Source organism: Mus musculus, chromosome 3 (genome assembly GCF_000001635.26).
Source record: "Mus musculus strain C57BL/6J chromosome 3, GRCm38.p6 C57BL/6J".
NCBI classification, from domain to species: domain Eukaryota; kingdom Metazoa; phylum Chordata; class Mammalia; order Rodentia; family Muridae; genus Mus; species Mus musculus.
Window position 1 is genome coordinate 54,684,377 of NC_000069.6, and position 142,430 is coordinate 54,826,806.

General features: G+C 44.1%; 5 protein-coding genes and 1 pseudogene across 42 annotated transcripts; 3 read left to right on the top strand and 3 right to left on the bottom strand.

Moving 5' to 3' along the window:
- The first annotated feature begins 8,383 nt into the window (after positions 1-8,383).
- Supt20 (SPT20 SAGA complex component) lies at positions 8,384-44,387 on the top strand. Of its 35 annotated transcripts, none has more exons than XR_001783729.1 (27): positions 8,384-8,483; positions 8,727-8,832; positions 10,747-10,831; positions 12,108-12,143; positions 12,575-12,633; positions 14,217-14,283; positions 17,111-17,240; positions 18,695-18,798; positions 22,484-22,600; positions 22,712-22,765; positions 23,881-24,020; positions 24,655-24,811; positions 24,897-24,953; positions 26,025-26,096; positions 27,716-27,873; positions 28,800-28,826; positions 29,357-29,389; positions 30,312-30,420; positions 30,781-30,880; positions 31,158-31,313; positions 32,262-33,269; positions 33,858-34,015; positions 36,030-36,085; positions 38,145-38,264; positions 41,594-41,699; positions 43,193-43,320; positions 43,968-44,387. XR_001783729.1 is itself a non-coding variant. In XM_006501801.1 (27 exons), the coding sequence occupies exons 3-27, from the start codon at positions 10,829-10,831 to the stop codon at positions 44,103-44,105; spliced, it is 2,595 nt and encodes an 864-aa protein (XP_006501864.1). In that variant the 5' UTR covers positions 8,385-8,483; positions 8,727-8,832; positions 10,747-10,828; the 3' UTR covers positions 44,106-44,387. The 35 variants fall into 35 exon arrangements, 24 of the variants coding, with proteins under 24 accessions (XP_006501864.1, XP_006501875.1, XP_006501877.1 ...); XR_375560.3 differs by having other exon boundaries at positions 17,114-17,240; positions 30,778-30,880; XR_001783730.1 differs by having other exon boundaries at positions 17,114-17,240; positions 30,778-30,880; positions 38,178-38,264; positions 43,968-44,062.
- On the bottom strand, positions 44,303-50,988 carry Exosc8 (exosome component 8). 2 transcript variants are annotated; one of them, NM_027148.3, is made up of 11 exons: positions 50,632-50,988; positions 49,920-49,956; positions 49,727-49,790; positions 49,282-49,355; positions 48,324-48,369; positions 47,736-47,841; positions 47,605-47,650; positions 46,699-46,795; positions 45,389-45,509; positions 44,818-44,924; positions 44,303-44,517 (listed from the first exon to the last, which is right to left on the bottom strand). In NM_027148.3, exons 1-11 carry the CDS (start codon positions 50,646-50,648, stop codon positions 44,402-44,404), a joined length of 831 nt encoding a protein of 276 aa, NP_081424.3. In that variant the 5' UTR covers positions 50,649-50,988; the 3' UTR covers positions 44,303-44,401. The 2 variants fall into 2 exon arrangements, with proteins under 2 accessions (NP_081424.3, NP_001157042.1); NM_001163570.1 differs by having other exon boundaries at positions 47,736-47,853.
- A 174-nt stretch (positions 50,989-51,162) lies between these two features.
- Positions 51,163-65,419, top strand: Alg5 (asparagine-linked glycosylation 5 (dolichyl-phosphate beta-glucosyltransferase)). Its single transcript, NM_025442.3, has 10 exons — positions 51,163-51,273; positions 54,406-54,577; positions 54,886-54,932; positions 57,003-57,071; positions 57,771-57,863; positions 60,222-60,335; positions 60,731-60,790; positions 62,090-62,241; positions 64,232-64,317; positions 64,853-65,419. Exons 1-10 carry the CDS (start codon positions 51,208-51,210, stop codon positions 64,966-64,968), a joined length of 975 nt encoding a protein of 324 aa, NP_079718.1. The 5' UTR covers positions 51,163-51,207; the 3' UTR covers positions 64,969-65,419.
- A 5,659-nt stretch (positions 65,420-71,078) lies between these two features.
- On the top strand, positions 71,079-117,286 carry Smad9 (SMAD family member 9). 3 transcript variants are annotated; one of them, XM_006501728.3, is made up of 7 exons: positions 71,079-71,318; positions 94,879-95,071; positions 97,779-98,396; positions 101,688-101,945; positions 104,810-105,031; positions 109,856-110,112; positions 112,982-117,286. In XM_006501728.3, exons 3-7 carry the CDS (start codon positions 97,985-97,987, stop codon positions 113,123-113,125), a joined length of 1,293 nt encoding a protein of 430 aa, XP_006501791.1. In that variant the 5' UTR covers positions 71,079-71,318; positions 94,879-95,071; positions 97,779-97,984; the 3' UTR covers positions 113,126-117,286. The 3 variants fall into 3 exon arrangements, with proteins under 3 accessions (XP_006501791.1, XP_006501792.1, NP_062356.3); XM_006501729.3 differs by lacking the exon at positions 94,879-95,071 and having other exon boundaries at positions 97,779-97,897; positions 98,029-98,396; NM_019483.5 differs by lacking the exon at positions 94,879-95,071 and having other exon boundaries at positions 71,206-71,318; positions 112,982-116,893.
- Positions 117,287-118,738: 1,452 nt separating this feature from the next.
- Rfxap (regulatory factor X-associated protein) lies at positions 118,739-123,415 on the bottom strand. Its single transcript, NM_133231.2, is given in 3 exon segments — positions 118,739-120,199; positions 120,984-121,091; positions 122,823-123,415. Coding segments are annotated over 3 exon segments (696 nt in total). The 5' UTR covers positions 123,300-123,415; the 3' UTR covers positions 118,739-120,088.
- On the bottom strand, positions 125,615-127,027 carry Gm10254 (predicted gene 10254; annotated as a pseudogene).

Here is a 142,430-nt window from a genome sequence, read left to right on the forward strand (position 1 = left end):
AAGATTTAACTGGGCTACAAACAAAATCCAAGGACAGCGTAGGAAACCTAACAAGGCTCTGACTCAAAACAAAAAATTTAAGAAAAGAAATTGGGGAGTGTGGCTCAATAGCAGAAGGCATATGTAGTATAAGGCATATCTAGTATATGCAGGGCTCTACATGGGCTCAGCCTCCAGAGGTATATTTAACACTGGAGGTGGGGATAGTGCTACGTCTTCATATAATGTCTTCATAATATATATATAAAGGGCTGCCTCAGATTACCAGGTCTGCCTAACTGCTGACCCTCCACTGCTTCTACATCCATGTTCTGGGATTACAGGAATGTTCCACCAGCACATAAAGATCATTTTTCTTGTTCTCTCATGAAAGTGTGTTGGAATTAGCAGTCTTAAACTTATAGGATGACAGCATATCCCTTATCTCAAGCTATAATTTATCCCATCTAGATTTTGTCACTTCCAGCAAGGCTGGCTTTTGTCCTTTGCTGGGTGTGCTTGGCCTGTTATGGGACTTGCTACTTCTTTGCTCACTGCCTTGGCTCCATTCACAGAGTCAAACTGTGTTCTCAGCCGCTCTGTACTGCGTGCTTCCTTATAATATGCTGACATGGGTTTTGTTCCACTGTCCTTGGTACTCCAGGACCTTTGTGCCATCATGTGAATGCCGGGGACCCCTTTGTGAGTCTCCCCAACATAACTCCCAGTTTGGTACTGTTAAAAGGCGAGACTTAGCTGCTTTGGTAGTACCCTGCCTGTAGTCCCAGAACTCAGAGGGATCAGGGGTTCCAGGACAGCTTGGCTGACACAGTGAGGCCACATCTCAAAATAAATGAATTAAATAAGGAAAGAAATCATATTGTTGTAGTATAATTTCTGTGAGAGATTTTATAATAAAAGAAGAAAACTATGTGGCTCAAAAATTTTTATAAAAATGCTTTCTAGGATTTGTCTTTTGAATTTATTAAATAACGCACTAAATGCTTCCATCTGACAGTGACTTCATTTCTGTGAACAAATGAAGTGACTTAAATACAGGCTCAACAGGAGCTGGAGAGATGGCTCAGTGGATAAGAGCACTGACTGCTCTTCCGAAGGTCCTGAGTTCAAATCCCAGCACCCACATGGGGGCTCACAGCCACTCATAATGAGATCTGACGCTTTCTTCTGGTGTGTCTGAAGACAGCTACAGCATACTTATGTATAATAAATCTTTTTTAAAAATACAGGCCAACAGAGAATACTCATCTAAATCTGTGAATCCCGGGTAAAAATGTTAAGTGAAATAAACGTAGGCGGAAGGAACAAAAGCCACCAATGCGAAGGTCAGACGGAATGCAGTTAATGTCTAAATTCTCTTTAAATACTTAAAAAACAAAACAGAAAGTCAGCAGTTATCAATGAGTCAATCAACTTCCAGATTCATTCTACCCTTACGAGCTTAGCATCCTTCAAGCTCACTGAACAGGTGATTTGTGTTGGACGGGGACCGTAGACAACATTTGCCAGATCCTTGCCCTAAAATAGCCCTAAACATATGCACCCTATTATGTTTGACTCAGCCACATGCTAAGAACTAGGATTCAGTCTTCTTGAGACAACTATATCAACACAGAAACTCCATAAAATACTAACTGGATTACAGAGAAGGTTAAGTCTTGATAGCAATCTATAAGTCAACTACTCGGTGTGTAAATGACTCATCATGCAAATAGTTTGACCTCACAATCTATGCAAATGAGATTATCTTTTCATGCTACCAATTAAAACCTAGCCTGGAGCTATTTGCAGTCTTGCTTGTTTACTATATAGACACTGTGGGATATTCATGGGAAACACTGCTGTAGGTAATACAGTGACCAAGCAAACAAAATCCAAACCCACCAGGCCTGCTGAAGAAAAAGGATGAAGATAGCGACAGTGTTTTATATTGCTGGAAACTGACACCTTTGCCCTACTTTATTGGCTACATTTCTATTGCTGTGATAAAATATTCTGAGAAAAGAACCTTAACAAAGGTGAGGTTTGCTTTGGCCTGGTCTGAAATGCAGTTCATCACAGCAGGGATGTGGCTGGAGCTTGAAGCAGCCGCTCTCTTGCAGTCTGTTGGAAGTCAGACTGCTTGTGCTTCGATGGGTTTCTCCTTTGTATTCAGTCCAGGCTCCAACCCATGGGCCAATCCCCTTCACATTTAGAGTGGATCTCCCCTCCGCAGTTAACCTAATTCAGATGATCTCTCAAAGGTGGCTCCCAGGTGATGCCAGATCCTGATAAGCTGACAATCACTTATCGTTAACCATCACTCCCACTCCATCTCTATGGGGTCCCAAGGTTTACCTCTAGATAAAGGATCCTCCTTGGGTCAGTGTCAGATTTCTCTAAACCAGGCAGAGAAGAAAGGTCTGGCTTGGGCTTTGCCTTCAGATGTTAACTAGCTAGTCAATGAGGCACAGAGCCTGCATGCTTGTAAAGTATACCAAAACTCTGTAAATGTATATCAGAGGAAAAGAATGTCTCTCAGGACTTTAATCTACTTGAACACTTTGTGAAGGAAAGGAACCTTTAACTGGGCCTGTAAACATGCATGAAATTATACAGAGGACAGGGGAGTGATTGCAACCTAGGAAGAATGTGTGGACTCAAGACACACGGAAGTGCTGCTAGCAGTTTCCTGACATGAGGTAGTGGACCGAAGAACCAGGGGTTGACTGGATAGCAATTGTCAATTTGTTAAGGCCAGAGGCTATCTTATGCAGGCAGGCCCGTGTCACGGCTTCAGAGTTTTAGAAGAGCCTTTTCATAGTCAGTTCTATCATTCAGTAGTCTTATTCACCCCCAAGGCGTCCTTTGCTCACACAGCTCACCTGTATACTTTGTAACTTTCGGTTCATTTCCCATGTTCATATTAACTCTTTGTGTGGAGGTAAAATTAAAGAGGAACTATATGTTGTTTAAATCTCAATACAGTTGTTTAATCTGAAACTACACACACACACACACACACACACACACACACACACACAATCTGACTCAGCCTCTGTTGTTGGCAGTCCATCTTTGTTTGGCTTCCTTGGGTTGCTATGCAAATATAGAGAACATTACTGCTTTGGGAAACAGGATTAACTAAAATCTAGGTGCTTAAACTATTCCCTAGCCCAATACAAACATGCCAGTGTGTTTATTCAACAGTCACTCCAAGGGCTCTTGATGGGCTATTTTGCTTCCCACTGTAGTTTACTCGTAGTAATTCCCCTTTAATACCCTATTAAATGAGAGCGAAGGTTTCCTTTTGTGTGTGAATGTTCTCTCTTACCACTGGCAAAATACAACTCTCTCTCTCTCTCTCTCTCTCTCTCTCTCTCTCACACACACACACACACACACACACACACACATTCTGAGTTTTACTTTGCAACAGGGTCTCACCATGTAGACCTGGCTGGTCTGGAACTCACTATGTCGAGCAGACTGTCCTGAAACTCAGAAGCCCTCTGCTTCTATGTGCTGAGTGCCGAAGCCCACCACTCATCCTCAGCTCTGCAATACGATTTCTCGTGCTGTCTACATGGTTATCAAACAGAAGTTATAGAAACAGAATTAACAGGTGCCTGGTGGGATGCTCAGCCCTGTCTAAGCACCCAGCGTGGCGGTGTGCGCTTGTCACAGCAGCTCTAAGAGACTGAGGAGAGAAGCCCCTGGGTTTGAGACTATCCTACATTTCATGGTAAGACTGTCTCAAAAAGCAAAACAGACACAACTTCTAATGTTCTGTAAACTTTATATTTATATATAATACCTCATTCTAGAACTATGAGCTTTCTCTGAAAAGTGACTGAAAGAGAAAATATTAAATTTTATTTTGGAAGATGGAGAAACTAGCAAAAGACATTGGAAATCACTGATAATTCATTAACTATCCCAGTAGCTGTTTTTTTTTATGTTTAAACAAAGTATTTACCTAACAAATTGTGATGTTAGATCATTTGTCAGTGATTAATTATACCAAAGGAGGTAGTGCTGTTTAATTCCAGTACTTAGGAGGCTGAAACTGCAGACTCATTAAGTCTGGGCTAGCCTGAACTACAAAGAGACCCTGTCACAAAAATTACTTTTAAAAAGGGCATGGATATAGCTCAGTGATAGATCTGCTTATATGAAGTAGGTCCTGGGTTCAATCAATTTTTCAGTACTGGAAATCAAACAACAAAATATCATATAAGATTTTTTTTCTTTGAGCTTTGAGATAGGATCTCTCATGTTGTACAGACTGGCCTAAAACTTGCTGCATAGCCAAGACTACCTTGAACTCCTGATCCTCCTACCTCCAACTCCTAAGTGCTGGGATTATAAGTGTATGCCACTAGGCCCTGACCAAACCCCACAATTTATAAAAGTGCTTCTGGAGCCAACTAAGACAGGACACACATCTGCAGCCCCAGATATTCTGGAGGTTGGGGAAAGATGATCAGAAGTTCAAGGCCAGTGTGGTACAGGCCTACAGTCAAAATAACTGGGAGGCTGAAACAGGAAGAGCAGAACTTCACAGCCCACCCACCCATCCATCCATGTATCCATGCATCCATGCATCCATCCATCCATCCATGCATCCATCCATCCATGCATCCATCCATGCATCCATCCATCCATGCATCCATCCATCCATCCATCCATCCATCCATTTTCTATCTATCTATCTATCTATCTACCTACCTACCTACCTACCTACCTATCTATCATCAATCTATCTATCTATCGAGGTTTATTCTATAAATTCTGTTACTCTAGAGAAGGACCCTGACAAATACAGGGAACTATCAGAAAACAATATTGTGTCAACCCTTCCTTCACAAGCCAAAAGTTAAATCTGTTATCACAACCAGTGCAATACTTATTTTTAAGTGAAGTCCTGACCTCTAGTGGCTACATAGAATAACCAGTCTACTAAATAATTTTAATGTCACGATGAGAAAATGACACTGCAACTTTCCTAATGAGAAACAATCAGTAAAATAAAATAAATGTGAAACTAATTGAACTTTTATTTTTAAAAAATCAACTTTGAGGCCAGGTGTAATGGCAAATTCCTGAAATGACAGCAGCTTGGGAGTTGGAGGCAGGAGGATCAAGAGTTCAAAGGCATCTACAGCTCTGTAGCAAGCCTGGGAGATCCTTCTGGAAAGTAACAGTAAAAACATCATTGACAAAATAAGGGTTAGTAAGTAGAAGGTCAGTGTGTGAAAATAGGGGCACAGACGGACCAAACCACACAGGGCCTTAAGTAACAGGTTCCCAGACCTTATTAGAAACCCAGACCTTAGGCCGGTCAGTGGTGGCGCACACCTTTAATCCTAGCACTTGGGAGGCAGAGGCAAGAGGATTTCTAAGTTCAAGGCCAGCCTGGTCTACAGAGTGAGTTCCAGGACAGCCAGGGCTATACAGAGAAACCCTGTCTCGAAAAACAAACAAACAAACAAGAAATCCTGATCTTAGCATAACTGACTCCATTATGTAATGCTCACATGGCTAAAAACCTGAACAAAGACCTAATCAACCACAGTCCATAGTTCTGGAAAAGTTTCTAAATGTACTTACCTTGCTTTTTGGCTTCTGCTTCTAGCTAACTGTTCATGTTAACAAGTGTGTCAACCCAGAATATGGTTTTTGTGCTTAAAAATCTGCCCTGAGAAAGGTTGGGGCTACACTGGGATCCCAAACACCCAGGATAGTGGCTTGTCCTGCTCATAAAGACTTTCTGTTGGCTTAAACCTGTGTCTTGAGTCTTCTCTGGTGGATATGCCATAACAATATCAAAGATGAGTTTATCTTGTGAACACCAGGGGCTGAGCAAAAATATTTAATATTCAAATATTTAACTAAATTTCTAGTACCCAGGTAATCTTGTATCCTCCCTGTTAATTACCACCTTTGTGGTCAGCTCACCCGGTATCCACACAAGGCCTGAACCAGCTTCATCAAGGTTCTGGACAGGGTCCCAAGGGAGACCAGGGATGAAAGAGAATGAAGAGATAACAAAAAAAGGAAAGAGTCAAAAGCTGGGCTCAGGAGGGATGCAAGGGCTGATGACCCAGGCCGTTACGCTTATTAACTGCAGACCTCTTTAAGTGGGGAGACAAAACAAGTCAAATAGAGAGCATCAGGCAGTAGAATTACAGGGAGTTCAGACTACCTCAAGCTCAACCTTAGCAAGGCACATTCTAGGAGGGCAAACCAAGTGCTTTACATCTCAGTGTCTAGAACATCTGACCACATACTTACGGACTGGAAGCCACGTGCCAGTTTCTGGACTATCTCAGGCCCTGGTGACAGTCCATAGGCCTTGGCTGGCAGGACCCTGCCTACGAGAGGGGGAAAGCTGCCAACACCCATCACCAAGGCCTCCAGGCAGTCTTCAATCCAGTCTAAGCCCTTATACATGCTGGTAGTACTGTGACTCCTCTCTCCTAGCCTTCACTTCACACTGAGAAGAATGCCTTGAATTCAGTGATAAGGACCGGCTACAGAGAGGCAAGACTTAGGGAGCAGGGGAGAAAATGAAACTCAAGAAAATAGCATGTAGCCAGGTTAGAGCTAGGAAGCCAAGCCTTCAACCACAAAACTGAGACACACAAATGTGGGGGCACTCAGGACATCAAGATCCCTGACAGTGACTGGCATCACTAGCACTCTGAGGGCCAGAGAGGGTGGGCCTCTGCTGGAACAGCTTTCTGTCTGATACTGTCTGATATTGATGTTTTAAAACTCAGTGTAGGGTTAGTTGTGGTAGTCTGCACTAATCTCAGCTCTCAGGAGCCAGAGGTAGATCAATTTCTGCCGTTTTAAAAACCAACCTGGTCTTTATAACAAGTTTCAGGTCAGCCAGAGCAATAATAATAACAATAACAACAACAGCAGCAGCCAGGACCTGTGCTGGAGCCTTGCTCTATCCTTATTGCAATGCTAGCCCAGTCCAGGTGGTGCAAAGGTACACTGTGAACCATGAGCAAAATAGCCTAAGGGCCAGAAAAACAAAAACAAAAACCAACCAAAAACATGATCATCAAATCCTTACAGAATGAAATCTGCATGTTTGCTGTGGTTTAATCTACCATTGTGAAAGTCAGCCGACATCTCCATTGCCAGCTACTCTGTCTAGGAGGTTATCTGTTGTACTCTCACGACTTCTGTTTCAGATCTAGGCTGTTTTGATTTCTGACACAAGACCAATGCTCACCTAGAGTCAGTGACAAAGTCCAGTGGAGACAGAATTGTCTTCATGAATGGCTTTTTTGTTGGTTTGTTTGAGGCAGTGTCTTGCTCTGTAAGTCCAGCCTGTAAGTCACTGTGTAACATACAAACCTTAGATTTGTGTCTCTCCTGAATGCTGGGATTACAGGCATGAACCACCATGACAGCCAAGGGCTGGCTTTGAATAAAACTCTTCTACGAATTCTGCTGAGACAAACATTTGACTCCAGTAGTGCTAAGACTCAAATACTTGTACAGGAGTGTTTCCAGCAGTTCTAACACAACAGTATGAAGGCAGAAAATGGCCCATCAATTTAAAAAAATCCTCAAAGCCGGGCAGTGGTGGCACATGCCTTTAATCCCAGTTTGGGAGGAAGAGGCAGAGGCAGGCGGATTTCTGAGTTCAAGGCCAGCCTGGTCTACAGAGTGAGTTCCAGGACAGCCAGGGTTACACAGAGAAACCCTGTCTCGGGAAAAAAAAAAAAAAATCCTCAACCATTCAACGTGCTTTGAAGTGCGGAATTACCACCAAATATGATCGATCGTGCCTCTCCTAGATTTTTAGAACTCAACACTGAGGTGGTTAAAACAAAACTGAATCGGTGTTGGGGGACAGATTGCCTGATAAAGACACTTGCGGCCAACCCTGACTTTCTGAGCCTGAACCCCAGGATCGAGAAGAGGAAAACGGAATCCCACAAGTTGTCTGTCCTGTGACCTCCAAATGTGCCGCATGCATATATGCACGAAATAGGTGTAAAAGGGACTTAAGGACTTCGCCGGCTCCTGACATACCACAAGCAAGCTTTAAGCTCTGCACTCACTAACTTTGATAAAGATGTTTCACAAAGTTTGGAAGTTCAACCGCTTCCAGCCCTACGAAAGTTAACGCTCATGCTCTCCCGCGCCACGCAAACCGGCCGGACAACTTGCTCCAGCCTTCTGCGCACACCTAAAGCTACTCTAAAGCCCTAGAAAGCCAGGGTTCCTCGGCTGCGCTAGTAGCGCCTTCCAAAATGTCCAGCCACCGCCCCGCTTCCAACCCCGCCCACAGCCCCGCCCAGTCCGCCAATCAGAAGAGCGGCCGCCGGAACTCGCTGTTGGAGCTGTAAGTGAGCGTTGTGTCGGGCCTTGTACGACCTCAAGGCCCGCCCCTTCCACTAGCAACGCACCAATCGGAAGCGCGGCCGCAGGAAGTGGCGGTTGGAGGTGTGGGTGGGCGTTACAGCAGGCCTTAGGTGAGTTCTGCGGCCGGAGGTGGTGGGTGACTTAGGTGGGCTGGCCGGCGGGCTAGCGGGTGTCGGTCTAGTGTCGTGGAGCGGCCGGGATCTGAAGTGACGGGAGGAGGTCGATCCGCGTTTCGGAGATTCCGGGGTTGGGCGGGCACCTCGGCGGCCATTCTGCGTGAACGCCCCTCCGCACTCCGCGGCGCCGCTCGCCTGCACTTTTGCTAATAGCTTGTTCTTTGGGCTCTGCTACAGGTATTTCTGGAAAATCGCTGCAAGGTTGGCAGAATGCTTCTTCAGGGCGGAGTGCGGTGTGACTGTTGAGTAGAGGTTGCTTCTCTGTGGAGTTGGCGTTCTGAGGGTAAAGCCTGGGTTAAAAAAAAAAAATCTGCAGTTGGGACCCAAGTTCACCAGGGAAATTAGTTTAGCTGATGTCTACTCTGGGAGCCATCTTTTATCGCCATCAGAGTACCTAGTTAGGACGCCAAGTGCAAAAGCGATGTGCATAGACTGGAGACAGATTATGATTGATATAAACTTAACATCAAAATTAAGAAAAAAAATAGGTGAGTGCTCTCATCAAGTCAGTTCGTAAGGCTTTGCTTAAGGAAAAAAAATGGGTGCAGGTTTGAGTAGGCTGAAGGTTGGAATAATAGAACCTCAGGTTATAAATTGAGAAGGGACAGAATGTGATAAGACTGTGATAATAGGTGAGTCGTTTGCATTGAATTCTTTGTAAACTTGAGATGTCAATAAGTTTATAATGGGTTCGTTTATAATAGTTTCCACATGGGTTCTTGGTTCTTATATGTACAAGCAGAGTATAAGAGATAACACAAAGTTTGTTCTTTTACGCAATAAAGTAGTATAGTATCCCTTCTAATTTAGTAAAAAGTAACTGTAATTTGAGTTACCACATTGGATTTGTGAGTCTTGTTATTTAGGTTTAGTGGTCAAAAAAAATCACCTAAATTTTGCTTATACTTCCTCTAGTAACTCAAAGACAGGAATAATATTCTTAAAAAGATACGTTTTTTTTTGGGGGGGGGGTCTGGGGGACTTTTGGGATAGCATTTGAAATGTAAATGAAGAAAATACCTAATTAAAAAAATAAATTTAAAAAAGTTTAAAAAAAAGATGTTTTTGGCTTGGCTTTTAAAAACTAGTACTGGACTGGAGAGATGGCTCAGTGATTAAGAGCACTGACTACTCTTCCAGACATCCTGAGTTCAAATCCCAGCAACCACATGGTGGCTCACAACCACCCATAATGAGATCTGATGCCCTCTTCTGGTGTGTCTGAAGACAGCTACAGTATACTTATATATAATAAATAAATAAATAAATAAAATCTTTTAAAAAAACCTACAGCTACAGTGTACTTATAATAAATAAATAATAAGTAAATAAATAAAATCTTTTTAAAAAACCTAATACTATCAGATAATATTTCTTTAGCCTGTACTGGCTTAAGGAGGTCCTTCCCTCCGAAAAAGTTTTGTATAGGAAATCTGGTTTTCTGTCACTAGAATTTGTACTTTAACAGAGTTGTGTAGTTTCTGTGGCAGTAAGTGCAAATTGATAGGTGAAAAATTGTAAAACAACTTAGTGTCTTCAGAGCAGAGGGTATCATCTTTGGTAGGCAGGAAGGGTTAGAACAGTGGGCTTCCACGGTGGTGTTTCCTTATTTCTGGGTCCCCCACTCTACTCTAGACTTTGACCAGAATCCAGATACTGGGACATGGGCATCCATCCTAAAGCTGGGTAGGTCACTTGGTTTGTAAGGCAGGATGAGACCCCCTGCATTATGGGAAAGATTTTTCAAAGATGTTTCTCCTTTTTTTAAGTAAAAGTATTAGAGAAGTCTGGAAATGTAGCCTGGGGCACTTGGGGGAATAGGAGTTTTCTGGTTTTGCCATCAGTGTGATTAAAAACTGAATTTGAAAGTGACCCCACATAGCTGTCAAAGCCAGTGGTCAGGTTGTAGAATCTGCAGGGAAGGCAGTTTAAAAGTGTTGTTGTAAAAGCCAGTGTTTTCTCAGTGTTGTATTACTTTGGCCTGTGTGAGGTAGTGGTTTGAATTCTCTGACTTTTTTGCCCTACTCCATGAGAGCTGTTTTTCATCTGTTTGTAGGTGGGTTTAATACATTCTCTGGTAGAAGTTTGTTTTAAAGATATGTTAGGAACGTATGTGCCTTGAGTACTTTTCCTGATAATGACAGTCTTTCTTTTTTGCAGTCTTATGCTAACAGTTCCTATTTGTTTTTTCCTGCAGTATAGAAGAAGACATGGTTTCCACCCCACTTCCACAGCACGTCTAAGTTTTATCTTTTTTGGGGTCCTTATCTGTTGCCACAATGGTAAGCTGTGAATATAGCGTGTTAAAATGTGTATCCTATACTATTCTCTTCCTTTAGCTCCATAAAAATATTGTGAATAGAAAGACTCAGATAACTTAGTAGTCATGCCTAACTTTTTTCTAGAAAATGTCTAACTCATATCTTGTCAATTCAGTGGTAGGACATTTAAGTTAGACAAATCCTTCATGTATTAAAAGTCAACTCTGCTTTGCCATTTTTCTGAGTCTTTGATAAGGAGGTTGATATAAATGAAGCTTATTTTGGGGGAGGCCCTCATAATTTAAGTTTCTTCTTCCATCTTTTTTGTCTATGTTTGTTCTGTGCATGTGGCCTATATGTTTGGTAAAGAAGTGATCGCAATGTCGATGTTCCTCCTTTATCCCTGTCCCCCTTTTATTTTGAGACAGTCCATTAGGCCTAGAACTTGCTGAGTAGGCCAGGCTGGCCCCTGAGGTATACGTCCCCCTTATTGGGATCCCTGCTTGTGCCCCACTGTCTTGCTTTCTTGTACAGATTCTGGAGTTTGAACTCAGTTATTCATGATTGTGTGGCAGTCACGTGGACTGAACTATTTCCCCAAACTCCTTCACCTGGGTGCTTTAAAATTAATAAATGTAGGCAGGTTTAGTTTGACACAGATGTAATTCCAGTACTTGGGACACTCAGGTCAAAGGATCCCCAAGAGTTGAAGGCCAGCTTAGGCTAGAAAGAGAGCTCCAGCCAGCATAGGCTACAGAGTTTCTAAACCCTGCCTCTTCTTCCCCCATCCCCCATCCCATCCTCACTTTTGTGCAGATATACCTGCAGTGGAGCCCAGAGGACAAGCTGTTACTACAGTTGAGAGGCAGGTGGGGTGGGGTGGGGTGGGGTTAGAGACAGGCTGTAGAGGACGTGTGTCGTCATCTTCCTGCTCTGTAGGACTTGCCTATTTACTTCTACTTGGTTAGAAATAATGGGAGTTGTCCCTGTGGGATTCTTGCCTTTCATGTATACGTATTAAATGGTATACCTAAGTGCTTGAAGGGAGTAGTGAACACTCAATACGAGCATGTCTAGCTTCCAGGTCCTGACTGCAGTGCCATTTTAGCATTTGTTATGATCAAGTGCCCAGCCATTAAAAAAAAAAAAAACCTTAGTAACGCATTGGAGGATAGAGGAGAGGAAAAACACATTGCTCTTTTTTCAGAAAATGAAACAAACACTTAATAACGAGTGTCAAGTGTTATTTTTTCTGAAAATAATTAATATTGCCAAATCTGCTATTTGCTTTTTCCAGCAACAAGCTGTAGAACAAGCTTTGGATTGCGCAGAGGTGAGCCCTACTGATTAAATGTTGAAATACTGGGGTTTGTAACTGACAGAAAGTCCTTAATAGGACATTTTGATAACCCTCAAGAGAACAGTATTTTAAACCAGACCACAGAATTTGTAAAGTTGTTTTTCTATCTTGATGAGTTTCTCTAAAATACCTTAAAATATGGGTCACTGCACTCAAATGTGTAATTTTAAAATAAATTTAAAACTTTTAGAATATATTTGTCCTGTGGAATTGCATTTTATGGTACTAAAACACTGGGCTGGGTCTTGGGCTCTATGGCCTGTGTACAAGCGTGAGCTCAGGCTTGTCAGAGCCTAGGAGACTGAGTGGGCTGCTCTCACTGTCCTGCTGCGGGCTTGCAGCTCGCTTGCACTCACTCGTAGGAAAGCGGAAGGCAAGCCCTTTGACCAACTTCTCTGTTTCAGTACATCGTGGAAAGTGCTCAGCAGAGACCTCCTAAAAGGAAATACCTGTCTAGTGGAAGGTATGACTGCTTAATCGGTAACGCCCAAGTCAGTGAAATAGGATAACTACCACTTACTGTAGACATTGAAATGTTGTCAGTTCTTTGTATGGGCAGGTTGAGCATCCTTGATACTCCACAATATGCAGCTTAGGAATCTTGATGGAGTGTCACAAATGGGCATTTTCTTTTCTTTTTAAAAAATTTTTTAATTTTTCATTTATTTCTTACACTCCATATTCCATTCCCCACCCCCTCCATCCACCCTCCGACTGGACTGCTCTACATCCCACACCTCCTCCCCACCCCATGCCTTCTCCACATGGATGCCCCCACCCCCTACCCTACCTGACCTCTAAACTTCCTGGGGCCTCCAGTCCCTTGAGGGTTAGGTGCATCATCTGAATGAACACAGACCTGGAAGTCCTCTACTGTGTATGTGTTGGGGGCCTCATATCAGCTGGTGTGTGCTGCCTGTTTGGTGGTCCAGTGTTTGAAAGATCTCGGGGGTCCAGATTAATTGAGACTGTTGGTTCTCCTTCAAGATCGCCCTTCTCCTCATCTTGTTTCAGCCTTCCCTAATTCAACAACGGGGGTCAGCTGCTTCTGTCCATTGGTTGGGTGCAAATATCTGTATCTGACTCTTTCAGCTGCTTGTTGGGTGTTTCAGAGGATAGATCCCTTTTTGTGAGCACTCCATAGCCTTAGTAATAGTGTCAGGCCTTGAGCTGGATCCCACTTTGGGCTTGTTGCTGGACCTTCTTTTCCTCAGGCTCCTCTCCATTTCCATCCCTGTAATTCTTTCAGACAGGAACAATTATGGGTCAGAGATGTAACTGTGGGATGGCAACCCCATCCCTCTCTTGATGTCCTGTCTTCCTGCTGGAGGTGGGCTTTATAAGTTTCCTCTCCTTACTATTGGGCATTTCATCTAAGGTCCCTCCCTTTGAGTCCTGAGAGACGAGAGACTCTCACTTCACAGGTCTCTCGTGAATTCTGGGGGCAGGGAGGGTCCCAACCTTCTATTTCCTGAGGTTGCCTGTTTCCTTTTTTTTTTCTTCTGGCCCTCAGGGCTTCAGTCCTTTCCCCTCACCCAATACCAGATCAGATTCCCCTCTCCCCTCAACCCCTTCCCCTACCCTGTCCACTTTCCCTTCCTCCCTACTTGTGACAAATGGACATTTTCATGTCTAACTTATGTGACAGATTACAGTTAGAATGCTACACAGTAAAAAGTGGTATATAAGATTGTCTTACATGTCTTTATGAAGATGTATGTGACCCTACACTATAGTCTCATATTTCAGAAACTAAAGTCCAAAACAGTACAAATCTAAAGCATTTTAAATCATCCAGGGATCCTCAGACTGCATTATGGGTTCTTAGTTGAGCCGGTTAGTGTAACCATGTTGAATTGGCATTGTACAGAAATTAAAAGACATGTTGATGTAGAAACATTGAAGCCAATATCTTGTAATATATACAGGGTAATGTACTATATTAATTAAAGTCTTATCTTTCAAGTTTTGGTTACAGAATTAAAATATTTAAAATAACGAAAAGCAAACAATCTTCACATTGAATATTTATTGCTTTTTTTCTAGAAAGTCTATATTTCAAAAACTTTATGACTTATATGTTGAAGAATGTGAAAAAGAACCCGAGGTTAAGGTAAATATAAATTCTTTAAAGTATTGGGCTTTGGAGTTGTGGTAGAATGGAGAAGGTCTTTAGAACATTATGTTTGAAGCAGCTAGTGATTTGTATGTTCATAGTTGAACATCTTTTTCAGTCAGACTGCAGTCAGCTGTAAAGCTGAGTGGTTACATTCCCTAGCTAATCTGAGTTAGTAGGTGAAGAGCACTGTACACGCAGTCATAGGCGATCATAGACAAAGCCACAGTGTCGTCTGTTGGCTGCCTTTGAGACCTGGCTTTTCAGACGTGCGGATGGATCTCAGTAACCCTTTTCTTGAGATTTATCCACACACATGGGAAGAGTTCAGATGTACCAGTGAAAATGAATTGTATCAGAGAATAAGCTTATAGCTAACTCATTTTTATTCAGCATAAAGGTATCTATAGTTATAATCAACAGCAATTGACCTTTTTTGTTGTTGTTAAGCAAAGTTGCAATTTATTCAAGAAAGGATTTCTCGTGTGTGGTTTGTGTGAGATGTGGGTTTTACTGTTCTGGCATAGAACTCATGGAGCGCCCCCAGAGGCTTGGGATTGTGTGTACACACAGCTTTAAGGAAAAAAATGTATATGGACTTAAACATGGGCATTAGGCAGTTCATAATTTACCCGAAATTTAACTTCTCTGGCTAAAAGTGTTTGAGGGGCTTTGTGAGCTTCTACTGTCTGATTTTTAAAATGTCTTAGGGGGAAAAAAACCCTTAAATTTATAAGTAATTATTATGGCATATTTTTCCATGTTTTATTCAAGTATTACCTAGCAGATTGCATATTTAAAGCATATGGGTTTTTTAATGTTTGTAAAGTCATAATAATTTGCATAATTTCTATATCCATCATTTTAGAAACTAGAACTAAGAGAGAGAGAAGGGGAGAGGGAGCAGGAGAGAGAGATCCTAAAGAATCTAAAGGGAGTCTGCAAGCCCTGCATGATGTATAGTTGTCTGCCTGCTTTTAAGCTACAGAGGCAGAGCTGAGCAATTAGTGGGCCCTGGAGCCAAAGATGCTATCTGCCCATTTAAGAAAAACATTTCCAGCCAATAGGTTTTTGTTGTTGTTGTTGTTGCTGCTGCTAATTGTTTTATGGTTTTATTTTGTTTTGAGATAAAGTACCCACCCCCTTCATTTTCAGATTGCATAGTGTTTCCATTTTGTTTTGTTTTTGTTTTGTTTTGTTTTTTGGTTATCTGAGACAGGGTTTCTCTGTGTAGCCCTGGCTGTCCTGGGACTCACTCTGTAGACCAGTCTGGCCTTAAACTCAGAAATCTGCCTGCCTCACGAGTGCTAGGACTAAAGGCGTGCGCCACCACGCCCGGCTGTTCTGTTTTGATATTGATAAAAATGTGTGATTCTTGGGGCCAGTGAGATAGTACAGCAGATAAAGGGATTTGCTATGAAGCCTAAGAGGATTCCCAGGATCTGCATGGTGGAAGGAGAGAACTGACTTCCACAAATTGTTCTCTGACATCCACAGGAAGCCTGTGGTGTGGGATACCCCACCTGACACACAGTAATGAGTTTAAAGTTAGACATTTAATATAAGGTAATCAAAACAGATTTGTGGTTTTAAATATTGAAAAGAAATTATCTCATGTTTTTCCTAAAATAGATGAAATGAGTTTAATCTCTAAGTTGGTTTCATGCAAAACCACATATTATAAAATTGTGGATTTTGATATGTGTGCACGTTTCTAGATATGTGTTTAAAAAATTCAGGTGTTTAAGTTATATCATACTTGAATAAAATATATGGGACATATGATATAATATTTTAAAATATTATAAATAATTGAATTTATAGAAAACTGTCTAAACAATTTTTTTCACCAGTTAGCTCTTTTCAGGCTCAGCATTTCAGGTGACTTGACTTGCTGAACAACTTCACATCTAAGGAGATTATGAGTTGCTAAGAAATTTGGCCTTATCACTGTGCAGTGAAAGCAGTCCCCCATTCTTCATGCATAGGTTGCGTTTCTCTTTCTTTCTCCTTTCTTCCTTTTGTTTCTGTCTTCCCTTTGAGACCCCAGTGGGCCTTCAAGTATTATGATGATACTTTGCCTCAGCCTGCTGTATGCTGTGCTTATAGACATCAGCTGCCATGCTTTTTGTTGTTGTTTGTTTAAAACACTGCTTTTCAGCCTTCCTAGTGCTGTGGCCCTTTAATACGGTTAATATAGTTTCTTTTTTTTTCTTCTTTATTTTTTTGGTTTTTTTTTGTTTGTTTGTTTGTTTTTGAGACAGGGTTTCTCTGTATAGCTCTGGCTGTCCTGGAACTCACTTTGTAGACCAGGCTGGCCTCGAACTCAGAAATCCACCTGCCTCTGCCTCCCAAGTGCCGGGATTGAAGGTGTGCGCCACCACCGCCCGGTTTCTTATGTTGTGTACCCCAACTATAAAATGACTTGTGTTGCTACTTCATAACTGTAATTGCCTCATAACTGAATCATAATGTAAATATCTGATTTCTGATGGTCTGAGGAGACCCCTGTGAAGGTTATTAGACCCCCAAAGGGGTTGTGACCCACAGACTGAGAACCACTGGTTTAAAAGCTAGTATTGCTATGTAATAAGATCCATGCTGGCCTGGAACTCAATCTTTTTGCCTTGGCATCTTCCGAGTGCTGAGATTGCAGGTATATATCCATGCATAGTAAGTTTATGGTGTGAGTTATTTTGCCTAAAGCATGCTAGTGACATTACTGTCCTGTGAATTGTGACAGTTTCCAGGTATTCGGGATTGTAGTATGGAAAGGTCACCAACAGGTATATACTGTTTTCATAAACTTCACTTCTTTTTAAAGCAGAAATTAAGAAGAAATGTGAACTTGTTAGAGAAGCTTGTTATGCAGGAGACTTTGTCGTGTTTAGTAGTCAATCTGTACCCAGGAAATGAAGGCTATTCTCTGATGCTCAGGGGGAAAAATGGATCAGGTAAGACCGTATAAAGTATGCCTGCCACAAAACACCTCTGCTTTTGAAAGTTAGCTCTTAAAAAATTAAAAGTTGACCTTTAATCAGAGTTTATCCTGATTAAAAGACAAATTCTTATTTATTCCATACTCTTTCTCTTCATGACCTTTGCCAGAATGTTTGACATTGTTGTAGAGTGTAGATGATTCTTCCAGAGCCTGCATTTGAAAATTATTGTAATTGATTGTATCTTTAAAACTTTAGGTTAATTAATTTTGTTTTATGTGAATGGATGTTTTGCCTGCATATATATCTGTGCACCACATGTGTGCCTGGTACCTTTCAGGGTCCAGAAGAAGAGATTGCATACACTGAAACAAACTTATAGATGATTTTGAGCCACCTTGTGGGTGCTGGGAATTGAACAGGGGTCCTCTAGAGCAGCCTGAGCTCTTAATGCCTGAGCCGTCTCCTCACTCCCTATCTCCTTTTATATTTTACTTTATTTAGTTGGAGGTGGGGGGAGGACTGGGCCACTTGTGTAGTAGGTCCCAGTGAGAGCACTCAGGTGTTCAGGCTTAGTTCCAAGTGCTTTGGCCTTAGCCACCTAGCCATCCCGCCAGCCTGATTATGTCTTCGAGTTAATAGAACAGGTGATTCTTAACAGTTATATTTCTTTTAATGCTCTCTATACTTTAAGATATTTTAGCTGCATTTTATATACTGAGTATAAAAACTTGTAAAGCATTCATTGCCTTTTAAGTAATTTTTATTGAGACAGCAAAAAAATAGTAAACACTGAAGATATTTCTAAAAAGATTTTCTAATACTGGGGATGTGAAGAGCATTAAAACATGAATATTCTTAGATTTCACTGAAAGAGGCACCTCAGAATTGAATCATGTGAGCACTACAAGGAGCTTAGCTAGTGAAGAATATAGCTTAGTTGTTAGACTACTCGCCTAGCATGCACAGAGCTGGGAGTGTAGTCCATGGCACCGTATGAACCCGATGTGGCATCCCTGATCTAGAATCCAAACTCTTAGCATGCAGAGGTAGAAAGAGGATAAGACACGCCTATTTTCCTGTTCTTATTTAAAATGTTATCTACGCAACACGTTCTTTCAGCACTACAATATGGCACTCAAAGGCTTATGAGACTAAGCCTTTGAGCTGTGTTTTTAAGATTTATTTTTATTTTAATTTATGTGTATGTGTATATATGTGTTTGTATGGGTATGTACACATGAATGCAGGTGCCCCCCCCCCCCCGCCCTCCCCCCCCCAGTTCCAGTCACTTATGAGCTGTCCTGTGGATACCAGGTATAGAACCCAGGTCTTCTGCAAGAATGGCAAGTGCTCTTAATCACTGAGCCCTCTCTTTAGCCTAGTGTATTCTATTTTTAACAGTAATTTAAGTTACAGTCCTAACCTCTCTGTGAGCTGGTTCTTATAAACTTTGTTTTTAAATTGAGATTCTGAGACCATCCGATTGCCTTATGAAGAAGGAGAATTGCTTGAATACTTAGATGCAGAAGAATTACCTCCTATTTTGGTGGATCTCCTTGAAAAATCACAGGTAAGAAAACAAAACAAGACAAAATACTGTTTTACAAATAACATATGTATAATAGCATTGCTACCATAGCTACTTAGAAGGCTGAAACAGGAGCATCTTAAGGAAGTTTGAAGCCAGCCTGGGCAATGTAGCAAAACTCCATTTCTAAAATTTTGTGTGTACATATATACGTGTGTGTGTGTGTGTGTGTGTGTGTATACATACACATATGCGTGTGTAGATACATATGTGCATATATACATACACATGTTTATATATATGTGTATATATATGTATACATACATATATATGCAAAATGAAATGTCTTTTTTAATCCCTTTTGTGGCACTGGTTAGTGAACTAAGGCCTCATATATGTTAGACTATCAATTTACAACAAATATACCTGATTGCCAGAAAAAATGTTTTGTATGGTATACAGCATGTGTGTTGTGTGCTGTTTTAGTTGTTTTAGTTTAGTTTAGTTTACAAATAACATATGTATAGTAGCATTGCTACCATAGCTACTTAGAAGGCTGAAACAGGAGCATCTTAAGGAAGTTTGAAGCCAGCCTGGGCAATGTAGCAAAACTCCATTTCTAAAATTTTGTGTGTACATATATACGTATGTGTGTGTGTGTGTGTTTGTTTAGTTGTTACGTATCATTTGTGTGTGGTTTTGTTTTATGAGACATGAATTTGTTTGTAGCCCGGATGGCTCAGAACTGGTGATATTCTTGCTTCATCCCCTTGAATGCTACCGTTATAGACTGAGCCGCCACACACACTAGCATTCTCAGTAGTGTTTAAGGCATAGTGCCGAGGACTGCTCTCAGTGGGTCCCTCAACCTGCAGGGAATCAGGGTTTCCATAATCAGGTGGACAAGGAGTCGGCGGGATGACAAACAGACACGAACACAGAGAGAATGCTGTATCTGAATGTAATTTCTCAAAGTGAGCATCAGACTTTTTTTTTTTGGTTGGTTTTTTCGAGACGGGGTTTCTCTGTGTAGTCCTGGGTGTCCTGGAACTCACTTTGTAGACCAGGCTGGCCTCGAACTCAGAAATCTGCCTGCCTCTGCCTCCCAAGTGCTGGGACTAAAGGCGTGCGCCACCACGCCCAGCTGAACCTCAGACTTATATTAAGGTCATCCAAGGTACATTGAAGTTACCCTTTGCAAAACGACTTTTACGCAAACCAGAGGAATGCATACATAAAAGCTAACAGGAACCAATGGGGATAAAAATCAATGTTAACAACTTGGATCAAAAGCTGCCCCACCTAAGGTCAGTTTATTCTTAGAAGCCATGGGCAAGGGTTTTGTGCCCTTCCCATAGTTCCAATTCTAGTCTATTATATAATCCACCTTCCCCTTAGGCCATTGTAAATTCCTGTGTATGGGAGTGACTTGGCTGTTGTTCTGAGTATACTTTGTAGACTAGCCCTGAGATTTCTAGCTCTATACCAGTAAATTGTAATGCCTGATTCCTCTACTGTCTCACTGTCAACACTGGAGGCTTTTCATCTGAATGAGTGACATTCTTACAAGAATCAAAGCCCAAGATTGGCTCAACCATTTCCTAGGATATTGGAACCCTGGTGAAAGCTAATCTAACTTAGCTATATGTCAAAATCAATCCTTAGAGGCCCTTATAATAAAACAATATAGAAGGGAAGCACACAGATCCGTTCACTGACTAACGCAAGGACAGGTTTGGAGCATTCATTTTACAGGATGCCAAGGCTCCAGGAGACTGAGTTTCCCTGAAACTTTTTGCCTCAGAACTGCCTCCTAGCTTTTGGGCCTGTCACGCAGTTACTTACCACTGGAGTGGGTGTGGCAGCATAGCATGAGATGCCGCAGCAGTGCCGTTTAAAATGTTTATTGTACCTTACTTATTTGCTGCACTGCCATAGGCAGCTTAGTACTTCTACAATTGCTGTAATAAATTACCCTGGAAATGTCCCAAGGTTAAAATTCAATTCTGGAAGAATCTGTTTTCGCTGTTTATGAAGTGTGCTTACACATCAGAAACAAGGTACTTTAAAAAGTAACCTGGAGGTGACCACTTGCCCTGCTCTCCTTGCTGTCTTGGCCTGACTCCCATCCCTTCCTGGTACCAGTGGACCAATATTCTTGCATCTCTCTTCACACTTTCTTTGCTGTTATCATGGGTGAATTCCATTCCTAAGGCCTGCCCCTCATTTCATTTCTAAATGTTACCCTTCTCCGTGGCTTACAACCATAATTTCCCACCAGATACAGATCACAAACATGCTGTGTTCTCAACTTGAAAACCTCTCCTGACCTCATTGTTTTTCTCAGCTGCTGATTTAGAGGTCTCCTTATCACTTCCAAGCTTGTCTGTGATCTCCTTTTTATCATCTTTCTTTGCTCACCTATCCAGCACTCCTTAGCTGACTCTACCGGTGTGGCATCATTAGTCACTTTCTGTTTGAATTTCAGTCAGTTAGTATACAGGTGGAATGTTGCATGCCTTTCATCCCAGCATTGGGGAGAGTCGGAAGTTAAAGGCATCTTCAGCTTCATGTTCATTTAATAAGTAAAGTAAATAGAAAAATGATTACAGGGAAAACAGTTTACACATGTGTGGTTGGTTGTTTGGGGAATATTGAATGGATGAAGATACTGCCAATAGCTGGATGTTTAACTGAGTTGATTAAAAGAGGGTTGTTCTCATTAATCTCGGCTAGAGAAATAGCTAGTGGTTGGCCTTAGGTAGCAGGTTATGTGCTGTACAGAGCTTTAAGGGCAGGAGTGATTAGAATAACTAGGCGGGTGTAGGTAGGTATTGGTATAGTACGCTCCCAATGGCTAACAACAGAATGGTAAAAGGTGCAGTGTTGGCTTAATGTAACATTGTAAATAGTCATTGTCAAGATTGTGATTAGTAGATCCCGAGCATAAATAGAAGTGCTTTAAAGAAAGCGTGCACACAAGGAAGTAGCTCCTAGATTAACTGTTAGGATTGGGTCTGGTTGATTAAAGGTAATGACTACTATGGTGGTATTGATTTGGATTTGAGCACAAATAGCTGTAATGGTGTAAAATACCTGAAATATACATTTGCGAGGGATGGATAGGAGGTGAGTTGCAGCAAAGAGTGCTAAGGTTTCTTAAGCCTGCAACACAGCATAGTTGGAGTTAAGTCTGTGGCTAGCTCCTTTTGTTAGTACACTCTAAAAGTCTAGAAATTTTAGGAAAGCAAATAGTGAAGGTTTATCTAAAGGCTGAAATTCTGGCACAGTTGATTGACAGTGTGTAACAGTGACAAACTACTACATAACAATGGCGCAGCTAGCAGAGTGCAGTGATGAGCCTGGGAGCTCAGTCTCAGGAGCTACAGTAACCTCCCCTCTAACGTACGGACGCCAGAGTCATCCTGATGTCAGTGGATGCAATTGCTCTTTCATCCTGATGTCAGTGGATGCAATTGCTCTTTATAATGATGAACCTAGAAATAAATAAATAAATAAATAAATAAATAAATAAATAAATAAATAAATAAATAAATAAATAAAGGTATATCCAGTAAAGAGACCCACTGAATGTATAGAGCTTAAAGAATGGGAACCATTCACTACATGGTTGCTTATTTTGGTGAACTCGTTTATTATTTGAAAGCTTGTATATTATCTGAAAAATGACATTTACCTGAACATTGTTTTTTTTTTTACTTAACAGGTTAATATTTTTCATTGTGGATGTGTGATAGCAGAAATACGTGACTATAGGCAGTCCAGTAATATGAAGTCTCCTGGTTACCAAAGTAGGCACATTCTCTTACGTCCAACAATGCAGGTATGGAAAGTTTAATTAGAAAGTACTGGCTTTTGTTTTAGTTGGATTTTTATTAAATGTCTGTATATTTGTAAGAACATACCTGTTTTTTAAATGTTTTGTTTTTTCTAGACTTTAGTCTGTGATGTCCATTCTATAACAAGTGACAACCATAAGTGGACCCAGGTTAGTTCTCTCTCTAACCCCAAGTAGGCCACACTCAATGTGAAGCATCAGTGAGACGCTCCCTTGCTGACGTTAGAGTGGTGTGTTAGGTTGGATGCTTGGACAAAACCAAGGTTCCCTTACGAGCTTTAGGGTCTTGTACTTCCTGTATATTTAGAAATCCCTCAAGGAACTGCTTATAGTCCAGTCCCAGTTGTTTCCAGCCTTGCTGATAAACTGGAGTTAAGTTAACCAATGAAGCCTAATGTAAAAATTGTTTTTTTTATCCTCTTGAACAAAAGCTTCATTGTTACTATTGAAAACAAATAGATTGTGATTTTCCTTCATATAGGATTCTATAATTCTACAGGAAGCCTGGCTTTTATCCCTTCCTTCCTTCATCCCTTTCTTCCTTTCTTTTCTTTTTCTTTTTGAGGTAAGATCTCTAGCCTAGGCTGGCTTGGGATTTGAGATCCTGCTACCTGAGCCTCCTGAGGTCTGAGTGTCTCTCTCTCTCTCTCTCTCTCTCTCTTTCTCTCTCTCTCTCTCTCTCACTCACACACGCACACGCACACGGTCTAACAGGACTTCTTAGCGCTGACATCAGCTAATTGATACTTTAGTTCTAGCTCTTGTTTACCTGTTGCTTTGGAGAGAAAATGTCAGTAATGTGAGGTTATCCTCTGTGAAATGTGCTTGTGAATTAAGATTCAGTTTATCTGTAACTCGTGAGTGATGAGGTTTAATCTGGGCTGTTATTTTTCTATCTATAAGGTTGGAAGTTGTTCTTGTTAGAGACAAACTTGCATTCACACTAGAGAGCAGAAAGCATCATTTTCTTAAGCCGAGGACTAGTAAAAGAGAGAGTATAACTATTCTCAGATATTCTACCATTTCTGGATCCACTATTTTAAACAGCCAAATAAATACCCACTCCGTGGATGTGACTGTTTTATAAATCATGCAGATAATTCGGTTTCCATTAGAAGTTTCTTTATCTTGTTAATGTTCAAACTTGAGTTACTGCTACATTCACTTTAGTCTTCAGCAACTTCCTGAGAATATTTCTGGGTAAATGATGTATGTTTACATTATCAAAAATGCATCTGAGGCTGACATACAACTGTGTATTTCAGGAAGACAAACTTTTGCTTGAGAGCCAGCTGATTCTAGCTACAGCAGAGCCACTGTGTCTTGACCCATCGGTGGCAGTAGCGTGCACTGCCAATAGGCTGCTCTATAACCGGCAGAAGATGAACACTCGCCCAATGAAACGGTAACCACCAGCACTTGGGTAACACAGGCTCTTAAGTTTGACATCGTTGCTAGCCAGAGTGCCCTTTCCCTTGGCATGTGAGGGCTGGAATTCTAAGTTCAAAAATGGGATTTTTCATGGCCTTGTATTGTGGATTTATGTTATAGACCTTTTTAAAAAATATTTTCTGCATTATTATAAAGTAATATTTTCCTCAGTCTTTTAAAGAAGGAACTTTTATAAGTTTATGGTCTGTTCACCAAAATGGTTGTGAGGCTGTAAGAAGACTAGATAGAAACAGAAGGGTAGTTGCTTCACTGCTTCTCAACACTAATTGGAATCAGTTAACAAGGAAACAATGTGTAACTTAACGAGTTTTGAGAAAATACAATCACAATTTTTAGAGATTAGCTTATAATGACTGCCTCTCTAGTTCTGGATTCAAACTAGTGTGGCTCCATGGTCATGAGTATTTTGTCTTGTTCTTTTTCTTTCACCTGTGCTTAAAGCTTGCTGGTGTGAAAGTTGTATTTATAGATGGAGTGTGTGAGTGTGTGTGTGGTAAGTGGGTATCTGTGATGGAGTCTGTGATCTGTGCCTGCTCCTTTTCCCCGTGTGGTAGAGTTGCTGCTTCATTGCTTCCTGTCTGTTGTAGGTGTTGGAAGAGGTACTCCAGGTCCTCCCTGAACCGCCAGCAGGACCTCTCTCACGGCCCTCCTCCCCCTCAGCTGAGACTACTTGATTTCTTACAAAAGCGGAAGGAAAGGAAAGCAGGCCAGCATTATGACCTCAAAATTTCCAAAGCAGGAAATGTAAGTAGTCGCTAAGGTGCTCGCTGTACGAATGACTGGCTGTGCTTTAGGGTTTCCGAGTGACTGTACTGTTTTTACTTTTCAGTGTGTAGACATGTGGAAACGGAGCCCCTGTAACTTGGCTGTGCCTTCTGAAGTAGATGTAAGTTCATGAAAAAGCTGTACACTGACACAGGGTCAAAGGCCAGCATTAGGAAGCCAGTGCTGTGAGGAAGTGAAGGGAAGAAAAGAGCAGCTTGTTTGAAACAGTAAAAGTTGTCATTTCAAGAGTCTGTCGTATCAGTCATGTAAGTCTGTGGTATTGAGTGGACCGCCAATCCAGCCTCAGTTAGTTACATAAGAGCATACATTTGAATAGAGTTCTGTGTTAGGAGCAGAAAGAATGTTAAGGCTTCCAAATGTGGAAAGAGTATGGCATATTTTATATAGTGACAGGAAATGACCTTGTGCCATTCTGTAGTGGTCCTTCATAATTAACTCAAAATGCTTCCGTGTTCAAACTGGTAAAATTTAAAGATGAGTAATCTTAGAAATTTGGAATTACCAATAGTATTGTTTACTAATATTCATAAGACACATGAGTGCTAAGTGATCATAAAGGCATTATAAAGGACTATTTTAGATTTCATTTTTTGTTTCTCTTAGTATGTATTTTTTAGATATATATTTGGTGTGTGTGTCCGTGTGCAGACTATAACACATATGGAAAACCAGAGAGCAACCATTGAGGGATGAGTCTTTGCTTCTACCACGGTATTCCTGGGCTGCAGACTCGGAACTTCAAGTTTCAGTGGCAAGAGCCTTTACCTGCTAAGCAATCTTGCCAGTTTACTTAATTCTTTATGATAGTTGTTTCAAAAATTATTTACTATTTCAAGAATGCTTTTTGTAACAATTCTAGCAGTTCTTGCTGTTTTAACAGTTAAAGCACAAAGCCAGAGACATCTATAGACTATGTATACAAACCAAGAAAGAAAGCCATATTATCTTGTTGCATATGTGGCCTCCAGGCATCCAGTGCTCTTAACCTCTTAACCATCTGTAGTCCCACATGCGACACTTAATTAAACATATCAGGAGGTTTAAAACTTGACAAGTGCTTGGTGATACTGCTAGTTGAGACCCTTGTGCCCACATTGATTCTGTGAACTGTGCAGGTTCTTGTCTTTGTTCCGATACTGACTATATTTGATTCAACATCTTCATTGTTTAGGTGGAAAAATATGCTAAAGTGGAGGAATCCATCAAATCTGACGACTCACAGCCAACAATGTGGCCAGCTCATGTAAGTAATCAGTTCCAATCTCTTTGACTAATGATCCAGTTGCCCGTGTATTTTTTTTGTTTGGAGACAGTGTCTCTTTTGGCCCAAACTGGCTTCAAACTTGTAGTGTAGTCAAGGTTGACCTCAGACATACTGATCCTCTGGCTTTCACTGCCCAGGTGCCAGACGTGCCTCTTCCGTATTGTAAAGTATGTTGTTTATAAGCTGGGCTCTGAAGTTATTAAACAGAAAACAACTTTTAATGTATAAGTTTTTTTTTAAGTGTATTTGGAGTACTTGTGGGCTTCAGGAAAATATAATTAACCCTGAGTGTGTTTTTCACTTTACAGAGAAGTTTTAATATAACACTACCTTTTTATGTGGGGCATTGGAGCCCATGCCTGTAATCTCAGCTCTTGGAGGCAGGGGCAGGAAGCTCTCAACTTGATGGCCAGTCTGAGCCACATAGGGAGCTATTCAAAAACCAAATTAGGAGTCCAGCCCAATGGTACATAACTGTAAGTCCAGAATAGGGAAACTGCTGCTGGGAAAAAGATGTCTCTGAGACAGCCTGGGCTACAGAGTGAGACTCTTTCAGAAAACTAGTGCAATGTTCTGTTCTGCCTACTTGTTGGTGGTCCTCACCTGTCTTGTTTCAAATTAGTGTGTTCTTGTAAAGATGTTCTTGTTTGAGCGGTGGTCTCCTGTGTGACCGAGGCTTGCCTGGAACTTTGCTTCTTTACAGCTGCTCTCTCACTTGTCGCCATTCTGCCGCCTGCCTCTGCCTCCTGAGTACTGGGATTATAGGCATGTGCCACAGTGCCTGGCTTAAAGACAGCTCTGAAGGGAAATGTTCTGATGCTCTCATCGTAATAGTCTCTTAAAGGGAGAAGTTGGAATAACATTTTGAATGGACTCTAAGCACAAGATAATAAGATTTATAGACATCTTTAGGATGTTTTGTATGAATGGCATATGACAAAAATATTTCCACTTTGAAACTTTATACTCAGATTGTTAACTATTGCAGTTGTGTGTACAATGAGTGAATCTCTGTGAGTGTCTTCCTGGCTTGGAGAGATGCCACATTGGAGCACTTAGCATAAAGGAAGGTAAAGAAAGGGCTCTGTGAACTCAGTTCCCTCTGAGGGCTTGGGTTGTTACATTCCTTTACATTTATTTATTTGTTTATTATTTGTAAGACAGGCTCTTATGATATAGTTCTAGCTGTCCTGGAACTTATTGTATAGACCAGGCTGGTCTTGAAAGAGATGAGCCTGCCTCTGTCTCCCAAGTGCTGGAGTTAAAGACACATGCCACCACACCTGACAAGTCCATGTACCTGTAATGTGGGAATGGCCACACCAGCCATGGGTTTTGTTGACAGTTGGATGAGAAACTACTTGTTAAGTGCTGTGACAATGTCCAGTCATTTTTTTTATACTTTTCATTGTGTGTAGAAATGTATAACACTTTCCTAATAAATGATTCAATAACATGCACAATCATACATGGCCTTAAACATTCCTTTAGTGCCATGTATATAGCAGACAGAAGTTAGTCTTTATTTTATTATTTGTTGTTGTTGATAACTTTTGCTACTTGAGAAGAAATGACTTGGGATTCTCTGTTCTTTTCAGGATGTAAAAGACGATTATGTATTTGAATGTGAAGGTGGTAATCAGTATCAGAAAACAAAGCTGACCATCTTGCAGTCTCTTGGGGATCCACTTTACTATGGTAAAATACAGCCGTGGAAAGCAGATGAAGAAAATGACAGCCAAATGTCTCCATCCCAGTGAGTCCTGATGAGTATATGTAATAGACAGGGCCATCCAGAACCTATAGAGAGCTACCAAGGAGCTGCTTGCTAGCTGATGAGTACATTTCCCTCTGAGGGTTGGTACCTGATACAGAACAGTGTGTTTTGACAGTGGATGTAAGGTTGAGTGCAGTTGTTACTTAGAATTAGTTTTTAAAGAGCAGATAATTATATTCAGGATAGTCTTGGGATTTCGTTGTTGGTATATTTTATATTACTGGCAATTTATGTAGTTGATTTTCTAAGTGGTACATCATTAGTGAAGGGTACTAATTATCATTTTTGGTTTGGGAGTAACTGGGGAGTGTAGGCAGGGTCTGTGACTCCCTAGTTTGCCTGGAACATGTTATGGAGACAAGGCTGGTCTCAACTCCCTGAGATCAGCCTGCCTTTGTCGCTGCCTTCTGAGTGCTGGGATAATTTTGATTCTATGGTTTCTTCGTTTTTTTGTTTTTTGTTTTTTAACAAATCACAAAATGAAAAAAAAAAAAAAGTAGAGTTCAGTTGTATGTCAAATTATTGTTAAAACCCTTACCAAAATTTGTGAAGAACGATGGGTGTTAGAGTTACTTCATACCCAGGTAACAGTCGCCACGAAGAGCTAGCAGCAGTTCGTGGATTGACAGCTATCAGCTGGTTTGATTATGCATATCTCTGAAGTTCGTCCCTCATTCACCATGTGGCTATGCCAGCATGGCTACAGTGTAAGGCACAGTAGCTGCGCCTTTGTAAAGGTGCGGTTCCCATGGCCATGGACTGCTTCGGGGAGACGGCTGATGCCCCTGCCGTTATTCTGCAGGATCTGCACTCTTCTACGTTCTTCCATGTTCAGAACCTGAGAGCTATGAAGCTTAGGTTTGGCTTTCCTTAACTGAGTGCTTCTCTTTCATTTTGTATTTCAGCTCCTCTGCTGATGACCATTCAAACTGGTAATTAAAAAATAAGATTCACTTGTTTTAATATGTTAAGTTATAATGTCAAAATTTTAAAAACTGGAAAAGATTTTTTTTTTTAGTATTTCTTAGAAACGATTTTTGTTTCAGTTGGCAATAAGCTTTCATCTTGTGTAAAATAAGTTTAAGAATGACTTCCAGAATTGAGTTAAGTGAATGAAAAGCCACAGACCACTCAGTAGTTGAGTAATTTTACTAGAGGGACAATGTTTGTAAACTTGTATAGTGGTTCTTGGTAATTTTATTCTAGATTGTGTAAATTACAAATAAACATTAAAATAAATTTCTCCTAAGGTGAGCCAGCCAAATTGATTATTTTATGATGAATGTACAACTTGAGCATTATCTCTCATGTTTAATTAAATTTTTAATGTAATGATACCTTGGTAGAGTTTTAAATGAATTTGTAATATATTGATGTGACTAAGTGTGAAAGGCTTTAAAGATTAACTCAAGCTGTTTTAAGACACTCTTGCCTGAGACTTGTCTTTCTTGGTCCGTTTTAGGTTTGTCATTGGGTCAAAGACTGACGCAGAGAGGTAAAGTGCGTTTGCTTCTTTAGTGTTGGTTAGAGTGGGTGTGAAGCTGCATTTTTGCAGGGGAGAATATCCTATATTTGGGTCATGGATGTTGATTTTGCTACATATTTAACTGGATGTTCCATCATCATTACTACCTTGGGTAAATCACTTAAAATCTCTGAGGTACATTTTCTTGATATTTTAATGAGCATTAATAAAGACTATATAAAATAATTTGTTTTAGGTAAGAATACTTAGGTATATGAGACATGATTTTAAGGGGGAAGTTTATAATCCAAGTCTAAGGGAAAAGAAATGAGACATTTTGTTGTCTGTTTATTGGTTTAATTATATTGTAGTCAAGGATGACCTTATAATTTCTCTATTAGAAATAAGATCTTAAAAGTATACCTGTAGGTGCATTCATTCATCATAGTTAGCAGAAAAGATTTAAACATTACCTCGTCATTGGAAAGATCAGAGTATGGTTCTTTTCATGACATTCATTTAGTGTGTGTGCTTGTGTTGTTCCTCAGAGTTGGGTGGCATGTGGGCGTTGGTTACTCCCTCCACCGCAGCGCTTCAGGGGCGTGTACCTAGGTCGACAGGCTTGGAGGCCATCTCCACAGCACAGAACACACTTTTTAAGGCAGGGTTTCTTCATGTAGCTCAGTCTAGTCTTGGTGTCTTGACCAGGCTCTCTGCCTTTCTGCTGTGGAACAGCTGGCCTGTGCTATGTGGCTGATGAGAATTCACCTTGAGGCTCTAGGTTTAGGTCTTGGAACTTGTGGTTGGCAGTTAGGGGCACTTGCCACGATGTGATTTTTTTCTGTTAAATCTGGTGGGACTTCTTTTCCTATAATAGCATTACTTATTTCCTATATGATTTGTGTTTAAGACAAATTTGACCAATCCTTACCTATTTTTCCTAACGTTTTAGGGTAGTTAATCAATACCAGGAGTTGGTCCAGAATGAAGCCAAATGCCCAGTGAAGATGTCACACAGCAGTAGTGGTTCAGCCGCTCTCAGTCCAGGGGAGGAGGCAGAAGTATGTTGACACGGTTCCTACCTTGTACCCATTGTTTGTCGAGGAGTCTCAGAGACGGGAAGAACACAGGAGTTGTAATCTGGCTTTCACTTTTAGCTTTTTATTATTCCACTTCATGTTTAATTAAAGCTTCCAACGTCCTCAATGATAGATAGGTACAGTTTGTTATTCCTGTTAAAGGCTGGTTGAGAAGGCTGGCAGGGCTCCTTCACTTTCTGCCCTTGCCCGGGACTCACCTCACTGCAGACGGACGCTGCAGTCCCGGAGTGTCTGATTCTGAGTACAGTTAGGAATCTCAGGTAGGAACTCTAATGATATTAATTTATCTTAACAGTTGTGTTTAACGTCACTTCTCAGCAGGCGGAGACCTCGTCCATTCAGTCTTCAGTTTTGGGAAAGGGAGTAAAACACCGACCCCCACCCATCAAACTTCCCTCAGGCTCAGGAAATAGTTCCTCAGGTACTAGCAGAATCCTCACCTCTGATCTAATAGTGCTTTCTTAAAACGGTACTCAGTTTTACTGTCATAAGTCACAGAATTGTGACTTGTGAATAGGGAAAAGACTTTTATCGTTTTCTGTGTATTCATGACTGTGTGACTATGTGAATACCTTTGCTCCAGAGGTAGCAGATGTGGGTGGGTTGTGAGATCCGAGCTCCGGTCTGTAGGATTGCTCGAGTGCTCTTGTATTGACTGGAGCAGCTCTCCAGCCCTAGAATAACTTGTATTCTTCCAGGTAACTATTTCACAGCACAGCAGGCCAGCAGCTTCCTTAAATCTCCAACTCCTCCTCCATCGTGTAAGCCAAGCCTTTCTCGGAAGTCTTCTGTGGACCTCAGTCAAGTTAGCATGCTTTCTCCTGCCGCCCTGTCCCCTGCCAGCTCATCCCAGAGTGAGTCATGATTTAAACTCTTGCTCACATTTTCCTACATTTTTGCATTGGTGTTTCTTGAGGCAGCTGTTATTCAATCTGTGAATAGTGAAATTTGAATGTACTGTGTACCCAAAATGTGTAAGTCGCATGAAACTCCAAGTAGACTTCTTGTTGGCTGTATGTATTCCGTGTTTACTGTAACTGCTTTCTGTATCTGTGTATGCACGTTGTGTATACCGTTCTTTTAGGCTTGTTGCCTAAATATCTTAAAAACTTACCTGGCAATAATATTGCAAAATATGATTTACAGTGCACCCTAGGATCTTTTTTCTTACTATATAAACTGTGACTAATACTAAAAAGAAAATGTGAGATTATCAAAGGTACTATCTCTATCTTTGTATGTGTAAGACACCAGCTGGTTCCAAGGTTACATGCCATAAATGGAAAAGTAGTATTTGAGAGCATGCCTACACTGCTGTAAGCAATCATTAAATGTGATAATCTGAACATAGGAAAATAGAATTCTCACTTCTGGATTTCCTTTTTTAACAACAAGTGGAGACTTAGGAATAATAGATTAAATTTGGGATAATATCTTCAAATGAATATCTGAATAAGTTAGGTACTAATTTGGGGGGATTCCAGTTTTTTAGCTTTTTTCTTTTTCTTTTTCTTTTTTTTCCTTTTTTTTGCTTGGTGGCTAGTGTGGGCTGTCAGTGTACTGCACAGTGCTAAGATGGTCCTAGATATTAACACCTGCATCCCGATAGCTCAAAAGGTGTAATTTTTCTGCCTTCTTGTTTTGCACAAAGAAAAATAAATAAATTTTCTGAAAGTCTTGTTGACACTTGTCATGTTGTGGGTGTGGATTGTGGTGATCTGCTGCAGCACACAGTTGTTGTGTTAAGTCAGGGTGGAGTGACAGCTACTGGACATTCACCTCTCTCTCCTCTCTTTCTGCAGGACATGAAAGCTAAAAAGGAAACACCTCAAGAGCTTTGCTTTACTTTTTTGGTTTCATTTTTAAAAATTTTTTTAAGTTGATAAAACTGTGCATACTTCATTCACGACAGATTTTCTATACATTCAACATTTAAACAGAAGTACACAGTTACTGTTAAAGATGCAGTATTATCTATAAAGTACCTGCTTTATTCTTTGTAAATTTCTTTGTCAGGGTAAACTTGATATGTTGGGAATTAAACATGTATATCTGAGTGCCATAACTGATAGCTTGTGTACTTACTAAGTATGTTGACAGTTTATCTTCGACAGTTAAACTAAAATAAGCAGTATTTTTTTAAGAAGTCTTAAATTAGTGAACTCACAAGTAACAAAAAATTAACTTAAAGTCATTCTCAGCTTTGTAGGCAAAAGACAGCATGTAGGAGACTAACTTTTTATTGGGTGTTGTGGTAGAGTGTAAGTGTATTTCCACTGTTAACTGTGATCTGAGTGGGGTTTCTAGGTGATATACTGCATCCTTAATTGTAATTGAGTGTAGCAACACTCTTGGATCGTGTAGAGAGTTAACACTTGCAGTTAACTGCTTTTAAACAAATTGGAACAAATTTGTCAGTGCTAAGTAAGATTCCATTAACCGTATTTTAAAAGGACCAGCCATTTATAACAAACTAGCAATTTTTATTTTTCTCAACGAGCAGGATCTGGAACTCCTAAGCCATCTCCTCCTACACCAACCCCTTCATCGGTCCCACACCCTCCTGACGCTCAGAACTCAGCTCCTAGTACCCCTTCAGCCACCCCATCTCCCCAAGAATCAGGCTTCACCCCTCAGCCCACTTTGTTAACTCAGTTTGCTCAGCAGCAAAGGGCTCTGAGCCAGGCAATGCCTGTGACAACCATTCCTCTTTCTACCATGGTAACGTCCATAACAACAGGAAGCTCGCTCTCCCCGGTCATGGCAGACTCTGCTGGGCTAACCTCCGTCAGTGTACTGAGCTCTGCTGGGTAAGTTGACAGTGTTAAAGACAGTTTTATTTCTGAGATGAAGATACATTGCTTACTATACTGAAAGGTAGTTTTTTTATATGGTCAGGAGCTGTTTCATATGAATGATAGAGTATTAGTAACAAATTTATTACCTGTACAAAGATGTACTTCCCAGTTGGCTAGATTTTGTCATTTGCCTGTTAATGTCTTTAATCACTTGGGCAGGACTTTGCTTCTCTGTATTCCGAAGTGTCTAAGGATGTGCTCAATACTTAAGGCAGCTTTTCACACTTCAGCAGTAAGAGAAAACTTGGCCTAGAAAATGAAAAGTTAAAAAAAGGATTGTATTTATTTTGGGGTGTGTGCCACAGTGTATGTAGAAGTCAGTGGGTGACTTGCATATTTTGGGTTTTTTTTCCTTCTACCATTTGCATGTTCAGGCTTAGTGCAAGTGCCTGCTGAGCCATCTCACCTGCCCTAGGAGTTAATTTTTAATTCGGAAGTGATGGAAGTTGCTTTATAGCCTTTTGTTGTTGTTTTTATTGAAGAATTGTGAGGCTGGTATTTGTTTTCACTGTGTGTAACGCTCTGTCCCTTCCCCTGCAGTGGAGCCCAGGCTCTGAAGAGTGGCTCAAACTCCATGCTGGGCTGTGACACTGGGGCCATACCTCCTGCAGGAAAAAGCCTGTGCAGCGGCCTTCTGCCATCAGGAGGTCTCGTAGCAAACACACTGCCCAGTGCCGTGCAGGCGGCTCCTCAAGCAGGTTAGAATAAAATAAAGTCCATGGGAAAGGCTTTGCTAAAAGCATTAAGTGTTGCTTCACAAAGTTTTATTTCTTAGATACTTGAAAAGCCTTTTGTAGTTCTGGTATCAGATAACCACCTAGCAAACAGCTTCTAGGAAGAAACCTGTTAAATCTATAAGTCTATGCACATTATGTCTTCTGATATGAAATAAATAATGAAATTATTTTTAGCTACCTTGTCTATGTAGTAATACTCCAGAGAAAACAATACAAATATATATTCTACTGGAAACAATATAGCATGGCAGCCAAAAAAGCCTAGATTCTTAGTTTTGTAATCTTTGGAAGTTGCTTTTTTTCCATCATTTCCCCCAGAAATAAGGTAGTGATAATACTAATAAGAGGAGCATTCTGTGTTGCTATTCTTTGTAGTAGTAGCAGGTCTTGGGTAGTTATTACCATGTGGCTAAAATCAGAGGGGAACAGGAGTGCCCGCTCTGATGCCTACAATAATGACTGTTGTAATGCCCAGGACCAATTCCTGTTCTTACCCTTCTCAGTTATGGAAAATATTTTCTAATTCTAGTTGTGCCTATTTTAATGAGAAGGAGTCATGAAATTTAAATTCACACCATGAATTTTAGATGCTTAGATTTACATGAAAGGAACCTCCTAGTACTGGGTGTTCTGGGCTCCCTTGCTGTTCTTAGAGAAGTTCTTAATCTACCCCAGTCTCAGGCTCATCTGTATGACGTCACATGGTCCTTTGGAGAAAGGGGAAGTCTGCCAGTGCCTTTGTTCAGATGGACAGCCACGTACAGAGGTCATGCTCCTGTGTAAGCTCTGCCACAGTGAGACACTAAGTGGATGCTTGACCTGAAACAGCTGCACAGCAGTGAAATCTCAAGCCATTTCTCCCCAGGGACTCGTTCCTAAGTTCCTAAATGGGACACACCTGAGGCATTCTCAGTGTCTTTCTTTTTTTTTTGTTGTTTTGTTTTGTTGTTGTTGTTGTTTTTGTTTTTCAAGACAGGGTTTCTCTGTGTAGCCCTGGCTGTCCTGGAACTCACTTTGTAGACCAGGCTGGCCTCAAACTCAGAAATCCGCCTGCCTCTGCCTCCCAAGTGCTGGGATTAAAGGCATGCGCCACCATTGCCCAGCTCTGGCTCAGATTCTTGTACAAGCCTTTGATGGCATCACATTCAAATTTTTCTACATCTCTTCTGTAAATAATACCTAAGAGAAGACTACATATGTAACATGTTTTTGTTTATGAGATTTCCCACTTCTTCCTCCCAAATCTTGTGATTACAGGTACAAGCCACTTTACTAGATAAGTTTTAATCTGTATCCAGACTGATGTATACAAAAATTTCACATATTTTTTTTGAAGAGGCCAGGTGGGGACTTTTGAGACAGGGTCTGTCTTTGTAGTTTTGGCTGTTTTAGAACTCATATCAGGCTGGCCTGATATATATATATATATATATATATACACACACACACATACATATACACACACATACACACACATATACATATACACACACATACATATATATATATATATATATATATATATATATATATATATATATACACACACATATATACACACACATACACACACACATATATATACCCACACCCAAAAGGGTATGTTCTTTTAACATTTTGGTGATTGGTATTTTGTATGCAAAGTTTAGCATTTTTTGTATGTAGTGGAGGAATGTAAGCCGCTGACAGTTAATGTGCTTGCACGGTGCTGGTAGTTTTGTTACCATCGTGGTGTATACGTAATCCTAGGTGACTTCTTTCAATAGTAAGAGAAGTGAAAGTCTTTAATGCCTCACATCTTAGATACAATGTCAATGTTGACAATAAAATGGTTCTTTTGTGCAAGGGTTTTAAAACTAATTATGTGTAAATTAGTCATTTGGAGAAAGGACAGTATGTATTTTCACATGTCGAAGTATAAATTTTCATCTGTAATATTTTCAGTTCCATTATAACCATTAGTTTTATTTAACAGGTATCCCATTTGGTTTACAAAATACTTCAAGTCTCAGACCTTTAAATCTACTCCAGGTAAACATGAAACAATACTTTTGATTGAAATTTTTATATTTTGATTTTTAAAAAACAATGTATATTTATACATGTCAGCTTTTGAAGTTTATCTGGAATCTTCTAAGTAGTGCTACCTTTATGTAGTTATGTGCAAAATAATAATAATAATAATAATAATAATAAAGGGTGTTCTATTGGTGAAGCTTTCATTGTCTTTTACTCCCTGCCTGGGCAAGAGCTAGCTACCCCAAAGGGAGTTTCTGAAAAGGCACCTGCCTACAAAAGTGGCAGCAGGAACACTTGCAGACATCTGTCCTGGTTTTTGTGCTTGAGGGCTTCAAAATGTGTGAATGCGTTATTTTCTCCATCAATGATTATGCTTTCTTAATACAGTGACAGCTGCTTCTCATTCTGTAAATGTTTGTTGGGTCTAATATATATCTGATGATGAGGCCTTGCCTTTTTTACATTACTCTGTCACCCTACCCATAGAGCAACAGAAAACGAGCCTGTTTCCCATGGGTAAGGCCTGAAGGCCTAGCAGAGAGAGGAGAGAACTAAATAGAACGGGCTGGGTCCTATGCTAGCTCTTTACTTGCTGGGCCCTCCACCTGTTCCTTGTTACTTATCCAGTTACCCTGGCTTGTTCCACATCCCCTTCTTTATATGTAATCCTTTTTAGTTAGCAAGTATATAAAATAATGGGTTTCACGATGACATTTTTACACGTGTTCTTTTCCATACTTACACTCACCCCTCTTCCTAACCTGCTGCTTCCATGATGGTCCTCTTGCTTCCTCCACATAGTGCCCCCTCTGCTTTGAGCGTGTGCTCAGCTCTCTAAAATGTGAACTCTATGTACTATTAGATGTTTGCTGGTTCTTCTGCACTTTTCTGCTGTTACTCTCAACTTGTTTTACCCTCTTCTTCAAGGCCCTTTAAGCTAGTAACTTGGAAAATGGATAGTTGTCTACAGAGAACTTAAAAGGTAGACCCAAAGCTAAATAAAGATCTAATGATAATGCCAAGCTGTGGGTTATTAGGAAATAGCAATACCTGGCAGATGAGCTAATTTCATATCCAGTCATAACTGAGTGAGAAGTCTGCTATGAACTAAAACTATTTCTGTACCTGGTATAAATACCCTGTGAGTACCTGCAGACCAATTGCATAGCCATCACTGCTAATGTGCACACAGCTAGAGATGGCACTGCTCTAATTAGAATCAATTTCCTTCATGCTGTGTTAACCTGCACCTTAAGCCTTCTGTGACAGAGATAACAAGAAATGTGGACAAAGCCATCTTGTCTGCTAGTAAAGAAGTCCCGAGCATGGACAATGGCAGATTTAGTGGGTTCTGTTTTCTTAACCAGAGGATTGCTGTTCTTAAATTTAACTTGAATTCAAAATAAGAGCAACTTAGTCTCCATGTAAAGGCTCTTTGTTTTCATCCCTAGAACTTCTTGTTATATTAAATGGTAATTGTAGGGCTATTGGCAAGACTTGAACAAATTTAAGGGCTGGGTTGTCTTACATACATTTCTGAATTGTACCCTTTTAACTTTTGAGACAGGGACAGCTTGTGAAGTTCAGGTTACCTTTGAACTCTGCCTTCTCTTGCCTCAGCCTACCAAGTGCTAGGAATACTAGCACTACACTGTGTCCTTATGCCCTGTTAGTTTGTTCAGTTCATAGCACATGCAGTGATCATTTGTGCTGATCCATGAGAAGTGATAAATGTTTAATAATAAGCTGTAAATCTAGATACTATTAACTTGAATCAGGAAGATTTGTATTTGAAAATATACACCAAAAAGCAGTAGGACTTAAAAATAACTTCTGGGTGTCGCCTGCTGCAGGGCAGGCAGCTTGCTTGGTTTTGCTTCTGTGTGGAAGCCAGACAGAGGCTGATGCTGATCCGTCATCACGCCTGCCTTCTCTTGCTGTCTTCGTCTTTCTTCAGAACCTAAGATTGCCCGACTTCTAGTAAATTATCCATGAATGTTTTTAAGGAAATGTAAATACTTCACATGAAAACAATGGAAAGGCAGCTAATTCTTGTTTAAATCCTGAATAGCTTCCTGGTGGTTCACTCATTTTTAACACCCAGCAGCAACAGCAGCAGACGCAGCTCCCTCACTTTATACAACAACCTCAGCAGCCTGCAGCTTCCGGTTCCCAACAGCCAGAGGAGCAGGTATGGGATTCTTTTAGTACTCGTGTGCGCACGTGCGAGCGTGTGTGTGTGTGTGTGTGTGTGTGTGTGTGTGTGTGTTCACTATAGAACTTAGAACTTTTCATATTTCTGCTGTTTTAATTTGTTGGAAGAAATAGTTTCAGAGTTGTTTCTCTTTTATTAACATCAGTAGCTGCCAGTTATTCTAATTATAGCTGTTTTGAATGTAGGTGTCCATCTTACAGAGTGTCACACAGCCAGACGGTGAATGGCAGTCAGTCGCGTGACTCCACCTCACAGTGTCTTTTCTGACCAGCCTATTATCTTCTGCTTGTAGAAATGGATTGCTGTTGTAATAGATCTGTCTGCGTTGTTGGGAAGTATTAGGCAGTGGGAACAGGCAGCAGCAGATACTGCACATTGCCAGTCAGGATGTAATTAAATAGGAACAGCAGTAAATTGAAGTCTGGAGAGAAAGGGAGAAGTGTGCCTGGACTTTGAATATGCTGTAGAATCATTTGGGAAACTAAGCATACTTATTCCTGGGTCCCACCTTGAGTATCTCAGCTGATGCTGAGAACTACCCAGCCACCCTCTTGCCTAGCACTCCTGCAAGTCTTCAGTGGATGAAACTCACCCTCTAGTAGGTTTCTCAGATGAGACATGTTGAAAACTTTTCCTGTATACTTAGCACACTAAGGGGTTTGCTTTGCCGATAAGAGGTCTAGTTGTCTTTCTTACACTTTTTAAAAACAAATGTTGCTTGTTTCCTTTCTGTCCATGTGTGGGGGATGGTGATGGTCAGAGGACTAGTGGGAAGAAGTTATTACCTTCTTCCACTCTTGGGTTCTGGGGTCAATCTTGGGGACAAGTGCCTTCACTGGGTGGAGGTTTTTGTTGTTACTGTTGTTTTTGAGGCAAGCTCTTACTCTGTATTGCAACATAACTTGGAACTCAGCAGTCATTCTACTCCAGCACCTAGGTGTGAACCTGCCAGCTGTTTGCCTATTTAAGTTTGCATTTTAGTAGTATTGAGTACATTCACATCATTGCACAAAGAATATTTTATTGTGCAAAATTGGAACTTTTCATTTGTTTTGTTTTGTTTTGTTTGAGACAGGGTTTCCTCTGTATAATAGCCCTGACTGTGCTAGAACTCCCTCTGTAGACTAGGCTGGCTTCAAACTCACAGAGATCAACCTGTCTCTACACCCCACCCCACCCCCACCCCACCAGTTCTGGTAAGGCATGCGCCACCACCCAGCTAAATTGAAACTTTATAAAGAGCTGATAACTTCCTCAGCGCAAACCCTGGCAGCCATCATAGTGTGTGCTGTGCTTCTGATCTTAATCATCCTGAGTGCACCATGCAGGGAGGCCGGTTCTTAGTCCGCATGTCCTTTTGTCTCTCTTATTGTGACACCAGACAGATGATTCATTTGGATATGTGAACAGAACTTGTTGGGACTCAGAGATTGCCTTCCTTTCTGGAGACGCCGCACTGTTTGTTCTTCACCACTGTTTGTTCTTCACTATCCTGCTGCATTGTATTGCATCCTCGACATCAGGCATTGTGGCCCAGGGCACAGACTGTCCAGACAGACCGCCACTGCCGGCTAACTAACTTGCTGACTTCTGCTGTTGGGCTTTTCTTACTTGTTTTGCTCAGTTTCTTGTGGTAGGGACCAGACTCAGGGCCTCCTGCAGGTTGGCATGTGGCTCTACCACTGCACTTCCTGTTTCAGTCAGTTTTGTTTTGAGTAGCTGCTGTCCAAGTGAGTATAAGGTGAGAATCTCCCTGGCTGACGGAGTAGGACAGCTTCTCTGCATTTCTTTGAAAAATCAGTATATCCAAATCCTTGGCCTATCTTCTTTTTTTTAACTAAGGTTGTTTATTTTTGTGTTGTTCAATTGAAGACATGTATACATACTCGATATGAGAAATTCCTAGTAATTCCTCCTGTTTTGGGTTACTCTCTGGCTCTGGTCTGTCCTGTGCAGTTTTGTACATTCTGCTCATACCTGTTTGGAGAAATGGTTGCCAAGTCAAACTAACAAACCCTATTCTCCTTTTGTTTGTTTGATTTTTTTTTTTTTTGGTTTTTGTTTTTATGTTTTGTTTTGTTTTGTTTTTAAGACAGGGTTTCTCTGTATAACCCTGGCTGTCCTGGAATTCACTTTGTAGACCAGGCTGGCCTCGAACTCAGAAATCCGCCTGCCTCCCAAGTGCTGGAACTAAAGGTGTGCGCCACCACTCCCGGCCCTTTCTCCTTTAATTTCCTCTTAAGAGTTCTGCAGTTTTGTCTTTCCTTTAATTTATTAAGATGCTTTTTCTTTCTTTCTTTCTTTCTTTCTTTCTTTCTTTCTTTCTTTCTTTCTTTCTTTCTTTCTCTCTTTCTCTCTTTCTTTCTTTCTTTCTTTCTTTCTTTCTTTCTTTCTTTCTTTCTTTGACTTTATATGATCTTGAGAGGGCTGACAAGAGTCTATCTTGTTAAAATATTTTTATGTATTTGGGTGTTTTGCTTGCATGTATATCTGTGCACCATGTACTTGAATGGTACATGTGGAGGCCAAAGAGGATGTTGGGTCCACTGGAACTGGAGTTAGAAATGGCTGAGTCAAGCCGGGCACATGCCTTTAATCCCAGCACTTGGGAGGCAGAGGCAGGCGGATTTCTGAGTCCGAGGCCAGCCTGGTCTACAAAGTGAGTTCCAGGACAGACAGGGCTACACAGAGAAACCCTGTCTCGAAAAACCAAAAAAAAAAAAAAAGGCTGAGTTTCCATGTGGACTCTAGAAGAACAGCCAGTGCTCTTAACTGCTGAACTGTCTCTCCAGCCTGGATTATTTTAACTCTTATAATCCTATTTATTTAGTTGTTTTGCCAAAGGCCCTGAAGTTAAGTTTATCTTTAAGTTGTCTTACAAACCGTGTGTGTGTGTGTTTTGCAACAGAACCTTACTATGTAGCTATGTAGCCCAGGGTAGCTTTGTAGTTCTGCATTAGATCCAAGCACTGGGATTGCCAGAGCCACAGGCCCAATAATATCTAGATTACTGAGTTGAGTAATTCTAATTCAGCATTTTATTTATTTTATTTTATTTATTCTTTTTGCATTTTGAGTTTATTTTACAATAGCACTGTTCTGGATGTGATACAAGGTTTGTGATTTTAGGGTTTGTTTTTTGCTTATTGTTCATTCTGAAGACTGGGTTTCATAGTTAGTACTTTCTTAGTTCTTGCTACTTCTACACTACTGTTAATTCTTTCTCATACATAAGCTGTCTTTTCACTGGCTCAGAAAAAGTTGCCCTTTTTGTACAAGCTATTTGCTTTTTTCCCCCTTCTCAGGGTTCTGAACAAGGGTTAACTGCGCAGGAACAGGCCTTAACTGCTCAGCAAGCTGCCGTTATTAACCTTACTGGAGTAGGAGGCTTTCCCCAGTCACAGGCAGCCGGTAGGTATCCCCCTGCTTCCTATTGAGATCTCATTGTGTAAATTATTTACCTTTCCTCCTTGCAAGCAGTAATCCGAAAAACACTGAAGTAATAGTTGGCCAAGAGTTTTTTCCTTTAAAAATTTGGCAGTTGATTAAAAAGATTGGTCTTAACAATAATATTTTTTTTACAATGGTTAGCTGGCAAACTTTTACATATTTTTCTGAGTTTCTAGAAAGCTGTCAAAGCAGTTTTCATTGTTTGTACTGTAAATGGTTAATTGTTTTCTTGATTACCTAAGACCACATTTTCCTAGATTGCTTTTTTTTTTTTTTTAAGACAGGGGTTTCTCTGTGTAGTCCTGGCTGTCCTGGAACTTACTCTGTAGACCAGGCTGGCCTTGAACTCAGAAATCCACCTGCCTCTGCCTCCCAAGTGCTGGGATTAAAGGCATGCACCACCACCGCCTGGCCTAGATTGCATTTTTTTTTTCTGTTTGTAGTTACAAGACTTAAATCTTCATAATTAGCAAAACTTCTGAGCTACTTGTTATAAAAATGAAACTAACTTGACTGCTCCCACTTTCAGTAGGAAATAATAAACCAAAAGCAATTGAATTGAATCGAATAAGCCATGTGATAGAATTTTATAAAAAAATTAACAAAGCTATAATGGGATTTGAGAATCAGTCAGTGATTGTTCGAGTGCTGACTGTGCCTTTAGATTTCTATAACTTGGCTTCCAAATTTACATGTCCCTTAGTAGGAGTTATCAATATCTTTGTTTTGAAAATAATTTTTACTAGAGTTGTATAGTTTAGAAGTAGTGAACTTCCAAATGCAGATTTGTAAGTAAGATCCCTGTGTCACCCAGGTCACAGTTACACCAGCCGTGTATGGTTTGTGAAGAGAATTGTAGACAGATGTTGACAGTGTGTACGGTTTCAGAAAAACTGAGTCACGTAGGCCAGGTCTTCAGCCTTTCGCCTGCACTGAGGATGTGGACTGATTGGGTGGCCCTGTCAGCTGCTTATTCCAGTTCACCTCTGCTGGCTGACTGGAAGTTGTATTTTAAAAAGACTTACCACTTTATGCCATGTCAGGGTGGCTTCTTGACCAAGCCCAGTGTCAAGTTGCGTGGCGACCAAAGGATGCTGTGGAGGGAGGCAGGGTGTAGCTAAGGTGCTGGGGTATTCAGCACTGCAGAGTGCTGGGTACAGCTGGGTACAGCTGAGGGAAGAGAATCAGGACATCATGATCAACCTCGTCTACATAGTGAGTTTGAGGCCAGCCTGGGATGAGACTATAGTACCTTAGCTTGTGAATGCCCTTCCCTCTGTATGGCTAGAATGTCCAGGAATCAGTGATATACCCTTAATTAGTAGGAGATTAGGTTTATTCTGAAAGCTTTGAGATTTGATACTCGAATTGTACTGCTTCTAGTTTTTGTGTTGTCCTTTTCTAGCTTTGGTTAACTGTTTTGCCTGGCCTGCTTTCCCCTTCTCCCTCTGTAGTGTTGTCTCAGCTTGGCTCTGCTGAGAACAGACCTGAGCAAAGCCTTCCTCAGCAGAGACTCCAGCTCTCCTCTGCCTTTCAGCAGCAGCAGCAGCAGCAGCAACAACAACAACAACAGCAACTACAAGTAATCTAGCACCTTCACTCTGGTTACCTAAGACACTGCGCTCCACAAGTACCGTACACTGCCTGTCTGTAGGGCTGCCTTCCTGTCTGATAGGCTGAAGCAGTTGCTCAGTAACTTTATTTAGAGTCTGACATGTTAAAAGCCAGTCAGCTTGGAGCAGTGAGTGTATAACAATTACCTTTTAAATCCTTTTTAAGGTCTTGGTGGCACATTCCACACATCCTTTTAATGTGCATTGTACTTTGAGAGTTTTAAGTGCCAATTATGAACTTTATAACTCTGTACTGTGAAAGTATTCCTGTTAGTAAATGTCATACGTGTTTAGACCATTGTTCCTACCATTTTAGGAAAGTATGTCAGCATACTGTGATCAGACAACTTGGTTGGTTTTATTTTGCTATGAATTACTGTATGACATTACTGTATGAAGTTGCTGCATTACTGCAGTACGGATTGCCAGGGCTAAGGAACAGATAATGTACTGCTTTCAGGCCCTCAGCAGGCTCCTGCACTGTCCTGGTTTGGGGCAGTCCCCTTGATTACTCTGCCTTCTCCTTCTCTGGCTGTTTTCATCACTCCTGGGGAAGCACCTTGCTACACCTGTGCGTTTGGCATAACATGATCTCTTTTTCCCCTCCCTTTTGCAGCAGTTGCGATTCTTGCAGCACCAAATGGCTATGGCAGCAGCAGCCGCACAAACAGCCCAGCTACATCGTCACCGGCACACAGGCAGCCAGTCAAAGAGTAAAATGAAGAGAGGCATGCCAACTACTCCAAAATTCTGAGCAATTTTTTTTTTCTTTTTTACAAACACGACCATTGAATGAATTGTATTTCTACTGTTTTCCCGAGATGTCAGTATTTTGCATTGCTGTGTGTGCACACTTTACACAGAAGCACAGCCCTGTGATTCTTACATGGAAACATGGTGAAATGTTTTCCTGTACATACCAATCGCAGAAACAACGTAAGGACTAGAAATATCTTTCAAAGAATGGAATTAGGTATTTATTTAGTATAAAAAGCCTGTGCAGTGTAACAAATACAATTTTTACAGCTGTTTTGCAGTCGTGGTGTCTGTTCATTTGTGTCTCATGCTCTGAATTACTTCATCCAGTAGCTTGCTCACTTCTTTGTGTCTCGTTACCGCTCGACTCATGCAGTCCTGAAGTTTAGCTCCAGTCAGCCCACTCCCACCTGAAAAATCAGCCAGTGTTTGGTGTTTTCATCATTTTGTGAAAACTGAAAATCATGACAAATGGTTTTTGTTTGTTTTTAAGTCAAACAGATCATCTAAATTGTTGTAGTCTCAAGATGTGCAGGTTAGTTTTATTAGGAAGACCTACAGAGGACAGATAGGTCCTTATTTTAAGAATGATGCGCAACACTTACAATAACAATAAACTTTTATTAGCTAAACAGTCAAACACCCCACACTGCACTGGCCAGCGCACCTCCTCCCCACCAGTGTCTTAGAGCTGCAGTGGGAGCACATACCTGGCTTGTGAAGACAGCACAGCTTGCCGTCCTCGTCCGTGACTACGGTTAGGGTTCCTGTGGACAGGTGCTCCTCCTCGCCGGTAGGATCGACTATCAGTAGAGTGCTACATTCAAAAGGGTGGGGTGGGGGAGTGGGCATCAATTCTAGGGGCAGACTAATTCCAAACAGTTCTAAAAGACATGCCTGCTTCAGCCTGGGTCTGGAAGAGCTCATTCAGGACTGGAGGAAGCCAGAGCAGCAGCACCCCACAGTGGAGCCCTTGTAAACACCTCACTCTTCAGCTTGGGAATAGAACATCATCCTCAGCAAGGACTGAAGGCAGCTTCAGAAAATTACACTGTAGCGAGGCTTAGAGCATAGGCAGCAGTGGAGCGCGTGCCTAGTGTGAACAGGCCCCATACATCCCCTTACCACCAGGAAAAGCGTAAGGAAACCTAGGGGGAAGTAACTGGTTCTATATATCAGAATGCCTCTGCAAGTGGAAGGTCTGACCAAGGGCCACAGCTCAAATCATCACAAAACAAGGCCTTAACTTGGAACCTAGAATGTTACATTTGGTTTACTTACTCATCAAACACAGCAAAGGAAGTAGCAACTGGGTTTGTTCTAACATTCAAATAACTTTTCTTCTTTAAATTGACTTCGGCTAAAGCAGTCTCTTCGTTTATAGTAACTTCAGGCAACTGTACTGGAGAAGGGCAAGGAAGCATGAAGTGGGTCTGCTATACAGCTTGCTTTCCATGCTTGCCTAACTTTACCTCCGTCCCTTTACCTATCCAACACACTTACTGACAGCTTTGACAGGATCTCACTAGGAGGCCATCTGGTTAGAAACTCACTGTGGGCTAACAGTTGTGTGCTACTCACCTACTATTAATAGAGTGTTGTGTAAGCATGTCATAACAATGGATGTAAATATCGACAGGGAAAACTGCTTTTCAGAACATCTTATGATCCAGCCAAGCTGACTTTTTCCTTTGTTTTGCATATTTTCCATGAGACAGGGTTTCTGTGTGTCCTCCTGGGCTGCCTCAAACTCAGAAATCCTCCTGCCTCTGCCTCCTGAGTGCTGGGATTAAAGGTGTGCAGTCTTAAAGTACCTCCTATTCATTCATTCATTTTGGTCATCCACACTTTTAAAGTGCTGCTCTTTGGCACTATTTTGTTTACAGAGGAAGCAAGCAGGCTGGATTGAGTTTTAATTAGGACTACATGAATTCTCTATTAACTACATCTTCCTCTCTGAATTAGCTGGATGTTTTATCGAGAGGGCCCTGTTTTGTAGTCTGGCCTAAAAATTGCCATCCTCCTCTCCTCCTGTGTAGTGATTACAAGCTCGCACAGCCATGCCTGGCTTAGTGTTACCAATTCAGCAATGTAGAATGACCTGGAATATACACAAGTGCAGTTCTAAGACATTAACAAGTACCTGGGCCCTTACTCAGAATCAACACTATCAGAAGTGGTATTTCTGGTCGGTCTGCATGAGCCACCTGAATTACAAGTGAGAATCCCCTATCCAAGTCAGTGGATTCTGGGAAAGACTGCTGCCCCAATGACTACTGGCAGAGAGATCACAGCAATTCTAAAAGGCTATAGAACTAAAATATAAAACTTGGAAGGACACTCTTAGAAAGCCTTGTAGAGTTGACTATAATTTAGGAGCATAACCTGGGCAGCGTAGTTCATACTTAAAATATTATCAGCATTTGGGAGGCAGACGGAACAAGAGTTCAAGGCCACCCTGGGCTGTAGTATATGCTTTCTCAAACCAAAAATCATGTGAATGAATGATACCTTAATCTCCAGAAAATGGTTTGACCAGCTATACTCTTGACTGTATTAGCAGGAAAATTATCTTTATTAAGGTTGCTTACCATTCTTTAAAGCTGCTAACAAAGCAAATGTGCAGGCATCCAAAATGTTCCCATCGTAGTCTAGACAAATGAGGTCACAGTATAGAACCCAAGCAAGCTAAAATAATTGACAGAAGAAATTAGACCTGGTAATAGCACAGTGCTTTTTCCTCAGTCCTAAGAATTACAGAACCACTGGTTAGACAAAACAAGATAGACTTGAAAGCCTAAGATCTCCCTTTTTCCCTTAAACTTTTTATAAAGTAGAAGTCAAAGTAGGTTAGGAAAGCTGGGCTTTGACTAGCAAACCGACAAGAGACAACCCTGTCTACTCCCCTAAATAGAGCTATAGGTACAAAGAGGAAGCTTTATGCCTGCTGCTACGTTAGCCAGTGAAAGGGCTACTGTGATATGTGCTCTCTACCGTGGAATGAAGATTTTATAGTAATAGCACTATAAATTCACAAGGGAAACCAATGTATGGACATACTATGAGGTATCCATAAATATCAGCTTAAGTAAAACCTGATCTATTATAAGGAATAAAAGCTTTTTTTTCCTTAGTTAGAAGGTGTGTATGTGTGTAACCTTAGCTTAAAAGTTAGCTTCCTAGACAGCTAATTTGTTACTTGTTGACATGACATGATGGCATACACCTGTCTGTAATCCCAGCACTTGGTAAGATACAGAAGGAGGAGGGAAAGTCCGGCCCGGGTACATAGTGTGACTCTAACTCATTAAACTAAATAAAACCCAGCTGGAAAGGATTTATGAAGCAATTGTTTATTTAGACAAATACAGGGTCAAATGAACTTGCAGGATTCCTTCTAAACTCTAAAATGTCAGGGTTTAAGGTTGAGTAATCTCCACTACCCCGTTAGGCCACATGGCCACTTCAGAGCTCATAAAAGCGCAGGCTGCTCTTACCTTGCCTGGAGAAATGCATAAATCCTCTTTCTTAATCACCTGTGAGCTTGATGTAACGATAAAGAACACAGTAAATGGGAAGGCAAACCACGCGATAATGAATGGTGGTAAAACTATCCTAACAGCCTTACTTGTCAACGACATCTGCAATGAACTGGCTGGTTACTTGAGCCTCTTCCCCAGGAGGTCCTGTCCGGAACCTCGAAGAACACAGCGGTGGTAGATCCACATTAGGGACTGAAAGAAACACTGCAGCTGTGAACTAAATTTTAGCTCTGACAGCTTGGTTACTAGTAAAGGGACTGCTCCCCAGCATGGGACACTGTGACTGGCCATGGGTAGACTCTTTGCTCACATCCAACTATTCAAGTTTTAAATGCTGTTTCCCACCTATGGAAAAGATAATCCAAGACCAAAAATATTGCCCAGTACTTTAAATAGAACATAGACAGGATTTTAATCTGCAATACTGGCTTTTTGAATAAGGGCAACTGAATATGTAAATAAAAACCTGTCCATACAGGGTTGGCAAACTGAAGTTCTTGGGATTTCCCCTCTCCGTTATCTTCTGATAAGCAGAAAGCTTTGTGGGGTTGGAGCTGGGGAGTCGTTATTCTATTTTTGAACATTGGGAATTGCTATCCACCTCAATTACCTCACTGCCAGAGGTATCTCTCAACTTACTTATAATTCATTAAAATTATGAGCATTTAACTCACCGACATATCCTCTATCGGGGGCATCTACTGGTGGTGCTGCAAATTCCTACAAAAGCAAACAATGTATTCCAGTGAGAAAAGCCACGCAACACGATGACATTCTAGTCATCCACAGAGGCCGTGCCAGAGACCATTTCAGCCAATTAACCCATGTTAAGGATGCTGGCACTGCCTTCCTAGTGACTCCCAGGGAGGTTAAAGGGCAGTGTAATCAAACTGTGCTGCTCATCCATGAGGACCAGTGGGATTATGCCCACCCTATGACTTGTTCAGCAGCCAAATCTGAATTTAATCCCCAAGCGACACTGACATGACCAGGCTGGGGAGCCAGTAGTGGCTAGAAGCGAGGTATATAGCAATAAGAGCCCAGTGCAGCTATAGATCCACACAAGAGACTGCAAGAGCTGGGGAAAGTTACTTATCTCTCAAGTTCCTCTGCTGACACAGGGACAGATAAACAGTACCTGCCTACTCCTGAGGGCCCAAGTGAGACAGTGCCACTAAGTCCCAGGTATAATCCTGGCAAGCAGTATGTGGTCTGACAGTTATTACTTCAGCTTGACCACAGACCTAAACGAGGAAAGCTGCTCAGTGAAACGTGAGAAAGCACAGGTTCTGTCAGTAGACTCTGCCTACCTTCTACTTACAGAGATTGGTAACAGTAGAGCATCTAAAAAGCTCAGCAGACAGTTACTATTCCTACGACGAACAAAAGCTATCGATGGCTAAAGGTGTCACTGTAACAGTCGATTTCAAAACCGATATTGCTGAAACCCTAACGTGTGACGTGCTGAGGACTCACCTTGTAAAGCGTTAATGATGCTCACATGTAAAAAACAAAAAAACAAAAACCAACCTTGGGGAATATCATTCCAAATACCAGCCCCTGATCAAGTACAACCTCATAAGCATGCAGTTAACTTGGAATTCAGACATTACAGGCATACAGGAAACCTACTGCTTTAACGCCACAAATGACCGTGGTATTCCCCAGCTTCACGAGAGCAGAGCCATCCGCTGTACTGATTGAACCTGGAAAGGTAAACTTGGTATTCATAAAAAATTTTAAAAAGAAAAAAAAAAAGAAAATAACCACAAAGTTTCCTACAAAGTAGTTTAAATCTTTTTGTTTGCCTCTGAAACTCCCCCCACCCCCACCCACCCACCCCCTGAAACTTTTGACCGGTTCAGGTCAGTGACTTGAAAATGATATTACTACTTAACGTTTTTTCATCTTTTTCTTCGGTCTCCCAATTTGAACTAAAGTTTAGATCAACTACAAGGTTGGTGTGATGATAAAAATCTCTTAACATCACCCGATTGCGTTAGACATAGTAGAGCTGGCTGAAAAACTACGTGACACCAAGGATGTCCCACCCAACTAAAAGGAAGTTTATCTTCACCTATGTTGACAGTTGTGGCTCTGAATTCACCAAGTTCTCTTCCATCAGGACGGCAGTTTTCCTTCTAAATGTTTATAAGGAAACGGGTCATAGATGTATTTCGGGTACGCAGCATTAAGCCTCATTCATTTAAATGAACCGAAGCTTGGTGTTTTTACCCACAGCTCTAACGTACAAAACCACCTTCACTCACCAGAAATCTCCTGTAATACTCCAGCGGCTCCACAGTTCTGAAACAATGTTTAAAACGTGTCTCAGTCAGTGCGTCCTAAAGCAGAAACCCAGAACTTGAGAGTGTGGTGTCTGAGGCGTGATCTCGACAGGCTCAGGCGTTTGAAACTGTGTGGCCCGTATTTATAAAAGCCACACAGCAGCAACCGGTTTCCAGCGGTGACCTTAACTGTGCCATAGTCAGGAGGAACAGAGGCCCTTGGCACACCCAGAAGAGGGTCAACCTGGGTGTCAGTCACATCACTCGTGCTCTGAAGCAGGGACCTTAGCGTGACTTCGCGCCGTTATAAACCACACTCGCCAGCATCCACAACTTTACCACGGAAGAGTGTATTGTACATACGTTTGGCCTCCTCGCCGACCCGCGGCCACAAGTGACTGCAGGTAGGTACGGTGCACGCACCGCAGACGCGAGTTTGCAGGCTGCACGCGTGGGCGGCTCCGGGTTTAACCAGAGCGCGCCCAACGCTTTCCCAGTCCCTTCCGAGGGCGGCCCTGCGTGGAGAGCGGCGTGGCCCTCGGCTAAGAGGTCCGGGCCGTCCTGGATGCAGTGTCCCTCAGCGCCTCGAGTGGGCAGAGCCCTCCCGCGGCCCCGCGAGTCCTCGGGGGGGCCCCCACCCGCCGCCGCGCGCCACACCCGCACCCGGGCCCTCTTTGCGCGCGCCGCCACTCACTTGAACCCAGCCGCCATTTTTCCGGCCCGCTCTGCGCCTGCGCAGCCCTCCGCGCCTGCGCCCTCCGGTCGCCAGGCGTGCCTCCAGCCCAGGGCACTCGGAGGGATCCTGGGTTAGGGAAGTGCAGCTACCGTGTTCCTGCGCCCGAGGCATTAACGCCAGCTCCGGCCACCCCGAGCGTCCCGCTAGTCGCCAATCTCGCGGGGTCCCACGGGCCCGCGCGCTTGTGCACGAACACACTCCCACACACACGCAGGCGCACGAGATGAAAAGGGGGTGACCCTAAAACCCTCCACGGCGCCGGGCATCCTTAGATGGCTGCTCTGCACGGCGCGAGGGGTGAAGCCAGTGCACAGGTCCAGGGCTTTGACTTGCCGCACTCGGTGACCGGCCTGCAGTCCTCGGCGGAGCCGCGCGGGGGCGCTGCGGGGAGGCCTCGGCTTTCCTGCCGTGGCGGGGCACGGCCAGGCGGGGGCGCTGCGGGCGGCGGGCGAGGGCTAGGCCGGCCTCTCCTGCGGGGCCGGCTGGGGCGGGGCGCGGCGCCGCACCGCGCTTCCGCAAGTGTGGAGCTGCGGGATGGCTACGCTGCTACTGCAGCTGCTGGGGCTCGGCGTGGCGCTGGCGGCTGCCGCGCTCATTCTGGTGAGACCGTGGTGGAGTCCGGTGCTCCGGGTGTCCCTTCCGCGCTTCCCTCGCGTGCTTGGCTCCCTTGGCCTCAGATTCCCTGAAATCCTTTGAACCTTTGTTCCCCTTTGGAACCCTATTTGAGTGCCCAGAGCCTCCGCCCAGCTTTTCGGGGCTCCTGCTTCTGAACCCCCGCCTGTCACCCCTCCACGCCACTCCCCAGTCTTCTTCCTGGGGCTCCCATATGCACTGCAGCTGGAAAGAGCGGCCGATCCATAAGGCTAGGGACGATGGGTCAGCAAAAGATAGGCCCAGACGGCGTTCTATTCATTTTGGCCAGGGGTCTTTTTGTTTTGTTTTGGGTTTTTTTGCTTGAGAATCAGGCACCTTAGCGTTTTCTTTGCCATTCCTGTAGAAACGTGGCAGACCCCTTCTGATTATGTAGAAGAGGACATATTTGCCAACTAAACTCTGCCACATAGTTTGAAAAGGAGCCTGTAACTCATTCAGAAAGCAGATTCTGAAAAGCTTGCCTGTATTGAGACAGGTGGCCAGAAAGGCCTCTGCCACCTAGCCAATGTACATGTGCACATGCACAGTCTTGGAGTGGTGTAGCCAGATGACTGTCGCTGTGTGTCCGGTGAAGCCAGGCGCCCTCTCTCACTAAAATGCCTTCTTTAAAGGCTTGGAACAAATCTGAACTTTGTTGGCCACGTTCCGGGTTGTGGCCACTTTACTTTGAATCCTTTATACAGACTTAGCTGACTGTGTGTGCACGATGAGGCTGTGTGGACTGTACTAGATCCCACTGGCTTGAACGAGTAGAGGTACCCTTTATTTTACTGCAAGCATGTTGCACTTGGTGTGCAGTGCGTTGCATCTTGAAGCCTACTTTCCATCTGCCTGTTGGCATTCTTTCTCTCCGCCCACTTTTTTTTTTTTTTTTTTTTTTTTTTTTTGAGACAGGGTTTCTCTGTATAACTCTGGCTATCCTGGAACTCACTTTGTAGACCAGGCTGGCCTCGAACTCAGAAATCCGCCTGCCTCCCGAGTGCTGGGATTAAAGGCGTGCGCCACCATGCTCGGCCTCCGCCCACTTTTGAAAATAAATTTAAAACAATTCCAAATAACATTTCATCTCTAAATCATCTGCATTTATTTCTATAAGGACTTCCTTCTAAAACTTTACTGTAATAAGTTAATTCCAACCGTCTTTAAAACCTGTTATTTCTGTGTTTCCAAATACCCTGTCAATTTAAATACTCGGAGTTTGCCAGTATGGAGTTTGCCAGTGTGGATTTTTTTTTTGGTTTTGGTTTTGGTTTTTTTTCGAGATAGGGTTTCTCTGTGTAGCCCTGGCTGTCCTGGAACTCACTCTGTAGACCAAGCTGGCCTCGAACTCAGAAATTTGCCTGCCTCTGCCTTCCAAGTGCTGGGATTAAAGGTGCACACCACCACACCTGGCGCCAGTATGGATTTCACAGACGCCTTCCTAAGCATCTTTAACTTGCCCTCCACATTTCTTGTAGGATCTTGAGATTTAATTAAGTTCACGTGTGTCTTTTTGATGGGCTTTGGAGTGTTTTGTTTTGTTTTTTTTTAAATGAAAAGTCCTCAGGTACCCAATCACCAGAAACACTTTCACATATGAAAGCACACATTTTTTAAAAATGATGAGATGTTTCCCCTGACATCTTAAGAGGGTGGCCAGTTTTACTTTTGCGTTATTACAGACGTAAATTTTTCTGTCTTCATTCAGTGTAGTGATTATTCTTTCGATGCTGAAGTTTCTTTTTCACAGGTCTGAGAAATGCCTTCAAGTGACTCACCTACTTGTCCTCAAGTGACCCCCTGTACCTGTTCCCTTTCATGCAGCCCTCGTGGGTACAGATGGAATTTGCTTTCTCTATGATATGCTGTGTTAATAATACACCTTCCCACCCCAGACCTGGATTAATAGTTTTCTTAGGAGAATCGATTGCTCTTTGGAAAACTGAATTCAGAAGTCACAATCTGGACAGTAGAGCACGCCGCCATACTGTGTTTTTATTTTTATTATTTTTAAGTGTGTATGTGTGTATGCGTAAGTTTAGAAGCCAGAGAGACTTTGGGTTCCCTGGAGCTGTACTTTCAAGCAGTCAGTTGAGAGCCGCTACATTGGGTGCAGGGAACTGAACTGGGTCCTCTGCGAGAGCAGCCGGTGCTCTCAACCACTGAGCCCTCGTCTTAATTTCCATTGTGGCTGCTCCCCCGTACACACATGGTGGGGTACTAGAGAGAGTCATCAAAGCAGGATGAGTACAATTGCATACATGGGGAGCTTTGGTTTTAAAGTTCACCACTGAAAACAGTGATATAAATTAAGGGTCATTTCCCAAGCACATGGAAAAGGCACCCAGGTGTTTGTTTCTTAGTATTTATTTTTATTTTCTGTACATGAGTGCTTTGTGGGAATGTGTGTAGGTATGTGCAATGTGTGCATGCCTCAAGTCCCCAGAGGCCAGAACAGGGTGCCAGATCCCTTGGAACTGGGATTATCGATGGTTGTGAGCAGCCGTGTGGGTGCTGGGAACCAAACCTGAGTTCCTTGCAAGAAGAGCCAGAGCTCTTAACTACTGAACCATCTCTCCAGCCCCAGTAGCCGTCAAGTCTTATTTGTTACTCTAGAAGATGCTGTATTCTCAATTCTAACTAAGGATAGGTATCAGAATACATTCTTAAGCATTATGGTCCCTGCTGTGGGCTCCAAGGAACCTTTCCTTCAGAGGCTGAGTCTGTTTGGTCCTTCCCTGTTAGCTAACATACGGATCTGTCCTCTCACATATGTACTCCAGGCAGGAGGTAGTACCGTGTTATCCATTTGTAAGAGTAGACTGACTCTTAGATTTGGCATAGCAGAGGCCCAAGGAAGAAGAGGTGAAAACAAGGCCTCCTGGAGCCTTTAGTGCGTTACCAATGGGGACAAGGACAATCGTCATTTTATAAGAGGATTTTTACAAGTCTGGCTGCCATGAAACCGCAGAATCACCTCCAGGACTGTTAGAACCAAACCCGAGACTACATATCCCCCTCCCCAAATTTTGCAAATAACAATGTTCTAGAACAACAAATATTAGAACAGTGTAAGCTGTTTTTCATGTCTGCCTTTAGGTTTCCATTGTGGCGTTTATAACTGCTACAAAAATGCCACCATGTTACCAACATGAGGAAGAGAAATTCTTCCTCAATGCCAAAGGCCAGAAGGAAGCTCTCCCCAGCATCTGGGACTCGCCTACGAAACAGCTATCTGTTGTTGTGCCTTCCTACAATGAAGAGAAACGGTGTAAGTTCTATTTGAGTTTGTTTGCTAATGGGCCATTTGGGAAGAGGAGGAAGTGTGCAGTGTCTGCCCTCCCTGAGGAGTACAGAGTTGGAGCTGAGACTGAGAAAGAGGGGAAATGGAGATGGCAGGATTGAAGTTCTTAGAGAAGTAACCTGATGAGGGCCAGAAATATTCCAGGGAAGAATGGCCTGGGTGACATCTCAGGGGCTTGGGAGATGACAGATAACTTTTCCCTGTGTAAGTGGAGTGTGCTGGGGCTAGCTAACTCATTTTCAAAAGTAATCTATAATTTTTTTTTTTCCATTTAGTGCCTGTGATGATGGATGAAGCCCTGAACTACCTAGAAAAGAGACAGGTATCACACTTCTCTTTCGATGTCACATCTCTAGTCAAAACCACAATGGGTCACCAGTTACAGACCCCCCAGGCTAGGTGCACTGTAGGAGTCATTGCTCAGCCCTGGGCCGTGTATGGCTCAGCAAGCTGCTGGCTGTCAGCAAGCAGGCTCAGCATGCAGCATGCTACCTCCAGCAGCAGACAAACCAGGAAGCTGTCATTTCCCTCATGTCCCCTCCCCCAACGTTTAATTCTCTCTTGCTTGGTGACATATTATAGATTACGTGCCAGTGAATGTGTGCAGACTTATTTCTGTGATGTCTTTAAAAATAGGTGTATGTGTATGTATGTAGTCATAAATAGAGAAAGAGATCCATTAGAGGCTTTATAACATACTCTGTCAAGCTTTGATGCTCAGATGAAATCACATTGATTAAAGATATGAAATTACAGTCTTAAAAAAATTTAAAATTACCCTGATATAGCTCTCTCTTGTGAGACTATGCCGGTGCCTGGAAAACACAGAAGTGGATGCTCAGAGTCAGCTATAAGATGGAACACAGGGCCCCCAATGGAGGAGCTAGAGAAAGTACCCAAGGAGCTAAAGGGGTCTGCAACCCTATAGGTGGAACAACAATATGAACTAACCAGCACCCCCAGAGCTCGTGTCTCTAGCTGCATATGTAGCAGAAGATGGCCTAGTTGACCACCAGTGGAAAGAGAGGCCCCTTGGTCTTGCAAACTTTATATGTCTCAGTACAGGGGAACGCCAGGGCCAAGAAGTGGGAGTGGGTGGGTAGGGGAGTGGGGTGGGGAGCGTGTGGGGGACTTTTGGGGTAGCATTGGAAATGTAAATGAAGAAAATACCTAATTTAAAAAATTGTTTTAAATAATAAAAATATAATAATAGTAACACACACACAAAAAAGGAATATCAATCTCACAGAAGGCTGGTTGCCAGACTTTGAGGGTAGAGAGCAATGGGAAGATATTGGTCAAAGGGCACACACTCTCAGTTATAACACCGTCTGTTCCCACATCCCAAGTACTAAGATGGCAGGATGTGCCCTGATGCCCTGTCTGAATGGTTAGATTTTGAGGATGAAAAGTACAGTATGGTGATTATCACTGGAACCATGTTGTCTACTGAAATTGTTAGAGAATAGATAGTTCTATCATGTACACATATGTCTGTTCATGTGTGTGTTTGCGTGTGAGTAGAGGTACAACCACAGCACATGTGAAGAACAAAAACTGGGTGTGAGTCTTCACTTTCCCCTCAGTGAGATCTATTGGTCAGTGCGGTGTGCACAAGGCCTGTGAGCGCCAGGATTCTCCTGCCGTTACCTTCCGTCTGTCCACAGACACACTGGTATTACAGTGCTGTGGGGTGGCTTTATGTAGTAACCCAGAGGACCTGAACTCAGGTCCTCAAGCTTATGTGACCCAGTGAGCTACCTCCGCAGACTTCCTTTCCTGTTTTTTTTTTTTTTTATTTGAGAAGGCATCTTGCTATGGACCCACCCCCATAAAATTGCCATAAATTTCTGTGTGCCAGGTTGTCTGGCCTTCAGCTTACAATCCTCCTGCCTCAGCTTCCAGGTACTATAATTGCAGGCATGTGCCACCAATGCCTAGCTATTTCACTTTTTATTATTGTATTCGGAACCATATGGAACCAGGTAACAATTTCCAATCCTTTTATTCACTAAATGAATTCCTCCTTGTGCTCCCCCAAATCCTACCTACACAGTGGAGACTGAGCCCAGGGTGCTATAATAGACAAGTATTGAGCTTTAAAAAAAAAATATATATATATATATATATATATATAAACTAATTGATCCCTGTGACCCACCCTGTAGAAGCTGTTGCACATATGGAGGCCAGAGACCAACCTTTCCTCAGAAAGAATCCCCTGCAAGTTGTCCTGTGACCTCCATGTGTGCGCCACAGCTGTTCCCCCTCCCTCATACATGTATGTGTGCATGCCCACCCAAAGAGAGAAGGAAATTAAAATCTACTTACAAGTTTATAATCCCTATCGCGATTTTGCCAGATTATGATGTGTGCCTCTTGCTTCTCGCAGAAACATGATTGTACGTTCACGTATGAGGTGATAGTGGTTGACGATGGCAGTGAAGACCAGACGTCAAAGGTAAATGTATGCGTGCTTTTAGAACGGATGGTTGATAGAAAACCTGGAGCCGTTTAGTCCTTGTGGCTTGTTTCCACTTGTGGAGGAACCCAAAGCTGGGATCATTACTTTCCACCCCATTTTCACTTCTGTTCCTAGTAAAATGCTCTGACCAAAAAAGGGTGGGGGGGCGGATTATTTAGCTCCCAGATTCCAGTTTATCACTGCAGGAAAGTCACAGAGGTAGGAGTCAACTGGTTACATCATATCCCCAATCAAGGGCAGAGAGAAACAAATGTACCCATAATGCCTGCTTACTTGCCAACTTTCTTCAGCCATACAGCATTCAGGGCCTGGCCTAGGGAGTGGCGCCACCCACAGTGGGCCCTGCATTTCCAGTGGCAGCGGTCAAGACAGTCCCCCAGGGAAATGCCAAAGACCAACCTGACCTAGTCATTCCCACTAAGACTCTGGTCACAGAAGGGTGGGCTGAAGGTGGCAGCCCAGTCTGTGTGGCTTGTGGGATCTGAATTATTGCTCACCTTTCTGTTTACACTTGATTATGTCTACCTTAACTGACAGATAGTGATCGTGCATGTTTATAGAGCACTGTGGTGTTTAGTACATGCATCTAACATGTTCTGATCACATCAGGATAACCCATATCTTTGGTACCAGTTCTCCAAGCTAACTGTATTCTAACTTTTATGTCACCGACAGGTCGCTTTAAAATACTGCCAGAAATACGGAAGTGACAAAGTCCGGGTGATAACGCTGGTGCGGAACCGTGGGAAAGGTGGTGCTGTTAGGATGGTAATAATTTACGTTTTTGTTTAAGATGTGAAGGTATTTTAATAACCTTTTCTGCCTGCAATGCCACATAGCCAATAGTAGTATTGCGAGTTAGCGACAGTTTTAATAGCTATATGTTTGACTTGGTGAAGTCTAAGCATCATACTCTGTCATAGACAAGCTGACTCAGAAAGCGGTTGAGATGCCTGTAAGGCCTAGGCCAGAGGAGTCGTCTTCAGCCAAGACCCATCAGACAGAAAACAAATTCAACTGAAAAATGGACCCTAAAAATGCACAAAAAAGAAAATGCAGATCCCACTCCTTAAATGCCTTAGTGTAGGAACTCTTGTCTAGGTCTCCGGTCATCAGCAGAGGCCCTCGCTCTCGCCTTTCATTTCCTTTTCCTCCTGAACACAAATGACTCACCTCCACGTTCCATACACACAGGGAAGTGATGTGCTTTCCCAGAATCCCACAGGTACCTCTGTCACATCTATCTCAGGGGCCAGCCCAGTGTCACAAGGTCGTCCCGATCCCTAGGGAGGAGGAGGATTTTGGGTCCCTTATGTTTGGCTTTCCCGTTTTCTTTCCTGTTTTATTGTTGTTTAGATAGTGTCTTCCTCTGAAACTCAGGCTGGCCTTGACTCAGAGCAATCCTTCTGCCTCAGCACTGCCTCCCGAGTGCTGAGATTACAAGTTTGTGTCACTGTGCCTCCTGATCACTTTTCTTTTAACATTTTCATCCTTGACAAGATGACAGGGTTCTTTCTGAAAGGAGAAAGCCTTTAGATGTGATGTGAGGTCCTCGGGCAGATGACAAACAGTGTCTGCCACAGGAGGACGGTGAGGGCAAGTAAGGACAGATCACAAACCTTGGGATAGGGAGCATTCATTCATTCATTCATTCATTCATTCATTGATAGTTAAATAAAAGATTTAACCTGGAAAGGTGGCCCAGCAGGTAAGAGCACTGGCTGCTCTTGCAGAGGACCCAGGTTTGGTTCCCAGCACCTTTATGGTGGCTCACAACCACCTGTAGCTCCAATTCCAGGGGATCCAGCACCTCTCCTGGCCTCTGCAGGTACTATACATACAAGGCGCATATTCCATACATTTATGCAAAACACTCATACACATAAAATTAAATCTTTTTAAAAACCAGTAGCACATGTAGGAAATCATGTGTTTCATTAGACATTTTCATACATGGAGATGTAAATTAATCACAGTCTTTCTCACACACACACACACACACACACACACACACACCTCTGTTCTCCTCACTCCTCACAGTGTTCCCTCAGTGCTTTTAGACTTAACCAAGCATAGCACTTGAGAAAGTCATCAGCCGTGAGCCAGGGTAGTATTAAGTGAGCTTTAGTTCATTTGTACTGTGGTGGTGACAGGACAGAAAAGGGGAAGATGCATGGGAGATGCCACAAGTCAATGGAAGTGGGTCTGAGGGAGACAGAGACCTACTGAGGAGGCAGGTGATAGCGTTCTGTGCATGTATAGAGGAGCAAGCAGTCAGCGCCATGCTGTCAGGGCTGCTGTGCCGCTCACTCAGGCTCACAGCAGAGATCAGAGTTCATCTGCAGGTCATGTCCTTGTGAAACATGCACGTACAGTGTGGTTTGCACTAGCAACCAAACCTGCTCTTCACAAGTGTCAGACGCCGTAACAGACAGTAACAAGTGCTGGCCCTGATGTTAGCAACACCTCCTCTGCCCTGGTCAGCAGCAATTTACAATATTTAGGGCACTGTAATAAAGAAAACTAACTTCTCACCGGGCATGGTAGCGCACGCCTTTAATCCCAGCACTCGGGAGGCAGAGACAGGCGGATATCTGAGTTCAAGGCCAGCCTGGTCTACAGAGTGAGTTCCAGGACAGCCAGGGCTACACAGAGAAACCCTGTCTCGGAAAACCAAAAAAAAAAAAAAAAAAACAAAACCTAACTTCTTACCCTGCACTTCACAAGAATATGAGGCTTCAGACTCGAAGTCCTCCTTACCTCCTGAGTGGGGGATTACAGATGTGCAGAGCCGTATGCCCAGAGCGTATGTGTTATCTCTGTTTGTTTGTCTGAGGACATGTTCCTTTATGTGTTGCTCAGGTTGCCTCTGGAGTCACGTGAGCAGCATGACTACATAACTCAGGGCACATAGAAGGGCGTGATGGGTGTCGGCTTAGGAGGATTGTAAAACCTTTGCAACAGCAAATGGACAGTAGATACGTGTCGGGACACCTTATCCTCTCAGCAGTGAACGCTGGCCTCCTGCTGCCATCTTAGATGTGCTTGAATAGAATGAACTGAAGCGCCATCGAACTCAAACATAATTCTAAGCAATTTTCTTTCACCTGGAACTTTTGAATGCAGGGTGTATTCAGTTCCCGAGGAGAGAAGATCCTCATGGCAGATGCTGACGGAGCCACAAAGTTTCCAGATGTTGAGAAATTAGAAAAGGGGCTGAGTGATCTACAGCCATGGCCTGTGAGTATAAGAAAATGCTGTAAGTACGTGACAGTGTGAGGGACAGGGCTCGAGAGCAAGCCCTCAGGATTTACCTCAAGTTCAGCTTCCTTTCTTCTTGCTCCACATAGGGTCTTTCTGTGTAGAGCAAGCTGGGCAAGAGCTCAAAGACGCCCCTGCCTCTGCCTCCCAAGTGCAGGGACTAAAGCTGTGTCCAGCCATGCCCAGCAGAGTCCTCTTACTAAGTGTGACTAGCTGTCTCCAGCTATGCATATTCTGAACCCCTCAATATACTTTATAACTATAATCTTATTTTTTCAAAGTAGTTATGAAGGTGAGACGTTTACATTGAAATGGATGTGTTTATACGTGATACTTAAACATTGAAGAGAACAACTTTGTCGCTTTTTCCTCAGGAGCAAATGGCTATTGCATGTGGGTCTCGAGCTCATCTGGAGAAAGAATCGATTGCTCAGGTAAGGCTATCCCGAGCTATAGATAACAACCTGTTGACATCTGACAAGAAATGGGTCCCTATGTTTTCTCTCAGAAACGAACTTCCCTTCAACCTCATTGGAGTTTTTTATGAAAGATTAGCACATTTCAGAGTTGGTTTCTTTAAGTGTGCATAGGGCAGGTAGAGACTTCCCCTCAGGACGTACACACTCTTAGACTTGTGTTTAAGACACAGAGTATTGTTCAGTCATGGCAGACTTCTAAACCATGCTTGTCTTTTTAACAACAAAAAAAATATTTTCCAAAATTGTGAGTAAATATTCCAAAATCAGAAAAAAAAAAGCACAAACCCCGAACATTCCTGTCCCAGGCTCTTATGGTGGGTTCTATCCAGAGTATGTTTTGAGCTTTGTTCAGCATTTAAATATTCCTCGTTTCGTGTCTCTAAGGAAAACACTTAGCTGAAGACTGTCGGGCTCATGACTGTCCCTTTTAGAAAGGCTCTGGGTGGAGGCTGCTCCTGGGTACATCACACTGACAGTTGGTCAAGCACAACAGTTTGCAGGTCGTACTTATCACCTTTGGCTTTCATTTTCCTATCTTTCCGTTTCTGTTTGTCCCCTTTCTTTAGTGTGATCCTCTTATGGGGAGTTCAGTGCCCCTGGGGTTTATCAGAAGTATTGTATGTGGAAGGCACTGAGTAGGTAATGTGAGGTTCCTAAAGTGTCTTTAAGATGAGGTTTCCCACCCCTGCCTGCCTCAGAACATGCCCGGTGGTTGCAGGTGGCAGCAGCAGAGGAGGGCTCTGAGCTCCTGCCTCCTCTCCACAAGGGGCGCTGTGGTGAGAGTAGAGCCCTCAGCCTTCTCTCTAAAACTGTTACTGAGTTCCAGTTACTCTCCGGCCAAGCACATGGCTTACAGCTGTGATGTAATTCTGTTCCACTCTCCCTGTAACTCTGAAGGGAAGGTGCCCTCCTTAGCCGAGGAGACAGCTGATGTAGTGTACTCGGGGAGGCTTGCTAATCATCAGCCCAGGAGCCAGGACTCAAGTCCTTATCCTCACCCTGGTTTGCTGATGATTTAAAACCAGACCACTGCGGTGCTCATCCGCTCCGGTCCTGACCTTGTGCTCCCAGACCCAGGCCCCAGGAATCAGTAACTGCACCCATAGTGCTCAGCTTCTGCGGCACCATCCTGTTCAGTGTGCCTTCGGTCCCATGCCATCCACACTGGAGGTGCACCGGGCCAGCCTCATGTTTTAAGAGCTGTCCTCAATGTCTCAGGGATGCTAAATCATTTCTCTTCTGCCTCTGTTTTAGCGCTCTTACTTCCGTACCTTTCTTATGTACGGATTCCATTTCCTGGTGTGGTTCCTCTGTGTCAAAGGAATCAGGGACACACAGTGCGGGTTCAAATTACTGACCCGAGAAGCAGCAGCCCGGACCTTCTCGTCTCTGCACATTGAACGATGGTAGGTTTCTGACTGGAAGGTGTATCGCGTTGCCTCCCGTGGGCATCCAGACAACTGGACACAGGCTTGTCATCTCCCAACAAATATCCAGATAGAGCCAGATTGAAACGTTTGTTATATGTTCATCTAAGCACAGGCTAGAGTGTACCCTGTCTCCTTAATCTTCTTTCACCTCTTACACTCCCTTCCCGGAGGTAGGTCTCTCTCTGCAGTGTGGCCGTTAATTACTGAGCTCGTGTGTGTGTGTGTGTGTGTGTGTGTGTGTGTGTGTGTGTGTGTACTCTCTCTCAATCTCTCTCTCTCTCCCCACCCTTCCCATCTTCAAGCCTAGCCTTTTCCATTTTTTTTCTCTCCTGTGTTCATCCTTCCTATCTTCCTTCAGATCCTGTCCATTGACCCTGCCTATGTCCTTCATTGACCTTGCCTATGTCCTTCATTGACCCTGCCTATGTCCTTCAGCCCCAGGCCCATCCACTCCAGCCACAGCCTTTTCTTAAAAGAGGTCCCTACAGCTACTTCATCTTTCCCATCCTGTCCCTCTTCTGTCACACACTTGTCATTCCTGCCTCCTGAACCAGCTCTGACATTGGCCGTTAGTTTCCATGCAGCTAGGGATGGATTCCAGGGATCTTTGTAATCACACTCGACCCTCTACTGCAAACCCTGCAGTGTGACCTCCGTGACCTTCAGAGGTGACTGCTGTGTCTCCTCCCCTCCCCCAGCCCTGCACTGGCACACTGGCATCAGGACTGTGGTCCTCTCTCCTCTGAGGCATTACTTAGTCAGGTTTCCCTCCTTCAAGCATATGCTCGTGAAGGCCCGGGAATGTCACTTAGTTGGAAGGGTTCTTACAAGCACGAGGCCCTGGACTTCGCCCCTAGCTTTGGGGTGGTCTGGGGGCCTCTGGGGGAGAAGGAGTCCCTCCTGACTTGACTCACTGACCTGTTCTTCTCTAAGTAGTGCTTGATGCAGTGTCAGTGCCCGGGAAATACTGCTGAAAGGGTCCTCTTGAGAGCTAGTCACAAGTTCTGTGTAACTTGTTCCTGGTGGGCAGCTGCATAACTATGTACTAAGTGTCCATGTTTGATGTCTCTGTCACTTCTGTACATCTGTTTTCAAGGGTGTGTCATCTTCTCTAGAAATAGAATTCATGTAAACTACAGAAAAGTTCTCTTCCACTGTAGCTTCAAAATTAAAATGTGTATGTGTGTCTGTCTGTCTGTGTGTTTTAAAACCTTTATTTCCTAGATTATCATTGGTGAAATATAAAGTAGGTAGTCTTCAGGTGCAGGTGTCTGTCCTTCTAGCCCTGTACTGTCACCGTCAGTTCCCAAAGGCTTCCCCAGCATTCCAAATCCCCGACCCTGGCTGTGGCCAAGTCTCCTTGGCTCTTGCTACCTGGTTTTGTTTTCATGCCTAACGTGGTGGATCCACAGGTCTAGTTCTAGGCGAAAGGATGGATCCAAGCTAGGCATGGCTGTAACCATGTGTGTTGGGGCAGAGTGACCCTGTGGGTATACCTGTCACAACCAGAGCCTTCCAGGATAGGCTTCCATAGCTGCCAGGGCTACCCTGTTCCAGACAGGACAGGGAGGGGACAGGGACCTTTAATCAGAAAAACACCCAGGGTCCCTGGCTGAGAGGAGAGAGTGGAGAAGCAGCTGTGAGTGAGCAGAGAGCCCCTTGAGGGACCCTTTGTTATGTATGGTGAGGTGGGTGAACACACAAGGCCAGCTTCGTCTGAGGGTTTCTGAGTGGTGGCTGAAGGTCAGCACGGCTCACTTAGATGTCACGTGACCACACACTGGATATCTTCTTCTCCCTGAAGCTTCTGGTCCACTCAGTGTCAGTTATCTGACCCTCTGAGGGTCTGGCCTTCAGTTTTACATAGAAGAAGCTTCGCATGTGTCCAGGAAGCCTCAAAACCTGCCCTGGTTGGTGCCCCTACTTGTCCTCTTAGGAATAAATATCAATATATTTTCTGTTTCAGGGCATTTGATGTAGAGCTGCTGTACATAGCACAGTGTCTTCAAATCCCAATAGCAGAAGTTGCTGTCAACTGGACAGAAATTGAGGGTAAGTGTACTGTTTATGTACAGCTAGTCCTTAACTGGTCAATGCTGTAGTTATCTGAGTCCAATGTCTGGCGTTCACCCCTCTCCTTCAGCCAGGCCTCCTCTGTGTTCCATTAGATTCCCTCCTGCTGTTTTTCCAGACTCTTCTTTGAGTCTTCAGTGGGCCTCTTCTGACCCAAGGTTCCAGTAGAAGAGGTCCTCAGGCTGTGTAAGGACAGCCATCCCGGAGCTGCCACTCAGTTCCTAGTGTACTCTCTCTGCACAGTCCCTTCTCCCATGACCTCTGTCTGAGACTTCCACACAGGAGAGTCACCTCTGGCTCTTTACCCTGACGGGCTTGCTTGGCTCACAAAGGTCAGTGGCTCTCCCACCACGTGCAACCTCTCATACAATAAGGGTGTGTGTGCACGCCCAGACATCCACACGTGTAGAAAACTGCTCCACCTTTCTGCCCCAGCCCCAGCCTGACTTGTAGGTTACAGCTCTAAACTACTGTATATTTCTCCCAGGTTAATTTAATTTATTTTTACTTGCAGGTTCTAAGTTAGTTCCATTCTGGAGCTGGCTACAAATGGGCAAAGACCTGCTTTTCATCCGACTTCGGTATCTGACGGGTGCCTGGAGGCTCAAGCAAACACGGAAAGCGAGTTAGTTGCTGGCAGGGCTGGACTGCATTTTTATCCCACATGCAATTTCACTTGAAATCAAGATTTTCAATAAAGCCTCGATGGGCCTGTTCTCAGTATCTGCCTTTGTATATTCTTGAGAATTAACTGCTATGAGGAGACCACGTGATGTCTTTTTTTTTTAATATTTGTGCCATAAGTTAGATTTTTTAAAATTTATTTATTTAGCAGTCTGTATTTTGGCTCCTGTCACTTAAGGTTCTGAGATGGACACTTGGCGACCAAAGACAGAAGCAGTTTTTTTTTAAGGTACCCACACAATTTTTACAATCATGATTAAATCACAACCCTGTAACAGTCATTTAAAGATGAAGTCGGCTACGAGTTAAAATACAGGTTTACCTGTTGTCAAAGAGACTTTATTTGTGACTTGGAACACTAGGAAACTGTAATAAAGGCATGACTGAGTCTCCAGGCTCAAGGTGTCCTCTTCCTTGCTGTTCTGCTCGTCTCCTAACTTTGCCTGTGTACGCTGTGGCCCCACAGTCTTCCCATTGGGATATCTTCTCTGTGCAAAGCCTGTTTGCTCTTCATCTCTTTTCCTTTACTTTTCACTGCTGGCATCAAACCTTCTTGGCAACCCAGGCAAGACTATTCCTAAACTGTATCTCAACCACGGGAAACCCTTTATCCAAAAAGTAGTTTCTAAGGAATGATAGGTATATTTACTTAATACCAGAATTTGAGATACTGCAAAGACCAGCAAAATTATAACAAATAATAAAACAGAATTAAATTATTTCTGACATCATAGAGAAACTAAGAACAGTTTAGGTCCAGGCATGGTGATACACAACTTTAAATCCCAGCACTGGGGAGACGGAGGCATGTGGATATCTGTGTTTAAAGTCCATCTGGTTCACAGGCAAAGATCCAGGACAGCCAAGCTTAGGCAATGAAGGGAACCACGAAAAACAGAAAGCTAGTGAGGATGTAATTGAACAAGGGGGCCATGCCCCAGCCCCAGCAAGCAGCAGAACTTGCTGCTTGTGGTTCTGATCTTAAAGTCAAGAATAGAAGAAACGGATTATGGAATCTCCCTCTGTGACTAAAGAAAGCTACTGAGGCCGGGTGTGTGGTGGATGGCCCTACAGGGAGGCCCAGAGAAGCCATTATAAGAAACTGAAGGTGAAGCCTGGATTGCCCTGGAGATCCAGGAGGTTAGAGATACCAGAGCCATGGGATCCCTGCTGAGGAGAGCTGCTAACGAGTGGAATCAGCCCGAGAGAAAGAAGGGTGTTGCAGTCAACAAAGCTGAAAGGAGTTGGAGATCTGAAGATCGCGTTGACATCAGACGTGGGGATGCAGAGTTTGTCGTTGGCCCAGCTGGCTCTTGGTCTTGCCTTGGTTCAGTATTTCCTCAGTATGCTCTCTTCCCTATATGTTCTGGAACCATTATGTTTATCCTGTGCCATTGTATGTTGGAAGTATGTGATCTATTTTTGATTTTGATATTATAGGGGGTTACAGTTAAGAGACTATGAACTTCAGAAGAGACTTTGGACTTTTAAGTATTGTTGAGACTGTGATAGGCTATGGGAACTTTTGAAGTTAAACTAAAAGTATTTTGCATTATGTTATTTATGCCTACAAGCCCATGTGGTCCAGGAAATGGAATGTGGTGGTTTGAATAGGTTTGGCCCCCATGGACTCTTGTGCTTGAATGCTTGGCCCACAGCGAGTGACACTATGAGGAGGTGTGACCTTGTTGAGGTAGGTGTGGTCTTGTTGGAGGAAGTGTGTCACTGTGGAAGTGGGCTTTGAGGTCTCCTATGCTCAAGCTATGCCCAGTGTAGAGCATGTCTCCTGCTGCCTTCAGATCAAGATGTAGAATTATCAGCTCCTTCTCCAGCACCATGTCTGTCTGTGTGCTGCCATGACAATAATGAACTAAACATTTGAACTGTAATCCAGCCCCAATACAGTGTTTCTTTTGTAAGAAGAGTTGCTGTGGTCATGGTGTCTCTTCACAGCAATAAAACCCCAAGATACCACCCACCCTCCAGAGATGAAAAAATAGGAAGTCTTGTTCTGTAAGTTTTCTCTGGCATTGCGCTGGTAGGGGCACAGCCTCAGCGGGCTCACACATGGCACCCTCAGCCTTCTCTCTGGCATTAGGGCTGGGGTTCTGTGTATGACTCGTGGAGGGTTTGAGAGCACAGGTGGCCCAGCTCACACCCAGAGGTTAGAGAACAACTCTGGAGTGCGTCCTAGAGATGACAATGATGTGTCAATTCTGTGCAAGGGCTCTTCCCAGCAGAGCCATCTTTCCATACAATTCACACCAGGGGTCACATTTTGTTCACACACTTTACAGTTCCATGTGGACTCTGGCAGCGCCAGGAGGCATGCTGCTTTCTTGCCTGAGGTCTGGCCTCAGGCTGATTGGGATTTGAACTGTGTGCCAGGTGCTTTGCGTCCCAGGATCTTCAGCTGTGAGACAGAACTAATAATCTTACCTTTCTTTTTTGTTTGTTTGTTTGGTTTTGTTTTTTTTTCAAGACAGGGTTTCTCTGTGTAGCCCTGGCTGTCCTGGAACTCACTCTGTAGACCAGGCTGGCTTCGAACTCAGAAATCTGCCTGCCTCTGCTTCCCAAGTGCTGGGATTAAAGGCGTGTGCCTCCACACCTGGCCCTAACCTTACCTTTCAAGATGTGCGGATGGAAGCAGGGAGTGCCTGTGTGGCATTTGGCAAGTTCTGGGTCAGGAGGCTTGCATGGTAGACCCTCGTCTGCCCTTCATTGGTAAACCAAGACTCTTTGCTCATGTCAGTCCCTTCCTGTTTCTCTGAGGTGAGTGAGCTCCCACACATTCTTTACCCTATGTATGCAACTAGTTTGAAAGATGAGGTTTCTACTCTCAAAACTCCAGTCGGTTCTACATACCGGAGGCATTCTGGATAGTCTTTACAAGGGATATTGTGCCACCAGGCCGGCCCCTACAGGGCTGTACCCTTAGAGATGGGGAGGGGGCAGGATGTAGACTTGCATGCTTCTCTAGGTCGCTGAGATGTCATTCTGTCACATCTTCCCCATGTCCTCTCCCCACTGTGACACCTCTGGTCTTGAAGGATATGAGTTTCTCCTGCCAGATAGAGCTCACACGGATCAGTGCTCTGTGTCCACATAGTCTAGGTACCAGGTGCTCAGGGAAGTTAGCAATACTAGTTATGGAGCAAATGATGACTTTGAAGTAAAGTTCTGGGGAAGACAGGAAAGGCATAGAGTTAGGACCGTTACAGATGAAATGCAAGGGGGAGTTTATTTGCTCTGGTTTGACTCTGAAATGTCACACTATAGCCTCACACTCAAACACCTGGTCTCTAGCAGGTCGCCCAGTTTTGGGTGGTGCCAGTCAGGTTTGCTTTATTGTTGTTGTTTTTATCAACTTGACACAAGCTAGGGTCACCTGGGAAGAGAGAACCTCAGTTGACACAATGCTTGCATTAGATTGATCAGCTGGCAAGTCCATGGGGGTATTTTCTTAGTTTATGATTGATGTGGGAGGGCCCAGATCACCGTGGGTGGTGCCATGGCTAGGCAGGTAGTCAGTCCTCTTGGGTTATAGAGAAAGCAGGCTGAGCAGGCCAAGGGGAGTGAGCCAGTAAGCAACCTTCCTCCATGGCCTCTGCTTCCAATCTTGCTCCAGGTTCCTCCCTGACTGTCCTGCACGGTGGATTATAAACTGTGAGATAAAATAAACTGGTTCATCCTCAGGTTGGGCTGGGTCTGTTTTATCATAGCAATATACCTAGGAATGGGATGGAGTTGTCAGATGTACAGAGGGGCTGAGCATTTTAGGCCATCCATCTTCCTGCCAGGGCAGTGAAACCAGCTGCCTCCTCCTCTGGCTGCACAGCTCCAAGCTGCTCCACCGTTCCATCCAGCACAGTGCTTTTCCATCACGATGGATGGCGCCCTCTCAGATCAAGAGCAGAAATAAATCTTTCCTCCCTGACACCACTGCTCTTGCATTTTTGGTCACTGTGTAGAAGTGATGCAAAGAAGTGGCAGGAGGGGAAGAAGAAGAAGAAGAAGAAGAAGAAGAAGAAGAAGAAGAAGAAGAAGAAGAAGAAGAAGAAGAAGAAGTGGTGGCAGGAGGGGGTGGGCTGGGTACAGTTACAGCTGTGAGCAGAACCACTCCAAAGCTGGACCAGCTACGAGTTACAAGAGATGTATGCAAAGTGGAGGGTAGACATCAACTGATGACCGTGCTGAGTGTGAGTAAGCTTTCCGTCACTGTGACAACTGAAGCGGAGGAAAAGCTTATTTTGACTCTGAGGTTTGGCTCTGATTGGGCCCATGGAGGGAGCATGTGTCAAAGGAAGATGAGGTCACTTCATGGCCATCCAGAGAAGGAGCCAGGGTACTTATACCCTCTTCAGTTTTATGTTGCCAGTAAGGGAAACTTCTCTAACAAACCACTTCCCAACACTGCCACTCATTGGAGCCCAGGCAGGTGTGTTTCATACACAGATTTGCAGGGTACTTCGGAGCCCAGCTGTAGCACTGTGCGTCTAACAGATGTGGGCAGAAGTAGGAACAGCAAGGATGCTCACAGTCTTCCCAATTGGTATATTCTCCCAGAAAATTTTAGCTGTGCTTTTTTTTTTTTTTCAGGTCCCTAACCAAATTTATAAGGGAATTACCACCTCATCACAACTGTTGACAGTCTGGTTTCCTGTGCATTTCTGTAACACAGTGCTGTGGTGGAAGAGAATTATGTTCCTATTATATGATTAAAAAAAAAAAAACGCAGAAGAAGATAGATTAGAGAGGAGAATTTTTATAACCAGGGTGGTCAAAAGAATCCATCAGCGTGTGTTCTTCTCCAGGGCTGGTGTTTGCCCTTTCTTGAATCCCACCAGGTCTTACTGTTTTATCTCCCTAACCTTTAGGGAGTAAAGTCCAGAAAGGGCAGAGGACACACAAAGGCCCGTCCCACCCCTACCCCTTCCTACATGTCTCTTGACTTCTGTGAACTCACAGCCTCCATTGTGGAAGCTTGAGCCTGCTTAGCAGAGGTCTTCCAACAGTTTGTGCTTCTTCCGAATCTGATTGGATCACTTCTTTCTTTAATATCATTTCTGGGAGGGGGGTGGAATCCCTGAGCTGCAAGGTATCGATTCAGAGAACCTAATTAGTTTACTTGCCTCTAAATATACACAAAGCACAGCCCTCTTCCAGCCCATGGCTTGGAACGTTCCACCACCACCGGACAGTATTTCTTCTGGGGTTTCTTCCTCTCCAGGTCAATCAGAAACCTATCATAGCTCGGTTACAGCAGGGTAGATGAGCCAGGTGTAGAAAGACACTTTCGATTTGAAGTTAAAGAGGCATTTAAACTTCTGCGATCTGTTTTTACAAGCAAGGCCCTCCTAGGCTACACTTGGATGATGATGCAAAACTACCCGTGTTCCAGAAAGCGGAGGTTTGAGGATTAGAAAAAGAAGTTCAACCGAAGGACCTTCGTTTACATTTCAAAGGTGCCTTGGCCTCTTAGTGGACATTTGTGTTCTGGGGCTGACTGAGGTGGCCCTGTACCATCCTCTTCCTCTTGGAAGACCTATAAGGAGGTTTGGTGAGGGATCAAAGGCCTTCGGCATACCGGTGCCACTTTCCAAGCGGCTTTTCAGAGGCAGGCAACCTAGGAGATAGCCAGGCCACTGGGCAGGAAGGTTCCTCGTGCCCATGATGTATATCATGAGTAGATTAGGTAGCATGTATTCTACGCTGGATAAGAAATCACAACCTACATATTATAGAACTGGTTTGAAACTCTGCTTGCCACTCAGCTCGTTTAGATGTTCTTGGGCTGATGCCAGGGCCAGTCATGCCTCAGAGGAACAGACAGCCAGTAAGCGTGGCCTCCAGGGACCAGGACTCTGCGGTTCAGGAGACAGGCATGGTTGGTGGTCCTGTCTGCCTCTCCTGGAGCAAGGGGAGGGGAGGACAACCGCCCCCCTCCCTCTGCTGCCTACAGCCTGTCCAGGTGGGAAGGACATTTTCTGGGGATGACCCGGAGACTCCTCTGTCCCTGAAGGCTCTCTGCAGGCATGATGTGCAGAGCGGGCGGGTGCGCGGCGGGGCGGGGAGCGTGGCGCGGCCAGGGCGCTTGGCCCCTCCTGGCTGGGGCTGCGCGCACGGCCGCCTGGCGCCCTTCCAGCGCGGCGCACTCACGCGGGCGGCCGAGGAGGAGGCTCCAGCCTGACTGACGCCTCTGGAGCCGCTGTCTCGGTCCCGCCGCCGCCCGGCCGACCCTGCAGCTACCGCGCAACCGGAGTGCGCGGGGGGCACGCGTGGCACCTCTCGGACAGGTAAGCGCTGCCATGCCGCGGGCGTGGGCACTCGGGAGGCCCCTGAGGTCCCCAGGCGTGGGACTTGGTTCTCCGTGGAGAACCTGGGTGGTGTCTGTAGTGTGCGAGGGCTCCGCGGCATCCCAGCACCTGGGACCTATGGCGCGACGCGTGACCCGGGGCGTGGGCAGGGATGCGGGATGCGCGTGGGCCGAGTGCAGAAGGATGCACACTGTCCTGTACCCAGGGACAGGCGCCCTGGAGCTCAGCTCCGGGAAGTAGTCCTTTGCTGCAGAGCATGACAGTAAAGAGGCTAGTGTGAGTGCGTGTAAGGTAGTTATTGTGACTCTGGGGGAGATTTTAAAACTCCAGGGCACCCTTGGCTACGAAGCCTTATTTCATACTCATGTCATTTTTTTTTTCCTTCTCTGCTTACCTTTGAGGCATACACAGTGAGAAAGAGAAGAAAAAAAGTTAGGAATGTTGAGTGTCTGTAGCTGTTGGGTTGTGTTTGTCTTCTCCTGGGCCTACCATTGGGTGCCAGCGCTGCGCAGACAGGAGGGGGCGAGGTGGGGACAGATGCAGGCGACTGACTGACGCCGGCCTTGTGGGAGGCGTGTGGGGAACCTTCTTAAGGGTGGCTAATCGCTGCACTTCTTACTCCCTCCCCTCTCTCCCTCTCTCTACCATGGCAATTTAAAATGATAGTTTTGAGGTCCTCCGTTAGCGTCAGCCTATCTCTGGACTGGAACTGGTCCTCCTGAGAAATAACCTACAAATGAAGTGGATCTCCTTTTGGAAGCAAATTGTATGTAATTCGGTCAAATGCACAGCCACAGAACACTAGGAATCATTTTTACTTTTATGGCTTGCTGACGACGTTCTGTAAAAATGTAATTAGCAACGGGAGTGGAGAATAACGGTAGTCTTCGGCCCTTTAAATCATTGCCGCTTCCTAGGCCACTCCTCGGGAGGATTTGTGGTTGTGAAATGTGCTAGCATGCCTGTCAATGAGAAGGAATGCCTTCGGATGTTTACACTTAAAAAACTATTCATTTATATTTTAAAAAGGAAATAAAAATTCAGCCCTAGCACACTCTCTAGCAAACGACCAGGATTCAATGCTCTGCCTTTAGAAAGCCAGGAACATGAGTTTAGATCTGTGGTTGATTATCCAAGGACATCACAGTTAAGAAACCGGTGTGGTAGTTTATAAATAAGGAACCTTTAAAATATGCTAAGATTATCAAGGTGTCAAGTATTTCTGAAAACAGACTCCTTGGTGACAAGGCAGCTTCCTGCAAGCCAGCCTTTTCTGAGTCTTTCCTGACACTGAGGCCCCCCACTTTTATGCTTGAGTGGTTGGCTTTGTCGGGTTGCTCCCCTCTCCTCCCCTCACCCCCCTACCCCCACCCAGTTTGAGCTATGCTTTGGAGAATGTTTGCCTAGTCTGGATCCAGCAAGCTCACTTACCAGTGGAGTTGTCTAAAAATCAGAGACAAATTAAAGTTAACCTTAAGCACTTGTCAAGTCTTTTAAAGTCAGCATGAGGCACTTGGTGTTTTCTTTATCAAATATTTCTTTTGCTTTTACTGACATATTCCCCAGCTAATGGGCAAATCAGAAAATATTCACTGGTATAAACTTCTGTGTCTCTGATACCCTAAGATGTAGGAAGAAAAAGAAGAAACATTTCTATTATAGGAAACGTCACCCCAGATATCTAAGCATTGAATAAATGGTAAATTTGTGTATCTTTTCTGGCCAGGTGGCCAAATTGGAGGAGGAGGAGAAAAAAAAAATCAAAGAAATTATTCTTTCGTATGAATAAAAGAATTCAATATCAGTTTTACAAATAATTGGGTTCTGATGGGCGAGAGTGCAACGTTCTTTGCCGAGTTGGAGAGAGATGGTCACTGGCGAATGAAGGCAGCTGATTCTATCTGACCTTCCCTCCCTAGTACAAGAAAACAATTTCATCATCTTGCTTTAATATGATCTAAATTATACTTACCCAGGGTGGGAAGGTCAGAGTTATGATATAAATATTCTTGGGTTTTATTTTTTTTTTTGAAACATGGCATTAAATCCCAATGTTTTGACAGAGCTTAGCGTAGACTTCTGTTTATTCTTGTGCGTACGGAGGAATCCAGAAATGGGTGTATCCAGAATAAACCAGCAAACTGGGTGTAGGTTGAAAGCACGAATCTCCTCAAATTGTTGTAATTCTGGGCCGTTGGGTTTTTATTCCCTTTATTACCGTTGTTAGTGATTTGGAAAGTTGCCTAAATTTTATTTCGATGCTGTGAGCAGACAGGAGGGTGTTGTGTTAACCTGAGGGGTGTTTGTGTAAGAACAGGGACATAGAAAAATAAACAAATATTCCCTGGCAATCAACTAACCTTTAAAAGCAAATATTCCAGTAAAGCATGCCTGTGCCAACTAAATAAAGTACTTAGGATTTTAAGAGTAATGCCAGCATTAGATGTTATCAGGACCATGCAAACTGGGTTTTCGTCTTCATGTGTCTTCACCCTGCCAGCACCCAGCCTAGGTCCCCTGGTCTGCCTCATACAGGGTGTCCCTGGCCAGGCTTATTTTCCCATGCCTCCCATTGGGGTTACAAGAGTGAATTACAGCTTCCCACGCAAACCCAGACTTTCCTTTTATCGGCCTATTTCCTTGAACCCAGGCTCAGTCTCAGAATGCCTTTCCCTCTGGCCTCACCTCCCATCAGATCCCTATATTTGCTGGACACCTCCTCATTTTGTCGGCTCTGCCCAAGTGCTATAGTCACGGTCACGGACTTTTCTCAGACAACCTTAGTGGTGGGTATGTCCTCCGAGCCTATGTCGCTTTGCACAACGTGCTCACCTATTTCTTCCTTATTCCCTCCTTTACTGTTAACTGCAGTGCTTGGCTCAGGACTTAGTCAATAAATATTAATTAAATGAAAAACTCTCTTTATTGAACCCGGGTCCCTTCTGAAATAAAATCTATAAAAGCATTTCACCCACAGACTAGGTCTTAAAAGCCCATCCTTCAAAGCCACTGTGCAGGTAAGCCGAGGCCTTGTGAAGAAGTGGGGAGCTGATGTCAGCCCACAGGGGACAGCATCCTGAGCTCAAGCCACCCCTGTGGGCCTCCCCCCCACCCCAGGGAACACTGCGGCTGAGCTGTTCGGTCAGGAAAGTTCAGTGACAACTGTTATTGAAATAGAAATTTTCCATATTAGATTCACTATATAGACAATGCAAGCTTTTTAGGAAAAAAAATCCAGATTTTAATACAATATAGCCACCACAATAAAACTCTAATTTGATTTTAACAAGAGAATTGTTGACACAGTCCGCTGGTTCCCCCCTCAAAATTGGCAATGCATGTGTGTGAGTGTGTGTGTTCGAACTCCTGATTTGAGCTTTTACTTGGTTAGAGCTGGGTGCTCAGGGATCCTTAATGTGTATCAAGGGCTGCTCACTGATCTAAGATGGAGTTAGTGCATGGCAGGGTGAAAACTAGAACCTGGGTAAATATCAGGCCTAGAAGATCCATTTGATGGTAAGCTTTTTATTGGGAAGCTTTCATTAACTCCCAGTCAACTTCCTAAGAATCAGGGATGCTGCATTTAAAAAGTTAAATCCAGTTTGGTTTAAAAACATCGCGCAGGAACATTAAGAGATGAACTGTGCATGTGCCCGGGGCAAGACTGCAGCCCTTCAGAGGCCGTCCTGCCAAAAGCTGTCTGGTTTTCCGGCCCTTCTTCCGAAGCCCATATTGAAGTTAAAGGGAGCAAGTGTAACCCGTGGGATGAATGTCAAGGAGACTTACATAGCTCTGCGGTTTTTCTAATCAATGTTTGAGTTGCCTTAAAAAAATACTAAATGTGAAATCCTCTCTCTCTGCCCTTCTGTTTGCCTCTGCTCTCGAGTATCCAATCCCTTTGTTTATTTCCTTTCACTTCTTTCTCTGTCTGCCTCTTTCTCTGCCTCTCTTTCTGCCTCTCTGTCTTTGTTTTTGTCTCTCTGCTCTCTCCTTCCCTCCCTCCCTTCCTCCCCATCCCCTCTCCCATCCCTCTCTCCCCCTCCCCCCTCCCCCCTCCCCCCTTAGTTATTTGAGCATCTCATACATGTTATTAGATTGCACTCATCCCTCTTCCAGCTCCTCTCAGAGTCACCCTCACATCTCTACCTGGCCAGATTCGTGTTATCTTTGTTGTTTTTTGTTTTTTGTTTTTTGGTTTTTTTGTTCTTTGTTTATTGTGTTTTGTTGGTTTTTCAAGACAGGGTTTTTCTGTATAGCCCTGGCTGTCCTGGAACTCACTTTGTAGACCAGGCTGGCCTCGAACTCAGAAATCTGCCTGCCTCTGCCTCCCGAGTGCTTGGATTAAAGGTGTGTGCCACCATGCCCCGCTTTTGTTGCTATTTTTAACCTATCATATGCAGTTTGTGCTGCCGTATACTCTTGGAATTGTGGCCTTCTGCTGGAGCGAGCTGAGCTATAGAAGGCCGCACCTATGAAGAAAACTGACTGGCCTTCTCCTAAAGGCTGGGGTGGAACTCCATGCCCACTGACCACCTCTCTTCTCCATGTTGGATTTTTTTTTTTTTTTTAAGGTAGGGTCTTGCTATGTATCACAGGGTGACCTCACATTTAAAGTGATCCTCCTGCCTCAGCCTCTCAAGTGTGGGATTACAGTCACGTGCCACCAGGTATAACTGAAATTCGGTTAATAGCCGACAACTTATAAGGTTGTAAGTTACAGTGATTGTTTGCACAAGGTTTGGAGATGGTGGGTATGTACACACTCAAACAAGCACTTCAACGCCCTGACTCAGGGAGGCCTTCTAGACAGAGCAGGAGTTCTGTCTGCAGACCCAGCCTTCATTTGTAGCCTGTGTCCCTCTGCAGGGCCTGAGCCTTTCACTGCTATCCCTCAGAAGCCTGTGTGGGGGGAGTGTGCCTGTGTTCTAGGCCCCATTGAACGTGCAGATCTTTCTCAAGGCACGCTTGAGGAGTGTTCAGCCCAAGCAGTGACTTCTTAAACTTTCAGAGTTGAAATTGCCGACCTTGGCAATACCATCTTTCAGAAAAAAAATGATGACAACCTAGGAAAGGACGCAAAGAGCCTACCTATTTTCTGCTTTGTGGTAGAACAGTTGACCTCGCTTATCGTTCATGCTTCATTATTGATTAATGGATTCGTCTTTTGTTTTTCTGAGAATCAGGGAGGACAGAGCTGGCGTTTGGGAGGAGCAGGGGAAAGGTCAGGCCACTTTAAAGCCAGCACATTAGTGCTAGGGGGACAGCGTGAGGCTCTCGAAAGGATGGGCAGCAGAGTGCTATAGAAAGTGGATTGAGAGATGTCCCTGGGAGGCAGTGTCTATTTGACCCGGCATTAGCAGAGTACAAGGTCCCTAAGCCACATGACTGTCTTAGCAGACTAGCAGAGGAAATACCTTAAGAGCCATCTTCTCTGTGGGAGAAGGAATTTGTTTTTATTTGCAAATGAGTTATCTAACATATGTGTAAAACCACCAGGGACCAGAGGCTACTCAGAGTGATGATTGACAGAGGGAGGAGAGACTTGTGAAGCCAAAACTAGTGGCAGTGAACAAGGACAGAGAGGGAATGTACCCTGTGGAAAAGATTTCAGGGCCTGACCTCCAGCCCTTCTCTGTTTCCTAGGGGTAGCAGAGCTTCCTCCTCAGGAGTGTGAGTTGGATCAGAAGTTGGCCATATGGAAAGCTCTGTGTACATGAATACTTCCCTCTGGCTTATTGACTAATTATGTGTTTGTACAAATGGACCATCAGGTGCTGGCTGTGTTTGCAAACCATGGCAGCTGGCGGACTGATGTCACTTCAGAGATGTGGCATTCCCTTTGCCTTCCATTGTGATTCCCTTCCAACCACTGGCAAGAGATTTTGTGTAAATGGGTTCTGGTTCTTTGAAATATTGTGTTGATTTTTAAATGTGAGGTGATTGTAGATGCAGCGTCAGAGTGTAAGCATGAGGGGTGGGGGCTGGCGCTTTTCCTTCCTTTCCACCTTTCTTTTATACCCTACAACCACTGTGTCTGAATTGCTTATTAGGTCCCAAACCAGGCTGTGTGTGTGTGTGTGGGGGGGTGCTCCACAAAATAAGAAACAACATTAAAAATAATACCCTGGACTCTACAGACAAGTTCACAGAGAGCGAAGGAGATCAGAAAAGCAAATATCGGGTAGCATCCCAGAGAAGCTGTGGACCCAGGCTGAGGACCCGTCCCAAATGCAGGACCTGGGCTGCCCTTCTACTCTCAGCCTTGGTCAGAAATTTTTTTTCAAAAAAAGTTTTTTTCCCAGGAGGCAGCAGTCAGTGTAGAGATGCATGAGTTGTCAAAGTGCTGAGGCTGAGAGATTGAGCAGGGCATCTGTAGTTGACCCCCTGCGCTCCCCCAGCAAGGCCCAGGGAACATCATGGAAGTGTGAGATCATAGGATGGGGCAGAGGGCTGTGAAGGGCTTGTTTTCTGGACACGGTGTGGCTTTCAGACTGCAGCTCACAGTGTCTGGGGTTTATGCACAAGGTCAAGCCCACTGAAATAGATGGGATAGATGATCTCTGAGCCCTCACCCCTCATTAAAGAGCAGAGGGAAGGGCAAGCATTCATTTTTGAGAGTATGGCTACTGATGGGGATTCCCACCCTCCAGTGATGGCCCCACCTCCATGCACACGTGGCCAGTACTAGCACGATCAAGTTGGGTATTAAAGAAAAACAGAGATGAAGTTAGAAGGGAGGTATATTAGAAGGTTATGGGGATGTTGGGTGGGGGAGGTGGGGGGCATATGTGATCATATTCCTTTGTCTATGTGAGAAAATTTCAAGAATAAAGAAAACAATTAAGGATAGTATCATGGCTGGAGAGACAGCTCAGTAGTTAAGAGCTCTGGCTGCTCTTGCAGAGGACCTAGGTTCAATTCCCAGCACCCATCTGGGGCTCACAACTGTCTGTAACCCCAGTTTTAGGGGATAGGATGCCCTCTTCTGGTTTCTGAGGGCATCACATGAGTGTGGTGGTTAGATATACATGCAAGGCACACACACTCATGCCCATAAAGTAAAGATAAATAAATATACCAAAATATTAGCCAGACAGACACCTTTAATCCCAGCACTCAGGAGGCAGAGGCAGGTGGATCTCTGAGAGTCCGAGGCTAGGCTGGTCTACAGTGCCAGTTCCAGAACAGCCAGGGTTACACAGAGAAACCGTGTCTCAAAAAAACCGTTGGTGTCTCGTGGTTGGCCTCCTTGGGAGGACTGAAAGCTCATGGAGACTAGAAACTACATCTCATCTTGAGCCACTCAGCCCTAGCATAGGCCCAGGTCATCCTTGGTTGTACATGTTTAGTTTCTGCCCTCACCTGCTTTCCTTATAGATGCTAATAGCTTGGGAGTGGGAATGGGGACGCTGTGGGCTATAGTGAAGAGAAGAGCATAGGGGTTCAGGTTTATTCCTTAGATAAGGAAGAACTATTGAGTTTTAACATGTGGCCAAAAGACAACTTTCAGAGGGTGGGGATAGGAAGGCGGTGTTAAAGAGAGACAAGAAGGACAGTCCGAGATGCTGTCATGCTTCTAATGGCCACTAAGGCATCATCACTTCTGACCTTCCCTGGACAGCAGCCAAGGCATGGTTTACTTGGGAGCTGTTTGTGACAACATGTCACCATGATGCCAGGCTGCCCATCTTCCTCCTTCAGCCTCCCAAGGGCTGGATTTAGAGGCACATGCACTTGAGTTATTAGTGGTTCCTCCTCTCCCCCGGCAGCCAGGAACTCAGCCAGCCTCAAAACACACACACACACACACACACACACAACTGTTTAAAAATGTTGAAATATTATTTATAGCCATTTATGTCTTTCCAGGGATTCACATCTAAGTTAGTATTCTGTAGAAGACCATTTAAAGCAGGTGTCTTAGTTAGGGTTTTACTGCTGTGAATAGACACCATGACCAAGGCAAGTCTTATAAGGACAATATTTAATTGGGACTGGCTTACAGGTTCAGAGGTTCAGTCCATTATCATCAAGGCTCCCGGGAACATGGCAGCATCCAGGCAGGCAGGAGGAGCTGAGCTACATCTTCATCTGGAGGCTGCTAGCAGAATACTGGCTTCCAGGCAGCTAGGATAAGTGTCTTAAAGCTTACGCCCACAGTGACACACCTACTCCAAAAGGGCCAGACCTACTCCAATAGGGTCACTTCCAGGGCCAAGCATATAAAAACCATCACAACAGGTAAACTATTAAATGGCCCAGAAGTAGTTGTACATATTGTGTAAGTCTGCCTTTGAAAGGCATTATATGACACTAGCAAAGCAGGGAGTTTTAGACCAGAGGGTGGACCGATCACATGGCATTGAATAAAGCAACAGTTTATGTCATTGATAAAACTGCACTTGGCCCTTGACTCACTCTCCATTTCTCGATGGTGTCTGTGTGCCTGGTGGCATGGTTAATGGCTTTGGGGAGACTCTCAGCTTTTAACAAATACAGGGATGAGGATGCCCGTTTGCGGGAGCTCGGTGTGCAGGACAGATGCTTGCTGCTGCAGTGCTTGGAGGCCCCTGGGGAGGGTTTCCAAGAAGTCTGCTTCCTGAAGGAGGAGCGGAGGGAGCTGGAAACACGGGTAAGGTCAGAAGGTGACGAGCTTTAGAAGCTCAAAACATGAGCACATGCACACACCCGCCTCACTCTGTTAACATGAAAATACGTAAACTGCGTAGAGTGAACCTTGAGGGGTGGCGATCAGTGCACATGCAGTACTTTTAATCCCAACTACAGACATACAACGGTGATCCCGTAGTGTTGTTCAGCACAGGAACGTGTCACGTGGGCTGTCGTCACATGGTTTGTAACTGGCTCTGCTGTGGACTAGGAAGAAAGCTGGCTAGGGTATCCAAACGGGAGGAGACTACGGGAGCAGTCGCCCGGGGCATCGGGATTTGGTGCCCATCGGAATGTGGGGTAGAGGAGAAGAAGTCAAGCTGCTTTTCACACGAGTGGCTAAGAGCTGGCCCCATGCTTTCCAGTCCAGCATCTGGTAAGAGCAGCCAAGCAGGAGCGGCCGCTCAGCAGCTCAGCAGCCGGCTTCTCACTTTGGTGTCTGCAAGAGAGTCGGCTGGCTGGAAAGCTGGGATGTCACCTAACAACTTTCTTAAACTGGGCCCTAATAAAATAATTCCTATCTATTGTGTTAACCTTTCTTGCTTCAGCCATGATATATTTCTGAGGTGGATTTCATTGGGTTTTGTTTTGTTTGGGTTGTTGTTGTTGTTTTTGTTGTTATTTTACTACTATAGTGAGGCAAGCTAACAGGTCTCAGGGGATACAGCATCCTCTTCTGGCCTCGGTAGGCACTGGATACAGGTGGTGCGCATACACACATGCAGGCAAAACACCCATGCACCTGAAAATAGAAATAAATAAAAATTTAAAAGTATATTTTAAATGAGCTTCAAATATTTTAATATTTAATTGTGTAGTATGATGTAAAGGTGGTTGGACCCATAATATTTCCACATGGTCAGCTCTTTTGTGCTCCTGTTTCAGGAGGGACGGTATAGTCAGTTTTGAAAGAATGAAGTTCAGATTGTGTGGCCCTTCCAATCTGACATCTTGGAGGTTCTGAAGTACTAGCAACTGTAACTATCACACTATCAGACTTCCCCCTTCCCCCCAGCATACTTATAGTTGCCTTAGTAATGTTTGTAATACGATGTTTTAGTTGGAGAGCATATTTATTTATTTATTTATTTATTTATTTATTTATTTATTTATGGTCTTTTTGAGACAGAGTTTCTCTGTGTAACCCTGGGTGTCCTGGAACTCACTTTGGAGACCAGGCTGGCTTCGAACTCAGAAATCCCCCTGCCTCTGCCTCCCAAGTGCTGGGATTAAAGGCGTGCTCCACCACTGCCCAGCGGAGAGCATCTTTTAAAACATTTATTTGTTTTATGTACATGACTGTTGGCTTGCGTCACGTGCATGCAGTACCTGTGGAGGCCAGAAGAGGGCACTGGCTTCTCTGGAACTGGAGTTTGGGATGGTTTGAGCAGCCATGTGAGTGCTGGGAATTGAACCTAAGTCGTCTTCTAGAGATTCCTCCCTCCCTCCCTCCCTCCCTCCCTCCCTCTCTCCCTCCCTCCCTCCCTCCCTCTCTCCCTCCCTCCCTCTCTCCCTCCCCCACCTCAATGCTGGAAGAACTTTTAGAGCTTACATCATAAGACAAACTGATACAGAAAAAAATAATAAAGCTGAGAGCAGTATTGATTAAGGCTGTGTAAAGTTGCTGTCGGCTGGTTCTGAGGTAGAAAACAGATCTCATTAAAAAATGAGTCTCTCTGGGGTTTAGCCCATCGTTCCTCTTTCCCTCAGTGTTGAAGCAAATGTTATTTTTAAAATGGCACTTTGCTCTAAACCCCAAACCTCCGCCATCAGAGGAAATTGATATGTTTATGCGAAGCTGCATTTACTGAGAGGAAGGGAACCGAAGGGCAGGCGGAGCGCCAGGGCTCACAGGCCCGAGGCCTCCTTCATAGCGCAGCCTGCAGGGATGGCTGTCTAAAAAAACTCGGACTTGATACGTTATTCTACAAGAATTAACATTTATTAAAAACACGTTTAACTCTGGCAGATGGGGGGAAGAGAAAGCCCTTGAAGGATAACAGAGCGCACGGTTTGACGGTTTGACACCTGGAATGAAATCTTTATCATGTAAAAATGTGTTTACCTTTTTTTTTTTTTTTTTTTTTTTTTTTTTTTTTAATTCTCTGGCTGTTGAGTTTAAGCATTAAGCCTGCTCAGGCAGTCTGTCACCACTGCTCGAAGAGCTCGAAGAGCTCGCCTCATAGCTCGCCTCTCAGACTAATGTTCGAAGCCCTTTGATCAGTGGTCCCCATTCCCCCTTCCGGCCCACGCTGGTGCCCTCCCCCTCCATTCTTCATAAGTACCGTCTTTACGACCCTCTGGATATTCCACGCCCGGTGAATCCTCATCGTTGATCCTTAGCGTCTGTTTTCCATCGCTAAGCAGTGTTCCCGAGGTTTGCCCACACTGTAGAGCGTGCCTTTCTCTTCCTGTGACTGGAAAATAGACACCTCGGGTGTGTGTGTCCCACCTCTGTTTATCCATCCATCTGTCGATAGTTGCTTTCCACCTCGAAGCCATTGTGAATCAAACTGGCATGGATACCACACTACTGAGCATTTGGTTTTGAATTGGGATGCACTCCTTGGATTGTTTGTCTAACTGTAACTGTGTGAACAGCTATGAAATGTGGCCAAGCTGTTTTCCGTCTCCACCCACGGGGCTGACCTCTGAGTCCACTTTCACCTCAGGTGCTCTCTGCTTTGCTGGTTGGTAGCCCTTTTAATATGGTGAAGCCACACCTCTTTGTGTTTTGATTTGGGTCCCCAGTGATGCTGATGTCATGGGCTTGTCACTCTTGTATCTTCCTTGAAGAAGTGAGTATTTAATGCTAGGTGTGATGGGAGTAGGGACCTGCAAAGCTCCAGTTCCCTGAGAGGCTGACGGGTCATTTAAATCTGAGTTTATACCACACCTGATCATGCTGGAGAGATGGCGCAGCGGCTAGGAGCACTAGGAGGACTTCCAGAGGTCCTGAGTTCAATTCCCAGCAACCACATAGCTCACAGCCAGTATATACTGGGATCTGATGCCCTCTTCTGGTATGCAGGTGTATCTATATATAGATAGAATACTCAGATACATAAAATCAATCAATCAATCAATCAATCAATCTTTAAAAGAAGAAGACAAGCCTCTAACTCAAGAAGAGAAAAGAAGGGAGGAGGAAGAAAAGAAGGAGAAGGGAAAGGAGAGAAACAAGTGTTTAATTAACTCCACCTTTTTCTTTTTTCTTTTTTGTGAGACTAGGTCTGTATAGCCCTGGCTGTCCTAAAGCTCACTATGTAGACTGGCCTCAAACTCACATAGTTCAAGTTCCAAGTTCTGAGGATTAAAGGCAGGTGACACTACTCAGCTCCTGGTGTTTTGTTTTGTTTTGTTTTTGTTGTTGTTGTTATTTATTTTGTTTGTTTTAAGACAAGGTCTTCTATGTAGTTCATGGAAATCCTTCTGCCTCATCCCCCAGTTATTCTCACCAGAATTATAGGAGTGAAGCAACACAATGTATGCTTCTCACTTTGTAATGGCTTTGTTGCTGCTATTGCTGTTGTTGTTATTGTTGTTGTCGTTGTTTGTTGTTATTGTTGTTGTTGTTGTTGAGTTATAGGACTTTATTCTTGACGGTGACTCTGTAACAGACATATGAATTGTGCAGAAGATGTTAACATTCCAAACAAATTTCATATATCCCCCCTTTCATGCATTGCATATATTATATATGTAACCTATATCCTTAATTAAAAGTGTTACTTCTATAGAATTTAATAGCAAATGTAAATGAAAATTTCAAGTAATTTTTTCTAAATTTTCTGCTCCTTACTCTGAACGGTCTTTAGGCAGACTGAGACTAGATTACAAGGTATGTCATGTGCCTCACAGAGCAGGAGGTGGTCACTGTGGCTCCACACCGGTAAGACAGTGCCTGCTCTTCAGGTGGCAACAAGGACAGACATTTGGCTTTCAAAGTTCTGGGAACTTTTGTCCGTGAGGATAAATAGCTGTCATCTCCCAAGCCTTTGCCTTTTCTTGGAGCTTCTTCCTCCTCATTTAAAATGACTTAAAGGTGCAGAAATATTTTAAAAACAGGCCAATTAGTAGCAAGACTCTTTAAAACCCAGTTTCACGTCTGTTTTTGAAGTATTGACATATTGGGTAGTTTTTCTAAAAGTCCAACTGTAAACACCCAAAATCCAAAATAGTAAAAAATAAGTACAAGACATATTAGATAGGAGACCGTTAGCAGGGATAAAGATATTTAGGAAGAATAAGTTCAAATGGAGGAGTGATAGGAACGAGGCTGCTAACTGCTGCAGAGGAGTAATGAGGGCTTCCTCAACTCAACTCTATTGGCATTGATCCAGATCATCGGTTAGAGGCCCTCTTCTGCATCACAGGCTGGTTAACGGTATCCCTGGCTTCTAACCGACATCTTCCTCCCCTATCTGTGACAACCAAGATGTCTTCAGATGTTGCCTACTGCCCCCTCGGAGGCCTTAGGAACCGAGATATGTGTGGTTAGAGGATCTGGGTTCTCAGAGCAGGAGGCAACAATGGTGTTGGGAGGCAGAGGCAGGCAGATTTCTGGGTTCGGGGCCAGCCTGGTCTACAGAGTGAGTTCCAGGACAGCCAGGGCTATACAGAGAAACTCTGTCTTGAAAAACCAAACAACAACAACAACAACAACAACAACAACAACAACAACAACAACAACAACAACAACAACGGTGTTAAAACAAAGGGCTCCTCAGGAGAGGATACAGTAGTTAACCCAGCAGTGAATATTGTTGAGTCCCTGTTATATTCTGACACCACAGCCGGTGTCAGCATCACATCAATGATACTACGTCACGTGGCTGAACGATACAGAAGTGAGTGAGTAAATTGCTATCTATGAAAGCTTTGCCATCCGATAAAGAAACGACAAAGGAATAAGTGCACGATACACAACATCTCGGGATGCCGCAGAGGTCCTGATAGCTGAGCTGGCTTGGAAGGATGCGCCCTGCAGTGGGCTCTGCAGACCCTCGTTGACATTTAGCTGTGGAGTGGAAAATGAAGCTTGAAGCAAAACTCTTTAGGCTCTCTTCGTCTACGCACGGAGACTCAGTCCCCAGCTGTGCTCCAAGCTGCTGTGATTTCATAGGGTGGCTATACATCTCCCCCAAGGCTTAAGTAGGTCGATTAGTGCCCGGTAATCCCAGAACAATGCAACTTGAGAGACTATTTGTATACTTCACATATGGTTTGACATCGTCACCCAGGGCTCTGAGCTGCGGAGCAGGCTCCCATCACCACCAGACTCCTGTCACTGCGGATTTGGAAAGTTATACAGTAAAAGGTACATTTGCATCCTCTGGTTGGCAACTCCTTTATTGACTTCAAGTAGCTCTGCTGTAATGGAACCTAGATGGGACTCCATGGCTCAGCTTGTGGAGTGGCAATAGATTGCTTAATCTCACAGCAGCAATATTTGCCATTGTGGGGGGGAAGAAAAACCCTACATTTATTCAGTGGCAGTTTGCATACAATAATGACAGGTGTCACACTGCCAGAAATATCTACATTGGGAATATTCTGCGTTGAAAAATAAGTGCATAAGAATTGCAAGTGAATTTTTTTTTACAGTGCATCCTGGGCAGCCGCAGCCATTTCCTAACCCCTGTCTGCCCCCTTGAGCAACAGCAGTGCTCAGTCTGGCTGCCTGGTTATTTAATTCAACTAAAACTGACGAATGAACGTGTTTACTGAAGACTTTGTTCAGAGGGTGTTTTTTTTTTTTTTCTCTTCTCCCAAACAGCATGATATTACTGGCGTGTTTTCTGATATAACTGCACAAGAGTACTCGCTTGTCAGGAGGATTATTTATATACACTAAAGGCTACGGCCATGCTCAAAGATTAGAAGCAAGCTGGAGTTTCTCGGCTTAGGGGAAACAATGAAGTGCTCTATATTCTGCTTCACTGTGTTGTCTTATTTTATTTAATCGTGTAGATGTGTGTGTTTGTGTGTAGGGACAGGGATGTCAGAGGCCAGAAGTGTCAGAGCCCTTGGAACTGAAGTTACAGGCAGTTGTGACCCAGCTCTTGTGGGTGATGGGAACCATACTCTGGTCCCCTGGGGTGGTAGTACTTGCTCTTGACTGCTGAGAATCTCTCCAGCCCCGGATGTACCATATTTGAGTCTTCACGGGGACAGTACAGTTGAGGACTTGTTGCCTACAGGAACAGCATCTGTGGCTTTCTTCCTCTATCACAGGATTTTGAAAGCATCCCTTGGCACTAGAGCCCAAAGCCCCGACTACTGAGCTCTCCGGCCTCTTGAACTCCCTGCCAGCAGGACTTGCTCAATCATGGTATTTTCTTCTATGCTTCTTATAGTTTCACCCTCGTTTTTATCTCAGCTGTGCATGAATTACGTTTCCAGAGCCCATTCAGTCATCAAAGAGTAAACACATAATGTTAAACACACCTAGATGCCAAGGTACAAGATTGTCAAAAAAGCCCATGTGCTAATTGAGCTTGTATCACAATAGGAAAAATAGAGTAAACATTTTTTAAAAGAAAAAGATTATAACACGACCTTGAAAACTAACACAGAACACTCATAATATTCCAATTTTAATTTTAAAACCTAACGTGACTATTTACAATAGTCAAAATATGTGGTGTTGGCCTAAAAATCCCAGCAACTACATGGTGGCTCACAACCATCTGTAATGGGATCTGATGCCCTCTTCTGGGGTGTCTGAAGACAGCTACAGTGTACTTACATATACTAAATAAATAAATCTTTAAAAAAACAAAACAAGAAAGTTCAAAGGCTAAAGCCAAACATTTATGTCCATCGTTGTTTTTATAAGAATGTCAGTAAGATCATGTAGTGGAAGAGTGTAACCAGCAGTGGTGACAGGTAAGCGCTCCAACTTCATCCTTCTGTATATGGTTATCTAGTTATCCCACAACTACTTGTGCATGTGCATGCGCTCGTGCACACACACACACACACACACACACACACACAATTTCATTGGTCAGTGATGCAAGTATAAAAGCCAAAACAATACAACTTTTAGAAGACAGCATAACGGTAATTTTTCATGGACTTGAGTTTGGTAATGGATTCTCATAGGTTACATCAAAAGCATAGATAACCAAGAAAGGGTAACTATATACTGCTAAAATTAAGAGTATTCTTTTTTTTTATTTTTTTTGTTTTTGTTTTTGTTGTTGTTGTTGTTGTTTTTGAACTCACTTTGTAGACCAGGCTGGCCTCAAACTCAGAAATCTGCCTGCCTCTGCCTCCCGAGCGCTGGGATTAAAGGTGTACGCCACCACGCCCACCCAAGAGTATTCTTGATCTGAATGTAGTGGCACACACCTTTAATCCCTGCACTCAGAAGGCAGGGACAGGTAGATCTCTTTGTCTTGAGGTCAGCTTGGTCTATATAGGAAGTCCTAGGACACAAAGGGCTACATTGAGAGAGCCTATTAAGAAAAAAACAAAACACTTTTTTTATGCATTAAAAAATTTTAACACAAAAACTTTAAAGGCAACATTCAGGATGATATCTGCACACACACACACACACACACACACACACACACACACACACACACACACACTACACAATCAAAATGAATAAAGGGCTTTACAGCAACAAAATGACCAATTGGTATAGTAGTCTGCACCTATAATCCCGACCCTTGAGATGTGAGGTAGAACAATTGTAAAGGCAAGGCCAGCCCCAGCTGCGTACCCACACCCCATCTTAAAATCAATGCAAAACAAAGCCGTAAGTGTAAAATACTTTGGCTGCTACAGAAAATAATTGAGCAATTTCTAACAAAGTTAAACGCAAACTCCATATTGCACACTGCAGCTTCCCTCCCAGGGCTATGCCCCAAAGAATTGATCACCCTCACTCAAACACATGTCTGCACCCACAGATTCGTATCATCACAGTTCACAGTAGCCTGAAGGTAGAAGCTACCTGTATGTCATCTGTATGGCTGAATGAATGATTGGATTGGCACCTATGTTTATGGACACATTTATGCATTTGTAAATGTCTCTTGTGTACCTGATTAGCCGTAGAAGGATCTAGTCCATAGACACAGAGTGCATGTTGTGGGAGGGAGACAGGGGAAGGACCTGCTAAGCAGGAGTTGTGTTTTGTCTTAGTGGGACAAGTTGAGCTTATGAGCTGGTGAGAGGTGGTAGCCATGTAGCATGGTAAATATACTAAATCTGATTGTTCTAAAAAAATGAGTAATTCCACTTTGGTACAGTTTGAGCAAAATAAGGTAAAATATGTGGCGTGCTAGTTATCCTTTGGAGAAAGCAAGTGTGTGCGTGTGGCGGTTCAATTGAGAATTTCCCCTATTGGTGAATACTTTTGAACACTTTTTCCCCACCTGGTGGCACTATCTGGGAAGATTTCAGAGGTTGGCCTTGCTGGGGGAAGAATGTCACTGGCAGTTGGTGCCATCTTAGCTACACTGTTATCCCCACTTGGAGAAAACTGGCAGCCTGGAGGTGCTCACATTCATGCCTCGGGATCCCAGCTCGGGCCTGGGGAGTCAGGAGAGCTGTCCTTGTCAGCCTGCTATAGACTGTGGCTCTCCACTGGCTGGGAACAGCGCGGAAAAGCCATTGCTACAGAAATGGCACAGAGGACTTGGAGTTAGTCAGATTCTCCTCACTGTGACGTAACACCTGACAAACTCCACAGAAGGAGAGGTTACTGGGCTGGTGGTGTCTGATGCTCTAGTCTATTGAGGCAGAAGGAGTGTGGTGCGTCACAGTTTCTCACATGATGGCTCCTAGAGTGCAGAGAGAGGCAGTTTCTCAGCTAGACAGCTCCTCTTTTCTCTTCTTTCATTCTGTCCGTGCAACATGGAATGATGTCACCTACTCAGGGTGTGAGTCCCTTGCTTTGCCAAGGCTCTCTGAAAACCCCCTCGCAGACATGCCAAGACACGTATGTGCTTCACTGGTCTCCCAAGCACTTTTCAGTTCATTCACGTGGGAAAAATCAAGATTAGTCATCTTAGACGCTCTTGCCACCTGTATTTCAAAAAGAAATTATAGGTTAAGCCAAACATCATGTCCCTTCTCCACTAGCAAGCCATTTAACAAGACCGGAAGTGGACTCTAGCATCTTGTATTACCCTTGTAAGACTCAATATTTGAAGCAAGCTGATGGCATCAGAGCTGTAGATGTGCTGCCTGGTGCTTAGTGGGATCACCGAGGGTCACCGTGACTGACTCAAAGAATGAGGGAAGTGCTGGGGGTTCCTTCAGAAGGCTTCAGAGGCTGTTTACGTAGATTTTTAACAAATAACAGTTTGCTTTTGCTTTTAAAGAATTTTATGTGTATGAGTGTGTGCCTACATGCATGCAGGTGTAACATGTGCTTGCAGTGCTCAAAACGGCCAGAAGAGGGCACCAGAGATGGTTGTGAGCCGACACGTGGGTGCTGGGAACTAAAACTGGGTCCTCTGCAAGAGTAGCCAGTGCTCTGAACTGCTGAGTCACCTCTCTAGTCCCAGTCAAGATGTTTTTGGTGGCACCAGTATCAAGCAAAACAGGTACTCATTCTTGTTTCTCAGAGGACCAAAGTGGGAAAGAAATGAAGTAAAAATTTAACATGTAAATATGACTTCTGTTTTGACAAAAGCAAGGTACTGAATAAAATCAAAACAAAACAAAACAACCAAAAAACAAACAAACAATCCCCTCCCCCAAAATAGAATGTCTTTTTTTTAAGTGTCTGTCCTCTGTATTATGGGACCACTACCCATGTTTGGGCTGAGATACTCTACATGGGTATTGCCTGATATTTAGAATGATACAGTTTATCTTGTTTCTGAAGGCTGTGCAGGCAATATTTACTTATTTATTTATTTGGCAAGGGGCTCACTGACTTCAACTGTGAAATAATACTGCCTGCTTACACAAAAACTGGAGCAGTTGTAAAGTTCCCAAAGTTTTTAAAATTGGTGGTGTTTTGATGGGCAAAGAGTTTACAATATAGAGTGTCTCCAACACTAATTTGATTCATTCTGCAGTTTGCTGACAATGGTCCTTCAGGGCCCAACAACAATACCTAAGAGGTAAGATTTACACTGTGTATTTTTAAGGTTAAAATTATATTTTGAAAGTAATGAGATCTCTTAATTCTGCTATCAGGCCTGCACTGGTCTCTACCAAAAAGGTAGATATACCTTTGGCAGGTGAATGCATGAGATGCAGTGTTGACTCAAATAACAATATGGAAAGGCCTTGGTAAACATTTGTGAATGGAAGGCTACTTATCTCTCAGAAATCTAATGTGAAACAGGTTTGGGGAGATGGAATTATGCTTGTACATTCATTATTACTCCCCTGGTAAGATAAATAATCCTTCCCAAGTTTATATTTGTGGTAAGCCCAGATTTTCACGGGTTAGATTTGCTTGGAGTCAAGATACCGTCTGCTGCGTAAGATCTGGTTTATTCTTCTCGGGGTTGCTAAGGTCCAGAATTTTTTAAGGGCAATAGTTATTCACAAAGTTTATAAATAATGCAGTAAAAATAGATTTGTAAGGACCTCGAATTTGCGATTCATCGATCATTCATGTAGAAATACTTGGCCTGGACACTGACTGCTCTTGAGAACGTGGGGTGTTTGCTAAACATGTTAAGAGTTATGGATATGCCTGGGAGAGGAAGACCTGCATTGTGTGGACTGGGAAGATGTAAATTCACATGCATGGGAAATTTCCATCAGCATTTTCTAATATAAACCAAGAGGCACATTTGGGTTTTTCTAGGAGTTAAAGGCATTATATTCGTCTTCTGTTGAGTTTGTGCTATTTCACCAAAACAACCACGTTCTCTCTCTCTCTCTCTCTCTCTCTCTCTCTCTCTCTCTCCCTCTCTCTCTGTGTCTCTATTTTCTCTGTCTGTCTGTTTCTCTTTGTCTGTCTCTTTCTCTTTCTCTGTCTGTCTCTTTCTCCTTGTCTGTCTGTCTCTCTTTCTCTGTCTGTCTATACCTGTCTCTTTCTGTCTCTGTCTCTGGTGTGTGTATGTGCATGTGGAGGTCAGAGGTCTAATTTGGTGTCTACCTTACTTTTTTTTTTTTTAATTGTAAAAGTGTTCTGCCTTCACGTATATATGTGCCCCTGTGAGTGGCTAGTGCCTGTGGAGGCCAAAAGAGAGCATCATATATCCTGGAATTGGGGTTATAGTTATATACGGGGTGACTCTATGTATAAGAATGGTCACTACCCATTTTAGGTTCCACAAGTCTTATCTTGGGAAGGAATAAGCATGTAAGCATGTAGCCTCATTAATATATATATATATATATATATATATATATATATATATATATATATAAAGTAGTGTGTGTGTGTGTGTGTGTGTGTCAGAATTATAGGTTTTCTCCTTGGTACGTGTCTATATGTTCATGTGTGTGTACCTGGTGGGGAGTGTGCACATATGTGTGTGTGTTTGCAGAAGTTGTAGGTAGACATCAGGTATCTTCCTTGACTCTTTCTTTGAGCTGTGGACCCCAGGGATCCTCTTGTCTCTGCTTGCCCAGTGTCGGGACCACAGGTACCTGCCACCGCCGCCCCTCTAGATTTTATATGGTGGTGGGGATTGGTCTGAGGTGCTTGCAGTGAGCACTTTACAGGCGAGCCTCTCTCCACTCCTCGCCCTGCTTAAGCCATGCTGGGGATGAAACCTAGGGCCACAGCCAAGCTAAGCCAGAGCTTAGCGGTTCCACTAACTATGCCTATCTCTGTAGTCCTAACCAGAGCTGTGGGTGCCTCAGAGTGACTAATCTGATGCCACCACTCCAGGAAGTGCAGGGGAGGGAGGGCAAGAATCAATGTTGAATAGTAAAAAGCCTATTCAGGGGAGGTTCCAGGATTTTCTTCCGAAGCTCAATCAGCTTTGAGAAACCAAGGTCGAAGCCCTCCCCGTCTTCTGCACACTTCAGTTTCTATGGAGTTTCTCTGAGCTGAGAGTTATTTCCCAGCTAATTGAAAATGCAGGGTGTAAAGCCAGCTAGCTCCCTTCTCCCTAGCCTCCTTCCCTCCCCATGGCCTGGAACACCCCAGTCCTCTCTCCTGCTGCTGCTGTCCTGTTGACAGGCTGCCCCATTGCCCTTCCTGACTTCTTCAGGGAACTTAATGTACAAATGCTGAGTCAAGGGCTCATCCCCCAAATAGTCAAGAGTTGTTTTTTATCTTTCTCACTTGAGGGCCGTGTCTGCTTGAGGGGGAAAATGGCAGGTTTATGTTCTGATAGAATGTTTGGGGGGCTCACTAGAGCTGACTACCTGCTTGCCTGAGCTGTTTCTTTATATCCCCAGCCTCCCCAGCCCCCCCCCCCCGTGCCAGCCCCCCAGCCCCTCCTCCAGTGCCAGTCCCCCCATCCCCCCAGTGTCAGCCTCCCCAGCCCCCCCCCCAGCCTCACTGTGACTTTTTGTGTCCTCACCTACGTGGATGAGAGGCCCTGTAGGAGTTTCTCTCCAGAATACACTCTGCTCTTCATCTATCTCCACCTCTCAGCTTTTTCATCCCTCTCAAATTTCTTACCCACTCCCAGTTTCACTGGCGTCATTGACCTTAGAGTCTTCCTGTGACCAGATGGGTAAACCTGCTGTCTTAGTTGGGGGTTACTACTGCTGCTGTGAAGATGAAACACCATGACCAAAAGCAGCTTGGGGAGGAAAGGGTTTGTCTCACTCACAGTTCTGTGTTACAGTTCATCAGCAAAAGCAGTGAGGGCAGGAGCTCACACAGAGCAGCATCCCTGGGAAAGGGATGCTTACGGGCTTGCTCCCCATGGCTTGCGCAGCCTGCTTTCTTATAGAACCCAGGACCACCAGCCCAGGGATGGCACCACTCACCATGGGCTGGGCCCTCCCACATTGATTGCTAATTAAGAAATGCTTTACAGCTGGATCTCATGGAGGCATCCCTCTGTTGCAATTCCCTTCTCTCTGATGAATAGCTCTTCTCTATTGACTCTAGTTTGTGTCAACCTGATATATAACCAGCCAGGACGCATGCCTACATCTGCTCTCACTAGTTTCTCTTCTCCTCTACTCCCATTCTCTCTCTCTTCACTTTATTTTATTTATTATTATATCATTATTTGCAAAATAAATCACTCCATTTGTGTTTTGAGAACAGGGTCTCATATAGCTGAGGCTGGCCCCAGACTTGCTATGGACTCAAGGATGCTCTCGAATGCCCGAGTCTCCTGCCTCCATCCACTAGAGAAGCCTTCTGTACTTATGCTTTTGGCTTGTTTGCTGTCAGTGTGGCCACTGGTGGGTCCTTGTGCCTTTCTCAAGACCACTGTGCTTTTCTGCACAGCACTTCATGGTTTGACAATATCATCCAATAGTCGAGTCTTCAAATGTCAAACGTTTGAGCTTAAGAGGGCCGAGAGCCATTTATTTACTTCATGTATGTGGGTACAATGTTACTGTCTTCAGACACACCAGAAGAGGGCATCAGGTCCCATTACAGATGGTTGTGAGCCACCATGTGGTTGCTGGGAATTGAACTCAGGACCTCTGGAAGAGCACAGCCAGTGCTCTTAACCACTGAGCCATCTCTCCAGTCCCCTGAAAGCACTTCTTATTTGCTGTGTTAACTAGTGTTGTAGAAGATGCAATGCAAAAGTGGTCAGAAGAGTTCTTTCAGCAAACGTTGTTTACTGAGTGTGGTCAGTAAACTGTTTGGAGAGGGTTTATTAACACATACTCAGCACTGGCCATGAGTAGAGAGTCAAAAGGGGCATGCTTATACTTCCTTCGAAATGAGCACTGGTACCCCAGAGTGATATTGTGTCTTCAGGAAGGGCTTCTCAAGGTTTCCACTCACTGGGTACGTTGAGATGATCTGGAGCAGTAGAATGACAGATCTGTCTCAGGATTCGGAGATCCCATCTCTTCAGAATTAAAAGACAGACTCGTCCAAGGAGGTTGGGTCAGTGGAAATAAATAATAATTGGGCAGGCATGATGGTGTACACTTTTAATTCCAGGACCCAGGAAGCAGAGACAGGCAATTCTCTTAAGTTCCATGCCAGCTTGGTCTACATAGCAAGTTCCAGACCATCTAGAAGGACATAGTGGGACAGGGAACTGAAGCCCCTCAGGGGCCTGGCTTCAGTCTAGCCGTGACATCTCTCTTCCAGCCTCATTGACGTCAGAGAGCTTATTCCAGAAAGATTCCTGCAATGAATCTAAAAGCTGTTTCATTTGTTGGCTGTGTTCTTTGCGCATTGTAAAGATAAACTACAAGCAACACTATCCACCCTACCACTGATTGTACTGTATTGTTAGTTTGTATAAATGACCACAGTGGGGGGTGCTCTATTCAGGTGAGAGGCAGGCTGGGCATTGGTGCCATCAGGCAGTCAGGTGGGCTGGAGGCCATGGTCAATGGACATTTAGATTCTCCAGCAGCTGTAGGGAGTCAGGCTGGCACTTGTTAAACTCACACAGGCAGAGGGGACCACACTGTAGATGCTCTTTTGATGGGCATCTCCTGGTGAACAGGGTCCCCTAGGTCCTCTCCTGTCTGAAATGAGGAACGGGGTCATGTAACAGACTCCAGGCTGCTTCTCCTGGGAAAACACAAACTGTTAGGGGAAGAACCATGAGATTCTAAGTTTGATTAAGTTTTAACACATTTCCCAGTAACAAGACATCAGGCATACAGGCAAGCAGAGAGGATAATGGTGGAACATCTCCATATCCATCAGCTAGCCTGCTTTAAAATTTTAACTTTCAGGCAGTTTCTGTTTTGCCTCTTTATATGGTGGTCACGGTCATGCTTGGCTATTTATCATCGTGAAGTTCTGTATTTCATATTTCAGAGGCTTCCTCAATGAAAAGGTCTCTGCTTATTGGACTAAGGGCTGGATTGAAGCCTTAAAATTCTGCTCCGTGGTCACTGTGTGACCTCTGAAGTTATCGAGAATTCACAGTGAGGTCAGACTTGAAGAACGAGGCTTCTCAGACCCTCAGTATATCAGAGAAGGATGCCAGTCCCTGAGTATCACTCTCTTGGTAAGTTTCAGGCAGTTTGGAGAAACATAGTTTAGGAGCAATTGACTGTAAAGCATAATTAAAAATATGAAGTTTATATTGCTGATGCATCCGGCTCCCAGACACATAGCTAAGGATGAAAGGTTTTAATCATCTTATTATTCACACCATAGAACTTGCTTTTTCTGTCTTAGATGCCTTACGATATAGTCTATTTTTCTGTCTGTCTGTTTGTTTGTTTCATACAAGTTACTTTGCTCCAATAAATTGATTGCATTAGGTAGGATCCCACAGTTAAAAACAAAAATCCAAACCATCTCCATTGAAGACAATGTCATTTGTTCCCTGGAACAGAGAGGTGGGCCTTTGTTATTTTGTTTTCGGTAGTGTATTTAGTTGAATTCTGCTGGACTCTTTTTTTTTTTTTTTAGATGAAAGGTTTTCTTTCCCACTGAACTATGAGTGAAGATGTATGTCATAACTCACTAGTAACAAATTCCACATAAAACAAAGCAGAATCCTAAGGGCTCCTAGGCTCATGGTCCCTTCCTCCTGAAAGCTTGGGGCCACACCGACCATTGCTCTAAGGCAGCCTGTCTAGACTGAGTAAACACAACTCATTCGTGGTGACTTCACTATACTTTATAAATTCACAACAGTTAAAGCCACAAAAACCAACCTTTCCAAAGAAAAGGGAGAGTAAGTCAAACTGCCCAGTGAAAAAGAACAGTTTTGGAGCCTTTCTCTGGCCTCCTCAAGCACAGTTTGCTCTGGAGCATCCTCATAAGGTCCTCGTGAGGAGGGGAGTATGCAAGCATTGCCTTCCATGTACGGGACGTTATCCAGTTTGCCTAACCTGAGTGCTCTTTGCAGGCGCTGATCCTGGCCTGGGGGATCAAGGAAAAGTTCCTTCCGGAGTAGTTCAAGGTCTAGAGCGAAACCCATCGACAGCCTAGCATGCACGGGCCTTGCACTGAAAAATAAAAACAAAGCAAACAGGCAAAAATGGTACCTTTCCCTCAGGGAAGCAAAGGAGAAAATGATACTTAAAACATGTTAACAAGCAGCTGGCGGAGATTTTTGACCTCGGCTGAGTCTAAGAGACTGGAAGGATCGGTTTGTTTCACAGTGATGTGACCAGTAGCCTCATTGCTCATGAATAAGGTAGTGGGTTCCTGGCACTGTTTCTAAGAAGAGCCAGTTTGGTTGCAGCTCAGCAAGTTTAAATGTGTCTGTTGTGTGGCACAGGGGCAATGTATCCTTTAGGGGGAGGCCAGTTGATTTGGGGGCAGAATAACAAATAAGACCGTGGTGTCATTTGGTGTTCGGTCACCTGTGTGATGCTGGGTCTGAAAGAAAGGCAGTTCTCAAACATTTTGGTTCATGGTGTCTTTCCACTTAAAAATTGTTAAGAAACTTAATGGGTGTGGTGTGGACTATATCTCTCAATTTTCTTCCACTTTGGTCATTGAAACAGTTTTTTTTTTTTTTTTTTTTTACAAAGTTACTGATTCACAGGCCAGCGAGGTGGTACAGTGGGTAACGGCACTTGCTGCAGTCTGTAGACCTGAGTTCCACTCAGAGCCCAGCGTGCATGTGTACATGCATGCACATGTATAGGAACACAGGAACACGAACACAAGCACACACAGGCATGCACACACCAAATAAATAAATGTAATTTTAAAGCATAAGTACATCTTTTATGAAGCAAATCTTTTTGTTTCATTTTTTATTTGTGTGTATATGTTTTACTGTGTATATACCTGTGTGCCATGCCCAAGGAGGCCAGAAGAGGGCAACAGATCTCCTCAAACTGGAGTTATAGGGTGGTTGTCAGCTACTGGGAATCAAACCCATGTCTTCTGCAAGAGTAGCAAGTGCTCTTAATAGATGAGCCATCTCTCCAACCTCAAGGAAGACATTTTAAAATTAAAGACCATGTTTCAAAATGTGTTGAAATCGGCATTGTTTATCTTTGCAAATTTCTTGAATGCTGGTGTAATGCGTGGTAGCTATGTTCTCATTTCCACCTCGCTATGGGACTATTACAATCTGTTGTTTTGGCTGATGTATAGGAAGAACATTTAGATCACAGCCATGTGTATTTGGAAGAGAGGACCTCACAGCCCAGAAAAGGCTTCGGGGACCACAGTGATTTCTAGAAGCACACCGAGAATGGCTTTTCTGAGACACTGCACAGTGATGTCTGAGCAGTGACTGTTGGAGGTCTCGGTACCTCCCTGTCTGCTTGTGCACATTTTCCACACTGCGGGTGGATTATTTGTGCAACCAAGAAATAAAGAGAGAGCAAATATGCAGGGGGGGGGGGTTGGGGGAACCCTGGAAATTCAGGCAGAGCCTTCATGTGGTAGTTGAGGGACCCACGCCATCTTTTAACAGGAAAATGACTTGATGAGATTGTGTTTGGGAGGAAAGAGATTGGTATGGGAGAGCGGCTAAAGGAGAAAAGCCACGATGTGGAGGCAGCCATGCTTGGGCAGCTGTACTCAGTGCTGGGTAAATGGAGAGGAAGAGAGAAACTATGATTAGAGATTTGGAAGGCAGTGACTAAGATCTGGCTGGGAGTCGGGGTGGGGGTTGGGGGGAAGGCAGTGCCTTGGGGTTTTCAAGTTAAAGCACTCGAGGTTACTTTGTGCCCTCAGTCCCTCCTCACCTAGTCTGAAAATGACCCAGATGGCTCACGAAGGCTTGTTCTCTCTTTCAGAGTAAGCTGGCTCCACTTTCCAAGAGCTTTGGAAGACGTCAGCCCATCTCCCAGTTTGAATCGGACCCCACTGCTTCCAGAAGGAAAGGCAAGCTTGTTCCTATGACATCCGTGGACAGGTACTTGCCGCCGACCTGCCCGGGGCCCTGCAAGCCTTGAAAGGTCTCATCCTCTTTCCCCGTGCAGCAGCCTGAGCTCTGCCTCCTATGCACCCCAGCACCCCCATCAGCTCCCTCTTCTCCTTCACCAGCCCCGCAGTGAAGCGGCTGCTGGGCTGGAAGCAGGGAGATGAAGAGGAGAAGTGGGCAGAGAAGGCGGTGGACTCTTTGGTGAAGAAGTTAAAGAAGAAGAAAGGCGCCATGGATGAACTGGAGAGGGCGCTGAGCTGCCCGGGTCAGCCTAGCAAGTGTGTCACCATCCCACGGTCCCTCGATGGACGCCTCCAGGTGTCCCACCGAAAGGGGCTGCCCCACGTCATCTACTGCCGCGTGTGGCGCTGGCCAGACCTGCAGTCCCATCATGAGCTGAAGCCCTTGGAGTGCTGTGAGTTCCCGTTCGGCTCCAAGCAGAAGGAGGTCTGCATCAACCCATACCATTACCGCAGAGTGGAGACCCCAGGTGGGTACTTCCAGGGCTTCCTGCTTGCCTGGAGGTCAAGATCACAATGGTGATGGCACATCCTTGGGAAAATGACCTCCATATTCGGGGTGTGAGCCCGTGGGGTAGGGGTGACACTGAAGAAATGGCTCCAAAACTGTGCACTCAGAGAATCATGATACTCTTATACGAAAGGCTTGCAAGGTTGGTAGGGTTTTGGAAAAATGCGGTTTTATTTGAGTGGACTTTGGAGAACTAAGCCCTTCCTAGTTCTTAAGAGATTTGGTGCCTTAATCATGATTAACAAGAGAGAGGGAGGGAGGGAGGGAGGGAGGGAGGGAGGGAGGGAGGGAGGGGTAGAGAGAGAGAGAGAGAGAGAGAGAGAGAGAGAGAGAGAGAGAGAGGGAATGGGAAGAGAAGCCCCCCCCCCCCCATGCAGACTGGAAGCACTGACCATTAGAGTAAAACTGAAGACTGGGTGTAGGCTCCACCTTGCTAATCTCCATTACACACAAGGTGTTCTATCTCCATATGAAACAGCCAAGGTGATCTGCTGAAGAGTCCAGGACTGAAGTAAGGGGTTGGGGAAAGTGGGCAATTGCTCCTAAATAGTTTTTGTTTTTTGCTGAGATGGCTTCCAGGCCTTCACACTTGTGAGATAGTGCTCTCTCACTGAAAACCCTCCTTGTGCCTCTTTTCCCCTTTGGTGGGAGTAAACCCAGGACTTCACACTCCATATGCGTGCACTCTGTCACTGACCTATACTCACAGCCCTTCAAAATGCTTACGATTTCATGTTTTTAAATGTTTATTTATTTATTTATTTATTTATTTATTTATTATATGTAAGCACACTGTAGCTGTCTTCAGACACACCAGAAAAGTGAGTCAGATCTTGTTACAGATGGTTGTGAGCCAGCATATGGTTGCTGGGATTTGAACTCAGGACCTTCGGAAGAACAGTCAATGCTCTTAACCACTGAGCCATCTCACCAGCCCCCCGATTTCATGTTTTAAATACAGAAACTGACGTTTCCAAACTCTTCACACACCAGTTTGCACATGCAGGTGTCCGTCTGTCCATACAGCTCCCCGCTTTGGAAGAGGTCCCCTCTTTTCTCCACTGTAGCAATTTCCTGACCTTGGGGGGGGGGGGTTGGGTGTTCCCTGACCTTCCAGGGAAAGCAGTTTTTAGTGGGACTTCTTCTCCGTTTGGTTGACTAACTGCCTAATTCCAGGAACTTGGGGAGATCACACCATCCCATTGTGCTGTCTGAATGGAAGCCCAAGCATTCTCCTCCTATAGTGCTGTATTCAAACCCATTCATTCCACATCACAGGCTGGGTGACAGGCCACACCCTTCAAGTTCTCCACACTTGCCATCTTGGCGTCAAGAACACCACATCTCCGTGTAGGGCTTGCTCTCTGGGATGGGGATCCTGTCTGGGAAGGTGATTGGAAGGTTCCACTCTTTCAGCAAACCCGATGAGCTTGCTCCAATGTCAACCTGCCTTCCTTCATTCTCTCCAAACTCTCTTTACATACCAGGAATCTGAAAGTGCCCACAGTTTGACCTCCACCATTTGAGGACAGCCACCATCACACAACATGATTCTGAACAAAAACAAAACCCCATTAGTAATATCTGAGTTTATACAAAAACATATCTAAATGGGAAAATGTTCATTAAGACATTCTGGGACTGGAGCTCAGCTGGTAAGATCACACACATTGCTCTTGCAGAGGACGCCAATTTGGTTCCCAGCACCAGTGTTGCCTGTCACTCCAGATCTGGGGGTTCCAGCCCCCTTTGTGATCATCAGCAGGTATTTGCCCCCATATATACTCAGAAAATAAATCTTTCACGAATATTTTCTGAGTAACAGTTCTAAAATGTGATCACTAATAGGATGTGTATAAAGATGCACTTCGTCTTCTTTTTTAGGTACTCATCCAAAAGCCAAATTTTATAGTTTTTTGAGTTTTCATTTTTCATTTCAGTTTAGAATTCTCTTAAGATAAATGTCTGAATATTTTACATATGTAGATAGCTTTTGTGTCTTTAGTTGTAGGTTTAAATTTCTAAAAAGATGAGCTGAGATTATGTAATTTAAAATCATGTACAATATTAATTTAAAATAATATTTAAGCTAAGGGTTTTTTTTCCCACTCCTAACAACTTTTTAATAGAACGAGGTGATTTTCCTTACAGCAATCGAACTGAAACTGACCTAGAAGCCCCCTCCTTGAGGGCTGGGCCTCAGTATCTGAAGGGGTTATGCAAGCTTCTATGGAAGAAAACTGGTCCTACCTAGCTGTAAAGCTATGGACCATGACAATGAGCAGCCTGGCAAGATATCCCCAAGGGTACAGCTGTGGCACTTATATCATAGGAACAACCAACAGCGGTCTAATTTGACAGCCCTCTAGATCCTCAAGTTGTCATTATGGTCAGAACTCTACCCTCCGGGTGTCTTCGGGGTCCAAAAGTGGTCCTCCCATGTTACTAGGAAAACTTGGGTACCCTCTTTCAGGTTCTCAGTCTCATTCATAAAATAATTTGGGCCGGGCAGTGTCTCATGCCTTTAATCTCAAAACTGGAGAGGCAGAGGCAAGTGGATCTCTGAGTTCAAGGACAGCCTGGTCTACAGAGTGAGTTCCAGGACAGCCAGGGCTACACAGAGAAACCCTGTTTTGAAAAACCACCACCACCACCACCACCACCACCACTACCATTTTGTAAGTAGCTGTCACTCATGTTCATTTTAATGAGTGGAGCCCAGGCTGGCACAGGCCTGGAACCCCATGCCCATGGATTCTACTGCCAGTAGTGGGAAGGTGGAGGAAGGCCAGAAGGAACCCGCTGATCTGAACACACTTCACTGATAGGTTTTCATTGTTGGCTTTGATTTGGTAATCATTTCTTCATTTACTGCTAATATTTTACCTGATGGCTTTTAGGTCATTGTGGTAAGGCATAGAATAGTTCAGCAGCAGCAGCAAGGAGTCCAAACTTGGGGCTAGTCATCTAAATAATTCAGTGTGGTCTCTAATGGAAAATATTCTGGGCCTCACCTAGGTTTTATTGCAAACATTTGGAACCAACCTCTTTTGTCTTGTTTTGTTTGTTTTTCGAGACAGGGCTTCTCTGTGTACCCCTGGCTGTCCTGGAACTCACTCTGTAGACCAGGCTGGCCTCGAACTCAGAAATCCGCCTGCCTCTGCCTCCCGAGTGCTGGGATTAAAGGTGTGCGCCACCATGCCTGGCCTAGATTGCTTAGTGCGCCCTCTGGTCTTCTCTTTGTTCCTAGTTCTGCCTCCAGTGCTGGTACCAAGACACAGCGAGTACAACCCTCAGCTCAGCCTCCTGGCCAAGTTCCGAAGTGCCTCGCTGCACAGCGAACCCCTCATGCCGCACAACGCCACCTACCCTGACTCTTTCCAGCAGTCTCTCTGTCCGGCACCGCCCTCCTCGCCAGGCCATGTGTTTCCGCAGTCTCCATGCCCCACCAGCTACCCGCACTCCCCCGGAAGTCCTTCCGAGTCAGACAGTCCCTATCAACACTCAGGTCAGTCCGTGGGAAACGAGACGCTTGCGGATGATTGTAAGTGTGGTTGTCGTGTCTTGCACATTTGCAGTGCCTTTCACATCTTGCACGTCAATGGTTTTGGTTTACAGAGCCATCTGTGGGCCTGGGCTGTGTAACTCACCCCTCTCCGGAATAACCAGGACTGGACCCATTTTGGAGTAGAACTGCAAACACATATTTTTGGAACCGGTCAGTCCTCTTTCAGATAAGTGGAATGGAAAGCCATTCCTGGGCATTTACAAAATACGTGATTATTGGTTGGTTTGTTTAGAAACATGGTCCTGCTTTTATACAGGGTGGTCTAGAACCCACCATTCTCTTGCCTCAGTTTCCCCAGTGCTGGATCACAGGCATGTGGCACTTTGCTGAGTGTAGAAATAAGATTAACATGGTGTTGTTTAACAAAAATGTAAACATTTAAAGACTGAAAGAAAGGGCTGGCTCGATAGCTCAGCAGGTAAAAGAACTTGCTATATAAGTCTGCCAGCCTGAGTTACATCCCCCGAACTTATTTATGTAAAGTTGCCTTCTGACCTCCACAGGCACTTCATGCACACACAATAACCAACCAACCAACCAACTAACTAATTGGCTAACTAAGTGAGTTTTGGCCTGAGAGCAAGCAGGCCATAAAGAGAACCAAGTTTAGGCCTTTGTTTGCTTGTCTCTGAACAGTCAGAAGATGTCTTGTACTCCAAAAGCCATGTTCATGAACTCAGGGAAATGCAGAATGAGGCCCCAACTCCAGCTAATACATTCTCTCTCTGCTCTGAAGATTCTTCAGGAGCTTCATGCTAGACTGAAAAAGTATATGTAAGAGGAAGGGACCTCTAGGGCAGGGGTCTCATCTCCCGCTTTAGGATCAAATATCAGATATCCTACATATCAGATATTTACATTAAAATTCATAACAGTAATAAAATTACAGTTATGAAGTAGGTGCAAAAATAACTTTATGGTGTGGGGGAAAGCAACACTGTAGGGGCGGTTCTTATGCTAAGTTCTGTTCCGCAATTGGTTCTTGATCTGTCAGTAAAGAAGCCATGGGCCAATTGCTGGGCAGAAGGCGGGACTTCCGGATCCATAGAGGACAAGAGATTGAAGGAAGGAGAGAGAAAAATGCTTTGGAGAGAGAAAAGCCAAGCAGCCAAGTGAGGTCTGGGAGGATCTGGACCAGTGGCCATTCCTATAGGTGGTGGTCAGGGGTGTTTAGTTTAGGGCAGGAGGGAGGTATGGAGGTAGGAATATTGTTCAGGGCACACTTTTCCAGGCAGTAGATAGTAGTGCCCAGCAATTGTGTCCTAAGGCAAGTTGAAAAGGAACAGTTGTGTGTGTGTGTGTCTTTGATCCGTGGATTCAAGGGGAGCTGGATGGGGCCTGGTGGCACAGCCCATTCCTGGAGCTTTAGGCAGAGTAGCCAAAACTGCATTCAACACACAGCATGAGCGGCTGTATTAAAGGGTCACAGCATCAGGAAGGTTGGGGACCACTGCTCTAGTGTGTCTCTATGATGATGTGCTATGGCATCTGTGAAGTTGGTCAAAGAAGAGACACGAAGAAGAGAATTATAGGGGCCTCTTCAATGTGAGAGTAATAATATCTGAAGCTGAAAGTAGCCAAAGGCCTGTGTACATACTACTGGCACCCACAGTTATAGTCTAAGGCCTGCAGAGACACAGCTGATGCCCACAGTTACAGTCTAAGGCCTGCAGACACACAGCTGATGCCCATGGTTACAGTCTAAGGCCTGCAGTCACACAGCTGGCGTCCTTGGATACAGGTTGCCTCACAGTTTTATTCCTAAATCCTTTTACTTAATGGGTATTCACAAACTCACTATATGCAAGCCTTATCTGAGGTTGCTGAGAAAGAGCTAAGAGATTAACAAAATTTTATTTTTCTCTCAGAGATCTTATGAGATATGCAGATATTAAGAGGAACATCTTCCTTCAAAGCGTCTTTGGTGTTTTCTGTTAACCCTTGTTTACAAGTATGCCTTGTATTCCGTCCCTCTCTCCTTCTGTGTCTAACCAAGAGCCTGAAAAGCCTGCTCGCTCAGTACTCACCACATAGAGAATTTCCCTTTCACGTGTTTGAAACATAGGGTTGGGACCAGTGGCTGAAGGACAGGATAATTATACTGTAAGTTGCATATTTGCATAACACACCTGTCCTATAAATCTCACCTGTCCTGGCTGGATTCCACCAGGTTACACTAACAGGAGGATGTCCTCTGTCCTCTTTCTGTCTATGGACAGACCCTAGGCAAGCTGGGAAGCCGGCTCTCCTTAAGATATACTTATGTTATATGTAAATAGGTATCTGTGTATCACAGAGAGAGTGTGATCCTCTCTATCTAGATTTTTTATTCTTTGAATATAATTCATTCGGTGCTTTCAATTTGGTTTGTTATTATACTCAAACTTGTTTTGTTATCAGTCATTACTGCAGAATTATGGCTTTTGACACTGGGATTCAGTTCAGTTCTATAACAACAGGATGCTATCTTTTTCTCTAGATGAGGTGGTCCGCCGTCTCTCTCTTAGCTCTGTTTACTCTGGGGCTGACAACATTTTACATCAGTCTGACCGAGCTGTCTTTCCCAGGCTCCTCCTTTCATCACACCTGTAAACAAGAGTGCTTACAGATGCCCTCGATATGGACTGTGGCCTTAAACTCAGGGATACGATGAACACATGAGCAAGCCCAGCCCAGAAGGACTGCAAAGGTCCTACAGTTCTCATTCTGGTTTAAAGCGGTCACCTGCGCTTCCTGTTGCAATCGTGAGCTCCGGAGCCCGGAGGTGACAGTGGTGTGGCACCTTCTCTCTTGGTTTCTTTCAGACTTCCGGCCAGTTTGCTACGAGGAACCCCAGCACTGGTGTTCTGTTGCCTACTACGAACTAAACAACCGGGTCGGAGAGACTTTCCAGGCGTCCTCGCGGAGCGTGCTCATAGACGGCTTCACCGACCCTTCCAATAACAGGAATAGGTTCTGCCTTGGGCTTCTCTCAAATGTAAACAGAAACTCGACCATAGAAAACACCAGGAGGCACATTGGAAAGGGTGAGAACCAGCAGCGGGTCTCCATTGCTGCTTCTGAGCTCCAAGAAGCCTGCTACAGTGGTCCCGTAGGAAGCCCGCTATAAGCGGTCCTTTAGAAAGCCCTTAGGAAGAACCCCAGGCACAGTGTCACCCCTGTAAGGGAACATGTGCTCTCGGGGTCTCTTTGCCACTAAAAGTCAGTCGACTATCTTCAGGGATGGCCTGGGGTGAGGGCTGTGAGACAGGATAGCCCAAAGGGCCAAATGTCATGGCACAGCCCTGTAAGCCCAGCACTAGAAAGGCTCAGGCAGGAGGCTAACCAGCCCGAAGTATAGAAGGTCCTGTCTACAAAAATCAACAATGAAACCCACAATAAATATGAAGGCAGGATGAAGTTATTCAATGGAAGGATTTATTATTATTATTATTATTATTATTATTATTATTATTATTATATACGTATTTTAAGGTTTGTTTTATTTTTTATGTTTATGCATACCTACATATATGTATTTGCACCAGAAAAAGGTGTCAGATCCCCCTGGGACTGGGTTTACAGATGGTTGCGAGCCACTGTGGGTGTTGGGAACTGAACCCAGGTCCTCTGCAAAAGCAAGCCAGTGCTCTTAACTGTTGAGCCTTCACCCCAGCCCCTTGTAAGGTATCTTTTCTTTTAAAAAGGCAAATCCTAAAACCAAAACCAAAACAACACAAGATGATATCCTGTGGGGGGGGGGGGGAACATTGATTTTGACACTGCAGAACATGCCGTGTCCTGAGAAAATGTTCACAGTAAATGTACTGAATGAAAAAGGCCCCAAAACATCTTGTAGACTAGATTGTAGTTTTAATTAATTAATTTATTTTTAAAGCTCCCCTTACTGCTAGGCTTGGTGGTACATGCCTGTGATCCTAACACTGGGACAGTAGAGACCAGAGTGTTGGAAGTTCAAGGCCATCCGCATCTACACAGAAGATCTGAGGCTAGCCTGGGCTACATGAGACTGTGACTTAATAAATACAAAATAAATACATAGGCATAAAGATGTGTAGTTGAGGTTACCTGTGACTTTTTTTCTGGAGAGTAGGTTATGGTTGACTTATTTTCTATGTTTTTCATTGCTGTTCTTTTATGCTGTACTAAGAACCCAGGGCCTCATGCATGCTAGGCCACCAGGAAGCCAGATGTCCTGTCTATATCCAATGAGTTTCCTCTAGTGGGCTCCTTGCTCGTGTGAGGATGGTGCAGGACACAGGCCATGCAGGGCTTTGTATATCTGAAGCAGTAATGAGAGGGGTGTGGTACAGCTCAGGAGGAGGATCCAATTGTGTGATTGACAGTGGCAGGACATTCAGTTGCATAATTGAGCAGCCAGTTCATCACTGCCCAGAGCTCCAGACACTCTTGATAATTAGAAGGCAGGAAGGCCAGGGCAATGCCAAGTGCAAGCCCCAGGGAGGGATGAGCTGTGTCAGTGGCTGAGGATTTGCTCCAAGGACAGTGGGGTGAGACAGCAGGGTTCTCTGGGCTGCAGGGGCATCTTGGGCTTGGCCTTTTATGCTGACTCGTCCATCTGTATTCCTTGTAGAGCAGTGGGGTCCCCTGCCCATCTCTGCCTTTCATCAGTCCCTCTCCAGAGGGAGCTATCTGTGGTTGCAGAAGAGGACCACAGAGACCCACTTGCACGCTGTCCCTACACACCTAAGTCACACCCACAGCACCTCTGGTCTTGGCCACCACATGGGGTTGAACGTCTGAGCTGGAGCAGGGATGTAAAGCGAGATCTGGGCAGTCCTGCCTGAGGACCGCCTTGTCTGGACCGCCTTGTCTCCTTGTGATCTTGAGTGAGCCTTTCCCTCTTGTGAATGTTTCTTTGAGATGAGGTCTTGCTGTGTAGCCCGCACTGGCCTTGAACTGAAGAGACTCCTGCTTCAGCCTCTTGGGGATGGAAGCATGTATTACCATGCCCGTGTGTGTGTGTGTGTGTGTGTGTGTGTGTGTGTGTGTGTGTGTGTCTGGGGATTGAACTCGGGACCTCGCTCGTGGAGGTAAATGCTCTCTCACTGAGCCAGCCCTCCGCTGATGCTTTCTTTGAGATTATTAATCCTTACTGCTTGGTAGAGAACAGGTTTAGGATTTTAGCAGCATGTTTGTTTGTTTCCCCTGCTTTATCAAAGCTGCTCACTTTGGTGAATCTGCTAGCTAATGATGTATCCTATCAAGGGGTTTGTAACATTTTAGTGCCACAAGGAAAGGCATGTCGTCACTCCTCAGCATGTCATAAAGAACTAGCGTGGAGGAATACCACACGTCACAAGTACTGATCCCCATTGCGCTTAAATCCCGACAATTAAATTCTGGAGACTGTCTACCACTAGCCAAGAAAGGAGTGGGCCAGTGAATTACATGAAATGTTGTCCAATATTCTATGTTTAGCGAACCATCTTGCCTAATTCCAGGGACTGCACTGCCACGAAGCTCCTCACTTGTGGTTTTCCAAGCTGACGCAGTAGGGCAGCATGAATTTGTAGGGAAGTGCAAATGGTGCCCCAATGAGGTGGTGGCTGCCTGAACAGTGTGTTTGCATGCCCCAGCACCCCAAGTGACTCCATTGCAGGCTCCACCCTAAGAACAGATCTGCCCCAGGTGATCTTGACTCTGACACAGGGTTCAAAGTCACTGTGTTGGCCACATGATGGGTCAAGTAAAATCATGTGACCACGTGATTCCTGGAGATGCTGCGGTCACCTGACATTCAGAGTTTGGTCTTGGGCTCCCCCGGCTTCCCCCCTCCCCTTTCTCACCTGTGCCAGTATGTGCTGGGTTTGCAGATAAGGCTTCAGCCTGAATGAAAACCACTCCTTAAACACACACAGACCAGGCTCGGATGACAAAAATCTTAGCTTTTATATGCAGTAGGTTCCGGGAGGATTATGCACTTGAAGGTCATTTGGTTCAAATACCCACTAAGCCTGCAGTAGCCCTACTCTGGCTGTTAACACCAGCTGTTGGTCCTCTTCTGCAACGGCAGATAGTCCCCCCTCCCTGGGGCTTGTACTTGGCATTGCCCTGGCCTCTGCTGCCTTCTTATCAGGAGTGTCTGGAGCTCTGGACAGTGATGAACAGGCGGCTTTGAGCTCAGTTATACAACTGAATATCCCATCACTGTCTGTCAATCAATGTCAATCACACCCACCCCACTGCACACATGCATGGCCAGGAGATGCAGCAGAGGCACTGTGTTCCAGCCAATCAGAGACATTCTTCTACTTCCTCATGGTCACCAGTGCCTGAGTTGTGTGTGTGTGTGTGTGTGTGTGTGTGTGTGTGTGTGTGTGTGTGGCCTGATGCCCATCATGGAAGAAATCAGAGTAGAAAGCTGAGGGCAATTAAGAGGAGAGAAGGAGAAAGGAGGGGGAGGGGTAGAAGGTATTGGGAGAGGGAGAAGGGAGGATTTTGTTTGAGTCAGGTTTATTTCTGACACTTACCAGTTCCATACATTTATGCTTCTTACAGCTGAATAAAATCTGTTGTGTGTGAGTGCCCACCACCCTTTATTTATTCAGGATGTCCCTTTTGGAATGTAATCCTAGGAATGTTAGGTAGACAGATAAAAGCTACACGTTGCTTGTGCTTTCGCACGGCTGTGTGTGGAACTGTGTCTCAGGGACGCGTGTGATTTATAGGGGTGGGTGACATTTCCCTGAAGCCTCTACGCAGAAGTATTTTAGTTTTGAGTCAGGGTCTCACTGTGCAGCCCTGGCTGGCCTGAACACTATATAGGCCAAGCTGGTCTCAAACTCACCCTCGGAGTGCTGGAATTAAAGGTGTGTGGCGAAGAGATAGATTTGTAACTGTTAGTAAGATCTTTAAGCCCTGAGTGGGTGTAGTGAGTGGATTTCAGTAGCATGTAGCTGGGACTCCTGTTATCACCTTTTGTTTATATGTGGGTATGAAGGACTTTGTAAGGTTTTTCAAGGTGTATTTCTTTTGTGTCTAGTATCATGAAAGCCAATTTTTAAAATTATTTATTTATTTATTTTATTTTATTCTTTAGTCCTTTTTTACAGTCTTCATCCCCCTCCCTGGTCCACTCCCCCACTCCCCATCCCATACCTCCTCTCCACCTCTCCAAGAGGATGTTCCCCCCAGACCTCCCCACTCCCCAGGGCCTCAAGACTCTAGGGTTAGGTACATCTTCTCTCTCTGAGGCCAGACCAGACAGTCCTCTGCTGTATCTCTGTCAGGGGCCTCATATCAGCTGGTGTCTGCTGCCTGGTTGGTGGCTCAGTGTCAGAGATCACAGGGGGTCCAGGTTAGTTGAGACTGCTGGTCTTCCCATGGGGCTGTCCTCCCGCTCAGCTTTTATGGAAGCTAATTTTGAAATGAGTGAGATCAAAAGTGAGGGAAGCAGTCATAAGTGAGAGGCTATGGACTTGTTCTTGAGAATGGCCATTTATCTGGATCATGGTTTTTTACCCCTTATTTTATGTTTATGGGTGTTTTGCCTGTTTTTATGTCTGCTCGAGTACCGTGTGTATGTAGTACCCATGGAGGCCAGAAGAGGGCGACAGATACTACGAAACTGGAATTACAGATGGTTGTTAGCTTCCGTTTGGGTGCTGGGAGCTGGGCAATTTCTCCAGCTGTCAAGGTTGGATTTTTAATGGGTTGGTAGGAAAAGTCAAAGAAAACAAGTAGGGTATTCAGGGCACACGCACCTTCTCTTCTATGGCCAGGGGTTATGTAGGAGTTAACCTGACAGTAGCAGGTCCCGTTGCATAAGGTACTTGGAGCCATTGAAAAGGAAGCAGAGAAGGAAGAACATGGTTTTGTGCCTACAGGTGTGCATTTGTACTACGTTGGGGGCGAGGTGTATGCGGAGTGCGTGAGCGACAGCAGCATCTTTGTCCAGAGCCGGAACTGCAACTACCAGCACGGCTTCCACCCGGCCACCGTCTGCAAGATCCCCAGCGGCTGCAGCCTCAAGGTCTTCAACAACCAGCTCTTCGCCCAGCTGCTCGCCCAGTCCGTGCACCACGGCTTTGAAGTGGTGTATGAGCTGACGAAGATGTGCACGATTCGGATGAGCTTTGTGAAGGTGAGGGTGTTGGCTTTGGGGTTCTAACATGGAAAATGGGAAGAAAGGACAGCACGCTCTTGGCTCGGCTTGGCATTTGCTCAGCCAGTTCACGTGGATAACAGATTCGTTTTTTTCTTTCTAAAAAAATGTATTGAATCTTGTCTTCTTTTAAAAATTATTTAGTCCAACTTCCACTGCCCATATATTCCTGCATGTAGGGTCACCCAAGGGAACTAGAGTAGATGAGGTCAGCCTACCAGGGGAAACACCCTTTTATAAAACTGGCTCTCCCTAAAACCCATCAACTGTCGTCAGTTAGGGGGAGGGATTTATGAACCTTCTTCCCACTCTATATTAGAATACTGACTGGCTCTCTAGTACCTCTCATATGTGTGTGTGTGTGTGTGTGTGTGTGTGTGTGTGTGTGTGTATCAGGCAAACTAGAAACTCACAGAGATCCACCTGCATTCTGGAATTAAAGGTGTGTACCACTACAGCAAACAACATCAAACCTTTGGGGAAAATGTTATTAAGTTTATAGGAAGGTAGAGATATAAACTGAAAACTATATGAAGTTTTATTAAGTGGCAGAGTGGTTGTTTTTGGTGTGAGGATGCAGGCATCGGGATGATAATAATGGACAGGATTGAATGCTGCAGAGATGTCCCATCCCTCTCTCAGCCACCAGGCACTGCTGTCCCCCAGTGAAAGAATAAGCTCTTCCTCTCAGCTGGGGAAGCTGCCAGGCAAATGTAGGGAATAAATGTATAGATAAATTACAGAAGAAGAGAACTGTCTCTACTCTAAGACAGCACTAATCAGTCTTGGCACAAAGTGGGGTGGAAACCTTGAGGTAGTTGTGAATGATTCAAGGGACTCACCCTGATACTTAAAAATCTGGACTTGTTCATCAGACTCTGTGCTGTATATAACAGTTTTCACAAACCCTACTCGGGAGAGGGATGGCTTTCTTCACAGCTCTTACATTTTCCTCTACATTTATTTTTATTTCATGTGTATGGGTGTTTTGTTCGCATGTATGTGCACCACATGCATGCAGTGCCTAAAACTACCAGAAGAGGGCATCGGTTCCCCTGGAACTGTAGTTACAGATGGTTGTGAGCTGTCATGTGGGTGCTGGGACCACGGGTCCTCTGCAAGGACAGCCAGGGCTGTTAACTGCTGAGCCGTCTCTCCAGTCCCATTTCCCTTTTTAAAAGCTGGGGATGAAACCCAGGGCTTCATGAAGTGAGTTAGTTAAGTGTGGTCTCCTGAGCTACATTCCTAGCCATTCAAAGTTAGTTACCTTGATCAATGAATGTTCTATTTTTCTGTACCCAAATTATATTTTATGATATTGATAATTTTAATCATTATTTTTAAAAACAAGAATAAATATGTATAGTTTACAATTTAAAGATGCCTTTTTAAAGACACCTTTCTGGTGAGGACAAAACTACTTTATCTTTTGACATACAAAGCAGAAAGAAAATCCCTGGAAAATTTCCAGGTGCACTGTTGCCTTGTGGCCAGTAGGGGGCACTACCTTGCAGTTAGTGAACTGTCCTTTAAGTGGGAAAGTTGTTTTCCCCAGGTCTTTTTTTGTTTTTATTTTAATAAGGATGAGCTGTTGGTATCTCACAGGTAATTACTGCAATACAAGCATGCGTGGTCATGTGATCATTTCCCAACATAACTCAGTGTTTCCCAGATACACAATAAATGTACAGAGCTACAAAATGTAATTAAAGGACACAGGCTGCTACTGCTGTTATGGGGCTTCCCCGACCCCGCGTCCTACCCCCTCCTCCCTGTGACAGTAGGGAAGAAACTCAGGTCCTCGCACGGGCTAGGCAAGCACTTTAGCACCGAGATTCAATGCCAATCCTGCAAGGACAGAAACAAAATAAAAACTGTCAATGATTATTTTCTTTCAAGTGACTAGACACTGGTGGTGACCATTGTAAGTGAAAGGCCAGACCATCTTTAAGGTCTTTGTCAGCTCTGAGTTTACTGGCTACAGCTCTCCCTCTTTTAGCCACTCAACAACTATTTACTGAGCAGCTGCCAGGAGCGGCTGTGGGTGCTGGGATGAGGGACTGTTGGTAATTCCCAGACCTTGGCCTTATGAAACCAGTGAACTGGTAGCAAGACAGGCAGTAAGCAACAAGTGAGGTGAACGGGTAAAGGAAAGGAGAGAGGGTACAGGCAGGGGAGGCATTAGTGACGCAGGGTGTGCCCCAGAGGCCTGGATGACCGGGGTCCTCCGTGCAGAAAGCAGTAGAGTCTGAGAGAAAAGCAAACTCCACCTACTACCATCCATGTATCTCTATCTATCTATTAATCAATCAATCAATCAATATCTATCTTATCTATCTATCATCTATCTATCTATCTATCTATCTATCTATCTATCTATCATATATCTGTCATTTTAGTAGCTGTCTCTCTAATCAATGGGGAAAAGTGGGAAATTTCTGAGGGAGCCTGAGACAGAAAAGAAATAAGCTCTAAGCTCTGACATTGCACTCTCAAAGTCAACTACTGATTCTTGCCACTTTGCAATCTCCGGTCTTTAATGACAGACACAGGCTTCCGCATGAAGAGTAGGACATGAGGTTGAGTCTCTTTCCCTGTAATGCGGAGATGGCTTGCCAGCTTCTCCATGTGGTCTGTAGAGCCCCAGGCACCACTAAATAGGTGTCCAGGTGTAAATGAGCTAACAGAGCCCACCCTGCCTGACCTGGGCCACTCAGAGGAGGAGGCATCTGTTCCCTAGAGGCACCGACTTCTCACAGGGAGCCTGGAACCCTGCATTCCCGTGCTCTGCCTGGTGGCACCTGGCAAAAAGCCGCACTTCAGTCTGGGCTCTGTTCTTCCCCTGCAGGGCTGGGGAGCAGAGTATCATCGCCAGGATGTCACGAGCACCCCCTGCTGGATCGAGATCCATCTTCATGGACCGCTGCAGTGGTTGGATAAGGTGCTCACTCAGATGGGCTCCCCACACAACCCTATCTCTTCAGTGTCTTAAGTCACGTCGTCAGCCACGTTGCCACAGAACAGACTCGGGCAGGGGCTTCCATCGTGGCAACCGCAGCTAATGCAGGGTTCCGGATGCAGATGTAAATACACGTGTAACGCATCCGAGTCACGTTTATATCACCGTTTGTTTTGTGCTACCTACTTAACCTGGGGCCAGTGCGGTGTGGTCGAAGAAGCGTGGTTTCTCTCTGATGGGAGCCAAGTCTTCTGTGAGAGGGAAACAGCACGTGAGGGCGTCGGCAGGACTCAAGGCCACCGAGTCAGCTCATCGTCACTCCACAGGAGGTTGTGCCCCACATGGAAAACACAAAGCTGCTTACACAGAAGGAATAGGAGCACTAGAGCAAAATCAGTCACACACAAGTGGTTTTAAAAAGACCTCACTTGCAATGTGAGTGTCAAGAAAGAAAACCAAGCTTGTCCAGGGACCTGTGAGATAAAGCCACAGAAACTTTATCTCCGAAGCTGAAATACACATAGCCAGGTACTGTGCTGACGGCAGGTACATTCAACCAGATCTAAACTGTGATTGGAGAGGGAGAAACTGTGAAGCTTGGAGTCAGTGGCCTCAATCTAAAACAAGCAAGCAGGCAGGCAGGCAGGCGGGCGGGCGGGCGGGCAGGCGGGTGGGCAGGCAGGCAAGCAAAGCCAAGGCTCTTAAGGGAAACCGGCCTGAGAGGAGGCTTGATCCAGGGTTAGCCCAGAATTCAGGCCCGGAAGCACAGGGAACTCCTGCGTCCACTCTGGAAGCCATCTTCCCGTCTTCCCGTCCCTCCTGTCTGACCTTGCAGATGGCTGCCTGCCCTGTGCACACTACAAACCCCGTGCAGAGATGAAGCTGTAGACTGGAAGGTTGGGAGGGAAGTGCAGGCTAGGCAGGGCATCCCTTGCCTCATTTTTCCTCCTGGTGACAAATAGCAATTAGTGACAGATGATTCAAACAAGAGCAAAGCCTTGGGAAAGCTCGAGGCATCTTTGGATCTTATTTATGCATCTCTCAGCCTGGCACCTATGTTAAGTTATTAGCTGGTTACATCAGTGCAGCCTCTTCTAAAGCTATTAAATACCTGGATATAGCTTCCCAGGTGAAGTAGGAATGTTTCATATGCCCTACATTTTTTTATTTTTATGAGGAAACAGTGGTAGTGAATAATAAAGCATCTTTAAAAAACACCTTATGTGTATATAGACATGCATATATCAGCTCATTCCCTCTGTTGGATGATAAGGGAAATATCCTCCAGACTTCAAGGTACATGCCACTCATTAGGCACCCCATTGCTTCTAAGTTTACTTCAAGCCCTTTGAAAAGGATTATGTAGGATGGCATTTATTGTTTAAAGGATAGAGCTTCCATAATATGATAGAGATATTATATCGGAAACTCATTTCGTCTCAAACTACCACTTAGAGTGTATAAGAAAAAAAACCCAAGCATGTCGATTCATTAAGTCTGTCTTGTGCATTTGTGTGTACTGGGTACAGTGTCAGGTACCAGGGAATCAAACGCACATTAGAGGCAGTCCCCACCTCCATAACGCCAGACATCTAACGGTAAACCATTTGCACAGACATCAGGTCTCAGAACTTTAAAAACCCCACACATGTGAATCTTCTTGGGCTCGAAAAATAACATAATCGAGTTCTGAACAATAGTTAAGAACTCTATTGTAATAACTATATTGGGATTTTATGTCTCCTCAGAACACTTGAGTAATTTATCTTTTCATAACTACTTCCATTCCTAGCCACCCCACCTCCTGGAATCCCTATTTTTTTCTGATATTTCTCCTGGTTTCTTCCTTGGAAAAGCCATGTGTACCCATCTAAGGACACAAAGCATTGTCCCAGATTTCCCACCGCCCCTTTGATCTCCTCACAAGTGGCCAAATATCCCTGGCAATCTGTAGTTGTAAGAAACTATTCAGGAGTAGGAGCTTCAGGGTGTAGTGGTACCGTGGTACCTGCCTTTGATCTCAGCAGCAGGGAGACAGAGGCAGGTGGATCCCTGTGAATTCAGGCCTGACCTGGTCTATATAAGGAGTTACAGGACAGCCAGGGCTATACACTGAAACCCTGTCTCAAAACAAAAGTAGAAGCTTAAAAACAAAACTAAAAACCAAACAAACAAGTAAACTACTTGGACTTCCTTGCAGTGTTAAGAAATCAAAATATTGAAGCGTGTCTGATTTCTTTGAGAAAGGAATCATGACCTAGGTTCATATGTATATTATCAGAGAATTTAGCTTTGAAGAGATATAAGTCCTATGCTTGTATAGCAGAGTCACATTTTAATGAATTTTCCCCCTTTGGCTGTTAAGAGATCTAAACGTATCATAACGTAATCCTTGACTTCAACTCCTCTGAGTGACCATGTGGCGATCATTCCATGAAGCTGACAAGCAAACTTATGCTGCGTAGGTTGTTTTACAGGGTGAAGGGGAAAGTGGGCAGCCAGGCCTTTGCACACTGCAAGTTGCCTCAGGCAGGGTCAGGCAATGGAGATCTGTATCGGTTTGGCTTGCCCACAAGACCCAGAATGTTTATCACTGTGTACAAGTCAGTATGTGTGAGTCTTAGCAAAAATAAGACATGATCAGTTTGTTTCAGCTAAGTGATTACAACTGTTTCAGAACTAAGAAGACACCACCTTGTTAACATACACACTTCGGTGTTGTGTTGTAGAGTCAGCAAAACTCTCTAGCATTTAGAATATTCTTTTCATTGTGTTCTAAGGGTGGAGTTATCCTCATAACGACAACAGAAAGAAGAGTAGCAAAATCATTTTATAAAAATCGCTTGCTGGACTTTAAGCTCCTGCTTAATGCTGAGTATGTTCCAGATATTTCATGTATGTATTTAATAAAGTAAAATATACCATGCATTCCACATCGTCTTACCTGCTAGAGTCAAGAGCCGAACTTTGCAAGGGTAGGTAACCCTCACATATGTTCATAATAAGTTCTTTTTTTGGGGGGAGAGGGAGGTTCAAGACAGGGTTTCTCTGTATAGCCCTGGCTGTCCTGGAACTCGCTTTGTAGAACAGGCTGGCCTCAAACTCAGAAATCTGCTTGCCTCTGCCTCCCGAGTGCTGGGATTAAAGGCGTGCACCACCACGTCCGGCTCTCATGATAAATTCGAATGTATATAAAACAGACAGCCAAGATTACTCTTTGATTCCCAGAAGCCTTGCCTTCCTGAAATGCCACACACCACACTTTGGTAGTCTGTGCTAGACAATGATACACCTTTTGGCTTATTTTTCTTTCAAACTCTAGGAAATACTTCTATGTATATGATCTATGGCTCCTTAAGATGCTTAATCATAAACTGTTCTACTTAGAAAATGAGCTTTTTAAGAAGTCTTCATGCTGTAAAAACTTTGGTGGCACTATAACAAAAAAGACATCTTCGAATATTTGGCATTAATGTGTAATTTTAATGATACTTTGCAGAATTTTTAGAGGTGTTTAACTACTGCTCCCCAGCTTAGCACCAGGACACACAACTCAAACCCTTTGTATGGTAAAGCTGTTGTTATTAAAAAGTGAATTTAATACACACTGTCGTTTGAGCATCCTACCTTAGCAACTCAACAGCCACGTCCATCAAGGAACATGTCTATAGGAAGATGTTTAGCATGTGATGCTTAAAACACCTGGATATATAGGGGAACTTTCACTAAAAACTCATTTATTTTTCATATGCCATGAAATATGTTTAACTGATTAAAATGTTTTCTAAGAGAAGCTTGTGAAATTGCAAATGACTATGAAGTGTTTACAAGCTGCTGTCTGCTTGTTTCCTCTGCCCCAGGATGTCTCACTGATCCTAAGGCTCACAGCTATGAGCTGGCTGGGGTTCGGAAAGCCTCGCTCGGTAAGGGGCAGAGTCCGCATAATGTACAATCTGTGTTCTGTTCAAGAAGACTGGGAGATGCATTTTAACCTGAGTAATCCATCCTCTTGTGGCTAAAAGTATTTTAGCTTGTGGTTTAGCGGCTTGGTATACAAGCTAATATTCTATCAGAAAACAAAAACAGCATTTCTAGGCACGCTGTGTATATGACATGATGAAATGGGCACACTTGCACTTTGCTGCTGTTAAAAATTGTACCATAAATGTAGTTACAAAAGCTACAAGTCTGAAACTAGTCTCCCTGTACCAATGTTAAGGGGTTGGTTTGCTAACTCTGGAGGCGCTAGAGGAAAATACATTTTCTTTTTCTAGATCATGGGGGCTGGGTCCTTTCTCTTCCCTACCCCGTCCATAATCCACCTACTTCCTGCAGGATAAGAGCTTACTATCTATTTGCCTTCACCATCTTCTCTGATCGAGTTCGCCATCACTAAGTGTACCAGTTACTCGCTGTGACATAAATATTGACTAGAACACCCTAGCTTTGTGGCCTTCAATGCTAAACCTTTAGTAGCTCTTTTCCAAGCAAGGTTTAGCTGGGCTAGGTTGGCATACCTCCCAGGGGATGGCTAGTTTATTATCAGTCTCACTGACATGTGTCAGGCTACCCGATGGTACCATAGAGATCAGACCATGTACCCTTGATTTACCTAAGATTTACTAACTGCAGCTCTTCCACCTGGATCCAAGTTCACAAAATAATGACTCTGAGACTTCATTATGAATGCGTAGGCCGCAAGCTAGGGCCTGTTCTTGTAACTTATACCATTTATTCTAAGTCCTGACATGTGGTTGGCTCCCTCTCCTCAGTTTCATGTGACCATCTTCCTCAGAGTTGGATTGTGAGGACTCTCCCAGAATCTCCTCTCCCTCCTGGAACTTCCACCTCCATATTCCTGACTAAGCTAACAGGCCAACAGCATTTTATTGACAGGTGATGTTTCCACAGGGTGAACAGATTATCCTGACATTATTGTGCAGGTTACGCTGGGCTCATCACTATGGTAACTGGCTTGTTTTAAGGCTGGCACAGCATTATTTCTTCTGCTCTATACTGGCCAAAACAAGTCCCATGTCAGTTAATCCTGAACTAAAAGATAGGTAAATAAAAACCTGATGGAAGAAGCTACAGTTGCATGCCAGAAGCCGTCAATATATAGAATGGGAAAGTGTGGAAACTGCAATACATCTACTCTGAAGCAAAAACCTTACTGACAGGTTTTAAGGGGACAAACCTCTCCAGTGTGACAGGCAATAATTAAGTTGTACTGCAAACTATCCTAATTCCTATCTAACTTCATGAATGGGGCATCTACTTTATTCTTAATACCCTAGAGAAAGACTCTCAGCCCTTCAGTGATCTACTTTAGGGCTTAAGTATTTAAGCCATTTCCAAGTTCTTAAAACCCAAATCTAATCCCCTTCCATTCCTCTCTATTCACGTTACACTTTCCTACTTCCTGTTGGTCTGAAGCAGTATAAGCTGGGCCATTCCTGCTACAAAAGTTCCAACACTCTGATCCCACACAGGTCCCCGCATGGCTCATGGGCTGCAGAGCGGACAGGTATGCAGGCCTAGAGACAGATAACAAAGCTCCCAGTACTGTGAGCCCAGTACCAAACAGTGAGTACATTCCTCTGTAGCCAGTGTGGAGCATCTAAAGAAATAAGTACAGCAGACGACTCAAAGTTCAACGGATGTCCTTTAATGAATAATTTTGGCAAAAGGGTCTTTTTCAGAAACACAAGTATAGAACACAAAATGAAGAAAATCACTCTACTTTGTATTTGTTTCTTGTGGTGGTAAGGGTGGGGAGTGGGCTGAGGGCCTTGCACATGCTAGGCAGGTGCAGTAAGGCTAAGCTGCATCCGTAGCCCTGTGAGTACTTATCGTAGCTACGAGTTTAACATCAGATATATTTCAGTTTAGGAATCAACCAACTGATCCATTTTACCTTGAATCACTTATTAACTTACTCCTGGATATACTCTCTTGACATTTGATTCTGTATCTTATGGCATTTTTGCTTTTTTAAAGTTTTCCTAGGAAAAAGTTTTTTAAAAAAAGTACCCAGATAATCCTCCGTTCCTTTAACAGTAGCTAGGAATAAGTGCTCAGTTTTGAAAAGCACTGGCTACAGTGAGAGCTATTCTACCTTCAGGGTCTCCTTTATGGAGAATGACTATAAGCAAACCAACCCTGTCCTGGCCTTGGTGGGCTGAGTACATCTGAACTGTTCACAAAATCAACTGAGGAGACAACCTGCTTTAAAGGAGAGTGACCCCCAACCCTGGAGGCACCAACTTTAGTGTCCTCTCTTTCTCCAGTTACATGAAGAGACAGATCAGTGACCACTTTCCTCACAGGTATAAAGATGCTTAGCTTTCAGAGCTCCACCTGAACTACACAGAAAGGTTACTCCAAGCACCTGACCTTGAGCTGGCCGCAGGTTATCGATGCAGCGGAGACGCACTGACGGCAAGGGAACATTTAGCTGGTGGAATACCACAGACTGCAGAAGGTTACGATTTCTGACCCTCACTACAGCCTCGCTAGGTCAAGGTCACTGTGGCAGCCCAAAACATACCAGTCCTTTCCAGGGCCTCTTGGTGAGAATCGCAGCCCTGGGTGATTGATATTACTGTTACTTTATGACTTCCACAGAAAGCAACTGGCTCATTCGCTTCAGTAGGCATAACTGAAGAAAAACAGTAAACACTATAAAGGTGTTTTTTTCCAAACTCACAGTGATATGAAACAATTAAATGCAAAAATTCAATATTTATTTATTCTCAAATGTACACACACATTTACAGAAAGTAGTTTCTCTCTCTCTCTCTCGCTCTCGCTCTCTCTTTTGAGACAGGAACTTGCTATGTAGCCCAGGCTGGCTTTGAACTTGGGATCCTCTTGGCTCAGTTTTCCAAGTTCAGGGGTTCCAGGTGTGCCCCCAATGTCTGATTACCAGCACTGTCTTAGGCTGAAAGCACCCATGCATCGCAGTAAGGTAGCGCGCAGAAGCCTCCGTAAGCCTCACACTGGCGCTCCTGGGAAATGCTGCTGTCTTTGCTCCAAAACTTGCTGATTTAGTAGCTGCTGCTGCTTCTGTAAAAACTGGACAACTTCTGGACTTCTTAGTAATGACTTAAAAAGAAAAGAGTTTTGGAAAAGGGTTATTAATAAAATGCTCTATCTGTTTTTGGTTTAAGAACAGGTCATACACCATAGACAGGCAGGCTTTGAGCTCACAGCAATGCTCCTGGTCTGCCCAAGTCTTTCAAGTGTGGGGATGCTTTTATAACAAAGTATCAGCCATGCTGACCAGCCTTTTATATCTGATGTACTTATTTCTCCAATAAAATAAGTTGAAAATTAGCATTGTCTTTGTTTACATTCTTGTATTGTCAAAGTTAAAATCTTTTCTTTGTGATTCTTTAATATAATAAAACCTCATTGTAGAAGTTTGAGATAAAATCTAAATTAATTTTAAAAAATCTAATATTCTGCCAAAAAACTTACATATAAAGTATATCATGAGTTAAAGTCTCTCTCTCTTCTTCAAATTACCATCCAAATATTCCAATATCTTATAAAACAGTTGCCCCTTTCCCGATTGACTTTTGGTAATTTCTATCAGTTGTATATTAGAGACCCTTATAAACTATTAGTAGTTGTATCTCAGTGCCTTTACAGTACTATTCCGTGTACTTAGAGTCTGTTTTAAAAATCTCATCTTGCTCAGTCAAAGGTCAGTCAGTGAAGAAAACAGGGCTAAAGGTGTTCCTTCCACTGCAGTCCAGGAAGGGGTAGGAGGGGTAGGGTGTGAGGTTCATTGTGTCCAGTGACACAATGCAGTTCTGGAAAAACAGTTCCACTGAAAACAAGCGGTTTTCACTAACAGATCTACAACCACTCAACAAGCACTTACCAGTCTTTTCTGATTTAACACTTGCTCTAGAAGAGTAGGTCTTGCAGGGCGATCACCAAAGGATCCTGTTCTCTGTTTGACAATGGAGAGTATGTTGTCTGTGCTTTCCTGGGATCAAAGATAAACATTTAATACGGTGTTGTAATCCACAACAGCAGGTATTTCAGTGATAATGAACATCTCTCTCTTTGATCTTTCTCCTTTTTTAGGTTCAGGTTCTGTGGAACTTTAGGAAGGCCTGTAGATAAGTCACAGGTACTGGCAGTCATTTCTAAGTAAATGCCCTCCTCCCTGCAGGCACCCTCCTCCCTGCAGGCTTCCCAATCTAGGATCTGCAGTCTCTTGCAAGGTCTCAAACTGAAGCTATTTGGGCAGAGGGGAAGTTTAAATACCTGTGGCCTGTTTTCACTGTTGCAAGAGAATGACAAGTGACACCGAAATCTCACACGGAGCAATCTTTAGTCCAAACAGTCTGCCTGCTTTTGGACAAAATAAATTAACTCAGAGGCAATCTACTGCTAATGAGATACTGGATTCATACCTGATTCACACCCACAAGAAGAGAGAGGCAGTAAAATACTGGTTACAGAAGCAAACAGCTTTCAGAGTAAACTGGGTGGAAGGGGCTAGAAATCACAGCTAAGAGGCCACCACTACAGAGCCAACAGGCAAATTCTGCAACAGCAACCTGTCCCCGAGACACTGAATCCCATTTCAAATTAGTAATGCTTAATCCCATATATGAATGAATCTAAACACTGAACTTCTCCTCACATAAAAGAATGCTGCTGAAGTTAAGTGAAACACTCTGCCTCTGGGAAAGCTTTGGCCTTTTATCTACTGGCTTCCGAGTTGTCTATTAAAACATCCGCGTCGCACCTTTATCGTGAGATGCTTAGCAAACTTTTGTTATAAGAAGGTTTCCATACATACATGTTTTAGGTCTCAAAATATTAAAAACTCTAAAAGAGGATTCTAGTATCACAAAAGCGAAGATTTTTTTCTTCTTCTAACTCTCCCCAGTTACCCTATTTATAGGACCGCTTCCTTTACATACACAGTACATGGAATGCTATAGCTGACTTGACTGTAGAGAACCTTATGTCTTCACAACTCCAGGCCTTGCACTGTGTAGGTAGGATAATGCTAATACCACAAAAATCAGACGTTTATAGTAGCAATAATTTTGAGTCATCTAGGCCAAACTTCCACAAATGTTAGAAGTTCCCCTTCAAAAGGAACTTCTGTGGTAAGGAGTCTTTCTACTTTTTACGGGTTTTGTTTTGTTTTTTAAACAGCTCTAATACTTAGGTGGACTTTGCTGGGTCTGAGCTGAAATGCACACCACTTATAATTTTCACCTAACCAAAATAAATCCGAAGAAACACTAATTGGGCATTATCTTAAGGGCAAAAGACGAGGGAGCCGAGACTTAAGGGAGATGAATAATGGACCTAAATACAGACAGCTAGCAGCAGAAGCCCAATTGCAGGGCACTGGCGTCTCTCTTCCAAGCTTGACTTGAATCAAGCAACCGAGCAACGCCCATGTGTGCTGTAAGTTACTACCCCACTGTCAATCCAACTTTTCTCAGGGGCCAGGGAGTCTAAGAAAAAAAAACAAAGTCACCAAAGTTACAGAAAACCAACAGGGTGTGTCAATGTGCCGGATGCCTCGGGGTAGACACTGGGAAGGGTTTACTAAGGAGAGGTGTAGATCACCTCCAAAGTGCCCATGTCAGCTGGAGCAGAGGATGAGCCCTTGGGGAGACCCTGAGTGTGTACCAAGTAGGTTGGCACCCATCTGCCCTGGCCCCGGGGCCCCGAGGAGCAAGCATACCTCCAGTTTGACGTTGCCTGTGCTGGCCGCGGACGGGCCGCCAGAGCCCAGTGCCTGGTCGCTCTTCTTCTTCTTGTACTTGTCCTTGTACATCTTGTTGCGGTGCTTCTTGCACATCCAGGGCTTGCGCTGCTTGGCCACCTGGCTGGTGGTCTCGCGGCAGCCCTCGTACGTGCAGGTCTTGGAGCCTCGCCTGCGCGCTGCGCCGCCACCCTCCGCGTCCTCGTCCTCCAGCTCCTCCGGGCTGGCCGCACTCTCGCCGCCGCCCGCCGGGTCCGATGTGTCCAGCAGGTCGGCGTCGTCGTCCCCCGCCTCGTCCTCGGCGTCTGCCGCCGCCTCACTCCCCGCCAGGCCCGGCCTCAGAGCGCCGTCCGCCTCGGCCTCGTCCTGCCGCATCACCAGCACCGTCACCGGAGGGGCCGTCCGGGGACTGGCGGTGCTCGGCCCCGAGCCCTCGGGCACAGCCTGCGCCTCCGTGCTGCCGCCCGAGCCCGGGTCCGCCACCGCGGCCCGTCAGCTCTTGAGAAACACAACCGTACTCGACAAGCGGCAGCCCGCCGCACGTCCCGGAGCCGAACCGCCAGCACTGCACTGCGCGTGCGCCGTAGCGGTCCGCGAGCCTCTGCTTGGGAACGGCGAGAGGGGCGGGGTTGAGCAGGTGCGAGACAGAACCGACTGCGCCTGCGCGGCGGCCATCCGCAAGCGATTCCTAGGTGCAGGCTGACCAAGAACCCGGCTGACAGCCGGTCGTGGTGGCGCATGCCTTTAATCCCAGCACTCGGGAGGCAGAGGCAGGCAAATTTCTGAGTTCGAGGCCAGCCTGGTCTACAAAGTGAGTTCCAGGACAGCCAGGGCTACACAGAGAAACCCTGTCTCCTTCCAGGCGGGGCGGAGCGGCTGACAGAAGTCCCGATTGCGCATGCGCAGCTGTCCTCCGCTCGCCTGGCGCTCACCAGTTGGAAAGACTGGAGAATGGAGACTGGAGGACGGCCAGGAGACACTTTCTGCCTGGACCCATCCTCCCTGACGGGTTCAAAACGCGTCTCTCCTGGAACGTCTCTGGATAGATTAGGTTCCCGAGAGGCCTGAAGAGGAGTTTGAAACAACTCGAGGAGGAAACGGTTTATTTGGCTAATGCATCCCAGTCAAGTCCCATGGGGACATGGAGGAAAGCTTGCTCACAAGCTCTGGTTCGCCTTAGGGTTTCTACCCAGTGCGGACGCTCCTGCCTTTTCTGACATTCCCAGTAATGAGATTGTTGACTCATGTGACAGTTCTGTTTTTATTTTCCCCACAAGCTGCTCTCTGTCTTCCATAGTGGGTGCTCGGGTTGGCGTTCACACTAGCAGTGTAGGAGAGGTCCCTTTTCCCGTATTCCCCCAACCCCCGCCAGTGCTCGATAGATATCTTATCTCTGATAATAACCGTTTCATCTGGGATGAGATAGATAACACTGTTCTTCAGGATTAGGGATGTATATTACATACACCTGTTGGTCTTTGCATGCTTTCCTTTGTGAACCAACTACATCGCCCATTTCAATAGGATTATTAGGTTATTATTATTGTTATTACTTATTTTTATTACGTTTGTTTGAATTCTTTTCTTTCTTTTTTGTTTGTTTTTGTTTTTTTGAGACAGACAGGGTTTCTCTGTATAGCCCTGGCTGTGCTGGAACTCACTCTGTAGACCAGGCTGGCCTCGAACTCAGAAATCCACTCAGAAATCCACCTGCCTCTGCCTTCCCAGTGCTGGGATTAAAGGCGTGCGCCACCACGCCCAGCCTTTGTTTGAATTCTTTATTTGTTTGTTTATTTATTTATTATATGCAAGTACACTGTAGCTGTCCTCAGACACTCCAGAAGAGGGAGTCAGATCTCCTTACGGATGGTTGTGAGCCACTATGTGGTACCTTTGGAAGAGCCGTCGGGTGCTCTTACCCACTGAGCCATCTCACCAGCAGACATTCTGATGTTAACTACTCATCAAATGTAGCTTGCAAACATTCTCTCCCATCTTCGACACGGTGGGAAGCATGGCAGTGTCCATGGTGCTGGAGAAGCGGAGAGTTCTACATCTTGTTCTAGGGCACACAGAAGACTCCCAGGCAGCTAGAAGAGTCTCAAAACCCAACCCCAAAGTGATGCACTTCCTCCAACAAGGCCACACCTTCTCCCACATAGCCACACCTCCCAGTAGTGCCATTCCCTGGGCCAAGCACAGTGAAACAACCACATGCACTAATCTTAGAGCTCACTGATTGGTTAGTTTGACAAACTCTGTAAATCCAGCAGTAGAACCTGCCCCATTCCTAGGGTTGCAGACATGTATGACCATGGTGGGCTTCCGAATGGGTGCTGGGATGAAATTGTGGTCCTCATTCTTGGAAGGCAGCATGTTACCCATTAAGCTTTCTCTCCAGTTCTCTCTCTCTCTCTCTCTCTCTCTCTCTCTCTCTCTCTCTCTCTCTCCCTCCCTCCCTCCCTCCCTCCCTCCCTCCCTCCCTCCCTCTCTCCCTCCCTCCATGTTTCTCTCTGTCTCTTTCTTAGTGAGGTCTTGGGAATAAAATGTATGTTATAATGCTTGCAAGGTAAACTCTTGAGCAAGGAAGCCACCTCTCCATCTTACTGTCACAGATTTTTACACAACTCTGTTTTATCTATCACGCACCTAGTTTATAAGATTACCTTTATCCTAGTATTGTTACAAAAAGGCTTCATTTTTTGTACCACTTACATTTATCTTTGATTGCAGGGTAATTCTGGATTTATGCCATTTAACTTTTTTTTTTTAAATCAAACTTGTTTATTGTTGCTTTTTGCCATCTGGTAGCATTTTACACACAGGCTTCGATCTTCAGAATACCCTGGATTCAGTAGAAAAACCTTTTAAATGAAGTTTTTTACAATAGAAACTTCTCAGCAGTCAAAATTTGGACTGTAAAAAAATACATGCAAAACATACTTTTCTGAAAACACTTAACTTTGAACAAAGCACCGAACTACACAAATGCAGAATGAAAACAGCATTTCAACTCCACCAAAAGTAGTCATCATAAAAGGTGTAAAAGTCACCTAACTTCACTAGGCACTGTTCACTTTTTAAACAGGAGACAATAGAAAATATTGTCCACAAACAATATCCCAGCTCTATGGCAGGTTTCAGAAAGTCTTCAACTTCATGCTTTAGTAGCGACAAGGTGAGTAGGATCGTGATCGAGAACGTGACCTGTATCCTCCACGACTGTAGTAAGGAGAAGATGACCGTCTTCTGTAAATCTGATCCCTGTCTTGAGCTGCTCTCCATCCACCTCCTCCACCACCTCCTCCTCTGTGTGATCTGCTGTAATAGCCCCCGCCATCATACCCCCGATCGTATCCTCTGTCATAATAGTCTCGGCGGCGAGAACTGCCATAAATGGCTCTCCCCATATAAATTCCTGGTGTTGGGGTATGGGGCCTTTTTGTTATAGAGAAATCGACTCTAATTCGACGCCCATCAAGCTCCATTCCATTGGCACGTTCTTTAGCTTCCTTGGCATCATCTACATTTTCAAAATATACAAAGGCAAATCCTCTTGAACGTCTAGATTGCTGGTCATATACAATAGACACATCAGCAATGGGGCCATATTTAGAGAACACTTCTCTTAGGTCTCTTTCTGTGGTGTATAAGCTCAACCCAAACACGCCAAGACAACAGTTGGGGTCAGGATTTGCCCGGTTCCCAACATGACGCCTTCGAGTAGACATGGGAGAATGGCTGTGGCTGTGGCGCCTGCGATAATCTCGGCTGTAAGACCTGCTCCGGGATCGTCTATGCGAGCGAGATCGTGATCGTGACCTTGTATAATGCCTTCTAGAACTTCTTCTGGATCTAGACCTAGATTCAGACCTGGACCTGGACTTTGATCTAGAACGCCTTGAGTCTTCCTTGGAGCGAGACCTTGCAGGTGTATGCCGTGCAGATTTCCCCGATCCGTGAGCACTTCCACTTCGGGAAGCAGAACGGGATTCCCGCTCGCCGTAGTTCTGCTCGCCGCTGTCGCTCATGACTCCGGGTCGCTGTCACCGCTACGGGCCTTTCCTGAAGCTGTCAAGCTCCCGCCTTCCTTACAGAGGCTCCACCGCAGCCTAGCGCGACGCCACACTTTTGCGAGGAGCTCGAAGCCGACACGCTCCGCACCGCCTCCGCACCGGTCTAACCGCCATTTAACTTTTAAGAATAATTGGTATTCATTGTTCTTCAACTGTTTGCTAGGACTCAGCAGTGAAGCCACCTGATTCTGGATTTGTTCTGGGGGATTTTTGTTGTGTTGTTACTGAGCAATATCAACTTTTAAAAAAATGGTTCTGTAGGTCTCTCATTTCTTCATGATTCAGTCAGAGATATAAACTTGTCCATTTGTTATGTCCTAGGTTACCAGTTTGTTGATAGTTGTTTATAATATCCTATAATAATCCTTTGTAAGTCTTCAGTACCATTTTCAATGCTTCTTCTCTCATCTTTGAATTTGAGTACCTCTTATTCTTTTTAACTCAGTCTTAGTTGTCAGTTTTGTTTAAAGCTTTATTATTATTATTTTAATATATGAGTACACTGTCGCTATCTTCAGATACACCACAAGAGGGCATCAGATTCCATTACAGATGGTTGTGAGCCACCATGTAGTTTCTGGGAATTGAACTCAGACCTCTGGAAGAGCCCAGTGCTCATAACCACTGAGCTGTCTCTCCAGCCCCAACCTGGTTTTTTTTTTTTTTAAAGTTTCATTTCCAAAACCATAAAGTTTATTTATGTAAATATACATTGTAAAGAATCAGTGCATTCATAGAGGTATGCAACCAACCTTATAAGACATTTTGGTTCTCTGGTTTTCCATACTGGAGATCCAGTTCTGGCTTTGTGAATGCTTGGCAAGTGCTCTACCACTGCAGCTAGACTTCTAACCTGAAAACATGTACTGTATATATACAGTGTAGCTTTCTGTCTTTTCTGAAGCAACCTCTGCTCCAACTCCCAGCCCCAGGAAACCATCATCCTACTCTCTGTCTCTGGAAAGTTCCATTTTGTGGACCTTTTTATCAACGTAACAGGCAGCATCCAGGAATCTGAGCTTTGGTTTTTCAGGAGTGATGAAGTTGGCATACATTGTCTCTAAGCTTTTCCCTAGAGTCTGAATATAGATAGACCATCCCAAATTCACAATGGTTTGCCTTAAGGTTTTGAAAATTTGTAATGATACAAAGGTTAAAAAAATGTTCAAGAAAACACTATCCTCTGGGTCTTTGAAGCTTTATTTTTGGAGCTCCCTATGTCAAACACAGCTTACATTCTATAAATTTGTTAATCTGTGCTTTGTTATAGAGGTGCTGGCCTTGAACTTTGCAATCCAGAAGAAAACAATTTAAAAGAAGCATAAAATTTTGGTTTATCATGACAGTGTTCTTTTAAGAGGACCTTAAGGGCTGGTGAGGACAGTGCTCTTTTAAGAGGACCTTAAGGATGGCTCAGTAGGTAAGAACACTGACTGCTCTTCCGAAGGTCCTGAGTTCAAATCCCAGCAACCACATGGCGGCTCACAACCACCCGTAATGAGATCTGATGCCCTCTTCTGGTGTGTTTGAAGACAGCAACAGTGTACTTACATATAATAATAAAATCTTTGGTCCAGGGAGAGCAAGGCAAGCAGAGCGGATTGGAGTAAGTAGAGGTCCTAAATTCAATTCCCAACAACAACATGAAGGCTCACAACCATCTGTACAGCGACAGTGTACTCATATACATAAAATAAATAAATTAAAAAAAAGAGGACATTAAAACAGGGCCAGGTGGTATGTGCCTGTGATCTTAGAATGGGGGTGGGGTGTGAGAAAGTTGTAAGTTCAAAGGCCCCTCGGAGCCTCATCTCAAAACTAACAATGAAAAGTAATCCCCCAATGAACAACAAAAAAAGAAGAATACCCCGGGTTACTTTTTCTCCTAACAATCCCGAGATCTCTAGAATTTAAAAGCACACAGAGGCTGTCTTTGCGTAAGTGGCAGTGAATGAATATTTTGGGGAAAGATGTAGGTGAGAGGTTATGGGGAGATTTGATTGGAGCTCTACATACTGCGACTAGCATAATTAAATAGGAAAAAAAAAAGTCACCAGAAGCTGACACACGGTTTAAGAACAGCGATTTTAAGTTTTCTGTAACACATTAACTGAAACAAATGCTCCTTGAAGTTGAGCAAGATGCCTGCTTCTTGTGTTAGCTGCTTAGTATTCTGCTACCAAGGCTTTTGAAGTCACTTTAAAAGCTCCCTGCCATGCTTGTACTTGGGGTGCTTCATGGCTTTGGCAGTAGAAACACTGAAACCACTCCTGTCCATGTGGATCAGGAGACGCTGGTGGCGGGCAAGTAGCTCCTTTTCTAACAAGTGGGTGGGAATGCTTAGCTGGATCTCAGATCGTCTTAATTAAACTCACTAATCTTTCTTTGCCCTCAATGTTCTTTCCAAGATTAATTAACTTTTCAAGACTTAATTAACTTCTGTTGAAATGCTGGCAAGCATGTCTCGAGTTTGCTTAAAAGCATGCAGCCTGTGAGTGTCAAATGTTCGCCATACCATCCAAATGGGGGCAGTATATTTCTGCATTAGTTTTGCTCAAGCTATCCTTATGCTAGATGCTAGCTAGATTATGCTGCAGAGCTGAAAAATCTGTAGGTCCTCCGTGACCAGGCATTTTCCTGTACAGTTCCTAACATTCTTAAAGTGCTCCTCTTCAAAGTGACAGTATTAAGAGGTGGGCCTGTGGGAGGTGATGGAGTAATATGGGAGTTCTTGGGACTACTATAAAGTCCTGAAAATAGTTATTTCAGGGCCTGGGGAGATAGCTCATTTGATGAAGGGCTTACAATATGCACCTGAAGGTCTGAGCTCCTATCTTTAGCACTCCTGTTAAAAGCTGGGTTTGACCTGTGTCCGTTACCCCACTGCTCTGGGTGCAGGGACAGATGGAGTCATTGAGTTCCCTCTAGCCTCCATGAATTCCAGGTTCAGTGAGAGACCTCTGGCCAACACACACACACACACACACACACACACACACACACACACACCCTCACATGTACGCACACATACCACCACACACCACCCAGAGATCCATAGCCATACAGGTTGCAGACGCAGTCCTTGATCCCTCTGTCTTTTGTGGATCTAGCAAGAAGGCAGCCTTTTGTGTGTTAGGGAAGAGGCTTCCACTAAGCAAGCTACTGGGGGCTTGAGCTGAGACTTCTCAGTCTCCAGAACTGTGAAGAACACAAAGTTATTGCTTGGTTATAAATCATCTATAGGGCAGTACCCTCTTACAGCAGACTAAACAGGCTGGCAAAGCTACTTTAAAAACATTACGTTTATTGATAAAGCCATGAGATTTCTTTTTTTTCTATAATAAGACTGATGCCCTTCCCTTAAAAGGCAGACTAAACAAGGCTTTTCAATGAAGAGATGGGGCCCTCACCGTCTCTCTCCAGCCTTAGCAGGAGGAGAGAACACAGGATCTGATTGAAAAATGGGAAGTGGTACAAAGTGGGGGCATTATGCGCGATGACGCTTGCCAAAAATGTGCAGCGCGAGTGTGATTAATTCTTTAGAACTCACTTCCTGTTTACAGGGACACAAGAGAGGGAAATACTAAACCCCAGGATGTGGAAGCAATCAGTAAAATTCCCAATGTGGATTCTAAAAGACAGATGGGAGTAGATAACCATCATGAATTTTCAAAGGTGTATTAATCCCATTTGGTTACAGAAGAGATTGTCCTTAAGTTTATAAGACTGACGACTAACAACTTGAGAGTGACTTGTTATGATGACTGCATTTGACTGAGTTGATGTAGCTGACACACACACGCACACACACACATATCAAGCAGTGATGATTTACAAGTGCTAAATCTAGGCGCATATGTACTCATTGATATGTTTTTTAAAAAACATTTTTAGGCATTTGAAAATATATGTATTAATAAAAGCACAAGTTAAAATAACTATACAGTATGAAGGAGGACTTTATCAACTATTCTTGAAAGATATATTTTATCATCTTTGTATTTTAATAATTTGATTCTTTTTTCATTGGTTAAACTTAAAATCATATAGGTTCATAGTGTGAATGAAATTCCCTTTTGTTTATTTAATTTTAAAGATCTATTTTTTAATTTTACGTGTGTTTGTCTGAATGTTTGCCTGGTGTCTGTAGAGGTCAGGAGAGGGCACCAGATCCCCTGAGACCCCCTGAGACTGGACTTATAGATGGTTGTGAGCCACCATGTGGACGAAGGAGGAATCACACTTGGGTCCTCCGGAACAACAAATAGTGAACCATTTCTCTAGTCCCTGTAACATTAAAATAATAATAATAATTAAATTTAAAATGATTTTTAAAAGAAGAAACAAATATCTGTGCTCAGACTACTTCTTCCTTCTCATATAGCAAAGAATTCTGGCCCAGGGAGTGCTACTACTCACACTGAGTGGGCCTTTGTCAATCCTTCAATTCACCAAAGGAAAAACGAGTTCCACCATTTGAGTCAAACTGAAGAAAGCCTTTAATTAAACACTGACCAGGCCGGGCATTGGTCAGGGCCACTCCCTGGAATTCCCAGCTGAGCGGTGACAAGACATGTGTTGTAGCGGATATTTAATGATAAAGCCACATGGCCACCATATATTCCCATGTGGCTTGGCTGCTGTTTTCCAAGAACTATAACTCCCAGCATCCTGGGGAATTACCTGGTCCTTGAGCAGGAGGGCCTTACAGGTTAACTTCTGAGAGTTAAACCTTCCCTCTCAATGAACATAATCAAGAAAATCCCTTGTAGACATACCTAGAGGCCGTCTAGATCTCATCAAGTTGACACTTGAGATTAACCATCGCAGCTTCACCCCTTGTCAACTTGACATCCAGATACATGAATTTAAATCACGATATTCTGTCTCTTCTCCCCAGAGTGCCACATTCTGACAATACGAAATACAACCCAACTTCTGAAGTCCTCATAGTCTTTAACAATTCCAACAGGCTAAAAATCCATGGGATTAGTCTGAGATTCATGGCTACGTCTTAGCTATCCCCACCTCTAAAATATAAACCAATTTACATCCTTCCACCATGAAATAAAGAATAAACTCTTCTATCCCCCAAATGGGAGGATTGGGGTACAGCAAGGACTGTTTGGACCCCAAGTTAAATGTAGCCAGGGAAACACCAAGTCCTGCCGCTTTGTGTCCAGCATCTGGAGCTTTTGATGAAGTAGTGGGCCTCCAAGGCTGTGGGTAGCTTTGCTTCCCAGCTCTGCTGCCTGGAGTGCATGTAGCTTCTCTCTATGCCAGTTCTACTCCAGGCCTGAACCTTCCCTTGGTAGCCGCTCCATAGATGTATCACCTCCAATTCTCCCCTTGCAGAAACTTCAGTTCTGATGCACATTCATGGCCTTAGCTGTTCTCTGAAACTGCAGCAGGACTTTGGATCACATTACTCCATCAATTTTGCATCTTTGATGCCTACAAATCAGTACCTTTTGGACAGCACTGGCAAGCTGAGCTGCCAGCTTGCTATGGCCTGGCTCGCAGTGGTTTTAGTGTCTGTGTGTTGATCCCAAGGAGATGTTCTCCTAGGCAGCTGACTCTGAGAAGCTGGGGGACCACTCAGCTAAGGCTTTCTCCCTTCAAATGAATTTGGGTCTTACACAAGATGGAGCCTCTCATAGGTGGTGTTTCCCTCAGGACTCTTCTCAGAGAGATTAAAAACTCTACACAGAAAAATGGAGTTTGGGATGTGTGAGTGTGTGTACATATGTATGTGTATATGCATGCATATATGTGTGTAGAGATAATCTCTTGTGCACTGTGTAAAAACATTCACCTGTCAATAAAATGCTGACTGGCCAATGAACTGAGGCAGTATTAGAAGGTGGGACATCCAGCAGAGAGAGAGAGAGAGATTTGATGATGGGATTGAGTAAGGCACTGGGAGATTTGCCTGGGTGTAGAGGAAAACTGTCTCATGAAACTGAGGACCAGGTAATCAGCCACATGGCAGGACATAGAATAGCATAAATGCAATAATAAAATTATGAGCTACTTGGAGAGCAGGCCCTAGTTTATGGCCTAAGCATCTATTCATAAATATAATTAAATTGCAGATGCATTATTTTGGGGAATTTACATGCAGATGGAAAGGGCTGTACGTATGTTTTTATGTGTGTGTGTGTGTGTGCATATGTTACATGTATGTATGTATGTGTGTATAGTATGTATGTATGTGTGTGTTTCTGAATAAGGAAACACAACAATCAGCTATGAGTTTTAGAAATGAATGAATAAAAGAATGGAGATATCACTTAGTTGCCTAGCATCTGCAATCTCTATAACAAGGAAGAAGAATATATTATAAGGATGCAAGATGGAATGTGAGACAATCCACTGTTTCCCCCATGGACTCTCTTGATAATGAACTATTTAATGCTTTCCTGGACCTAAGCCCTTTCTGGAACATCATTTTAATGTACTTGTCTCTTTCCTGTCTGAATTCTTGAATAACTATGAAATAAATGATTCTCTACATCTGATCTAGTACTATCTAAGTACAAACTATCTGACCACCCTACTAATGAGTTATTGATAAAGCATTCTCTTTTGCCTTTTATGTCTGGGGTTTCCCATTCTTATTTTCATTTAATTTCCCTTGAACATGTTTCCCAAGATTTAACCTAAGTCCTAAGGAGGTCACATTTATCTAGCTTGATTCTGTCTCCTTATTTCCAGTTTTCTTCTGCTTATGTTCTGACATTGACACTGATGTGTTTGTAAAACCACTCCAGGGTTTTTGTGGTATTTTGAGAAAGCATGTTTCCTAGGGACAGTATTTTTAAATTATCACCTTTAAATATTTTTAAGATTACATTTATTCAGTGGGTGGGGTTGGGAGCATCCTTGGAACCAAATTCAGGTCCCCTGCAAGAACACTAAGAACTCTTAACCTGTGAGCCAACTCTCCAGTTATTCACCACTTTTTTATCTCCGTCGAGCACCATACAAATTCGGGTCATCATTGGGTGATATATCTTTCCATCACTCCTATGATAATTATTCATTGTTACCAAGAGGTCTGGCCCACCCTGCAGCTCCCCAAAGCTTCAAGAGCATCAAGAGATGTCCACCCACTTGACAAATCTAACCTGACATGAGGATGATGGCCTTAGGTGTTGAGAGATTGCAATGCCTTGCATACTGCGGAGATGACTCTGCGTTTAGAAAGAAAAGAGAACAGAGGCAGCTATGGGGAACAGCAGTTTGCTCTAACTTTTGCAGAATCTAAGCAACTGAGACAACACTGTAAGGTCCGAGTTGCATGAATGATTTGATTATTATGGCAATGACGCTCAATATGTTCATATCTGTCTCTAATCACACTCCTATGGAGTCTCCTCTTGTGTGGGCTTTAGCATAGGGCTGGCCAAAGCCCACATGTCTAGGAGCAGATGTGACACTACGGTGTCTTGAGCAGTACTGGCAAAGTTAGCTTTCACACAGCTGGGAGCACATTGCCAGGTTACGATGTTAAGGAAACAGTAAGCAAACAACTGGAAGACGAGACTGTGTTGTATGCAGCCAACTGTGAAGGGAGGTGACAAATCTTGTCTTAATTACACATGAGATGCCAGCAGAGATGCTCAAGTGAATGAAAAATTCAAATGTCCCCACCCTGTTTCTCCTTTCACATCGTTTTGAAGGATTCCCTTTAGAAGTTTCTCCATGAGAGTAAGTTGATCTTTTCATTTGTTAATTCTCTAAAACATCGTTGTTTCATTTTTGTGTCTAACAAATAGTTACAGCCATATGTTAGTATCTTTACCAGGAGCTAAGGGTGGAGCCCCCTAGGTGTTTATTTTAGATTACTGGTTATCTTCTTTCAGAATGTTGTGAGTACCATTTCACTGTTTTTATCTGGATTCTGTTCTTGCTACTGTGAACCCCATTGTCAACCTGCTTATTCTTTAGTGAGCAAACTTACCCTTTTTTTTTTTCCTTCACTAGTAAGCTGCCACTTTGATGCCGTTTGACTGCTGTGACTTCTCCCAAGAAATGTCTGGCTATAAATTGTCTCAGATGTTTTTGATCAAGAACCACTGTGTTTTCTAAACCTAAGGGTTATTGTTGTTGTCGGTGGTGGTTTAATCTTCTGTGGACTCTGACGAAGTCTTAGTCATTGTATTAGTTAGCACTGTCAACTTGACGCAGCCCTAGCGTCATCTGAGAGGAAAGCCTCAATGAAGACTTGTCAATGTCAGATTGGCCTGTGGGCGTGTCTCTGGGGATTCTCTTGATTATAACTTGACTTAGGAGTGTTCAGCTAACTGTGGGTGATACCACCTCCTGGGCAGGTGCTTCAGGATTGTATAGAAAGCTATCTCAGTATGAATCTGTGAGGTTACTAGAGAGGGAGCCAGCAATCGGGGTTACTCCATGGCTTTTGCATCTGGTTCTTGCCTGAGTTCCTGTCCTGATTTCCCTCAGGGATGAAGTGTGCCCTGCAAGTGTAGGTTCAATAAATATTTTCCTCCCGAGTTACTTTTAGTCAGAGTGCTCTGCCAAAGCAATGTAAGGGGACAATGAAGCCATCATCCCTTAAACACACACCCATCTCTTACAATGTCACTTACGACTTCTGTCTGAACTGTTTATCACTTTTCTGATAATTGCTTCTTTTTCTCTCTTATGTCTTTTTCATCCAGTAGCACCCCAAATAGATATGAGATGCCACATTTTACATTTCTGCTTTAAACCGAACAAATTTGTTCTTTTGACTCAGTCAACGGATGTCATACAAGCAAGTTTAAATGCAAAACTACCATGGGCTGGAACTGACACCACCAAAGAATCTTCTAGGATTTTGTTACATGTGCAGTATTTACATGACGTGTCCTACTGTGTTTATTCCTAACTTCTCCCCTAAAGCTGCCTTTCTGTGATATCCTAAGTGCAGAACAAAGGAAAACTCTCTAAATGGAGAGTAACATGAATCAGAGAGAATGTAGTACTGTCCAAAGTATAGTTTTCTAACTCCCTTTAACTACCACCACTACCACATCACTACCACCACCACCACACCATTACACCAGCACCACCATACCACCAGCACCGACCGGTACCATCAGCACCAATATCACCCAGCAGTAGCATCATCATCACCTTCACCATCATCATCATTATCATCATCATCACCGCCCTTCAGTTTAAATCTTCCACGATCAAGAAGAATCAATGTTCATTGTGTTTATAAACAAACTAGTCTTTGTTATGTTAAATTATAACTCAGTGCATACACATGTTGTCATTGATCAATATAATTTACCATGTGGGAATTATTTTGGGGCATCTTGGGTTGGGGGGAAATGCAGCATAATTTTCTCCACCGATGCTAATAAAACACTTTTCACTTAACAACTCGCATTTAACATCATTTTCAGAATTGTTAGCAGCACTAAGGAATGGAAGCCAGCACAGTGGCTCAGTGGGTAAAGTACTTGCCAGCAGCCTGATGAGCCTGGTCCCCAGGACCCGCACTGGGGAAGGAGAGGGCAGACTCCCACAGTTGTCCGACCTCCACGTATGCCGTGGCATGTACCCTCCTCCCTGGTTTTGTTTAAAAAGGTAAAAACATTCCTCTCCTTCATGATTTCCTAATTTCATTTATATGTAAATTAATTGTTCTCTGACTGTTCTTTTCACTCTCTGCTTCTGGATTACGTAATGAGTTTTGGTGAGGAAGGCAGACAGACTTCCAGCCATCTCCCAGAACTTGTCCCTTTCCCTTTACGGATTGAAGAGTCTGGGTTCTCTGGCCTTGCTAAGAAGTCTCAGGTGGAACTCCCCATTGCACGAGGGCCTGCAGTTCATGGTAACAGCCGTGCCTTGGGAACTTTTAGCTTCTCTTTCACGTTGGAGGAATTTTGTAGTTTCCTCCTACTTTCTTAGGAAGTAAGCTGTGGATCTAAAGTTAGGTTTTGGCTGTCCTATCTGGCTGTGTGGTATCAGTATTTTAAATGGAAGTTGAGTTCACATGCTTTTAGAGATGTGTGCCCCTGTTAGGTCCTTGTGCTATCTTTCCACTGGTCACTTTTGGTTTCTCTGACCACAACCAGGCCTGAACATGCCTCAGTTTCTCCTTTGTGCTCATCTCTTCCATAATTCTTCCCTTTGTGGCTTTCCTTTTCATTCGAATTTGGGGAAGCCTTCTTGAATTTGGGTTCCATAAAATTCATTTAGCTTTAATTGATCTTTTTCCTCTTTGTTCAGTCTGTTGCAGACTCTCTGTGGGCTTATGCTCTGCACCAGTATTTAGGGAGGTTGGGCTCTGTACTGTTGAGAACATTGAGCAAATTGTAAACTAAGCTTGTATTATTTCTTACAGAAAGCTGGGTTTTAAGATATGCTCTTGCCTTGAATTTAATTATTTTAGGTACTAGGGCATCTAGCCCAAAGCTTGTGCATGCTAGCTTCTATCACAGAGCCCCGGCTCCCGAGAGACAGAGAGAGAGAGACAGAGACAGAGACAGAGACAGAGACACACACAGAGAGGGGGAGACACACACACACAGAGACAGACAGACAGACAGACAGACAGACAGACACACACACACACAGAGACAGAGAGAGACAGAGAGAGAGGGACAGAGAGAGACACAGAGAGAGAGAGAGAGAGAGAGACAGAGAGAGACCGTAGCCCAGGACAACTTTTGATCTTTCTGCTTCAGCCTTCCAAGTATCTTCCAAGATCTTTCATGGCTTTCAGACATGTGCCGGCAAACTGGAAGTCTTAGAATACTGTTTTAGCCTATTTGTTTATGTTTTTATCCATTTTAGGTAATACTTAGGTTAATGAAGACTATTGCTACATTTTTCCTTTAGTATGTGTGCACTTAAGTATTGACAGAATCTTGAAATGTATACTTGATGTTCAGGCTCTTGCCTATGGTTGGTACCTAGCAGTTATTTATCTATGTTAATGTAAAAAACTGAAGTGAGTTATTTCTCCATGATACCTGCTATACACCAAAATGCCAAATGTAGAACATTCTAGAGCGGTGATTCTCAACCTGTGGGTCGTGACCCTATAGGGGTCCTATATCAGCTATCCTGCATATCAGATATTTACATTATGATTCATAACAGTAATAGGATTACAGATTTGAAGTAGCAACAAAATAATTTTATGGTTGGGGGTCACAACAGATGAGGAACTACATTAAAGGGTCTCAGCATTAAGTAGGTTGAGAACCACTGTTCTAGATGTTTTACATGATATACATTCACATTCAACAATGGTTTCTGAAATGTTATTCCTGGACTAACAGCAGCTACTTCACCTGGGAACTTGCCAAAACTGCAAAGTCTCTGTAGATTTATTGACTAGTGTCAGGATAGGACCACGCGCAGTGTAGGTTTTAATGAGATCCCCAGGGAATTGCTGTAGATGCCCTCGTTTGAGAGCTAGTAATCTACACCACTTTTCCTGAGGCAGCCCAGCTCAGGATGGAGCCCTAAGAACTTTCCCTAGGCAAGCTAGCTGCTTGCTCCCCCGCATGGCCACAAACAAATGAAAGAGATGAGTTGGGGGTAAACGTTTGCTCAGATATTCTGTGGATATTTGTTACACAGGAAAAAAAATCACCTTTTACTAGAGTGAAGATAACCCAAAAATGTTTTCTTGCTATTTTCGTGTCTACCTTTGACATTGCCTATTGGGTGACTTTAGGAATTCATTCATGAACTCGTTTCCTTACAGGTCTATGCTGTACACCCAGTTCTGTCTTACAGGTATAACAGTAAGCATCAGGCATATCACCACAGAACTTAACAAAGTCTTTCTGTATAAAGAATTTACGAAGAACTGTTAGCTGAGTAACGAGACTAAGAACGCAATTAATAATGGGCAAAATACTTGATCAGACACTTCAAATGATATCTGCATTGCATTGGAAGACTAGTCTTGACATTACCTCTCAATAGAAAATACAAATTAGATCCCAGGGAGGTAGGGATAGTATTCATCAAGATGGCTGCAGTTATGACAGCAGTGCTGGCAAGAATCTGCAGCAACTTGGATGTCCACACACCTACAATGGGCCTTCTTTTTTTTTTTTTAATATTTATTATTATATGTAAGTACACTGTAGCTATTTTCAGAAGCACCAGAAGAGGATGTCAGATCTCATTACAGATGGTTGTGAGCCACCAGGTGGCTGCTGGGATTTGAACTCAGGACCTTCAGAAGAGCAGTCAATGTTCTTAACCGCTGAGCCATATCTCCAGCCCACAATGGGCCTTCAAGATGGCACAAGTACGTGTCAAGTGGCTTGTAACTTCCATATGGTAAAACCTTTGCAGGGAGAGTTCTAGAACGCTGTGCTTTCTACTCCACTGCTCTGAAGGTGGGGCTTGGATGCCAACATGGGATGGAACTGATCACTGACTTATAGTCGACAGGGATAGCAGTGCTTTGGTAGTTACAGTAGTTGGTGTGTGCTAAAATGTAGACATACACAGACATGAGTTCTGATAGCATGTTTGCTTGTTTATGGGTGGTACTGGGGGGTGAACTCCATCTCAGAAAACCTGACCTAAGGTTGAACTCAAGTTAACTAACAGGCCAGTACCTAGCATCAGTTTCCAGGTTACCCACCAACAAGACCCACATCTAGCACTAGTTTCCAGGTTATTCTCCAACACATGGACACCTCCAGGTTACAAGCCTGCTCCTGACACTTCACTTCCTAACAACCACCAATCAGGAGGAAGGCAAGTTAAATTTATGGTTTGGCTACCAGCACCAGCCTCTTACGCGCGCCCAACTGGCCAGGAAGAACGACGCTGCTACAGGATCCTTCTGCACACATTTATTCAGTCCTGTTTCTTCTTGTTTATATCTCCCCTGTTTTTATATCTCCCTTGTTTATATCCCCCTTGTTTATATCTCTCTTGTTTATATCTCCCCCGAACCCTGGGCCTCTCACTCTTTTATACTCTCAGTTCCCATTCATGCACAGCAGGCCATGCCACCTCACCAGGCAGCAGCTTCAGCTAATCAGGGCAGCAGGGGCATATCTCCATCAAAATGGATTCTGGTATACCTGCACAGCTCTCAAGATGTTTGTGGCTTATATGAGGAAGTCAGGTGCAAATCATACGACTTAGCTGCAGTCCCTGGCGCCTTTGGGACTGCCGCCACACCCGCTCCCCACAATTCCCCCTTTTTTCTTTTTTGGCAGAGAGAATGTCTGTAGATAGCCCCCCGCAGCCATGCCCCTTACCCGTCCTTGGGAGACAAACAGCATTGGTTTGATCCCTGTCTTAGGTTGGTGACATGCCCAGGGAGTCTTATCACTGACTACCTCTCTATCATGCCAAGCCACACCTGGGGAGATTGTGTTTTACTTGCAGGAGGTGCATCAAAAGGCCAGGATGTTAATTAACTTATGGCCAGATCTTAATTGCTGCAAGCAAGCCTCATGGGTGAAGGTAGAAGTCTGATCCCCAGTGTGCAAGCATAGGGGCCCTACACAAAACCATCCCTTAGGCTCATCACCCAGAGAGGTCTTGGCCAGCTCCCGTTTTTCCTGGGGGAAGGGAACTAGGACACTGAACCTTCATGCAATCAGACATGCCTTCCACAGGATGCCAACAGCAGCTATCCTCTGTGCAGTGCTTAGCCTTGCACCCCACGGCATAACACAGCATAATTTCTTTTAGAGCGGCAAACCGAATCTGAGGAGATTGTCCCGCCTCCACTGCAGCAAAAGCCTATGCTACCATGGTGAAAGTGCGGGCCCGCACACTCTGCACCTAATACATGTGCCAAACACACAACACACACACACACTATAACAAGCATATATCCCAGGGCTCTCATCCCTGCTCATCTTCCCTGAAGCAAGGGATAGATGGCCAGCGGGGCTATCTCTTTAAGGGGAATTCAGGGATCAAAAAGCGTGGAAAAATTTGAACGTCATGTCGAGCTGGTATCGGCTTCTGGAATACCGAAAGGATCTCTCATCTCGGCTCCATCCTTTGTGCTTGTGGGATCATCCACCACATCCACAGGGGCAACTGGATCAGGAGCCTCATTCTTGCAGCGTCTCACCAATCTCTCCGGCACCCAAAGAGGTTCCGTCTGGTCCTGTGGGAACACACAAACAGACCCTCTCGCCCACGTCAACACCTGATCCTGTCGATCCCCTCCAAATCTCCAGACAGAAGGTCCACCTACAGGTGGCTGCTGAGGAGGCATAGGGAGGAGGCACAGAAGCTAATTCGCCTTCCTCCTCCACCTCGACTCTTTTGTTTCGTCCTTTCTGACCACCTGATAACACTGTGTCTCCTTTCTTTTTCCTTTTTCTTTTTAAGCCCTTCTCCTTTTCCGAAATACTTTCTTGTTGCTCTTTAAGGATTTTCTGACCTGTCTTGACTGCCTCTACACACAGTTTCAAACAGTAACAGAGTCCATATATCAGAACAAACAAGACCAAAACTATCAGACCTACCCACAAAGGGTCAATGGAAGAAAAAAGCATAACTACACAGCGAGGATCTATTGATCACTACACTGGGGTTATCACAATTCCTTAACTTGTCCCAAAACCGTGAACCTTAACTTATCCCAAAGCCGGGAACCTTAACTTGTCCCAAAGCCGGGAACCTTTCGTTACCTTGTGCCTGCTTCCTGGCAACTTTATATTCACCTCTATTTTATCCGAGGTCCTTCCCAAACTCCTGGGTTACTTTGTGCCTACTTCCTGGCAACTTTATGCTCACCTCTATTTTATCCGAGGTCCTTCCCAAACTCCTGGGGTTGCAAGTTTCACTCACTGTGAACTTACCCTGCCGGCAACCACTGACTGCTGAAAGTTCTGAACTCGGTGGGGGAGTCGGTTCCCCGTACGGGCCACCAATTGTCGCGCCCACTCTCGACCAGCAAGAACGACGCGACCACCAGTCCTTCTAACAGCAGTTTATTCAGTCTTCATCTTTCTTCTTTCTCTTCATCAGTACCGTTCCCCAGCTGAAGAGTTCTGAATCCACGCCGGATCCTTCTCAACAGTCTGTTTTACGGGAACCTTTATTAACCCCTTCTTCCCCGTTATGCAGTTCTGAATCCTCCCTGTAGCAGGGGGTCTTCACTTGTGCCTGAAGATGTTTCTTGTCCCTTGTCCTGGGTCCCGGGTCCCGGGTTTCGGCACCAACTCTTACGCGCGCCCAACTGGCCAGGAAGAACGACGCTGCTACAGGATCCTTCTGCACACATTTATTCAGTCCTGTTTCTTCTTGTTTATATCTCCCCTGTTTTTATATCTCCCTTGTTTATATCCCCCTTGTTTATATCTCTCTTGTTTATATCTCTCCCGAACCCTGGGCCTCTCACTCTTTTATACTCTCAGTTCCCATTCATGCACAGCAGGCCATGCCACCTCACCAGGCAGCAGCTTCAGCTAATCAGGGCAGCAGGGGCATATCTCCATCAAAATGGATTCTGGTACACCTGCACAGCTCTCAAGATGTT

Coding starts and splice junctions, on each gene's coding strand:
- Exosc8 (NM_001163570.1), bottom strand. Junction 49,791..49,919: donor AGTATTACAGGAGATTTCTG/GTGAGTGAAGGT, acceptor ATAAACATTTAG/AAGGAAAACTGCCGTCCTGA. Junction 44,518..44,817: donor GTGCTGTCTTCACAAGCCAG/GTATGTGCTCCC, acceptor CTGATTTTTCAG/GTGGGAGTGGGCTGACTGGA.
- Supt20 (XM_006501801.1), top strand. Junction 28,827..29,356: donor GCTGATGACCATTCAAACTG/GTAATTAAAAAA, acceptor GGTCCGTTTTAG/GTTTGTCATTGGGTCAAAGA. Junction 34,016..36,029: donor GCAGGCGGCTCCTCAAGCAG/GTTAGAATAAAA, acceptor TTTATTTAACAG/GTATCCCATTTGGTTTACAA.
- Alg5 (NM_025442.3), top strand. CDS start 51,208: ATGGCTACGCTGCTACTGCAGCTGCTGGGGCTCGGCGTGGCGCTGGCG. Junction 57,072..57,770: donor GTGAAGACCAGACGTCAAAG/GTAAATGTATGC, acceptor TGTCACCGACAG/GTCGCTTTAAAATACTGCCA. Junction 60,791..62,089: donor AGAAAGAATCGATTGCTCAG/GTAAGGCTATCC, acceptor CCTCTGTTTTAG/CGCTCTTACTTCCGTACCTT.
- Smad9 (XM_006501728.3), top strand. CDS start 97,985: ATGCACCCCAGCACCCCCATCAGCTCCCTCTTCTCCTTCACCAGCCCC. Junction 98,397..101,687: donor CCGCAGAGTGGAGACCCCAG/GTGGGTACTTCC, acceptor CTTTGTTCCTAG/TTCTGCCTCCAGTGCTGGTA. Junction 101,946..104,809: donor CAGTCCCTATCAACACTCAG/GTCAGTCCGTGG, acceptor GGTTTCTTTCAG/ACTTCCGGCCAGTTTGCTAC.